Below are 144,179 nucleotides of genomic sequence, written 5' to 3' on the forward strand. Positions count from 1 at the left end.
TATTTTGTCTGTTTCTTTAGACTGTGCAATTGCTTCCTGAAGTTCTAATTATATACTGTTTATTTTGGGGGATTGTTTCTGGTTTTGTTTTCATTTGTTCTGGAAAATATTTGCAGAATAATTTGGGTGAGCTTCAACCTTTTTGTTATGCTTTCTAAGGGCATTTTTATTGCATTTAAAAAATTCAAAATTGCCGTCAGTTGAAAGTTAAAAAATCAACCCACATTCAAAATGAACTAGCACAGAACAAGTAGAAGTGGAAGAAAAATAATGTTTAGCTCAGGATCTGTCCTCTGTATGCTTCAGATACTGTGTTGGACGTAAAACTACAGCATATTATTTAAAAACATTATCTGGGTTAAATTAAACAAGCTCTGCTTATGAGCTTATTACTTATTTATGTAAGTAAGAGCTTATATAAGCTCTTACTTATATAAATATATATAAAAGAGTTTATTTAATTTAGGTTGGCAATCTCAAATATCACAAAGCCATACTTTTCATCAATTCAACGAATAACATTCATCCAACTGTCTCTTTTCATGTTGATACTGCCATTAAAGGGTGATTTCAGTTAGTCAGTCCTACAATTAATTGTCTTTGGTTTTTGGAAACACCCATTCCAGTTTGCTCTTAGCTCCTGCTGTTAAAAAAAGTCTATGAATACATGTAAACAAACGATCTTGTACATGTTTTATCAAGCTACTCTTCCATGTTTTGGACAATTTATGTAACTAAAATGTGGTGTTGTCTGTGTTATATATATTTCTTTCTTTTTGGCCAGGAGACCCAAGATTGATTTTGCTTGATAGCTTGATAGCTTAAAATTCCATAGTGGAGAGGATTTCTTATTGTTTAAACAGTCTTTTATACGTATTTCTGTGGTGCCCATCACTTCAGTGTCTGTGCACCAAGTCTTTAGCTCTGCCAGTGAGATCCATTATTCAGCAAAATCTAAGCCAGTATGTAAATGCAGTCAAGTGATGGAAATTTGTGTATTTTACAAATGATTTTAACACTGAGTAACCAATTGTACAATTCACTGTATATGTCTGAAGACATAAAATCACAATATTCTGAGAAAGGGCTGTGCCAATGTAAGAGGAATTTACCTTAAGGCTCTCTGTCACTAGTGATTTACTAGCTTTAGTTGTTTAACACATTATCTGTATTTAGTAGTGATTATTTATTTACCACTCTGAGGTAATTCAGAATTCATGACTCACAGCTTAATAGAAGAGTTTAGGAAATCTTGCTTTTATTTAATTTGGCCGACAACTGCCTTGTTGTAGATCTTTGGCATACTGCTTTCAGTAAACACTTCCCAGGTTAAAAAGTCTGTTTCATAATTTAGGATTGATACATAATGTATCAACAAATGAGCAGAGCATATACAATGTGAGTTTTGCTGTTTGAGTCAAAATTAACATGATTATGTGTGAAGGAAGTGTCATCCGAAGTACCACAACAAAAAAAAAAAAAAAGGATTAGAACATTTTTTCTCTCTTTGGTATCTTTGCAGTCAACACTGGAGAAAGAGACATCAATGGAAGATGAAGTTGAGTTATTTCTCTCATTCCTTATGTACATGTCTTATAAAACTGAAATAAAATATCTGTCACATGACTAGAGAGAATGACTGAGCTAAGGGAAAGCAAGTTAAAAAACTAATAAAATTGTACTGTACACTGTGAATAGAGCATAAGACATTCTGTTTTATGTTATTATTTTTATTTTTTAGATTACTTAAATTGAGCAACTGAGAGTTCCTTGAAAGACTGGCCAATCAAATCAGGACTCAGATCTTTTCTTTCCTCCTCTTCTTTCCTGGCATACTTATCAGGAAAGAGTCTTCTTAACTATGATTTTCCACTTGAGTTATTAGACTTTGAAGTCCAAGCTACGTTTAGAAGTCAAAAAATTGCTCACATTGGAGCAAGGTACATCATACAAACAAACTTTCAACTGTTTGTTGCTTAATGGAAGGGAAATTGCTAAGGTCAAAAAGGAGTTGGAAACCAAGCATAATATGCACCCATTCATTATTATTTAATGACTTTATTTTGAGATAGGTGGTGATTATTACTGTATTAATTCAAGTGGGAGTTTTGGCTATCAAGATTTATTGAAGTGTAGCTGAATGAAGCTTGATTAAGATTTTGACTTCTCTGGCCTAGTAGTGCTACAGGTTGGCATTTGCATCTAACAGTCCCTGTCTCCCCATATGGCTCAAAGTTGCACCAATGACTAGTGAATGACACATACACACTAAATATAAAACAAACAGAAAAAAAGAAACCAAACAGATAAAAGCAAACAAGCAAACAAATCCACAAACAAAAGCAGCATACATTGTATGAATTATTTCAACCGCTATTGTTCAATGGCTGTGTTTAATGTGACCTATCTGGAAAATGAGGACTACGAATAAAAAGCAATTACTAATAGTGGTGTTTCCTGCTTTTGCATTTATTAACACAGAAGAAATGTGTTAAACACTGCATACCACAGGGAGCCTGATGGTAATTACTTTGGAAAAGCAACTTGTGGCATTGCGGCTGTTACAGCTAGTTATCAGTTTGCCAAAAAAATGACAGTTCCTGCTTCATTTATTAGAAATGTATAACCGTTTTCTCTCAACAGGAAGGTGGTGAAGAGTTTTCATCAAGCTGGGTAGGTTTATCTTTTAAGCAGCTGATGTGCTGAACCCCTACAGGCTGTTATTTGCTCACAGATATATGGAGCTGAATAAAGGATAGTTTGGTTCAGTACACTGGTGTGAGTTCACCAAACACATTATAAAACAAGGGTAAAAGTTTTCAAAGGCTGTCAGCCAAAGAAGAAAGATCAAAATACTTCTGAGTATACAAGTGGATAGAATAATTAAAGAATATAAGCTTGTTTCATTTTTCTTTTTTTCTTTTTTTTTTTTTTTTGGCAACGTTTCTTTCTTATGGACCCATAATAGAGAAAAGTAAATTATTTTCATGTTGCTATAAACAACGTGGCAAATGCTGGGAAAATATGACTAAGTTCTATATCCAGCTGACTGAGGTTGTTATAATTTAACACCTTGGTTAACCATTATTATTTTAATTAAAAAAAAAAAAAAAGAGAGAGAAACGCTGTGTTTGTGCATCATGACTTCCTCAGATTATGTGGCTCTTATTTTATGTTCCTGTGTAATGTAACAGTGATATATCAAATAATGTAAAGCAGCTACACTTATTTTTATTTTGTTACTAATAGCTAAGTAAATAGGCATTGATTTTGATAGCTAAACTGCATTTTTAATTGTGAATACTACAGTTTTATGAAGATATGTGCTAGTCCTGCAGCAGAATTACCTTCTAGCTGTTCCATGTTTTCTGCAGGACCCTTTCCCACAAACAAAACCAGTCCGCATCTAATTAACTGTCTATCCCAGGGACACAAACCCCCTGTTGTTTCTTTGCTTTTTTTCCTGCTACATATATTTGTCTTTCTACAGGCTGAATTCCAAAATCTAGGAAGCCACTGTCTGTGCAGAGTCCTGCCAGAATGTACCTTATGCTGCTGAAGGCGTTATTGGACATGGGATGTTGCAGTCTTGCTGTCTTCAACTGTGTGTAATTCAGAGCTTGTCTGGATCCATAGTATATGCAGAACAAGTCATAAACCATCCTGGATTTTCTTTACCCAGAATACAGAGTCATTGATTTCTCATTTGGAAAGTGGCCAGCCTGTCAAACAGATTCTTAGATCTCCCTTAAGCCAGCTACATATAACTGCTTCAGGGTGTTCACTCATGGGATAAATGCCCTGTCTTTATCCCTTACTGAGTCTAAGTCATAAAAGCAGCTGAAAGCTTATTTCTTCACTTAGTAATTTTTCTCTAAAACTTTATTTCTCCAGTGGAAACAAGGGATGGCTCTCTGCTGCATCTATAGCTTGATTTGTGAGAGGTCACCTAAGTACCAGTAGTGCATGCAGAAATGAATCAGAGAATTAATGAGCCATCTTAAACATTTCTGAGATGTATATTCCATAATACATATGTTATGATTCAGGAAAGGGAACACCCGATCTTTGTTTCTTTACTGCTGATGGATCTCAATAATGCCTGGCTCACAAAAACCTTAGTTCAAGTTTTGAAAAAGTACTTTCCTCCCAGTCTCTGAGAGACTGATTCTTTAATAATGAACGAATAAATAAAGAAATAGACAAATAAATGATGATAATAATAATATTTTTTCTTAAATTAGGGAACTTTCCTTTAGGTCCTTTGGATTAGATTTCATTTGGATAGTAATTCAGCATGTCCATTTGCAAGAATTGAAGAATGCAAACATGGCTTGAAGCACAGACTTTGAACAACAGATTTAGATTTTGACTTTCTGGGAAATTAAATAATTAAAATTCCATCTCTGAAAATATATTGCATTTAATGCATTGAAGTCCATGAAATTCTTATTAATGCAACCTACTGAACTGCTGTCAGAGAACTAGAGGATCAGCGAGTCAGTTATCCTCAACTTTTTCCAAGCACAAACCAACATTTGAGCTTCCTCTAAAAATCAGTTGATTGCTCATGCAGGTCAGAAAATATATTTGTAATATATTCCTAAATAAGAAAAACTGCTTAACAAATCTGCAATTACATTTTGTAATAGCTGCAAATTTTCTGTCATTCCAGGGGCAATCACAAGCTGAATTCTTTTCAGTGGATTGATTTGAAAGTGATAAAAAATGGATTATTGGGCTGGCATCAAAATTGAAGTGGAAACACCATATATGTCTGACCACCAGAAAAATACATTTATGTATTTATGTTATTACTGTCTCTAGTAAGATGTTCTATGCACTTTATTTTTAACCCTTTTACAACAGACATACTCTGAGATGCTACCTGCTACATGTTATAAGGATATAGCTTGTCCTTTTGTATACTCTACATGGTAAATTTATCTCAGTAGAGAATTCATACTTCATGCCATATAATTAAAAATAATAATAATTCTTGCAGATAAAATCTCAAAGTATTTCTTAAAATTCAGATTGTTTTGAAATTTTATCACATTAAAGTTGCTAAAATATTAAAGTAATATTTTTGTTTTCTGGTTAAAGCACTTATCTTTCTATCGAAGAATTCTTTCACACTTCTGAGTTCAATAGGAGATCCTTTTAAAAGGAATATCACACAATAAAATTGTCAGCTCTAAATCAGGCTATTTCCATAACAACTGAGCATGCAGCTATTACATTTTTTAGAAAAAAAATATTTTATCAATTTTAAAATTAAAATATGAAGAAATTAAGCAGCAGGCATATATTCTGAATAACTAATGTATTCAGTATATTCTAACTATAACATGGATCATAAATACATATTTAATTACCTGCAAATTTTAAATATCTTTCTCAAATCATATGAAAAACTGTATTTACTCTTAGTACCTTTGCCTTTCTACACCTAAATCCATATTGGCTATAGGTATGATTTTCTGTGTCCTTGTGTCTCATTCTAGATGAAGAACGAAAGAAATGCAAGCCATTGTTATATTATTTAATAAGAATTTGTATAACATTGAGTGAATATAGTAAATATAGCAGAAAATAATACATGTGAAGCTATTTTGATAACATTAATATAGCATTATAAGAGATTTAGAAAATAAATCAATAACTGTTAAGCCTTAATCTTTGACTATAAGATAAACTTCTTAAAAACATTGAGGTTTTGCCTCAATTCAAATTCTGTGGTAGCAGAAGACTTTGGAATAAATGCCCTGTCCAGACAAACTCTGGGCTTCTTTAGTGCTATCTGCTTCTAGAAACCCAACTATAAACAGCAGCATGATGTTAAGTACATTTCAGTAGAATAATTATAAACTAATCCACTTTTTATAAGTGATTACTTCTCCAACACTTACTAATAAACTCTGGACTGTTAAACTTAAAACCACTTCAAATTCAAGAGTTGTGGTTGAAGGCATATATCAAGATAGAGAAGGAAAAGCAATAGGATATTTTGAACAGAGTCACATTTTGTATTTGCTCTTACCTTAACCCAGGGAAAATGCCATATTATTCCAGCAGTGTGAGCCATATTACAATCGCAGGACATTTGAATCAAGCACTCTTCTTCAAAAAGCTTTCTTGGTGGTTTGCCAAATTTTATGTGAGATCAAGAATGTAAAACTGAGACAGCTCTACTGATAACCAGTAATTCCTCTAGTTTAAGGAGTTGTTTCTATCACCTCCTGCCTGGAAGAAATTCAAGTGTCTGTGGGCAATGACAACATTCAACTGTGAGGAGCTACCAGGTGCTGCAGCCAAATCCTGAATAACATAGCTTCTTGAAAGTGGATGCCAGCTTTCCTCATTCACTTTCTTTATTTCCTTCATCCTGGGTATTTGTAAGGCATACTAGAAAATGCTAGTCCACATTTCCAAGCCTTGAAGGGTGGTCTGGAGGAATACCAATCCTTGCTCAATGCATGTATTGGCTAGCACATAATGCATTTTTACAGCCAGTTAGAATTGTATTTGAAGAACTGTGTTTGCTCAGTTTGAGAATTTCTTTAATTGTTGTTTTTGTTCCATTTTATACATAATCCAGAAAGTCCTCAACATTGGTGAAGCTAAAAGCATGCTCATTTTTAACTGCAACATAAATATTAATCACAGTCACTAGTCCAGACCGTGGATTTTATTTGCTTAACATGCACAAATATGCAACAATTATGTAAAAATTGAAGTTATTATGAGCTGTAATTAATATACTGTGTTACCAGCTGACTCAAAGCACTTTGCTCAGCATCCTTAGCTTTAAAGACTGTATCAAAGTGATGATAAAACGCATACCAAATTCAGTAAAGCACATCATCATCCCTAGGATTTCTCTTCTAGTAGTGACATTACCATCCACAACATGTGTTGTAGTCTCGTTGGATTTTATTTGAGCTGGAATCGTGCTATAAAACAACAACGACAACAACAACAAAAACACAACACCCACAACAATATAATTGCTGATTTACCACCACTGCTCAATTTAATTCAGTTCTTAATGATCCATTTGCATAACAAAATTTGCATTTTATTTCACAGAAAATTGTATGATTCCACCTGCCTTACTTCAGATAGTGTATCAGAAAGGAAAAGCAATGATACAGGAAAAAAAGTGAAAATCATTTCTTTTTCTTAAAACAAATATTGAGGTCTTCGTAGGCAAATCAAGGGTGCACAAAAACCTTGACCTACCTCAGTTCCAACTCCTGGCTTCAGATTTATTGGGCTTTCACAGATCAGAGGTAACTTTAAAATGTGCTTCTATCACATACCACCATCCTCATAAAATTTTATTCATCATGAAGACTGTGACAGAGAATGTGAAAAGATATATGTAGACATGTAGTGCCTTATCAAACTGTAATATCACTTAACGTAACTGTCTTCCTATTGACTTGGACCTAATTCAGACACTAGAGATCACAGACAAATTACAAGCTCTTACACCCTGCCCCCAGTGAGGTGATCAAAATAGTAATAAATTAAGGATATTTTTTGATCAACATTTCATATGTATTTTTGTATTTCCTTCAAGGCTCGAATCCTATGGGTGACAGCTGTCATTTTATGGGTGACTCATTACTTTCGTTTACAGAGTCCCTCAACAGATGGAAAGTTTTTTCTGGTTGTTGTATGCTTTTTTTTTTTTTTTTTTTTCCCCAATGAACACTGACAGGTTATGGTTTCCAGAGCTTTTAATCATTTTAACAAAACTTACACACATCTGTCAATTACTTAGTGATGTTATTAATACAGCAACTTGAGGATGACAAAGAATAGTTTTCTTCTCATGAAACCGTAACATTTCCATCAAAACTAAAGAAGGGGGAAAAAATATTTTTGAAGTGCTGCTTTCTTTCAAATAAGTGAATGTAGGTACCAATATTTATAATAACAGTGACATTTTATTTTTGTGGTACCTGCCCATAGAGCTTTCACCTCCTCACAAGCTATAGTGAAGCTATAAATCATTAAAACTTACAGCAGATAAAACATGACAAGCTGGAATCACATGAATAATTAAAACCAAAGTCACTGTGCAGAACTGATCATTTTGGTCAGGTACAGACACGGGCTCTTGCTGTGGTGCTTTTTCTGGTCCTGATGGCAAGTACTTCAAGCTCCCAGGGCTTCAGAACAGAAGTAGCAGATGTGTGCATACGAGCAGACGTGTTGGTTCTCCTCATGACTAAAACACTGCAAACTCATACATTATAGACCTGAGGCCAGAACTCCCCATATGAACCAGATATTTAATCTCAGTGGCACTGCTAAATACCTACACAACAGTAACATAAACTTTACAGAGCAATAATACTGGGTTTCTTTTTGATATTCATGAATAGAAATACAATAACAGCAAAAACTAAACACTTAAATTACAAACTTTTACCAAATCAAAAATATTTTATCAGCATCTCATAGTTATGTTCCTGTTAGTATGATAGTGCTTTTTGTTCATTTATCTTTAAATTATCATTACTACTTTAATATCTACTGCAAAAGATACAATAAAATAGTCATGTTCATTTACAGTACATCCACAAATTAGTTGCATTTATGTAAAGGAATCCTTCTAGTTTTCAGTGAAATTATGCTTCTAAGATTTTTTTCCTAGTGTAAAGTCTTCTCACCATCAGGTTGTTCTTAATACTCTTTAATATCATTACAATTGTACCTGAAGAAGGAGTCACAGACTCTTTTAAATCACTATTTATAAGCAGTGAAATTATTGTTTGTTCAAAGGGTCGATAAAACAAACAAACAAACAAACAAACAAAATCTTAATAACCCAATGTTTTGGATCCTATTATCTCCAGACTAGTCACAGCAGGACTAATAAGACTGTAAATTTACAGGTAGCAGTATACATAGGTAATATGCACTAGCGCTGGGAACTTGATTTCCATAGAAGCACACTCCAGACCACAAACTACTACAACCATCTTTTTATCTTCTGGAAGCCCAGGTAGGCTATGGATCAGGAATTTAGTTGCTAGAATTTAAAGTTCTTCCACAGCAGTTTAACACTTTCACCAGCCTTTAATGATTTGTCTGTATATTCTGTGTAATTCCTTCTCCATTCTTCTAGTGGCAAAATAGGAAGGGTGTTTCCAAGCATTGTCTGACTGGGCTTAGACATCAGCGATCCTTGACATCTCTGTGTATATTCTTTTGGATAGGGTACTGACTACATTCAAATGCTATTCTGTAAAGTAAAATAAGTGGCAGCTGGCACCATACAGTTTTGTTATAATGAAAACATGAGGTGGTTGCCATTACACAGTCCTGCACTAATGAGAACAGTAGGAGCCTAGCATTACAATGGTCTAATGAAAACAGGAAATGGCTGGCATTAGATTGGTATAATGAAAACAGGAGGTGGCTGGAATTACATTTTTACAATAAATAAATTAAGATTTCTTGCCCTACCAATCTCATCTACATTATATATGATTCCACCGTGCAAGAGAGAGGCTTATGTAAAGTCAATTCTTTGTTAGTAAAGTGCTTTATTTGTTACAACACTTCAGATGTAGGAGAGTACCTTCATGCAACTTTTAATTTCTGTCTGATGAGTATGCATCAGAAAAAAAAAAAAAAAGTGATATGATTTTAAAATTCTATTCTTCTTTTTATTTAGAAAATAATCTAAAGCACTGTAATTTCTGATGCCTACCTGTCTAGAATGTGAAGTTTAAAAGTGCTCACTGAAAGTAAAATTCAATACTATTGAGACTTTTAAATTAGCCTCACAATTACCCCTCCCCAGCTTGGACTAAGTGGCTAAAAATAAACTGGGGTGCTCCGTGTAACTTAGAGAATTAGGAAAGGAAAAAAGAGAAAAAGAAAAAAGTAAAGCACAAAATCAATCATTCCTCTAATGGGCTTTACCTCTAAGAAAAGAAAGGTCAGTTGTTTTTGTTCTTTCTTTTTCAAGCTAACCTCTCCAGCTGAGCCTTTTTAATTATTATTGCACAAGAGGGCTTTCTGCGTAGCTCTTAGACAATAAATACACAACCATCTTCTCTTTTATTGTGACTTTTAGAGCCATCAGAAACTGATTGATTCTTATTCTCCTTAATCTAGCTGAATTCACCATCAAGTTCGACTAGTTCAAGGCCAGTACATTAAGACACCACATCAATCCACTTGTATGTTACCTTTCTGCTCCTCGATCTCCCATTTCTCATCTTCAAGTTCAACCACATTTTTTTCTGGACATTTTCCATCTAAATCAAGAGGCGAAATGAAGCAGGAAGGTGTTTGGAGTATAATTTTCAAAGCAACAATTCTCATGCTAGAATGTTCCAACATAAAACGCTGTGCTTCCCACAGCCTGCTATTCTGCTGATAGCTTCAGTTTCCATGCTCAGATTGCAGTGAAAATATTCCAGTCAGGTACCTCCGAATGAAACAGCAGTGTGATGCAAATAAGGAACAGATAATCAAATCAAACTTTCTAATCGAGTTTTGCTATGCTGACTCTCTTATTTCTCTCTACCCTGCAGTTTGCATGTTGTTTTACAACACTGCAAAATTAGCTTGAAGAGTAAATACTTGTGAGTTTTCAGGATCCTGTCATGTCCTACAAAGGAAAATAATTTTCCTGTGCTACTTCTACTGTTACCTTGATTTCATTGTGGGGATGTACGGATCAAATCCTTTAGAAGGAATAGGAGATGAGGAAGCGGCCACAGGAGTAAAACAGGGTGAGTGCCATTAATGTTTTTCATTTGCTTTTGTATTTATTTCTTCATCAAATAACCAAAGAAAAGAAAAAGAAAAGAAATGGTCATACCCTACAGACCAGATTTTTAACTAAGACGTATGGCACTGGGATCAGCATATGCCTTAGAAAATCTGCTGTTAAGCACTGTATGTGCAAGTCAGAGACGTGGCTTAATCGAGATAGGAGGCGACACGTGCCATGCATCCAGAATTAGTGTCTGGCCCTCAGCCATTAATGCTGGCATCCCAGGGACTGACTCAGTCCTCTGCCAAACTTCTGCTGGGATTTGGATTCACTGAATCTGACTCACAGCCTTTAATCCTCCCAAGCAGTATCTCTTTGAATTGTGGAGCTTGCAAAACATCCAGGTGGTGGTCCAGCCATGACTGTGCCTGCATAAGCTCAAGAAGCAGCACACTCTGCTTAAGAGTTTTACTACACAGAAAGCCCTTTACTGTGCAGGTCTGGATGTCAGAGCTTACCCTTCTTCTTTTTAATGTGTTAATTGTACTGCAGAGAAAATATTCATACTGCCTATTGCAAAAGCCTTCGAATCTTTTTGAAATGTTTGAGAACTGACAGATGTATGCTATAAATCTACTTGATGGGTCTCATCATTCCAGAAGCAATATTTTTCATTAGTCAGCTTTCCAGTAAAATAATACTTTGCCCTATTTTCTAACTAACAGATTTTGTCACGATTGGCATCTTTACTACGTTATCAAATGTATCAGTCAATATTACCTGTTATAATTCAGTCTTCTTATCTGATTTAGATAGCTGCTTTCACTATGGATTTTTCAAAGTAAAATTATCTGGTAGAAAGAATACGGTTTTAATAGAGATTTAGATTAAAAGGTAGTGTACCACTGAATCTCCTCGTTTCTCTGCATATATAATATCCAAAATCATTTATAATAAAATCGTTAAAAAAGTAAAAGAGCTGTACAAAAGTCATTTTAATATGATTAAGTTCTATTTTGTTCTTTATACAAAAAGTAGCACCTGACATTCATAATAGAACATGAATGGGTGTGACAGTGACATCCTGATGGAGGCCAAGGGTTTTAACTCTTTTAAATAATAATAGGGAATATTCCCATCTGAATTTCTGAGCAAGTAAGGAAAACAGCATAGTGAAAAAAGTGGCTATCTTTTAATGGAATGCAGAAATTAAAATTTAAAGTCTGGCATCACACACTCACACATGCACAAAGAGAAGAATTGCAGGAAAGTGAAAAATTTAAAACAGCCACACGGGCTGAGCTAAGCTATATTCTGTTCCAAATATTTTCCTAGACATATTCACTTACAACAGAAGTGTAATTGAAAGTTTTCCATTTTCATGTTTCAATCTGATTTTGAATAGTCCATTAAATTTAAAATTTTGAAATCTAGGCATTTTCCCTTCTATTATTGTTTCCTGTTTTTAATTGTGATTTGAAGAAATATTTGCAAAATATATAAACCATCCTTATTTTAACCAAAATAAGCACTGGATTATTATCAGCACTTCCTCAAAGCAGGCCATTTTTTATTTTTCCACGTTACTAATTTATTTTTACTTCTATATTATTCTTACAGATACAAATGTTACCACTTCTCTGCTATTCCCACTATAGCTAAAGTACAAGATTACTTAGTTTTAACGCATTGTTTTTTATTCAGTGATAGGCATCAAAATTTGTAAAGTGCAAATAAATGTCAGACCTCTGTAGATTAGAACAAGCTTTTATTTTCAGTGTACACAACAGCTGTTTTACTATAGTATCTGGTTGTATCATATCCAATCAACTACGTGGAACTCATCATTCTCATCAATTTTGGGGATGTCTCCAAGAAAAATATAGTGAGATCTACTAAGTAAACTGGACTGTTTACCAGGTGATAATGTCCTTTATTTCTAAGCCAAAATTAAACTAATCAATATTAATTTAAATTATTTCACCTGATTTATTCTGTCTTTTTCAGAGTTCATGGCATGGGTTCTGTTCTTTTCCCCCTTGTTATGTTATGATAAACTGAAACTTCTGTACAAAATATATTGGAAATGTTACCAAATATTCTGTTATCTGTTGCATTCTGAGATCCTTAACATCATTATATGGCTGCCAAAGGCAGCAGAAATTAAGATTGCTGTCCCCGGTGGGGTAATCCAACTGCTATGATTTTTGAGGAAGAAGGGAGAGCTTATGTTCCTCTGAGCTTCTTGGTTTTGCATTGGAGGTAAATAACAGGACATTGATCATTAATGTCTCAGTGGCAGTTCTTGTAGATAGTTAATATTTCCTGATGGGGATTTTTGCATCAGATTTCAGTTTGGAACACTAAATTATCCAAGGAAAGAAAGGGAATATTTGACATCTTCTGGGAGAAATAGAAGCTCTGTCTACAAATTGTACAACTGTAATACTATCACTGTTAAAAAAAAAAAAAAAAGATAAAATATCCTTTCATTTGGGCATTAAATATATGTCTTGGTTCTCTGATAAGGGACACAGAAAAGTAGTAGTTTATACCTTTGTAAAATTTTAGTCTCCCACTGATCATAGATTCATATTATGTGCAAAAGTAGCCAAACACTACAATCTGAGATGAGATTATTTTAATCTCAAACTTCACGTTTTAAGGCATTCTCATAAATCTTATGAGCTGAAGTCACTAAAACAGTACTAGGGGTAATATTAAGGAAAAAGCACTTTTGGTCTTGAAAACTTTGGCTCATACATATGTAAAATACATACATAAATCATTTATATCAAAGAAGAAAAGTTGTCAGTATCCTTATTTTTTTAATATTTTTCTAATAAAAGAGTAAAATAACAAGTTTTACAGAGAAAGAAATAAGAAAAATCACAATTTCAGACATCAAATTTTTCCCAATCAGTCTAAAGAGAGGTTTCATCAAACATTTTCCTAAATTACGTGGACAAAACTAGTGTGGACCACTCCCTCCTTCTTATAATTAAAAAATCAAATAAATATACAAAGAAAAAAAAAGCAAAACACAAACAATTAAAAAAACCCCATGATATCATAACTTAGAAACACTTGAAATCCAGGATCCTGGATTTGATACCTGTGGATTCAAGACAATTGCAGCAGCTGTTAGGGAAGAACAGGAAGGAAAAGGAAGATGGACCAAAGGTAGTACTCTACTCCTGCTTCTCGTAAATGCAGAAGACATGCTGGTAGTCATAGGGGGGCAGCATGTGCTGCAGTGTCTCTGAGATTATTAAAGATCTGGAGGAGCAATGGAGCGCCAAGCAGCAATGTTTGGGGTTTGGAAGTTCATATTTTATGTTATAGTTTTGCTCAGTAGGCGGTCCTAAAGAAGCTGTCAGGAAAGAGAAGAGAGTCTAGGAGAAACAGTGGATTTTTTAAGAGATTCTTAGGAATTAATCATTCTCCTGCACAAGAACACTAATCATTTGGCAAAAGACTTCTTTGTGTAAGCATGCAACTCTCCAATAAACTTAAAAAAAAAAAAAAAAAAGGGAATCCAGAAGAACTGGTAAAAAAATAAATAAATAAAAGGCAACATGGCAACAAAAGAGAAATATGGAAAAATCACTCAGATCATTATGGTCAAGAACAGTAAAGCAAAATTTCATCTGTAAGTAAAACAGGTAAAAAATAAAAATAAAAGTAAACAGGTAAAGATTCTATAGTTGCAAAGTGAGTGAGTGAGAAAAGGAAAGCAAGGTGATGAGAGAAGAAGACAATCTAACCATGGACAATACTGCAAAAGCTGCAAGACTTAAATGACTTCGGTAGGTACCAGTATAATTAGGAAGGAAGGATTTTCATTGTCAGAACTTTCAAGAAGGTGAAAGTCAGGAATGTAGTCAGGAATACTCAAAATGGATTTTCCAAAAGTAAATTTTGCATACAGACTCTATTATCTTTTGCATTTTAGTGACTGGGTATATGACAAGAGAATGTAGTATGTGGAATTCGTTTCAACTTTAGGAAGGCTTTTGTCATTCTTGCACAGCTGAGGAAGCTGAGAATGTATTTGCTGAAAAAGTGGTTGGGAGTTGTTTCAGATGGATAGAATTAATTTTCTTCATAGTGGATTTAGGACAAAAATAATGTTGATAGCACACTGAAGTTCTAGTTGTTGAGCAGGGTTTACAATAAGCTGAGGACTTTTCAGCTTTTCAGGCTGTCCTGCCACCAAGCAGCCTGGGAGTGTACAAGAAGATGGGGGAGGATCAGAACCAGGACAGCTGACCCAAGCTGGCCGAAGCCATATCCTCTACCACAGGACATTGTGTAAAACAGTACAACTGGGGACAGTTGGCAGTGGGTGCTGCTGTTGCTGCTCAGAGATTGGATGGGCATCGGTCAGTGGGTGGTAAGCGTTTTGCCTCACTCAGTTTTTATATATTTAATTATTATTGTTATTATTATTAATTATCCTTTCACCTTCCTTTTTTTGTCCTGTTAAACCTGAATAATAGGCTTGAGGAAGAGTGGCTGCTAAGCTGCACAGAGGAAAAGGATCTGAGAGTGCTAATTGTCAGCTGACTGAACAGAAGCCGACAGTGTGCCCAGGTGGCCGAGATGGCCAATGGCATCCGGGCTTGTATCAGAAACAGTGTAGTCAGCAGGACTAGGAAGGTGGTTATCACTCTGTATCTGGCACTGGTGAAGCTGCACCTCAAGTAGTGTGTTCAGTTTTGGTCTGAGGAAACTCGAGTCATTTAGACTGGAGAAGGCTCAGGGGAAACCTTATCACTCTACAACTGCCTGAAAGATCGTAGTAAGGTGAGATTTGGCCTGTTCTCCCAGGTAACTAGCTATAGGATGACAGGTAATGGCTTAAAGTTGTGCCAGGGAAGCTTCTGCTTGGATATTAGGAAGAATTCTTTCTCAAAAAATGTGGGGAGGTATTGAAACAGGCTGTCCTGGGAAGTGGTGAAGTCACTGTGGCTGGAAGTTTTCAAGAAAAGTGCAGATGTCGAATTGAGTGACATGGTTTAGTAGCAAAGTATTGATAGGTTGATGGCTGGGCTAGATGATCTTAGTTGTCTTTTCAACCTCAAGGATTCTATGATTCAATAGTAGCACAGACTAGATACCAACCTGACATCCATTCCAACTAACTTTTATATGGTTCTATGAAATTCCCTATGCATTAAAAAGAGACGCTGTCTGAAATGGGAGTGCTAGTAAAGTGTCTAGCAAATCTTCTGATCTAAAGCTGAGACTTGAGGCCAGAGAGGTATTACTTTTATAAGTACTAAGTGACAGCCTGGTGATCAGCCTAAGATTTACATTTGATGTTAGCAGTATGATGGGTTCTGGCTGGTGTTGTGTAGTCCCTCCATGGTCAGAAGAGAGCTCCTGTGCATCCTGATGTCCCAATTGGGTCACCATATGCTTGGAATCCTTTTGAGATTACCAAAAGCATCAGATGTGTAATATATTTTCCGCTAACTTGTCACCAGATTCACTATCTGAATGCATTGTGGACAGTTGGCACCCTTTGTATCTGTCTTACTTCTCCTATACCTCTGTAGAAAGTGTTGGCACATATTTCTAGCAGTTTGTTTCTCATTATAACAAACAGATTTCTGCTGTTCTATATCTTTATAGTAAAGCTTTTTCTTCATCATAAGTTCCTAAGTTCATAAGGTTGGAAAGGACCTATAAGATCATCTAGTCCAACTATCCTCCTATCACTATCTCTACCCAACTACTAAATTAAATCCTTTAGCACCTCATCTAAACGCTTCTTGAACAGCGCTAGGGATGGTGCCTCAACCACCTCCCTAGGCAGGCCATTCCAGTGCCTGACCACTCTTTCAGAAAAGAAATGCTTCCTCAGTTCCTCTTTTATCAGAGATAACATGATTAAAAAAAAGTACCACTAAACTGGGCACCACAATGACAGAATTGCCAGTAGCAGAAACTGATCCTTCCTATTCCTCCCGAAGACAAAATTCAGATAAAAATCAGTCACAAAAATGTATTCCAAATCTATGCATTTTACTATCTAAGCATGAGTATCTAGTACTATCTCATCTGTCCTACAGCATGGTGTCACTGTCACTTTTTTTCTGTCAGTATTTTATCCCAAATGATGTCCATCAATTTCTTTAGGACAATAAGGAGAAAGAAGAGAGAACTAGGAAAGAGAATACTATATTTTCCCTCCAAAAATATGCATTTTTGTAACATTCCTGCCTGATATTCCTAGCTTCAATAGTTTTAACAATCAGCCAACTTAGTAATTTACAAAAGCATGACAACTGCAAAGAGAAGAAACAAGATATGTGGGAGGCCTTGTGTTTTTTATCTGTATAGGACAAAACCTTTCAAATTTTTTTTCTAAAGCCGTTTGTCTCCTTTGCTGAGAAAATGAAAGGGGAAGCAATTTCCACTCAGAGTATCTCAAAGTGAATCTCTGTGTCTATTATGTTTTCTGAAGATTTATCTAAGTCACCTGATAATAGATGACCACATTCAACAAGGTCCTGTACAGCTCAGAAGTACAATCTGCATTCAATGAAACACAGATTTCTATACACATTCTTACAAATCATTGTCTTATGTATACGCTTTCCCCGAACGTTTCCTATATAAAGAAAATCTTTCAGTAATTATTACCATCTACTTCTTAGCTTGTATTGCTTTAAAGCCACCTGTCATAGAGAGACACGAAATCAGAAGACAAAAAAAAAATAAAAATAAAAAGATACTTCCTTCTATAAGAACAGGAGCTTCTAGGAAAAAAGATAACTCCCTTAAATTTGTTACATTCCACATATACTAAAGAATGAAATGGAGAATAGGCATGAGTAATGAAATCCTTTCTATCTTGATTATAGACAGATAAGATGGACCTTTGACCCTCTGTGACTTTGCAGGTCAAAATTATTGGGTTTCAGACATAGTGGAGGGTTTGCAAAACTTGAAGTAGATTATACAAAAGAGCATCACTCAATTTCATTTACCGTGTATGTAAGTTGGAATCTTGATTATGGCACAAGGAGATCAAGTATGTTTTATAACTAGAAGGGTAACTCAATTTTGCAAGACCAAGTAATGGTGTTCCAGCCAAGATATAATTAATAAATTGTTAATCTGCCTAGTTAGTGACAGAAACAACCTTTTTTATCCAATTGAATTGCACTGTATAAGGGCAGAATGAAACAAAGCGAACCTTCTAATGCAGCCAGTTGCTCTATGATGGTGTTTCTACTAGCTATATAACATATGCATATGTTGACAAAGCAACAGCTGCTTTATTGGCAATATTTGATGTTAAGGCACTGATGCTGTGCCTTAGAGAGAACTATTCTTCTAGCAAACCATGGCTAAACACGACATCTCACCCTGCCTGAACTCTAAATGAAACATAGCAGGTATCCACACTGCATTTTAAATGATACTATTGGAGTACAAGTGCAGTACATGTTAGAAGTGTTAGTACAATTCTCCATCCAAGGCAATTATGGCTTTCTCTTTTATTTCAGACTAGGTTAGGTATCTCTAAGAAATCACTGGATTTGGACCACACAAACATACTCAAGAGGAGGTTAGAGCCTGCAACTTCTATGTGCATTCTTCTAGCTTGGCAAAATTCCTAACAAGGATGAACGAAGAGTCATGAAGCGCCTTGTTCTCACCTTGATGAGCACTTAAAATGCAATTTACTGTTGCTCTCAATTATTGTAGATTCCACAAGTGTTTACTATTTTTGGCATCCTGGAACCTCACAGCCAAATGATGATGAATGAATGTAATGATTTGTTCTGTTTTCACTGAAATCTGGTGCTAGGGCAAAATAAGATATTTAGGTTAATCTGCATGACTACTTCTTGCAAATTTAATGAACTTTCAAAAATAAGTGCTAACATTACAGTGAAAAAGATGCTCCAGAATGACAGATTCACCCTGGAATAAGTTGTTTCTTAAAAAATAAAAATAAAAAGAAATAAGGGAGAGACAGGGTGAGTAAGAGATAGAGAGAGGAAGGAAGGAAGGAATTCAGAAGGAAGGAAGGAATAAGGAAGGAAGGGAGGAAGGGAGGAAGGGAGGAAGGGAGGGAGGGAGGAAGGGAGGAAGGGAGGAAGGGAGGAAAGGAGGGAGGAAAGGAGGGAGGAAAGGAGGGAGGAAGAAGGGAGGAAGGAAAAAAAGTGCTTTGCTCTCTGGACAGAAAGAGTAGCAATGAAGTAGTGTTCATTTTTTCCTTCTTGCCATCCTTCTCTTGTATATTAAAACACTTCCAGACTAGAACTAGGTACAGAATTTGGCTAAATATGTAACTTGTAGGTTTCTAGGGTAAGATTAGGTCCAGATATGAAATTCCAGAAAAAAAAAAATATCATATGGCATTATACACGGCCTAATATTCCACATGAAATTAAATAAAGCCTTTTTCCTTTCATATGGCAAAGGCTTTCCTAAATGAATGCTTTCTATGCTTGCAGAATCATCAGTTACTTTTCAAAATATGCATCCATAATGTGCATTCAGTGGTAACATTCAGTGAACATTAAGCAGAAAATATTATAATTTAAAATAACAATGATGTCAGGATTATTCAATATTATTGATCACTCCTCTTTAAAAATAAGAACCTATAGTCTACTCCAATAGGATAGTTTAATATATTTATGTGCAGATAGAAAAATATTCCTTTCTATTAAATAAAATTTTAAGTACAAAATGTGCTATTTTTGTTATATTATTTATTGGTCTGACAGAGAAATAAGGGACAGAAGTTCTCTGCATTATGCAGAAGGTCAAAAGCAGATGATTTATAGCAATGCTCTCCAATCATAGCAAATATGAATCTATGAAATCCTTATACCTCAGAACATGCTACATTTTCTGAATGATGACAGTCAGGAGAAAACCTCTTTAATGAGAGACTTATTCCATGACACTTCACACCAGGAAACTATTGCAACTTCCACTGAAATATTTCGCACTAGACACGTCAGAACACAGCACCACATTAAATAATCTCCTGGTCTGATCCAGAATGTCAGTATATAATCAGAAAGCTACATGAAAGTCTTCCTGGTGCTACTTTCCTTCTAATACAGACACTAGAAGAACTCTTGCTAATTCTGTTCATTAATATTTGAAAACTATATTTGCTTATGCAACATGAATGCATCACTATTTAAAATCATTCTTAGAGATTTTTTTTTTGCAGTTGCTATATTCTTTATACTACTATGCTCTTTGTATATGTTTTTGATTTTATTTTCTATTGCTAGTCATGAATAATTTTAGGCTTTACAAAGAGTATATAAAAATTCAGATGTCAGGGGGAATGTTTGGGCATTGCTTGTGTGTGTTTTTAATTACTATTTTCACTTTGGTTCTTGAAAAATTCACCTTTAAATGTACTATTTTCTCTTGATGTGCTATGTCACAGCACCATGTAATTGCTAAAGAATGCAGTTTGAGGGTATTGTTATCTATTACTTTAGGAAGATTTGTTTCTCTTTAAATGCACTTACAAGGATGTTCCTTAACCCAGACAACGAAGACAATGTCTATTCCAGTAAACAAAATAAGATTGAAGCCAAACCTGTGTCCTGAGGCACAGACTGGCTCTTGTTCATGTTGTTCATAGCTATCTCTTTCCAGAGTAGCTGATCCCATGGGACACAAGCCACTCATCCCCAGCTCTCCTCTAGAATGTCTCTGATGCCCTTTCAGTCCAGCAACATAATTAATTTGCATGAGTCTAATAGCAGTTGATATCAACTCAAAATATTCAAAATAATATTTGGGAGAGGGGGGTAGCTTTCACTGAAAGGGGTCCAAGAACATAGTATATTTCAGTCCAGGCTGATAAGAAGTGTGATCTTGATCAGGAGAACAAGATGCTTCACAGAAACAAGAAAGCACACAATCTGCAGAACAAACAGCTTTAGAGCTTGAAAGACATATTTATTAAGGGTTATATTATATTCTTTTAAACTACTATGCTCCATTTCACCTTGTGAATAATTAGTCTTATGTCTACTGCCACCTGCAGTAGTCATGCTGTCAGTCAGGTAATGCTTCTTAAGCAATATTGACAGTGTGTGCTTCTCCTTTCCTGACCAGCTATGACCAAACATATCAAAGGAGTTCTATTGTGTAGATTTGAGGGAATGCATTCTCCATCCCTACTCTTGGAAGTCTTTGATCTGTCTGCTAAAAATGCTCATTAGTGATGATGGACAGAGATTCAGAGGAAACCTGAGCATCATTTCTTTCCTTTGAAGATTGTAGGGAGTATAGATAACTAGTTTTGTTTTAAATAGTTCCTTTCTGTGAAACATCTATCTTTTTCTCTAAGAACCACAAATCCAGGATACCCACAAGACTGTGAGTTCCAGGACTAGATATTCCAGGGTATCCACAAGACTAGGAAAAATTTTGCAATTGAAAATTCTCTGAGATCTGTAATTCTGAATCTCAGTACAAAGTGTTGAAGAGTTTGCAACCCTGAAAGTACCTGTTGGAACTTGGAAAAAGATCCAATGCCAGAACTCTACTCAGGGTTAAAGAAGGAATGCTTGTTATAGACTGTTACATTATGCTGTCTCAAGTAAATATCTATCTTAAAAGAAACAGTTTAGATCAGAGAAAAGACCACTCTGGTGTTATCTGTTTTTGTGTATCCCACCCAGATTTTCAGTAGGTTTTATAAATGTAACTCTAAATGAACACATTAAAAATGTCATTCAAAAAGACTGTAAACCAGAGAGTGTCCAGAAAAGCTGAATTAGGAAACGAATACAACCTGACAAAAAAAAAAAAAAAAAAAAGGAGGAAGAGTTGTATAAAAACAAAGGTAAGTAGATTTTTCCATAACTCACAATCTAAAGAGCACCTCAGAAGATGAACAGGCAGTAGCTTTGTAATAATCAAAAAGTACTTTTTTCACACACAGTGTAATTAAAATGTAAATTTTCTTTTCATGGGAAGTTGAAAAAGCTCAAAATTATTAAAATGCTCAAGAAGGAAAGGTTATTCTGTAGCTGTTTTGTAAAGCTGTTCTGTAGCTGTACTATAAAGACAGTAGCCTGAATGAAACTTCAGGAAGCCCTATGAAGTTGTTCCTAGAAAAAGAAAACAAACCAGAAAAGGTGTCACCTCATTCTTGCCCTACTTGTATTCTTCCCAGACATTTGATGTAGCCTCCAGGATGCTGGCCTAAATGAGCCTTCTGTTGCTTTCTGTTATAGACACACTAATATTCTTAAGAGAGCTGTAGGATTTCTACAAATGTCACTTTACAGACAGAATTTTGTACTGAACTTAATCATCTTCCACTTGAGCTAGATCTTTTTTGAATTTCTTTAAGGAATTATAATCTAACAAGCCATGTATTCTAATAACGTAAGATGTTTAAACAAAAGCTACCTTGGCTTCTGTAGCTTTATGTGTGATAATAGTGTTATTAAAATAAATTTTAAACATTATTTATATATTTAAAATAAATAATACATATATCTAAAATGTTTATATATGCCTATACAAAAGTCCAAAAGTCAGGCATCTTTTGCCCTAAGTAGAACATGATGCACTAATAATTGTCTTTTCTCTTTTTTTTTTCCTTTTGCTTGGAACAATGCAATAAATTGGATTTCAGGCATTTTTTATTTTAGCCTACAGCTGGTTTCAAAAGACAGCAGTAGCAACATACTGCAAGGGAGTGATTGCTGATCTTTACAGTCTAGCACAGTGATTCATGTCCAGACTGTTTGGAGTTAGTGCCTCCTAGACACGATTTAACGTCTACCTTGGGCTCCATGTTTTAGCCATGATTTGGGCTGGAATGGAGTTAATGCTCAGATGGTGCCATGTTTCAGATTTGTGACCAAAGCAGTGTTGATAACACACAAGTGTTCTAGCTGCTGCTGAACAGTACTTGCGCAGTGTCAAGCTTCTCTCTTTCCTACTCTGCCATCCCAGCTAAGGGGCTGGTTGTAAACAGAAAGCTGGAAGGGGACACAGCCAGGACTGTTGACCGAGAGGATATTACACATCATATGATGTCATGCTCAGCAATAAAAGCTGAGAGAAAAAAGGAAGGGTAGATGTTCAGGGATATGTTTGTCTTCTCAAGTAAGCGTTACATGTGAAAAGCCCTGCTTTGCCAGTGGGAAGTACTGAATGAATTTCTGACTTTGCTTTGCTTCTGTGTGCAGCTTCTTCTTTACCTACTAAATTGTCAACCCACAAGTTCTCACAGTTTTACCTTTCCAAATCTCTCCCATCAGTTGGAGTGTCTGTGTTATGCTCTCCTGTCTGCTAAGGTTAAACCACAACACAGCCATAAGATACACTGCTGCTTCATTATGCATGCTTCTTTTCATTTGGATGCATCAGATACAATGGGAGGGCTGCATTTCAGCCTACTAGACTGTTGTTCTCATTGTACAAATCTGAGGATAGGCCTCTGATGGACAGTGTATTTAGAGATGTTCTGATTTGGGAGATTCTGGAGAACTGGAAAAACAAACAAACAAAACAGATCAGTATTACTGAAAAATACTGCATTTTGTCAACAGTCCTTTCCACAAACCACATTTGAGTTTTGGCAAAGGTAAACTGCTCACACAGAAAGAGTTAAAACTAAATGAAAAATAAACTACTCCTTCTCTATAAATTAAAGCAGAAATTTGTTCTATCAATTTTTGTGAGGAAGGTACTCCCCCTTCTCATAGATATAACCTTTATAAAGTCCTGTTGATATTTTCCCAATTAATTTCAGTCAAAAAGTGAATGTATAGCAATCAGCATTGCAAAGCCGGGGTAAACAGTTGAATACTGCCAGGCTGGTGATGACTAAAGTGAAAACCAGAAATTCGTTACCCACTCCGCACAGTAATGAGCACTCACAGATGCAGCTTTTAACAGAAGCAACTTAACCTTAAAATCTGCAATTAAGAGCGTGGTTTCCACGGAGACAGCTGTGAAAGATGCAACGGAGTTGCAAAATAAACAAGTGGTAGAGAGTCAGACACACAAACTAGACTGAAAGTAAATGAAGAATACAGGAGCAAACAAGGTATGAATTGTTTTCTGCACTATAGCTCCTCACATGACCTTAATGTTTTGTTAGAAATATAAGTCGTTCAGAAAAAGGAATGATGGAAGATCATGCTTATAAGAAGTGTTACATTTCAAGAGATAAGAATATGAAGCCAGAATAGTGTGTGTGTGTGTGTGTGTGTGTGTGTATACATACACACAAAGCGTTATGCGACAGATACTTGCAATGGCTGGTATTCAACCTTACTGTACAATAATAGCAAGATGAAATCCCTTTCACATTTTGGAAAACACTTCAGAATGTTACTAGATAGTAGTTCAAATGCAAACAGAATATGCTGTAGGAAAATAACAGGTCTCTGGAAGGTCATAATTAAGAATGAAAAAATCAAAACTACAAGTTACAGAATGCTAGTAATTCAGTTTCCAACACTGATTCAGATTTATATTTAGATGCCTAAATGTAAATGGAAACAATCTTTCCTTGAATACTCTTAAGGATACTCACTCTTCTCCATTTATAAAGTGCTCATTTTAGGAGCACTCAGACACCTCATGCTAGAGAACAAGCTATATCTGTCTCTTACTGCAACTGGAATTTATCCTGTGATAATTGTCTTCGTTGACATAATCAGCTGTGTCACTCAGTACCTAGTCAGGGACTTCATTTAGCATTCATATTGTTCAAAATGTGTACACCCCTCTGATCCTGCTCTGGACATAGAGATATTCATAATGATGATCAGATGGCTGGAGTTTCTACTATGAAAAAAGGTTGAGGGAATTGGGCTTATTTAGCTTGGAGAAGACTACAGGGAGACCTCACTGCAGCTTTCCAGTACTTGAAGGAAGATTAGAAACAGGAGAGAGACTGACTTATTACACAGCATTGACTTAAAACTAAGAGAGGAGAGTTTTAGATTAGATGTTAGGGAGACATTTTTTACTCAAAGGGTGGTGAGACACTGGAACAGTTTGCCCAGAGAAGCTGTGGATGCCCCATTCCTGGAGGCACTCAAGGGCAGGTTGAATGGGATCCTGTACAGCCTGGTCTGGTAGCTGGCAACTCTGCACATGGCAGGGGGGTTGAAACTAGACGGTCTTTAAGGTCCCCTCCTTTCCATTCTATGATTCTGTGATTTTATCACAGACTTTGCTTCTCTAAAGTCTCAAACACTCAAGCCAAGATGTCATCATTTCTTCCAGGCTGTGTTAATGGGATGCTATTTTAAAGCTGGAGGCTAGCACAACAAGAATATTATAGCCAAATGCACAATTTGGACAGTTTGTATCTGATTGTTCAAAGTGCTTGGCATTAAAATTCTGCTTTATGTGTAGCTTCCAGCTTCCAACCCTTCTGTAAATCAGACTCACAGATCATGAATGAGATATGTAGAAGAGATGCAAGATATGCTACTATCTAAGGTGTTTGCATTTTCCCAGAAAAATTTCAGAGCTTTGCTCAGTGGTAGTAATGTAAAATGCAGAAGTTGGCTTCTATCTCAATCTATGTCTCTTATTCAAATTATTGTTTTAATGACAATAAGTTAAAATCTTTACATTCGTTGAGTGCCACAGAGTCCACATCCAACAGAAATAACTTTCCTAAACTGTCAGAACTGCAACACAATGAGCAGAGCTGAGGAATGGTCCATCAATAGCTCCCAACAAGGCAAACAATGCCTCACATCAAAAGGGTATCCAGGGGATCCCATCAGGGGGAACAAGAGATAAGGCCAGTGTACAAGGTAATGTCTGAAGGATCCAGCCAGCAAACAAGCTACCCATGGCACAGGGACTCATGCAGGAGGCTGAGCTGGAGAAGGTTCCCCTATAACTCAGACGGGATCTGAAGAGACAAGGCTGAACTGAAAACGACCAGCATTTTTTATGTGCAGAAAGTGCCAGTGGGGCACCTAGATGATTGTCATGGTTTTGTGGTTTTTGTTGTGTTGCTGATATTCCACATCATGACATCATGTGGTGTGCTGGGAGTTGAAGAGTTAATGCTCCAGCTCTGTGGATTATTGATAGTTATGGTTATGCCTGCCTCAGAGAGAGGAAGAACTACTTTCCCCAGAGGACATTGCGATGCTTTGTATTTTTATGTGTTTCCGCCTAGAGGGAAAGATAAAAACTGTCTGAGGTCATGGAACTGTCGTTCTTCCCTTCTTTCCAAGTTCTTACTAAGATTGGTTTTCTTCTGTGCTTCTTCATTCTGGAATAACTTTTCTGAGGGGTAGTAATCTGCACCACACTCTCTAGGTAAAACCACGCTAGGGTACTGTAAGGCTCACAGTTTTTATCATGTTAATGGCTATTAATTCTTCCAAACACCTTGGTAGCCCTATTGATTCAAGAATTTAACTGTCATATTTACAGAGATGCCCAGGAGTCAGGAGTTTAGGCTGGGACCCTGTTAATGGCTTAGGGGCTGGTTTGTCCCAGTTCCATGACAGATGGGTGAGGGGACTCATGGACCCATGCCCCGGGAAAGGAGAAGTGGGAAAGGGAAAAGGTAGATGGGCCTAAAAATAAAACAGTGGCAATGATCTGAGGAGGAAAGCTAATGTACTAAATAAGATTTCAGAATGTAAAATAACACAATATAATACAATATAATTAGAATTGAAGCAAATAAGTCAAATAAAATGAGAGAGAGTGTCCAAAAACCAAAGGCCTTATCCAAACACTGAAGATGAGATGACTAGGGAGCATCCACTGCTGAGATGATCTGAAAGGGAAAAGAGAGTGATCTCATGACTTGTCAACAGTGTTACCTTTCCCTCTGAGTGGAAAACAGAAAAATGCAAAGTAACACAAAGTCCAGTGGGGCACATAGTTCTTGTCTTCTGAAACAGGTATACCTGGAACTATCAATGATCCACCGAACTGGAGTATTAACTCTTTAACTCCCAGTGCACTACATGATGTTATTATATTGAATACCAATAACAAAAAATCATGAAACCACAACAGACCCAAACATTTTCCAAGCCATAGAGAATGTGATGCAGAATATTCTTTCCATTTCCACCTGTACATACTCCATTTTCTCATCCTACAGTGTTGTCTGAGTTCTCTAGGAATGTATATCCATTCTGAAAAAAATCATCAATTAGTTTATCAATTAGTTTATTAATATTTAGTTTTTCCCTTCCCTTCCCTTCCCTTCCCTTCCCTTCCCTTCCCTTCCCTTCCCTTCCCTTCCCTTCCCTTCCCTTCCCTTCCCTTCCCTTCCCTTCCCTTCCCTTCCCTTCCCTTCCCTTCCCTTCCCTTCCCTTCCCTTCCCTTCCCTTCCCTTCCCTTCCCTTCCCTTCCCTTCCCTTCCCTTCCCTTCCCTTCCCTTCCCTTCCCTTCCCTTCCCTTCCCTTCCCTTCCCTTCCCTTCCCTTCCCTTCCCTTCCCTTCCCTTCCCTTCCCTTCCCTTCCCTTCCCTTCCCTTCCCTTCCCTTCCCTTCCCTTCCCTTCCCTTCCCTTCCCTTCCCTTCCCTTCCCTTCCCTTCCCTTCCCTTCCCTTCCCTTCCCTTCCCTTCCCTTCCCTTCCCTTCCCTTCCCTTCCCTTCCCTTCCCTTCCCCTCCCTTCCCTTCCCTTCCCCTCTTTTTTTCATTTCATTTCATTTCTTTCTTTTCTTCTTTAATTTATTTTATTTTTTGTAGGTTTGCTTCATTTTTATTACATTCTGTCAATTTTTTTTTCTTATTCAAACATTAGCATTAAAAATACGTCAGACTAAACCTACCATCTGTAATTTTCCAAGTGTTTATTCTTTTCACTTTAAAGTTTCTTTCATCTAGTTCAATAGAGATGGCTACAATAGTCTAGATGTTGATATTGATCTAATCAATGAAAAGATGCTAAGCAGCCTCATACTGCTGATGCCTGGCACTGGAGAAATTGTATGAAAAGACGTAGCATAAGTGTAAGTGACATATAATAAATACTGTCTGTGCCAATGAATCCTGAATTTCTTTCTGATCAGTATGAATGTCTGTACCAATATTTCAGATGGACTATAACCCATTAGCTAAGAATTCTGGATGAGGTTATGACAGAATTCTGTAGAAAGCTACCAGACTTGAAAGAATTTGAACCCGCATGCCTTGCTCGCTTGTGAAAGAAGTTGTGCAAGCATTTAGACCACAAATTGGGGTTAGTCAAATAGTCAAATTGGGGCACTACCATTGCCTTTTAGGAAGCAAGCAGGAATGATGAGATGTGCTACATGTCCTTTGTAGAAAGCTTCTAAACTGGATCCTTTTTTGGAATATAACAACAGGTAAGACATCTAACATCCAATTCCCAACCCTGAGGTATGATTTTTTTTTTTCAACCACAATAATATTCATCTGTTCTGTCCATGCAGATAATCTAAATTTTATGTGTCTGACCATGGGTGCTTATACATTCCCACCCAAAATTCAGAAACAATCAATACACTGATGTCCTATTAACACTCAGGTGAAACCAAGAAACCAGATTATATGGAAGATATCTACGGTGAGTAGTGCCTAATTTTGGTGTCTGGAGGTAAGAAGAAGTTACTTCTGAAATAAGATGTGAGCTTAACTGTGATTACAATTTTATTGTCTAAAATTTCAGCACTTTTGGCTCATAGGTTTCAGTACAGATTTGGCCAGTTGAGAATGCAGAACGGAACCTCAGCTGCAGTGAACTGATTCAACTGTTCAGAAGATATTGGAGACGATAATGACAGTACTCCTAGTAACTCCTTGAACCAGTAGCAGCATGGCGAATGTAGCAGCATGGCAAATGAAATAACATACTTACTAAGTTTCTAATGAGTCTTGAAATTGACCCCAGGAATCAGTTACGAGGAACAGCCAAGAGCTGCCAGCATTCAAGAGAGCAGCTGAGAAGGTTTCAGCAGGGCCAGGAGCAGCAGCAAAACAGCTCCACATATGCAAAGGCAACCCCAGGGATTGAATGTCCAGGAGTGCATTGATCAAGAGAGGATATGGTAAGGATATGGTGTGGCAGGTTGTGCTGCTGTTAGGATTGCAGTTAACAGAGCATGAGAGTGTGAAGATGGCTTATTTCTCTCCTCTGGGAGCAGCAGGGTATAACACTCTGTTGATGTAAATATGGTGACCATCCACTGAAAAAGGGGCCACAATCTTCCTGAGTAACCAAACAGACCTCCCAAAGACTGACAGATGCCCAGACCTTCACCTGTGGGGAACTCCAGCATCTGGAAGTCTGAGGGTTGAGGGTGGAATCATGGGTGCAAGTGTTCCCAGCTCAACCAATTTCTTGAGCAAGTGATCAAGTTGTGAGAAGAAATCACCAGGCAGTGTAGTATTCAGAAACTTGAGATATAAGTTAATGTGTTGTGTTGTGCAGTGACACAGACAGTCTGACAGCCAAGTCCTAATTCTTCGTAAGGGGAATAAGTGAGATGAGGGAGACATCTCTATTGGAAGCAGAAGGGATAGTGTCTCTCTTGATCCCAAAGTGCTTCTGAGCAACAGATACAAGGAAGGTTAGAAGGAGGAGAGAGCATGGGCGGTGTTTGAGCCAACATTAAGCTGGTTCAACCAAACACTCATATAAGAACCAGTGTCATAAAAAAAAGGTGAAGGGTATCCACAATTGGGGAATCATTTGTCCCTTGCATAATCTCATTAGAGAGCTTTGATGTCTGCTGACTTCATGAGGAAGCTACCAGGCTCAATAAAGCCAGAGGACTACTACTGGCTCCTACTCCTTCAAGTTGGATCACATGAGGCTGCATCAAGGAGTCTATGAAATACCTGAGGAGACTTGGTGTCCCTTGGAAAGACATTCTTACTTTTAAACTGGAGAGAGAGATTTGAAGAGCTGACTATTCAATGGATAAACATCCACAAAGATGATCAGAGGGAAAAAGCATCTCTCTTATGATGAAATGTTGAGGGAGATTAACTTATTTAGTCTGAAGAAAAGGCCTCAGGGAAGCTTCACTGTAGCCTTTCAGTTCCTGAAGGGAGCTTAGAAACAGGAGACCGACTTTTTACACAATCTGATAGTGAAAGAACAGGGTGGAACAGTTTCAAACTAAATGAAGAATAATTTAGATTACAAGTTGGGAGGAAACTTTTTTGCTCAGAAGATGGTGAGGCACTGGAACAAGCTGAGCAGAGAATGCTCCATCTCTGTGTCATGGTATTCCATAGATACTCCAGTCATAACACCATGCAATCAAATGATGGAACTGGGGCAGCTGCTAAAGAACTACAGTTCTGAGTGCTCTGCTTCTTCCCATGTGGTTTGTGAGAAGGAAGGTATGTGGAGAGGGGAGGATGTTCCTCCTCTTTCTGCTCTGCCCAAGCTCAACATGTAGTTAGAACATATTCTCTCTTTCCCATTTGTGTGACATTAGTCCTGATTCATTTTATACTGTATTATATCATATTCCTTTACTGTTTTAGGAAAATAGTTTTCTCATTATCTCAATAGGGTAGCTTCTTCTCACTTCTCTGCCAGCTTCCCTTGGGGGAGGGGTGGCTGGAAGATCCTAGCTCCCTGTCATGGACAAACGGCCCTCAACTTGCAACACTCTGGAATTATTTGAGGCCAGGTTTGATGGGGCCCTGGATAACCTGGTAAATGTAAGTGACATGGGGATTGGAACTAGATGGTCTTAGAAGTCCCTACAAACCCAAGCCATTCTATGATATTTTTTAGGGAGGATTCTAAAGACTTGGAATACTTCTTCATTATCTGTAGCATGCCCTTTTTGATATGAAGAAGAGTTAGACTGCTTCAGGCCTCAAAGTTTTGTTTTCTTTTATTATATCATTATCAATTAGAAAAGGCTCAGAAATTCATTCAAATTTGAATTATTTATCAAAAGTTTCTTAAATCTTATTAAAAACCTCAATTGTATGTAATCTGATGGTAGTAATATTATGAAAAGATACAGAATTCATTACATGATGTTACTATTATGTCTAAATTCAATCCTTAAGTTTCTATTTATGCGCAGTTTGAAACGAGTGCGCTATGCATCACTGTCTTTCTCAGCCCTGACTTATGCACAGTCTTAAACATTTGGGTCTATTTTGGTCTGAGAGCAACATAATGTTAAGTGAGCTACCCTCAGGCTCTGAAGATTTGTTGGGCTGCCTCCTCCAGCTCATTCTAGCTGCAGACCTGGCCAACTGTATGAAAGAAAGGAGAAAAAAAAAGAGCAGCATAGCATGGTATAATCTTATTTATTTATCTAGTGAATTAATGTCAGTAGAAGAAGCTAACTGAAACCAAAGATGAAATTAATTTTATTATCTTCTCTCAGAACATTTGCTTTTTTAGCCCTGATTATACAGGTTATAGTGTATGTTGGTTCTCAGAATCAGTTTTGTAGAAGACTAAAGTATTTGCAGGTTTTTTTTAGTTGAGTTATATCTTCCTAACATTTATTTTCGTTCCAACTAATATAGTAATAAATATTATTTCTTAGTAACCCTAGGTTTTTACACACTCCTTTTTTACAGCATAACAACTACTCACTCACCATAGGCTCATGACCACTATGTTTAGGGATTTTCTGCATTTAAATTTTCATAGAATCATACAATGTTCTGAGTTGGAAGGGAATGTGAAAAGTGATCTAGTCCAACTCCCCTGCAATGAATAAGGACATCTACAGCTGGATCGCACTGCTCAGAGACCCATCCAACCTGTCCTTGAACGTTATGATAGGTCATCCACCACCTCTCTTGGCAAGCTGTTCTGTGCCTCATCAAGTTTATTGTAAAAGTCTTCCTTATATCTAATCTAAATCTCCTGTCTTTTAGTTTGAAACCATTTCCCCTTTCCCTATCACAACAGATCTTGCTAAATAGCCAGTCTTCTTCCTTCTTATAAACCTCCTTTAGAAACTGAAAGGCTAATGCCATGTCTCCTGTGAGTCTTCTTATCTCCAGGCTAAGCAGTCCCAGCTTTCTCATCCTGTCCTCATAGGCGAGATGTTTGAACCCTTGGATCAATTCTGTGGTTTTCCTTCAGATACACTCCAACAGAATCACATCTGTCATCTACTGAGGACTCCACATCAGGATGCAGTACTCCAGATGAGTAGAAGGGCAGAATCACCTCCCTCAACCTGCTTCTCTCACTTCTGAGGAAACTGGAAAAGGCTGGCTTTCTAGGCTGTGAAGGCAGTTTGCTGGCTCATGTTCAGCTTCTCATCCACCAGTACAGTCAAGTCCTTTTCAGCAGGGCTGTACTCCATCCTTTCACAGAATCACAGAATTGTAGGGATTGGAAGGGACCTCTAGAGGTCATCTAGTCTAACCCCTGTCAAAGCTTTCATCCCTTAGCTTGTACTTATCATGGAGGTTGCTGCAATCCATGTTCAAAAACTCGCACTTGGATTTGTTCGTCCTCATGATGTTCACCTGGGCCTATTGCTCAAGCCTGTCTAGGTCTCTCTAGATGGCATCCTGTCCCTTAGGCATATCAACCACACCACACAGCTTGGTGACCCCATTGATCCCATTGTCAATGTTATTGATGAAGATGTTCAAGAGCACTGGATCCAGTACTGAATTCTGAGAGACACCACTTGCAATTGATCTCTAACCAGGTATGATCTCACAATCAGTTCCTTGTGTATTGGACAATACACTTGTCAAATCTGTATCCTACAAATTTGAAGAGAAGGATTTTATGGGGGGTGATGTCAAAGGCCTTACTGATGTTTAGATAGATAACATCAGTGGCTTTTTCCTTCTCTACTGGTTTCATGTAGAAGGCAACACTTTCTCCTTTCCTTCCTCACCTGTCCCTTCTGAACACCTTGTAGCAATCAATAGCCACATTCCAATCGTGGGAATTGCTGCACCAGGTTTCAGTGATGGCAACTGCACTGTGGTTTTCCAGTAGTATGGAAGCTTACAACTACTTCTGTTTCCAAAGCCATGTGTATTGGTGTAGAGGCACTTCAGCTGGGCAGTTGGTCTTGTTGCCTTCCTTACTGTTGCCCTCATCATCATAACATGCAGCAGGTTGAGGGAAACCGCTAGCACCTCGTCCCTCTAACTTTGCTATGCTAACCCACATCTTGTTGTAGGCAGGCTCACTGTTACCTCTTTCCCCCTTCAAACCTAGTTTAAAAGCCTGTCAGTGAGCCCAGACAGCTCCTGGGCCAGAATTCTTTTCCCTTTCTGGTCTAGGTGGGTCCCATCTGCATTCATCAGGCCAGGTGCTGAGTAAACAGCCCAATGGTAGAAAATCCAGAATTTCTGTGGTGGCACCAGACTCTTAGCTACGTATTCATCAGTTGGGTTTTCCTGATCCTCTCAGTAGCCCTCTCTGCCACTGAAAAGGTAGAGGAAAACATTACCTGTACTCTCACTTTGTACACTAACCACCCCACTCCCATGAAATCCCTTTTGATAAACCTCAGGCTTTTCTCAGCAACTTCATCACTGTTAACCTGAACTATCAGAAAGGTACAATAATCATAGGGGAAAACCAAACTAGGGAGTCTCCTAGTAATGTCCCTGACACCAGCCAAGAGTACTTCCCTATGGGTAGGGACTGACCAACATGTGGGTTTTCTGTTCTCCTCAGAAGGAAGTTGCCTACAACAATTATCCTTCTTTCCTTCTTGATGGAGGCAATCTTGAACTGTGGAGTTGACTCTTACACTCCAGGCAACTTCCTGGATGCAATTTCCACTGCATCCTCACTTACCTCTCTCCTGAGATCCAGGAGCCTCAAACATATGTAGGGGAACCTAGGGAATCGAGGTAGGTAGGGAAGGGGTTTGCCTGCAACCCTGAGCAGGGACCTGTTTCCATTCCTCCCCATCTCTTAGGTCCCTTTCCTTCTGCCTGATGATGGCAGGGAAGTGGGTCCACCACTACTTGGGGTGTATTGCCCATCACCTTTCTTGCTGGTATGGAAGGGAGTTGCTCCACCAGTCTATCTCATTGGTCACACTCCCTGATGCTCCTTAATCTCTTCACCTTGTCCTTGAGCTCTGCCACCATACAGAGCAGATCTTCCACCCGCTCACACCTCACAGAGGTGATATCCCTGTCATTCCCTGATGGCAGTAAGGGGCTTAGACACTCACTGCAAAGCCACATTTCTGGGCAGGCATATTTCATCTGGTTTGCCACATTCTTTTTGGCAAGGGTTTTCTGCCTAGTGGAGAATGTGGCTAGATTTGCAGCCTGAGAGGCAGCCAATAGTTGAGCTGGTCCCCCAGTTGAAGAGGGATAATCCACTCTCCCTACTCACTCTGCCTACAAGAACTGCTGCACAAAAGACTGCACCATACTATGCCCTTCTGACACACTGATCCCTGTTTGCCTGTCCTGTTCACTGCTCTCCCTGGAAATAGCATTTGTACATGTGGGGAGTTGGCCACTGTTACTCCTGGCTCTGCCTCCAGAGTCACCACGGTGAGAGCATTGCTATTCCCTCTCTGGGGAGAGAAGGGGGTTTGTTTTTTGCCTCTTCAAAGGGCCCCTTGGTGTGAGCTTCTGTTCTGAATTTGATCCATGATGTACTCTAAACTTACAAGCAGTTTGTCAGTGTATGTAGCTTAAGGTGAAAAATGTTCTAGGTAAAAAGCATATGTATATGAACACAGCATAAAGATATGGCACTAACTGATTTCCATATATATTACAGAATACAGAATGTTCAATTGCTGTCTCTTCTTTACATAACAAGAATATAATAGAATAATTCAGTTGGAAGGAAGTTTTGAAGATCACCTAGTCCAACCGTACAACCTCTCCAGGGCTAACCGAAAGTTAAAGCATGTTAGTGAAAGCACTACCCATTTCAGAATGACACAGAATTGCAGGGATTGAAAGGGGCCTCAAGAGATCATCAAGTCCACTCCCCTCCCCCCCTACTAAAGCAGGTTCCCTACAATAGGTCTGACAGGTAGCCATCCAGACAAATCTTGAATATCTCCATATAAGGAGAGTCCACAGACTTTCTGGGCAACCTTATTCAGTATCCTTCATCCTCACTATAAAGTTTTTCTGCTTGTCTGTATGGTACTTCCTGTGTTCAAGTTTTAGGCCACTGCTCCTTGTTCTATCATTATGCACCACTGAGAAGAGCCTGGCCTCATCCATCTGCCTTCCACCTCCCTTTAGATATTTATAATCATCAATCAGCTCCCCCTCCCCCCCTCCCCTTCAACTTCTTCTCCCCAGGCTGAACAGACCCATGTTTCTCAGCCTTTCTTCATAAGAGAGGTGCTCCAGGCACTTTATCATCACTGAGATTAGTTTGCCTTTGTAGAACCAATTGCACATTTGATGGATCTGTAGTAGAGCACTCCTTCCCCATCTTCTCACCTCACAAATTTTAACGTGTATTATGAACAGTGAGAAACATAATATTGCTTACTAGAGTCATAGTTTACCTCTCTTTCTTCATCGTAGGTCTTTTAAACCAGGAGACTGAGGAAAAGTTACATAGATCTGTGTCCAGTGTAGAAGTAATCACTTCAAAATGTCTCTTATTTTTTTTCTCATATGTAATGTAAAAGTGGAGACATTTACAACATACACTGTTGAGTCAGTCACCCAGGAAATGTCATAATTACTCATAAAATGAAAGATGGGAATCAGGCACATGCCATGTTGAAGTAATTTTGTATTATACAAACAAAGAATTTTGTAAATTTTATATTTGAAAATCCACATTCCTTTAACAGTCTTAGTTCAGTGTTAATATGTACTCTGACATCTGCTTTAATAATAGGATAATTTTGCAAAATTATCATCATTTATTTGGTTTTATTTTAGTCATGCAATTGGGTGAAAATCTACATGACTGTCCTTTGGCCAATATCTAAAGAGTATAAAATCTGTTTTGAACTGGGGACTAATTTCAGCAAATAATCTGGTTGTGCATTTTTTTTTTTTAGATTAATTTAGATTTCAAAGTAGAGAAAAAGGCCAACCCATCTCATAATACATTTAAGAACATTCCTTTGTTATGTGGGAGTTTGAGTTTGCAGCTTTGAATTATGATGCATGGAAAAAAAAAAAAAGATGTTGAATGCTTAAAAGCCATAAACTGTAATGAAAGAATCCTGTATTTAATTTAGGAAGTTTGGGAAGTGTTGTATACTTTGACTTTGCAGTTATTTTCTGTCCCATTTTGTAAAGTTAAAACATCACGTGGACTGCTGTAAAGGATAACAAAAAATCTTTGCATTCTTTTGTGTGGATATTCCACTTTTTGGGCATCCTTTTTCTGTCAATACTTACATCTGTTGCTTAAAATGCTATTCCTGGTACAATTGTTTTTTAAATGCAAACCCATATGTGTGATCTCAAGAGAAGCTGGTAAATTTCACCAAATGGGCATCCCTAAATTACATGCCATCTGCAGCTAGTGATGAGAGGACTAAACCCAGTCAGCTGTGATCTTTCACCACTGCATCCATCATTTTGATTGGCTCTAGGGAAATCAACAGCTTTTGGCTTGAACTTTTCCCACCCCAACAGGTTATTATGGACTGGTTGAGATGTTCTGGCTAATGAATGATCTCTTTTATCTGTAGTTAGGTCTCAAAGTGTTTTCATGTAGAAATCAGTGGCAAAACTGAAAAATTCAGTAGAGCAGAAGCAGGTTCTTATTCTAGCACTGATTCAGATTTCATGAGGTATAAGTGTGTATAGCCTTATTAACTCAGAGACACTGTTGAAATATATAAAATATGGAAGAAAATTTAAGAAACATTATTATTGCCTATGTAATTTTAAATGATAGTACTAAAAAAAATGAACTTTTCAGAACAGCATGTTCACATTCCGAAGGGATAATTGCCGAAGTGGGAATTACTGTCTTATAGCTTGTGAGATTTCAGGATCATATTAAAGACAGAAAAAAAAAGAAGTAGTAGGAAAATAATACACAGAGGCTACCTTCCTGAGGAAAAAGTGCTCTAAAATTTATGTCATTAATCCTCCCTTTCACTCCTACTTTATGTCATATTCCTTCAATGTTATAGTACAAGTTATTGTATTGTATTACTTTAAAACAACTGACATTATCTACCTGGACTTGTGTAAAGCATTTGGCAGTGTCCCACATGACATCTATGTCTCTAAATTAGAGAGACGTGGATTTGATGGATGAACCAAGCAGTGAATGAGGAAGGACTTTTGAAGAACAGCTCTGGATATCTATGGAGAAAAGAGTAACCTGGGCTGTGCCTTCACAGTTCAGAGACAGTTCCTCATAGACAGGCGTGTGATAAGGTCCTTGTAACAAATGAAGTGGCAACTATTCTTATTTATCCATTGGGTGTTTTCATGGGGCATCGTGTTAGACAAACAAGACACTAGAGTGATTGGACTTCATGACTTCACCAGGTGCCAGTTGCTTTGATAGGGTTTGGATGATATTTTCTGCATCAGGCATCAAAAATGTAAGGTGGTGTTTAATTGTAATCTGGTGTACAATTGTAATTCCAGTGTTTAAATTTATCTTTCGGTCATTCTTCATTTTCAAGCTTTTTCTGCAGTTCTAGGGTTATACTATGCACAGATGAAATGTTCTGAGATAGTATTTCTAGGATTTAATTTAATTTAGATTTTTCTAAGTTTTAAGCTAATAAATGGCTGGTATCTGTAATGACTGTATTTAAGGGCTAGGTATTGAGTTGCTCAAACTCCTTAGAGTTCATGTGCCTAAAGTATGTCTAACAATTAATTTGCAGTTGCTTATGGAGTTCTTTAATTGGCACTAAAGAATTTGAAATTTGGGAATTTTTAAGATAATTAAGAGTCTTAAGGATAACAATATGGGGATATTGATTTCTAAATTGCATACGTATTCAAATTTTGATGCTTGAACTATATTTTGTCCTGTTCATTAGCTTTCCAATGCTTTATTTTCCTATGTGTATAATATATCTTTCTTCCAAAACTGTGGATGCTGTCAGAGAAAGTACTTTAAAGTCTGTGCATCCTCATCTCTTTTAAAAGCCTATTTCATAGAATCTCCAGTAAATACTAAAAGTTTGAGATAAGATGTTTAGGATTTTAAAACATATTATAAAAGGGAAGAAAAACAGAAGATGGTACTAAAAAGATAAATTAACTGGGAGATAAGGCATCATGAAAATAATCTTCCCTAGCTTTTTATGGTCCTCCTTTTCTCTGACTCTCTTGCACACAATGACTCAAAAGTAGTTCAGTATTAATCTTTCAATTCCACTTAATGCGTCAGGAAGTTAGATGCTTAAATAACTTTTAAAGTAATATTTCTTTTCTCCTATAAGTGACTAAAAATTCAGAATTGAGAAGTTGTGAACTTGCACTCTCAGTTTGCTTTGTGTAATCACTTCCTGCTGAAGTTGATACATTATGTGATATATATCTCACTGCACCTGATTGCTCACTGCATCAGTACTGTGCTAAGTATTACTGTTTTAACAAAAGTGTCATTTCCAAGAGGAAAAATCAATGCAAACAAAATGATAAAAGAGAGAAATAAGAAGGTAAAATTGGTTATAATTGGTTATTATACTAGGCTAACTTTCTAGTTAAACTCGTGAATTATTGTAACAATTAAAGCCAGAACAAAACCCTCAAAAACAAATAATGGGAGAAGAGAGAATGCACTGCAAGAGTCACTTGCAGAGAGCTGCAAAGGCATCTGTAATATTGTATGCACAGTTTGCTATCATCCATGCACTATACCAAAAATATATCAACCGATGGCAGATTCTAGCTACAGAATCTGTCAAGCATTTACTCCAAGTGCTTAAACATGCAAGCAGGAGAAGACAGGAAAAATCCTTTAGATTTAAAAAAAAATTCTGGTGCAAAGTAAGGCATATTATTTTATTCCCCCACTTGAAAGAGCTACATGACTGTGACAGTGAATTTTCCAAATTATGTACTTTCTCTCCAAAGTATTGCTCACTTAGATGTCTGAAAAAAGCACAGACCTTTGTATTGATTTTTTTCAAGTGCTTTTTTTTTTTTTTTTTTTGCTAGTGTGTATTCCTCAAGACTAATGTTAGGACCCTCTCACAGCTTTGCACCATTACCTTTATTTATTACATTTGCCAGAAACATTTTCTCTTTGGTATCCAGGGCTCAGATTCTGAATAGTTGCAATAGCTGGAAAAAAAACACCTTGGTGCTACCAACTAAAGCTTGCTATAGGTGACAAAAGCATTCTCTAAGGTAATGCTACGAAATGCTTAATAGTATCTATTTTATATAAAAAAGAATAAATAGTAGAAACGTCAAATATTTTTCAGATATTCTTATACTCTCAAAGAATGATCTCTAGAGATCCCTTCAAACCCCAACAATTCTGTGATTCTGCATGAATATTATTGACTTAGGCAAACACAAGATTACATGTAGAATAATTTTGCTTCTTAATGACAGAGTAAAGAATGATGAGGACGTTTACAATTGTATTTTGTTTCTAGAATCCAGAAGGCTTACCCAAATAGGCAGAGGATGAAGACCAGTTCCTACTAAACAGAACAGATCAAAAATGCCATTTCAGACAAGAAATGAAATCCAGACTATCAGAGAAGATGGGTAAGATGGTGAGTTTTAGCTAAATGAAGGAGTTCTGTTTATGAAAAATTGCTAAACATTCTCAACATTTGGTCAGAGTAGCTAGGAGATTTAAAGATTTCATGTCATAGTCTTGGAGCTCTGTGCTACATGAAGCTCCACTATACTTGAGAGGGACAATAGGATGAACTCAGTTTGCAAGTGCTTGAACAGAGATCTTGAAGGAATTTAAGTGTTCTAAACTAACATGCTTATTAATTTCATTATTCTTTTCTGCCAAAAAACTTGATTACCCTTAGTACAAGTATTTACCTTTCAGTTTCTCTTTAAAGGCAATTTAACAAATCTAATTTTTTTTTTTGTTGGTTAACAGTAGCAAATACAGGTAAATGGTGCTTTCAAGACTGAATGTAGATATACTTCTTGGCCCTAGTGCCCTTCATATCACTATGTATTTCTTGTTTTTGAGTTTTTATAGTATTTTGATGTTAGACATAGACTGGAGTCTGCATTTATATATTTGTGAAAAAAGGTATTGAGGTTGAACAGCAGCTTTTTTTCTTTGACTTTCCCCTTTCTCTTATTGTTTTTCTGCCAGATAAAAAATAAAATACAGAAAACAAAGGGAACAACTTTCACAAAAGTAAAAAACCTCAATTTTGTTTTATTAAAAGTTTGAAAGAATAGAGAATAAGAGTATATAGTTTTGTAAAAAGTATGATGGTCATTTTTTTGGGGGTTGTTTTGTTTGTGTTTTTTCTTTTCTCTGAAGTTTTTCTCTTTCTTTTGGTGGAACATCAGGTAAAATAAAATTTGCATAATCTAGTGTGTTTGTACATAAAAAATACATACACAACCTGTAGTTATTTCTATACTTGTGATGCAGTGCATCCAGACTGCTCTTCTGAGAAAAGGAAAATTTACTTTGCTTGTCTCCCTAACCTACCATCAAAGAGGACATCATTTTGCATACTGGTATACTAGTCTTTGGGGTACACTCAGGAGGGTTGCAGTGTGAGCTATGGAGCATGGAAATCCTTTTCCACTCACATTCATACAGAAGATAGACAATGAAGAGTGTTTTAAATAGTGACTGTAGTAAAGATCCACCAGGGTGAATACACAATACAGAGAATCTAAGAAAGAAAACTGAGGGAGGCTGGGGAAGAGAGATACTGTCTGCCAACCTCTACTTCTTTGTCTTCATTCTCTCAACTTTGTCCACTACAATCTGGATTTTACTTCATTCTTGTCATTGAATATACCCTTTGCAGTGACCCAGTCACAGTGAGCCTTTCAGAGTATGCAAACACAACAGAGACACCAGCTTGTGTTGCATATTAGAAGGGTAAGTTCTCATTGTTGCATTCCAAAGGGACTGCTCTTCCTAGTGCAGTTATGACACGAGCCAATTTTTTTGTGTTTCTATCAAAAAAAAAAAAAGATACTGTCATTGATAGTTTAATTTTCCATAATGTACATCCATTTCTAGTACATTCGCACAAATTGTCAATAAATAAATGTGAATTGTTCAGGAAAAGCGTTAGGTGGAGGCAACCAAACTCAGATCCTAAAATTTCAGTATTGTAGATGACAATTGACCAGCACCCATTATTAACAGATACGCATAAAATAGCTGTGATAGACACAGTCACTGGTTCCCCTTCTAACAATTCTGATCTGACATGAGAAATAACTTGCTTAGATTTTTTTTTCTTACATGTTAGTATCACTTCTAAGTATGAGGTTTGTGACCTTTTATTCTAGTCTATATAGAAGAGGGTCAGGAACCATATCGAGACCTGAGAATAAAAGTGTAGTTTTTGGACTTGAACTACATTTTGGATTCAAAATGTTTGGAGTAGGAATTGCTTTACACACCTTAAGATCTCTGTAATGTGTATATGTATCTGTGCTATTGTCTGTATATTTCACAGAATCACAGAACTGTAGAGGTTGGAAAGGACCTCTTGAAATCATGTAGTCCAACCCCCATGCCAAAGCAACTCCCTAGATGAAGTTGCACAAGTTGGTGTTCAGGCGGGTTTTGAACATCTCCAGAGAAGGAGACTCCACAGCTTCTCTGTGCAGCCTGTTCCATTTCTCTGTCACCCTAACTGTGAAGAAGTTCCCATGCACATTTGTGCAAAACTTTCTATGCTTCAGTTTGTGGCCATTTGCCCTCATTCTGTTGCCACATGCTGCAGAGAAGAGTCCAGCCTTGTTCCTTTGCCTCCTGAAAATTTCTGTAGTGACAACTAAGAAAAACAAATATACATTGGACAGGTTTGTTTTCATTGGCCAATATCAGCTACCCCCTCTAGGCTGACTGGACTAAAGCCATAGAAGTCTCTTATTTTTACTTGGCTTGTTGAACCTTGACTCCTGAAATGTATATTTTCTCCTAAAAGTAAACAAGGAAACAAAAAAACAACCAAACAAGCAGAAAACCTGCGAAACAGATTTCAAAAAATGTTTGTTCTTTGAGTAGATAAATCTCATTTTGTAGCAGTTTCAGAGAGTTCACGCTGTGAGATGGCAGTGGGCTGCCATGCAAATTCAGCTCTCAGTTGCACTCACTGGAAAAGGATGAAACATGTCCTGTCCTTATTTAGTCCAAATAATATTTGTTCGTAATCATGTTGTCTGTACTTCCAAAGAGGTTTCAGCCCCATCCAGAAATGTTTCTCCCATGCTTTTTTGCAACATTTTTTGTTTTTGTTTTTACATCACACAGGGGTTATTTTCAGGTCTTGGAGCATGTTAAGTTTCATACGTTCTAATTCCTTGATCACCTGTTCTGGCTGAATCTTACCTCCTTCAATATTTTTTCTTGTTCTCTTGGGAAATTTATGTCTGTTTCTGACATCTGTCCCCAAGCCTTCTGTGTGAACACAGAGGCAAAGAATTCATTTGATTGCACTTTAGTTATGTCTGTCTCTTCAGTCAGTAAATTACCCAGGCCAGTTCTTAGAATTTCTACTGTCTCTTCCAATGACCTCTTGTTCAATATGATCTCGAATAAAAGAAAACTTTGTTATTTATCTTAACCTCTTCTGCAATTTTCCTTTCATTTCACATCTTCACCATTCCTGGCAGATTGCTGTGTTTTCTACCATTATGTCACCTCTTCAGTTATCCTCATTCTTTTAATATCTTGCCTCAGCCTCTTTGTTGTCTTTGAATAACTTCTATGCTCTGAGTTCTTCATTTCTTTTTTTTTTTTTCTTTCAGAGGCTGTTTTCATTTGTTGGATAATTCTGAGAGTGATAGAGCACACATTAATTTATTCAGCAGTGCTTTTCAGCTCCACATTGTTATTTTTTTCTGTAGTTTTATTTCATTTGATTACACAAAACACACTAGCAATTTTAAACATGCACAGTGTAAATAAGCAAGAGGTAAAGTTTAAGCACACGGGAGGCCATTTCCAGCTTCAACACTGAGCTGATGTAATGTCGGGGAAAACAAGACAATGTAAGAAATCCTAAGGCTAGACAAAGGCTTGACATCTGTGGCTGACAAAATGTTAGAAGCAATAGAGTAAACTGGCAGAACTTGGTCACATAATATGGTAGTTTTTTAGACACTGTACCTTGTTTTCTCAGGATCATGGGATGCAGTACTGAAAAATTTTAACAGAGATACATAGGTAGAATGTTTTGTAAAATTTGGTTTTCTGGAGGATATTTTAAGGTGGGACACTATAATCCTGCTGACCACCATCCATAGTCTCTAAATATATAACTACAAGGAATGTTTCTAGGAACTTAAAAGCCTATCTCAATGTCATGCTTATTAGAAAGTGAAAAATAAAATGGCTTTCATTATAAAACAGTGACTCCATGCCTTGTCATCATTTCCATTCTTATGTTGCACAGAGATGTTTGTAGAACTTAATTTTGAGGAAGGGGGAACCTGGACCATGATGCACAATATATTATGAGAACAAAGTACAGTTCACAGAACGGGCTAAAGAAGAATTACTCATATGACTCCCACCAAAATCTACAGCAGAACTTTGAATAGAGTTTCAAGTCAAAAGCCTTCAGACAAGAGTTTTTCAGTTTTTAATTTCTCAAAGAAGCAAACCTTTTCCACAGGGAAAGAAACAAAACAGCATAATCTTTCAACTTGTTTTATGTGTAACAAATATATGTTTTTGTAAAGTGCTTTTAGACCATCTGATGAAGTTCACTGGGGAAGTGGAAAATATCATTAAGAAATACACTGTCTTGATTTTCCACAGGTTTAGACCTCATTTGGTAGCTAAATACTACACTTCTTTGTCTACAGTGAAGTCTGAGACAAGATTCAAAGTGAAATTAGATGGCATATTCTAGTTCTCAGTTGGTATTAAGGTCACACCAAACTGCATCTATAAATTACCCAGGCACAGCCAGTTCTTAGTGCAACCCCTAAGGACGCTCCAGTGCAGTGGTGTGAAGAGAGGATTTCTTAGGCTTAGCATTAGGCATAATCATTTCAGGACATGCTTTCCCCCAAGCAGTCTTACAATAGTCCTCAATTTGAGGACAATCCACCTGATGCAATTCTCATAGCACACCGACTTGCAACAGCTCTTGTAACTCTGGTCAATCCCAATCTTTCTCCCTGATAGCTGTCAGGACATTTCTCCCCCTCAATTCTCTGAAGCAACTCTGAAATAGGCCTGTTACAATAGTTCTTTCTTGTGTTGCAGAAAACTCCAGGAAGTATGAGAAGGATAACTCAGTAGTATCCACCAAGGAGTTAAGGAGTCTAAAGTATTTATTATTACACCATTCCTGAAGGGAAGTATTGTCCCCCCCTATTAAATAATGGAGGGATTCAGTTATAGGGGGCTTACTCTTAGGGGCAACAGCTCAGTGAGACCTTACATAGGGAATTAACTAAAACCAGCCCAGAGGGGTTTAGTTCTGGCACTGACAGTAAAAACATGAGGTTATTTTGGTCTTGAAGCTGCCCCAAGAAGCCCTGAATAGTATAGTAAATGGATCTAGGAAAGTTGGATTTAGGAGTCAGACACGTAAATACTTCTTAAGAGCTTTTCTGAGAAACTCACTGCCAATAATATATGAAGTAGAGTGGGAACCTGAAACTAGTGCTGTAAATGCTGAGGTATTCCAAAACAACTGATGCATTCTTTATGAATAGTCCCTAATGCTGCAAGTCACATGTTCTTGCATAATGTTCTGAAGAAAAATACACCAGGAGTTTCTCGATAAAAAAGGCTTTCACTAGAAAATGTCAGCAGGTTGAATGTTATGGTGAAATAAAGATTCAGCTTAAAGTGCCAAATAATCTCTGGCCATTTATCTGCAATGTGGAAAACTCAAAGACATTTTTTTTCTTCATTTTTTTCCACATCAAAATGAATACCTTAGACACATTTTTATTAGCTATTTGGTGGTCAATATCCCCTGTTCATTAATACTGGCTTGTTCCTTTCTGCATGGATAATTAAATAATCATTGAAATGGAACTATGGTTTTGACAGTGCAGAGCTTCCTGAAAAATCACTGCCAAATTCCACCCAAGTCAAATACGTAGTTCTACTGCATTAAAGCTTCAGAGTTCAAGTACAAATATGGACCAAAGTGGTGTCTCTAGATTGATCCCAATGAATTCTGGAGTAGACCTGAACCAATTTTTTATATATTATCATCTTTATTTCACACCTTAGATTTTTTCCAATTACTTGATTTGTTTTACAGTGTAAGAATTCTCCTGAATTTTATGCTATTTTTTTTTTTTTAATTTGATGTCTCAAATAACTTCACTGGGATAGTCAATAGCAAATTTCTAACACTAGTAATCTCCCTTCATTATCTTTGAAATGCTTCACTGTAGGCAGACCAGATTTAATCCAGCTTCATCGTGGCTAAGGTCCTTTGTGTCTTTTCTCTTTGAGATACATTTGGGGAAAATGCCAAGCACAAGTGAATTACTGTGTTCACCAGGAAATTACTTTACTGGCACTTGTCTAGAAACACAGAAAAGACACAACCTAAGTCATCCAAAAAGGTGAAAATAAAAACTGTACAATGACAATATACTTTTATGGTAAAAGTTATTGGAAATGCAAAACATTAGAAGTCTAGAGAAAGAGGAATATGTTTTTACAAAGCTGAGGATGCTATTTCCAGTCCAGAAAATTAGGAAAATCTAAATCATATCTCACAGTGATTTTCCTGCCGTATCAGATAAAGTCTTCAATTTACCCTGGGTGATTTGAAGAGGTGCAATGACTGGAGCTTAGTAACAGAAAGAGGTTAAATGTATACTAATGTAAATAATTGATGCACTACTTCTCTTACAAAGTCCAGAAGAAATGATGTCACAATTATTATTTCTCTTGCCCTTGTGATTGCACTAAAATAATTGCTACTAATTGCCATCAGTGAGCAAAATGTACTTGCCAAAGCCAATTTTTTGACTGTACTGATGACTATTGCTAATAGTTAGGTCACAGATTATGTAGTTTCCCAACCCACCAATTAATAGAAGCCAGTTTTAGGTAAGATGGAGACTACAACAATTGTATAGCCAGTTTATTAGCAGTTGCAGTGGGGAAAATAATCCTTTTTGTAAAGAATTAGTGATGTATTACCTGTTCATAAGAAAAAAAATGTCTGGCATTGCTAACAAGATAGTCTAAGAAACATACATGAAACAAGTCCAGACCTCTGGACTAATCACGTGCTTACCCTCTGCCCACATTTTTAAGCATTTTTGAACAGTATGTTTCTAAACATCATCATGCTATAACTTAGAAACCCCCCCAAAACCAAATATATTGATAACCTGTTTGTTCTTTTTACATTTTTTCCCCTCAGTTCTACTAACTTATGGATCTCTGTATTCCATATGAATGGCAAGGTTTTGGTAAGAGGACTGCAGGGCTCCTTTGTGAGGCAAGTATCTAACAACCCCACCACAAGATATAGCTGGGCCTGGCTACAGCTTGTGGACTAGATCCTAGTGAATCAGGCTGTCCCCTTACAGACCATGCAGAGGACTATGCTAGAGCAGAATACACATGCAGTGCATGGAATACTCCACACTGGAGCAGTGTGGAGTGGATACATCTTGCAGGATGCTGCAGCCCATAGAAAGCCCATTCAGGGACAGGAAAATATGTCAGGGGGAAGGAGCTGCAAGGGTAGCTGACCACAACCACCATTCATCTGCTTCCCTGTGCCACTTGGAAGGGAGGGAACCAGTGAAATTTTGAGTTAAGGAGGTTTAAGTCTGGGAGAAGTGGAGGAAGAATAGATGTACAAGCTTTTTAACAATCCTATTCTTTTAATTGTCAATAAATTAAACTAAATTTATCCAAGTTAAATCTGTTTTGCCTGTGATGGTAGTTGGTAAGAAATCTCCCTGTTTTTATCTTGTCCCTCGAGATTTTCTCATCTTTTCTTACTCAACAGTCTTTTTGAACAACAGAAGTGAGAAAATATCTGGTTGGGTATCTGGTAGCCAACCACAGTAATTCATCACAATAGCATATAATGGAATGTATGATTGTGTACTTTGCTCTTTTTTGTAAGTAGAAGGAAAGTTTGTAGAGTTCAGGTGTCATTGTTACTCTAGAATCTTCAGCGCCAATGCAACAGGAATTTGTACCTTGGGGTATCACCCAACAACATATTTCTTTGTAAATTTAACTAATTTAAGAGTTTTTTCTCCTTCCAATTAGTTGTTACATCTTATTTTTTTAACCTAGGTTATGAAATTATTTCAAATCGTATTGCAGTAACACAAAAAGTGAAATTAACATGACTGAAAGAACAGTAAACAGCAGCAAGGAATCAGGAACAAACTGTTTTATGTGAGGAAACCTTAAGACCAAATATACCACAGCATATGCATGTGAAAAAGAACATGACCTCCATGGTGGCCTCAAGCTCCTTTGTCTAGTTACTGTAGACTGACTCTTCATAACTGCACTCTGTGATTTACATTGCAAATGTCCGTGAAATCTGCCCTCAAACCTTTGTTCTGAATGATCATGTACTTTCATCCTGTATGTGAAATATGTGTGTTACCATCTGAAGAGTAGCAATGTTATTCTTTAAAAATACCAATGCCGCTATACAATGCAGTGTCAAGAGATTCTTTAGACTAGTAGAGAAGTTCATAACAAGAAAAAGACTTTGCAAATAACACTAACAGATTAAGAGGAAAAAATAAATTTAATACAACCATTCTGTAAGATAAGCAATACTAAAAAAAAGAACACTCTTCCAGGAATTTATTGTAGAAAAAACTTCAGTAATAACAGCCCCAGTCTGCACTGAGTAACGTAAGAAGATAAAGTATCTTTTTTGTGTGTTTGAGTTTTTTAGGAAGTAAACTATTTTTTTTTATCTGCAAGAAATGGCTGTTATGCATTCAAAAACAAATTTTTCTAAGAAGCAAGGGGATATAAAAGCAAATCTGGAAAAAAAGGGAATAGAAATAGACAGTAGAAAAGGCTATATCTTGTGATCTATCTGGCAACAGCATGGATGTTGAGAACAGCAAGACTTTTGAACTAGATCAGATGATCTTTCCTGCTGGTGAAATATTATTCTATGTAGAGTATACAGGTCACAAGGACATTGTTTATCTCTTGGGTGCATTTGTTAATTCATTCTGTGAGTACAGTTCCCAAAGGCTTGGAGAAAGCAAGTGTCTATGGGTATACGACGAGAGTTGATATTTTATATGGATGCTATTGGTGTGGGCCTAGTCTAGGTTGTTGTTTGCTCTCAAGAATTCATTGTCGTAACTGCCTCTGTGTAGTCATCACTACAGCTCAGGTAGCCCATATTTTTCAGTACTATTTCTTATAACTGCTTCACCATCAGATACCTTGATTCAGTTTCTGTATTTATCTGAAAGTTTCTGAATTGCTCCTCAGAGAGAAATAGTGGTGTATGGGAACAGAATGAAATCCTTACCACTTAGACCTTACCACTTCATTCCAAAATGGAGACATTCATTCTTTGACTTACTTCATCTTACTGCCATGGGTAGTATATATTGTACCATTGTGGAAAGGAGCAGTACTTTACTCATCACCAGCTCCAAAATTTATTGAAGTTTTTAACAAAAAATGACAAACTACAAACAGTAAGTATGTTCTAGCATAGTGTAACTTTACATACTTGACTAAAGTTTCTAACCTAGCACCCCTTTCCCAAGATGTACTTCTGCCCACTAAGAGTTCTCAGAGAATTCTGAGCTACTCTCCTTGTAGATAATTCTCTCAGGCTTAATTAGTGCAGATTTTGATTATGCTCACATCAAAATAAACTCAAAAGATATGATCTCCAACATTTAGTCCTAGATAAAACCAAACAACCAACAAGCCAGCCAAACAAATATACAAACAAAACCCAATAACTACAAGAACTGTTACTTTCTGGAAAAAAATGGCTCCTCCCCTCCCCTCCCCTCCCCTCCCCTCCCCTCCCCTCCCCTCCCCTCCCCTCCCCTCCCCTCCCCTCCCCTCCCCTCCCCTCCCCTCCCCTCCCCTCCCCTCCCTTCCCCTCCCCTCCCCTCCCCTTGCCCCCCTCCCCCCTATACAGTTACTATGGAAAAGCACTTGTCTGTATAGGTTATTCACCTACAATTAAATTAGACAACAGTCACATGAATACTGGAGATCTTTCAGTATTTTCAATCAGAAATATAATCTTTAAATAGAAATTTGTTGTTATGACAATATCTGTAGTCATAAATGCAGCCTTTTTAACTGTTCAGTAAAAGGATTCTGCAAAACTGGTATGTATACAATTGCAGCTTTAACATATATTTGGTTTCTTTAATTGTCCAAAGATATATTTTATACTTTATTTTTTATTTTTATCTTTGTCTTCACAGGATTAATGTTGCTCAGAGCTTGAACTCATGGGGACTGGCTCTGGTGACAGAGTTTGTCCAGCCAGCATGAAAAAAGTCCAGTGATGAAAATGCAGCAGGCCTACTCTATGTACATGCACAACATAGCTGGGCTGAGTATCAAAAAATTCTTCATCATTCTCACTGCAGACATATCAGCGCTCTGTCTGCTGCTCAGTAATCCTCTGCAATGGGCTTGAATTACATCTCTTCTGCTGATTTGAAGTTTCTTTTACTCTGATCAACCTCTGACAAATCCATAGAGAAATTACTGGGAAGCTTTCCTAAAACATAGCTTAGTACCGCTTTATGAAATAATGTGTGCTCACCTCATTTTAGTGAACAGTGAGTTTAAATACTAACCTTTTCCTTAGGATGGAAGGACATGCTAGTGTGTCCCTGTGCTTTCACACCTCTTTTCTCATACAATGCATAACCTGGGCTTGGTCCCATGAGATCATTCTGTGCCTTGGGCAGAACCAGTTTCATGAACCTCCTGTCTAGTTTAGGAAGCTAATCTGACAAGGCTCCCTACAGTACCAGTGAAGAGAGATTAGTTCCTGCAGAGCAACTGAGCCAGACTACTGCTCTGATTTTTCCTCAGGAGAAGCTCATTTTCAACTGAAAGAGAATTACTGTGTATACCTTGAGTTAGTTATATAGATAAAATTGCCATGGTACTTACCTATAGTGTAAGTATACTGAATCCCTGCAGATATGAAATCACTGAGAGTAATGAAAATGCAGGCTTGATGGCTTTGTTTCCCTAATAGCATGCTAAAATATCTTTAAATAAACACTCGGATAAAATGTGTTCTAAAGCATGTTTATGCAGAGAGCTGCATGGCCTTTGCCTTTTAGCCTTTTCATTTTTCCCCTTGATGTATTCAGACAGTTTGTTTCTTAGAATCCCTAGAATAACGTAGAAATATTAAAAAGAAGGAAAGAAAAAAAAAAGAAAAAAAAAAGCATTTTTTCTTCCACTGCTGGAAATAAAGAGGAAAAAAAATGAAAAAAGTAAAAAAATGTTCAAAAAAATGTTGAAAAAGGGGGGAAACAGAGATATAATGGTGAAGATTCAGGGTATGGGGAACGAGGAAAGGGAAGGAAATAGAGCAGATGGGAGTGAAAGATTAAACAATGAACAGAATCAGACAGTATGACTAACTTGTACCATAAGGGCAAAACACTTATTACAGCTAAATTGCATATTAGCCTAGTTAGTATGCTTTATCCCTCTAAGCAATTTTTACAATTGTACTGAGGTTGTTGTTGATCACAGCTAAGGAAAGTGTCCATGAGGCAATCACCTTGTGAAAATATAGTCCACACGACTGAAAAATTCGAGGACCTTTGCTACTGATAAAATAAAGAGCTCAGAAACTACACTACAGTAAGCAAAACAAAAATAGCTGTAAACAAATAGAAGCACAGATGGCTGTGCTGGAGAGGGGGAACTCTGCAATATTCCCCTCAAAGGGTTTTCTCTGAATCAATCTGTCATAACAATGGGCAAATTGTGCTTATTTATTATGCTTTTCTCAACACCCTCATCCTTTCAGAGCAATAAATGACCAAGCTCTTTTTAATCAAATCTAGAGGTTTAGCATGTCTGTATGCTGTTGTATATGTTTTGTGTATCAGCTGGCCCTTACTCAGTGATAAAGAATTTGTTGAAACTAGATGCTTAGAACTTGCTTTTGCTAGAAACATTCCTTGGAGTAAGAAGAAATATTCCTTTTACTAGTGTCAGTGGGTTACAGGCTGGTTCAGCTTGGTTCTGTGACTAATATGGTGAGAGGACCCATGGACCCACACACACCTCAGGAAAGGGAAAAGGGAAAAGGGAAAAGGGAAAAGGGGAAGGGAGATGGGCCTAAAAACAAAACAGCAGAAACAATCTGAGGAGGAAAGCTAATTTACTAAGCAAAATATCAGAATGCAAAATAATACAATATAATACAATACAATTAGAATTGAAGCTAATAAGTCAAATAAAAAGAGTCCAAAAATCGAAGGCTTTACTCTAATGCCAAAGATGAGACAGCTAGGAGCACACGCTGCTGGGTCAAGCAGTCCACAGTTTCATCTTTCCCTCTGAACTGAAAACAGAAAAACACAAAGTAACACAAAGTCCTCTGTGATATGTAGTTCTTCTCTTCTGAGGCAGATGTACCTGGAACTATTGGTGATCCACGGAACTGGAGCATTAACCCTTTAACTCTCAGTGCACTACATTACAAATTATACAGGTATATAGAAACATACAAATTATAAAGATAAGCATATATCAAGATCAAAACTGATTTCTACTCACCTTATAGCTTGTAAATATGTGACAGAAAGGGCACTTAAGAAGCACAAATTCCTCGAGAGAAGCCCTGCTGAGAAGGACGTAGGGGTCTTGGTTGATGAAGAACTTAACATGAGCCAGCAGTGTGCGCTTGTAGCCTGGAAGGCCACTGATATCCCAGACTGCATCAGAAGAGGGGTGTCCAGCAGGGCAAAGGAGGTGACTGTCCACCTCTATTCTGCCCCTATGAGGCCCCATCTGGTGTGCTGCATCCACTGCAGGAAATATGTGGAGCTTTTGGAGAGGGTCCAGAGGAGGGCCATGAAGATGATCCAAGGACTGGAGCACCTCTCATATGAAGGATGAAATAGGATGAATGAACTGGGCTTGTTCAGAATGGAAAAGAGAAAGCTGTGGGGAAACCTAACTACAGCCTTACAGGATTTAAAGGAAGATTATAAACAGGAGAGAAATCAACTTTTTACATAGGTAGATAGTGATAGTGATAGTGACAAGGGGGAATGGTTTTAAGCTAAAGGAGGGGAGATTTAAATTAGATTTCAGGGGGAAATTTTTTACTGGGAGTGGTGTGGTGCTGGAACAGGTTGTTCAGAGTGGTTGCAGATGCCCTGGAGGTGTTTAAAGCCAGGATGGATGGGGCCCTGGGCTATCTGATCTAGTATTTGATCTAGCTGCTGACAGCCCTGCCTGTGGCAGAGGAGTTGGAACCTGATGATCCTTGGGGTCCCTTCCAACCCAAGACATTCTGTGATTCTATGATATGACTCTGTGAAGGAGCAGAAATTAAAAAACAAAACAAAACAAAACAAACAAACAACAACAACAACAACAAACAGGAAGAAGAAATAGCAGGAAAATAGAATATTTTTGTCCCTAGCAATGTGTAGAGCACTGATGTGCATATATAGAACAGAGAAAATTTGGGGTAACTTGAGGGACAGAATTGAGAGTAATAGCTTCAGACATTTCTAAAATCTAGAATCGTTTGTTTTTTTGTAAATGCTTGAACACTGAACTCAAAAAATTTTTCAAGCTTCTCTGCACATGTAAAAAAAAATTGTCTCCTGCTCTGGTACATTTGACTCAACATGCATTGTCAATTTTGCTACAGTTGTTACATAAACAAATTCTATTTTGTTTTAATCTCTCTCTAGATTTACATAATACACTTATTTTATTTTATTAGGGTTTTTTTTTTTTTAGTGCTAAACTACTTTAAATAAATAAATAGAAAGTAAAAGCATTACACTTAAATCTAAAGCAAAATATCATTTCTATGATGATGTGACATTCAACTTTCTGACTAGATACTGCAATTGAAAAACAGGTATCACAGGGTATCTTTTGTTTCTATCTTTATTGCATATCTAGTTTTGCTTCATCTCTTCTTTGCCTTTCACTAGTGTAGCTCTGTACTATAATGGCCATGAGAAAGTAATGGAAAGTAACAGGGCAGTGGAAACAAGCCACAGTGGAATAATGCAGATTTCTGATTTGTGGATTATTATTTCAATGGCATAAGACTGTCTCACTTTAAGACATCTTTGAATTGGAGGCTTCAGTTTGCCAAATATTTTCATGTTTCAAGATGATAGAAGTAAGTGTTTTCAGCTCCAAATTGGATCTGACACCTCCAAGTTGTTGCATCTAAGTCATATGAGACCAAGCTAGCTACTGCAATTGCAGCACTCTGCTCTCTGCTCCATCTTAGCAGGATGTGGACTTTTCTGCATTCTGGAAGTTGGTTTGCAAATATCTACACCACACTGTTATATGCTGTGTTGCCTTATGTCGTATTTTGAAATTCCACAAAAAAAAAGTATTACAAAACTTTAATTCTGATGCAGATGTGATTCTTAGCAATATGCTGTCTTTCCTACTGTGTTATACTGTCAACAACTGAACAGCATTGTCTGGTTAAAATCTTTGTGAACTTTTAGTATTTTCAATGTCTTTTGAAGGGCTTCTTATGTGCATTATTTGTTTTCTTTCTTGGTGTTTTTTTTTTTTCCTTTATTTCTTTCCTCTAAGTTTTTTGAGGTTTTCCATGTCAAGCTAGTAAAAACCTATCACTTTCTTTCATCCCTCTAAGTGTTCAGGAAAGGGCACTGCTCTGTGCAGAGCTCCTCTATAAAGATGCCTAAAATAGAGTTGATAAAAAGTACAAGAGGCAGAATACCTACTATTAGGTATTTTCTTTTTGAATGATAGTTGCAATGGCCAGTTCAAGCAAGAAGTTTTACTTTGTTCTCTCTACTCACCTTCCATATTTTCAATTTCTTTTAAACACTGATTTATACATATCCACATTAGAAAATGTATAGCAATTGTCAATTGATTTCTAAAAGGGTTGTCATCACAAAATCTACATGAATCTATGAAAATCAGATATATAGAAAAAATATATAAAAATATAATCACAGCCCAGTTTCAAACATAATCTCTACTTCTAATGATACAATGATTTATTTGCACATTCATTTCATCATATGTATAAGTATGTGCACTTAGACTTCTGTACTGTATTCCAAAATAGAAAGAAAAAAGAACAGTTTATTACAAGGACTTGTAGGTGGGAAAAGTAGCTATGCTCAGAAATTAATCTTATTCACGGTAACTAATTCTAAAAAATATATGACTGATCTTATATTTTTTAAATGGAAAAACTATTTTAATGCAACAAAAATAAATTTATATTTATTCAATAGTATAAGAATAGACTTCTGCTTCTGGTTTAGTATTTGTACCTGTGCAACTTGATTAATCCATATAATTTATCACTAGCTATTGAGCAGAAAGGATGAACCCTTCTTTCATGACAGTTTAAGAAAATATGAAGACTTACATCTTTGTCTAGTTAGGAGTATGTTCTCAGTTTAGCTAATCTGAACTATAAAATGGTTAGGTTTTTAGTTAAACCTATCTAAACAACTTTGCCACAGCCGATGAAGAGAGATAGGTGTGTTTCTAATCTCTTAGACACCTCTCATATTGGGAACTATGCAGAATCTGTGAGAAAACTGACGATGCATGCACAGATATATATGTATATATTTAGACAGAGGAAAAGGGATGGGTGGGGAGAGATTTCTACATGCATGCATTCACGTGCACTCACAGAGACAACTGTAAATTGACGAATACATCCTAACATCCTTCCAAACCTGACAGTACCACCATGAAAGCCAGAAATACTGGGAGACTTGCTGCAATAGACTATAAAGTGAAGTCTACTTTGATATTTCACATCAGTATGATATCTTGAATCGTGCGGACCAGACTCTCCCTCTGGGTGTCCTTGTTCCTCTGTCTCTTTCCCCTCAGCTGTCTTTCTTCCTCTGGTATATCTACCTGTCCCCTTCCTCCAGCTGCCTTTTTTCTTTTATCTTGAACTTTCTAAAGCACAACAAGACAAACTATGCTGTTACTCAGTTTGATATTGCTTGCTATATCATGTACTCCCTCTCCAGTGTTAAATCAACAGCGCAATCTAAAATTTTTTTGGGGGGGGAGAGAACTGCAGCATTGAGGCTATGAGAAGCTGAAGATATATTACCCATTTGCAGTACTAATGAACATGTCTGTAAAGGGGTTTCTTCCTCAATGAAAATCCGTCCTTCAGCCAGCTCAAAGTAGGCAGCACTGAGCTCATTCTCACGTGTGTAGCAGTGAGGACCATGCATCATTAATGAAGTAGTCTGGAACTATATCAAGCTGGTGATAACAGCCCCCACCGTTCATGAATCAATTTCATAATATCATGCAGTTTTCCAGAAGTAAAACACTAAGTATTTCCAAAAAATCCAGAAGAGTTGGCAGTGCTGAAGAAAAAAGGGCAATGTATATGTCCGAGTGCTTGCATATCCCTGGAAGCTACAGAAGTGAAAGTGTTTTTTGTTAGTATGTAACGACCTGAGAATGTCTTTGTGGTTAACACCTTAGTCTGTGGAAAGCAGATACACAAATATGCTTAAAGTGTTATTCATATGGTAAATTCAGTCTTAGAAGCTTGACTAAAATAATACATGCTCTTTGAAATCACTGTTAAACACAGGTTTCTTAATTGAGAATGGATAGCACTTCGCATTGTCCCACTGAAAACATTATATTGGACATACTTTTCATTCAATGCAAATATAGTAGATCAGAATTTTCTCTCCTGTTGGGAAATGTATTCAGAAGCTTCCGTATTGAGACCTACATTCAATTTGTTAGTAAAATGATACGATTGTTATTTCACACTGCCTTCTGCAACCCCTCCTCCAGTTCCCAATTTTTTTCCATCTTGCTATGTTTCTTAGACGTCTGTATACCATTGCACTTTTATCACATTTAGTGCTTCTAACCTTGAACACTTACCTTCTCATGTAGCTTTATAGACAGCTAAAGAGTCCACCACTATGTAAAACTGGTTTTATGTCCAAATTGAAGGTGAGATTTTACTAGCTGATGAATCACTCTTGTCAGTTAGCTATGTATAACTGCAAATACTAGTGTCTCTGACCATAGCATTTGCTAATTTTCAAATAAATTTATCCCAGTGATTTTGTAAATACTTTTAGAGGTTTCTCAAATTTATAGAACTTTTGTCAAACACCAGTAATCCTTCTGGCTTTTTTTGTTTGTTTGTTTGTCTTAAATGAAGCTCATATAATACTCAAAGCAGGAACAAAATGCCTGTTGAATTCAGGATAAAAATAAAAGAAGACAAACTAAAACTGTTAACACCTGGAGAGAAGTGGTTGAATGGTTGAAGACTACTTGGCACAGCATTTGGATACGTGGAAAATTAAAACACGACATGGTATTAATTAAAGGGCCAATATCAACCAGTTGAAAAGACAACAGTGGTCTTGAATTATTGATTTGTTATCCAGCAACTGTTATTTTTAATTAATATTACAGAATATTCAGGATTTTGTCTTGCTTTTATTATCTTAATTAGGTTAAAAAACAAAACAAAACACAAAACCATGATTAAAAGCATTTGCATTTATACTGTAGCTCTGACATTTATATCACTAGGAATACATTTGTGCTGGATTTAGTCACTATTTGCTGACATTGATTGTAAACTACTACATTATTGTTGCAGGATATCTGATGGGTAATGCATTTTTCTTGGAGGCAGTGAGCCAGAAATTATGCAGTATTAATATTTTTCACATGCAGGAAAACTCTGTTAACTGGTTGTTAAATACCCAGCACAGAAGTACATTAGCCAGAAATTTTTAAATATATCTATATACAAAAATTACTCCTATATACAGAAGACATTATGAGTTCAATTCTAATAGATAAGTGTAGTAAGTTATCATATAATAGTGATTATAATTGCAATAATCAATAGTGATACCACTAGTTCTCATAAATAATGAACTTATTCTGGTACATTCCCATACAGAAATTATAAATGAGCTTTTCAAAAGGAACTATAATAAATTAAAACTATATATATATATATATACCCCTGTCCTGCTACCCCCCCCCCAAAAAAAAAACCCCACCAAAAACAAAAACAAAAAACCAACAAAAAACCACAAACAAAAATTCAAGCAAAAACAAAGCAGAACCCTCCCACCATACATGCATCATTATGTAATACAAATTAAATCCAGTGAATGGGATAGACACATTTTTAAAACAAAAATATCAGAAGGAATGTAATAAGCATTAGTTAAATCATGACCATGACCATTCTAAAAATAATTATTAGGAAAAGAATGGGGAAAAAAATTGAATAAATAAACATGTATGAATGTTAGAGAAGAATGGGTCAATCACCAAAAGTATCTATTGCTTTCTCAACCAAGTACAGCAATGTAGTCGTAAAAAAAAGGGCTATTATCTACACATAGGTAAAAAGAATGCTGAGGTTGCATCTTCATTTTATAAAACTCAACTGAATTCTGATTAATGCATTAGAAAGAAGGTCACACTGACTTCCGTGTATAATTATAGAAATCTTTATATTTTTATAACGTGCATTTGCTTATACTTGGATAACCCATGACATTTGGATGGAACTTTTCGGCAAGTCATGCCAAAAAATGTCAGTAACCTCACCGGATTTTTTACCAGGAAAATATTAAAGCCAAAGCATTCTCTTCTTATAATTAAAAAGTTTTCATGCAGACTTAGTCTTCTTGTAATCGTAATACATTGTATAATCAAATATGTATTTTATCTTATTTTGAAGAACACTATCTTCGCTACACATGGTTGTACTCTGAGATATCTGAAATTCTTGCAGAGAAAAGTTGCACTATTATCTGTCTTACAAATATAACTCAACTTCAAACACTTATTATAAGCAATCAATATTTGTGTGATTATACATAATGAGTTGAAGAACATCACAGCTAAGACTTTGAGGGAGCATCTAAAAGTTACTGGAAATAAGCCACATACAGATTTTATACTGAAAATTTTATTTTCCTTTGGTGAAATCAAGAATGTCCAGCAATCTGTGCTGAAGTGAACAGCTGGAATACGTCTCTTAGACATAAGGAATAAGTCACATTGGCAGGCTTGCACTGGAAGCTAGAAAGTGCTTGCTTGAACTATGTCTGCCTGCGCTGCTCTTCCTGCAGAATCTTAAAAGAGGACTTCATTTCACATTTCAGCTGAAATCCAATGACTGTCCACAGAAAAGAGTGAGCTAACTCATCCTAGAAAACAGCAGAGCACACAATTACTGCAACTACTGAATCACTGTTGATCTAAAGGATCAGTTTCTAATCTTTCCTACTCATTGTGAACCAAAGTTCACAGAACATTGTGTCGCAGATCATCTCTTCTCTAAGCACTACTTCTGTCCGTCAGCCTCTTTCCTTGAAGGTGAGAAATCAGAAACCACAAAAGGTTTTCTTGTTTCATTCTCTTTTTTTTTGTCTCCTTGCTCAAATGTACTGACCTATGAGAATTGTTAACTTAGCTTTCAGCCATTTGCTGGATGACCTACAAAAATACTTTGAAAAATGGAAATTAGGTTATAAACTCTGGGTCTTATCACAGTGTGTCATGCTGGTAATTTATTACAGGATAGAATAATCAGTTTGTTGGAATTCCTCTTTGGAAATAGCTTCAGGGTTTTCAGTCCTGTTTCCAAACTTCTCTTTTATTGTTATTGGTTCTCAGGAGAATTTTTTATTGAGAAAGCTTTCTAATTGAGAAAGCTTTCCTTTTCCTTTAATAACAAAAACAAAAACAACAATACAATACTAGTAATATGAAATCCAATTTAACAAAAGGAATCATGTAGGATTTATTGCTGAAAGTATTGTAACAGGATTCAAACTCGTGAATTCAAACTATAAGTCTGTATTGATTTATTGCACTAATTTGTTTGTGGCATTAAGCAAATTAATTGTTATTTTTGTGCCTCAGTTTGCTTATTTGTAAAACAGGAATAATAAAACTATTTACTTCATAGGAACTTTTTGGAAGGTTTAATTATGGTTTTTAATGGCCCTTTGGTGCATTGGATAGTAGATGCTGTGTAAGTTGCAACATGCTATTGTTCCCATTTGTCTTCTCTGTCATGGGATTTTCTCTGCTTTCAAAGTCTTACAAATGTGAATTATACTTAACAGTAACCAGGCCCTTATGTTTGATGCAATCTGTGGAAATACTCTATAAGTTTTTTTTTCTAAAAGCTGTATTTTTTGTCACTGAGTAGATTTAGATCTAGAAACCTGGAATAAAACCAAAAGTTTTCTTCATAACAGAATAAGAATGGTGAACACTGTATTTTATTTCTGCAGGTGTGAGAAACTGGCTGTAATAATTCAGCATTCTGTGGCATAACCATATACTTGCAGAAATAGAAGAACGTAATTTGTGGCATTCAGCTCAAGATAAAGTATCATCTAGATAAGTTATTGAGGTAATTTTTACCAAATGGTTTCATGTTAAACATTCTGAAGGCAAAACCATTAAATTTGCAATCTTAATTATCTTGTCCAGAGCTGGTGTGGATATCTTCTGAGATCATTAACTAATGTTTGTAATGTACTATTAATATTATAAACAGTTTTCTTTTACAAGGGATGACTCATTTTCTCTTTTTTTTTTTTTTTTTTTGTGTGTGAATGCACCATCTTGCTCACACTATGTATTTGTTCATTAAGTGGGCATATGGGTGCAGTCTTTATGATATTAGAAAAATCTAGCAATCCTAACAAATCATTTTCATGGGTTGCAGGTGCTGTCTATTATAAGGAAAAATGTACTTTGTTGTTCTTTAATTAAAGTTTCAATTACTTTAGTTATTATTCTAAAAAGAACAAAATTAGAAATTCTACTGTGGAGTGTCCAGTGAGGTCAGGAAGTATCAATGGCCAGTAGGTTAGTGCTACTAATATTTGTACATCTACACTGTGATCCATGAGCAGTGTGTGCCATGCTGCAACTCAAACCTCACAGTTTGCTAAGGTCAAAGCCTCCTTCTCACCATAGCACATCCTCTTTAAGTAATCCTTTTCTTTTTTTCATGCCTTATCTTCTTTCTTTCTCTTGTTGAATCTGTCTTGCTTTACGTACTACCAGCTATTTCAATAGACTAAAATGACCTTTGTGAAAACAAGCTTAAATTGAATAAACACTTTCACATACTCAATTTTGTGTCCTTCTACAGAATGCTGGGGCTGTCAGGGAAGTGTCTGGCAGCCAGGGCCTGTTTCACCACCCCAGTCAGGAGCAAGGCAGCCTGGGGATCTGAGGCAGCCCCAGCCCTAAGCATCAGGCACCAAACTGGTGATGGGCCAAGGCTAGGCTGTGTCGTGAGCTCATGGCTTGGGAAATGAAATGGACAGGCAGGTCTGTGAGGAGCTGCAGACTATCCCTGCTGTGGCCTTGCTGGGGCAGGGACTTAAATCAGGTCCTAGTCTGTGATTAGGGGACATGAGGCCTGTCAACACCTTCAAAACCCTAACATTCTACTATCAGTTTGACAGAAATTCTCCAGAATGACTTTGACCAGTTTACACTGTCCCCTATACTTTCATCACGATGCAGTATTAAAGTGGACCAAGGATTATAGGCTGTTTGCATGTGGATAGCCTGCTTAGAAAAAAAATACTGTAGTAGTAATAGTAATAAAAATAGTTAATAGTTAAAAAAAAAAACAAAAAAAAAAACGTTGCTCCATGCTATTTGCCTCTGTGCCAGAGAACAGTCAGACATTTAACTTATCAGTGTAAATAAAACACAGCTGCCTTAGGACACATCTGAACCAGTGATGGCAGTGCTCTGTAGAGGCAGTGGTGCTTATTCAAGTGTTGAAATCAATCCAGACGAAAAACTGTGAAGCAGGATAACTAACGTGGATTTATCAGTCTAAAGGCCTTCGTCTTTTTCCTTCACTTCTCTCTAAAGCCATCTTGTACAGAAAGAAACACTCCAGATTCTATAGTGTTTTACACATCACAGCATTTCACAACCGTTCTTATTTCCCTAGTCCTGCATTGGGTTGATCTTACAGTGGTGCTTACCATTTTAAAACCTGGTAGGATGACAAAGTGGATGAGAGGGATCTAGCCCAATGAATGTCTGCATCCAGAGCTGTCACCTTCAACTTCATTCACAGCCACTAGAAGACAATAGAAACTCCTGGATGCAATTAATCTCACAGTAATTGTCTAAAACAGGCTAGGAGAGTATTGCTCTGTAAATTCATTTTTTATCCTGTTGATATATACAAAAAACCCAAGTGTGCCTGGCTCAGAAGTTGACGTACAATCTATCTGTATAAACATCAATTAGAAAGTTTTCACACTTTATTTTTTTGTTTTATATTTTGGCTTATTCCCAAATCTTTATTTTTAAACATAATTCATATTGCCTGATAAGTTCCAAAGCAGATCTGCATTGCTGTAATAAATATAATTATTATGCTAATTATTTGTAATCTCCACTAAGGTTAGAACTGTGTATAATAATGGAGGGAGAGAGGAGGTCACCAGCTGTCTATGCTTCTGGATATAGGAAGAATTTGCACACTTTGATGCTAAAGGATCTTCTGGAATGTTATGAAAATATAGTGGTAGTTGAAATATATTCTGGGCTGTTTCTGTGCACCAGAAGATAATTATCATGATAATTTAACACCTGTATCACTGTTTTTTGGTAGTGCAACCTGTAATCAAAATCTGAAGCAATCTCTGAAGCAATTATAATTTAGATGGTAGTTTAATATAAAACAATATTGGTTCTGAGCATTTGGATCACAGAATGTGGAACACCTTGCTAAGCCATGATTGCAGTATGTGAGATTTACCATAAAGGAGGGCAATAACATAATTCTATAGTCTTGAAATGTATCCAGGCTTCACTGAGTTTGTCTCTAGAGAAAGATGGCCCATTTTTGGCAGTGATACCATGCAGAATGTTTTCATGAGGCATCTTTCTGGTAGTTATGTTTAGAATAGGCCCAGTACACACTTCTAATTTTCCTTTAGGCCATGATTTTGAAAGGCAGTCAGGATAACTCAGGAAATAGAGGAGTCTCGTGAAAAGAAAGTTTTATCAATGTGACATCTCAGGTATTACACATGAAGAAAAATAACATAGCCAAGCAGAGCTGTCAACACTCTGTTGCATACCTTCCACCTCCACTGTCTCACCAATACTGACAAAGTCAGTGGGACAGTAGGCACAGTGTAGATGCCCGTAAAGCTTTCTGTCATGAGAGATAAGGAGAGACAAGATACCCAAGCTATTCCCCCTGCTTATTCCTTTGAAATTGGTTAGGAAAGGAAAATTAAATCATATTTCCCAAAATGATTATTTGTTTCCGTGATGACAGTGTCAGCAGCAACATAGGTTTCAATGTTGCTATAATGTCATTTGTACTCTTATTGTAGAGAAATCAGTGTTTATTTTTATTTATTTATTTAGCTTTCCTCCTTAGTGAAACTGCCACCCATGCAAATTTTGCAGCTACACAGAGCCCTAGAACTGGCTAGAGGCACTGGCATCAGAACTGTGAGTTAGGTTGAGGTGAAAAGAAATCTTGGCCATTGCACTTATTCATTGTGATAGGTTCCAGGCCAACCATCATGTAGAATCTCTACCACAAGATAATTCAATGGGAAAGTTAAGGAGATCTTATCTTTTTTATTTTATCTCCCCCTTCTTTTTTATTTCTTCTTTTTCCCCTGGAAAAGACTAAGTACTAGAAATGGAAAAGCTGTGTAAAATTTGATTTCTTATTAGCTTCCCCTTTGACTTTTAAATAGCATAGTTCAAAGTAAGGTGTATGGCCACATTTACATAGCCCTGGTATTCAGATCCTACAGAGGAATCCCCCCACGTGAAGGTTTCAGGCATCACTATCACTGTTAAAAAGTGGTTCTGCCACACTGCACCCTGAATTTTTCAATGACATTCAGAGACCTAAATAATTGGAATATTCTAAACCATAATCACTTGTTCAAACCCTCTTCCATAGAACAGGAAGTGAAAATTTAAAAATTGTTTGGATACACCCTTAAATAGAAAGTTCTAAGCTTGCCTGACTGAAGAAAACTTGAGACTTTGTATGGATAGGGGCTCTATAAGTTACCCTATGACTGCAGGGAAGCCAATTCACTTTATTTTTAAGCTTTCTAATGATAACAATCACTTCCAGGCCCAATTTTGAGTGAAGACTGTGACTGATCACCTAGCCAAGTCCTGAAATTATTGAGTTATTCTGACTTGAAGTTCATACTACAGTTTTAAGGAAGTTTTCATGGTGATTAGTTTGCATTTAACAGCAAAATAACGTGTTACATGTACACTAAAATTAAAAACAACTGCCCTTTTAGGCTTCACACAAAAGCTTTCAAGAGGGAGGGATGTTGAGTATTTATTTGTTACAGGGCTCCCGTGGTTAAATCTCTCATTTGCCTAAAAATATGTAAAATTTACTTAAGAGATTTATATCTCGATTGACTGAGGGATTTTTAAGGTGCTTGTCTTAAAATGATAGTCTTACACAATGTAGTGGAGGAATATTCTGAAGCAGCTCTAAATGCTAGGTCACTGAGTGAGAAGCTAGTGTTGTTTCTGTTCTAACATAAATTTTCAGACCATACTCACTCAATTCATCTGTATCAAGACTCCGTCAGTCCCACTGTGGCCTAAGCACTCAGTAACATAGCGGGTGATAGGAGCTTGGCAATAGAAATTGAAACTGATAAAAAAAAAAAAAAAAAAAAAAAAAACAAGTGGATAGCTTAGGCACCTCCAAAATTAGAAGACAGATGATGTTTGTAAATTCTGAATAGTCTGAACTAAGATCCCTGAAGTCTTCCAGTTGTTGGGTCAGGTAGCTAATGCGCCTCTCTCATAGATTTTTGTGCTTACTTCATGTTGAATCACTGTAAAGGAGAACAAATACAAACAAAAATATTTTCATAAAGATCTTGTTATTTGTACTTAATGAGATATTACTGTCATGTCGAACAGGATAAATGCTTCTTTTCTAAGTTCTACTGACAAGCATCTTGAAACCATCTCTGAAGAATGTAGGAAGGAGCTGTTTTATGTATCATGTTATCAGAAAAATAACAGCAAATAAACTTATTTTATTTTATTTTATTTTATTTTATTTTATTTTATTTTATTTATTTTTTGGACTTTTCCAAATTAATACACATCTAAATATCTTGGAGTTTGAAATGATTTCAGTAAAGCTTGACATGGTAATAATGGCTCACACTTGTGCTACTTATTCTCTAACCGGGCCCTTAGCCATATTATTTGCATTTTGTCTTTGCTCCCAACTATCCTTCTTATGTTCTTGTCAAAGCTATTACACTTGCTTTTACAAAGAAAGGAGGCTATCTGTATTCCCAACATTCTGGGACAGAATAAAGGAGCAAACACTTCTGCACAAAGCTCCTTTGAGCTATTTAATTTACTTTGTGACAAAAGGAAAGATGACATTGAGCACACTACAAAGAACAAAATTATTTCTTAAAACATGAAATACAAATGATAATTCAATCATTAAGAAAAATTCTATTAAGTTCAGAAAAATTCCATTATGCTTACTTCATTACTGATTGTGAACTATCCACTGCTGTAGTGGACTGTAAGTTTCGTCAGATTTTTTTTTTTTTAGGCAGACCTACTAACAAAAAATCTACTTTAAAATGTAGATGCAAACTCACTGTGTGCTTTCTATTTTATCAAGAATAATTAAAAGAATAAACAACAACAAGAATGAAAAACAAGAGTAGAAAAGGAATGTCACCACCTTGGCTCAAGAACAAATGGGAAGTTTTCAGTTGGAACAAAACAGAAAAAAGCTGTTATTCTCACTACAAGAAAAACTTGTATCCTCAATTTTAAAAAAATGTATTTTAATAATCCATGACTTCCTGTACATAAAGAGCATATCCTACTCAAAATATAAGTTAAAACACTTAACGACATAAAGAGCATATCCTACTAAAAATATAAGTTAAAACAATTAATGACAACTAACTAAAACCTACAGTTTCTGCCTGTTCAGAGATAGTCTACAAATGTTAATTTTTCAAAGTGAAGTTGCAGTTGGTGCCAATTGCTGGGAAAACAAACAAACAAACAAACAAACAAAAACAAAAGGTTTCAAGTCAGTTTTGAAAGCTGACAGTCTGAGGATGGGGTGTTTCAATTTTTTGTGTGTCTCCATGTGACTAGTATCATCTTACATGTATTATATCTCACTTGGTTGGCAGCTGCTGATTCATAAGAACAAAAACCTCTTCTAGATCCTATATTTTATCCTATCTTTGTCAGTCCTGGGCAAATGTTCCAGATTACAAGAGGCATCTCAGACACGACTGTTTTAAGGTAAATGAAACTCTAAATTTTTAAATAAGGCAGTCCTTAATTAATTAAAAATCCCAAAAACTAATTCCTGAAGCATTTTTTCTGTTTCTGAAAGAGAAGTAAATTCTGCTGAGATCTAGAGTTGTGGACAACTTATTTCCCAGTCCCCAGCACGCATGTTAGACAAGCCTTGACACCATAACATTAGCCAGAAAAGAGCCATGGTACTATGAGCAACAGAGACCAGGGAGCTCTCTCTCTCTTCCTCTCTGTCTCTCTGTCTCTCTCTCACACACACACACCCACAAACCCAGCATATCCCAACAGGTATGCTTAGATGCAGCATTAACATTTGTAGTTCAGTGACATTTGAACAATACAGCTGTAAGATGTAAACTTGAAATATTCTACCAGCATTTTTGTGTTGATCACATAAAGGTTACAATCAAGCCTTTGGAAAGTCTTAGTCACTGATTTATTACCACAAAACATCAACTAATCAAATTAGAAGGAGATAATATCAACACCAAAGGAAAAAAAAAAAAAAAGGAAAAGGAATCAGCTCTCGACATCAGTGTAAGCCTAATGCTTACAAACTGCACAAATTACCTGCACTCACAGAGAATGAAGTAGCTGAAAGGTTTATTTCCTGACAGAAACAACTGCATGAAATAGATGACTCCTGACCTCCACATGTGTTAATTTATATTTGTTCTTCAGTAGAAATGGGAGGAAAGAAAAACTGGAGAGAGTAAAGTGTATAGTGTGATGGACTTCAGTATCTTACAGAGTGAAATTCTAATTTGAAATATAGAGTTTCTCAATGACATAGTTTCAAAATACTTTCATCAACATAAATTTTTGTTTGGCGTGGCATTAGAAACAGAGCAGGCCTCACCTTTTGCAGAGTGAAAGTAAAGAGGATTCCTTTTGCTTACTTTTTTATTAGCAAGAAACAGAAACACTTCCATGTAATAGGCAATTCCCTGTAACTTCTAGACATGTATTAGTATTCATCTATATAAAATCATCAGAAGTGTTCAGTCCTCATCTACATGACAAGTGCACCTTACAGAGTGTTATACTACCCTGTTGTCAAATGTCTACAAAAAGCTCTTGATCTTCCAGACCTCAGCAGTTTTATTGAGTTAATTTTGCAGATACAGCATTTTGTGTCTGACTATTATACACCACAGTTTTGATGAGTATACTTGGCTTTATAGTAGCTGCACAACCTACTCACTAGCAGAGCATTTAACTAATGCATACTGTGAGTCAGCAGTAAATGCAGTTAGTGCTTAAAGTGAGTGAGTGGGTTAGTGAAATTTTATTTATCAAGAGGTTTTAGTCACAGAAGTGCAGGTGAGGTGGAGCAGAGAGTATGAGGCAGAAGGAAAAGTGTAGATCTGTGAAGGTTACTGAAAGACTAGATAGAAAAACAGATGAAATGCTGAATGGGAAGAGCCCTATAAGTTTGATCACCTCCTCATGCTCTGGGATTTCAGAGCCTGTCTATCTTGATAAATAGGTCCCTTGTCTTCTCTTCCATACAGACTGGCATCCAATGAGTTTATCTGTTGCATCCTTATTTTACCATGTCTTTAGAGACCATGCATGTTTACTGAGGCATACTATTTTCCTACATAAATTAGTCTTTTGGACCTGAATATTTGCCTCTGAGAAAGCAAGACTTGTAAGATGAGAAGGGTTTTCATTTGCCTAAAAGTGCTAATGATCAGATTGTTTTCATACACTGGGATGTTATCAAATGGAGAAATAGGAAAGATGGTAGCTGTGTCTTTAAGCATCTGAGTCATTCTTCTTGCTTTCCAGGTTGTACATCATCAAAGTAAAACTCTTGACTGTTTGAAGAGACTGAGGTAGGAATACAGATTCAGTTCACATGACAGATTCTCCAGGCCTGGCTCATGGGTGACAGCCATGAATAAATAAAATCAGTTGTACACATGTACACACCTGAGTCCCCAGAACTCAAAAACAGGAGAGTCTCTCATTGTCAAGGGATATTAAGACTACTGCTCCTATATGTAGAGGTAACTGTCTAAACAAAACAAAATATCTAAGTCATAATTATCGATGGTGAAAATGTGGAGTAAGTATTGTCCAAACATAAACATCTAATGCTACTTGATACCAAGTACACTACAAGGTGCACTAGGTACCTCAGAAGTTCTGAATACCCATTAGTGGAAATGATGTGTGATCTAGGGAAGACACATTTTTCTATGTAGACAACTGAATCTCAAATGTTTAGATGACTCATTCTCGGGTCTCAAAATGAATGACACCATCAGACTCCTGATTCAGTAGCACAGAGTAGGTAACAAGTACCATCAGAGAAACACCTAGATGCTAGACAGAATACTTTATATCTTCTAAAGTGTCTTTTTTTTTTTTTTTGGAAGGGGTGGACTAGGAAAATGGGGAAAAAATTTACACAGCAGTAGCTGTGCTGTCTTCAAACTATGATCCAGCATGCCCAGAATAAGACTATGTACATTCAACTTTTGTACCAGACTTAACAAGAGTTATTAAGCCTTGTAAAGAATACCCACTTGACTCACAAAAATACTAATTAAAATACATTGTGTCTGGTGATATTTGCAAGTTCTGACCTGCTTTTACATTTACTCCATTCAGATTCACTTGAAATTTGCTTTCACTCATCTCTAGGCCGATAGCCACATTCATCTACCCCGAAATTTTTACTCTTCTCCATAACAAGATCTACAATTTTCTTCTCCACTCTTTCCTTACCAATCTGAGTACTGCTCAAAAAATAAAAACTTCAAACAGAAACATGAAATAAAGATGAAAGATCTTTTATCTTCCATTGGACTTCGTAAAAGCTCTTAGAAAGCACGCAAATGAATCCTTAATTTAACTCCTGAATACAGTTAGATTATTTACAGTTAATTTACTATTCTGGGGCAGAGAGGTAAGGTTGTCTGAGTATATATTGTAAATCAATACTTGCCAGGGTTCAGATGACCGGAAGAGCTTAGGCCACCTTTTTCTATTTTTAGAGGTATTATTTTTTTCTGAATCTGCATGCATAGTACAAACTCAAAACTGTGAAGCTATATCTAATTGATTTAACTGATACTGTAATCATTAACTATATTGTAAGGACCTAATCAAATCTAGAAATACATTTTTTTCCTTTCTCATTCCTTTTTCAATCTTCATAGCTAAGAATTTTATATTTTATTTTATTGAATGAAATGGTGGCATTTTTGAAGGTAGTACAGTTTTAATTCTTGCAACAGTGAGTCCCACAGCTGAAGCACAATAATTGAGACATTCATCTCACTTATGGCTAACATGGGAGGTTAACCTTTCATCTGCCATAGCAATGCATCTATCATTACAGATCAGAACAAGAAAATTAAAACAATATTTGAAATTGATTCAAGATTGTCTTCAGTCAGACAGCTGTCTTCCCATATTTACTTAATGACATAAAAACAGTCATTTTAAGTTGCATTAATGTAAAATGTTAATTAATTATATATATATATGTATTTTAATTCCTTTATGAGTGTGGACCAGGGTGTTGATATTAAATGGTAGTACCATAGTATCTGAACTTATCAGTAACTTGAGTAACATAGCAAGTTAGTTTTTCAAATGTGTATTCTCCTAGCTTATGGTTAATACTGAGCCTGAAAGCATAAAGAAAGTGTTCAAATAATCTCCCCACTGAAAATCAATAATTTGTTCTCTTATTATAATCACAGTATGTGACATAAAAATAGAATAAAATTTGCATTACATTTCCTTCAAGGACTCTTTGAAGAGTTGCAAACAATGCAGAATCATTTTCTCCCTGAGATCTTTTGTGAATGACTTGAAAGCTCTAGGTCTCTCAAATCCATGTCCATATGCCAACTGCATACATTCTGTATTTATTTTTGCAGCAGTGTATTTACTTTTACAGGGAACAGTGGTGTATTGTGCAGTAAGTGCAGTATGTGGTAGAAGCCTTGTAGCTGGGGAGATTAAACTGTAATTGCTACTTTTATATTTTCATTCTTTAATATAATATTTTGATCCTATTTAATGTTCTACAAAAGGTGTTATATAGGATTATGATCAGCCTTTCAAAAGCCTGTTTAGGGCCCATAATTAAGAACATGGAGGGGAGGCCACCAGTGAAAGAATGACTCTTTATTTTAGTTGTTGGATTATGTTTAAGCTCTTCAAATGCTAGATACTATTTTGACTAGCAATGTCAATTATATACAACTTCATTCTTCTCGAATTCAATTTAAAAGTTCAGATTCATTTTCAAGTTTTGTTATTAAAACAGATGTTAATAGAAAAAAATAATTTAGTTTATCAAATGAGAAAGTTATATTCCATTAATTTTCTACTGCTTCTGGAAAAATGCATTTTAAAAGGACCGTATAAGAGGAAAAATACAATAAAAAACAACAAACCAGCTTCCGTATAAAAGAGGATGAACCTTCACTGCTATCCTGGTCATAGGACACTGCCAACTTCTAATACAAAATCTACACACAAGTATTCACAAGGTACTGCTTTTTAGTTAACAAACTCAGACTTTCAGCAAAGGTTTCCTTATAGAGACTTTTTGTTGCATCAACAGGAAATGTCAACTGTTATATCAGTTTGGGACTCAGTTTATTCCCATATAAACTTTACTAACATGAATGGAGCAGTGAATTTCTCAAAGTATTTTGTGCCTACTTCTCATAACATTTTATGGCTTCCTGTTACATATTTTATTACATTAAGAAGTTACTTTCTGTTTATTTTTTAAAATGTATTTTAACTCTGATTTTCCACTGTCTTAGATTTTGTTTAATCATGCACAGACTGCTTACAAATTATTGCCAAGCAAACTACAAAAGTATTTTTCAATCACTTTTTAGATACGTAAACGATCTTAGGTAGCAAATTATGGAGGAAAATTAGATCTCACTATAAATATTTTTTCCTTTTTGAGGGAGAGAAAAAAAAAGCCAAAAAAAAAATCAACAACTTCAAGCTAAGAATAAGTCTATCTCACTGTTTCACACAAAACCTTATGGGAATAAAGGGAAAATGTTCTTAGCTATTTACTTATGTCTTGTTTTTGTCTTCTTTTGTTTCCCTCCATTCTCTGCAAGAATCTTTCCCTTTGACAAAATCTCTGCTGTTCACTCCAGTGTGACAAGATTTTGTCAGGCTTGAAGAAACTTCAGTCTTTTAGGTAAGTGATTCATTTTCCTGACCTCTATCTCACTGAGTTTAATCTCATATTATCAGATTACTCTGGATTTTGTCACGTATGGAAGACTCTTTGGTTGTTATAAAGAATTATCTCTGCAATGGTTCTTGCTCTGGCTATAAAATCATCTTAAGTTTGTTGATTTTTACCTACAGCACTGTCAATTTTAGAAGATCTAGAGGTGTATTAAGATTTTGGTACCCTGTGATTTTCAAGAATTCCATGTAAAGCATCTCTTGAGAGACTGAACTCTTGAGAAATCAACTGTTCTTAAAGACCTGATTGTATTGAAGGATTTTGTGTTGGTAACATATGCTGAATTCAGTCTTTACCAATTTGCTTGGTGATAACCGCCTGCACAGTCCTCATCACCTCACAGATGAGAGGGATGAGAGGAAGAAGAGGCATAACAAGTCTTGTTCTGAATTAGCTGTGTTTACTAGTCAACATGCCTAGAACCAAAGAACGTCAAATGCAATCCCCAGACACATGGATTGTATTAGGAATGGAATAAGAAGTCTTAAGCCTAGTTCCTGGCTTTTGTTGGATTATTTTTACACAGCTTTTGTATTTAAGGAGGATTATGGCACATATGGTCTTTAAGATCACACAGTCTTTTCAGACTCCTATAATACTTAAACGTGCAACAAAATAAGTTAAAGATAGAGAAGAAATGCAGCCTCAGTCTCATGGCTTCTGAAGGTTTAAACAGTACCTTGTTGCATGCTTTAACAAGGCTATTTCCATATTTTTTAACGAGGAAGAAATGTAGAAAAGTTTTGTAGAATTTCTTACTAAAAGGACCTGATATGGTTGTAGTGATAATTGTTCTCCATTTCTTCTAAGGTAATCTTAGAAGAACTTTTCAAGACCTCATGTTTTCAGTCAAAGAGCATGGGACACATTAAATAAAAATATTTAATTTCTATGCAATTTTAATGTTATTGTTATGATTCCTTCATCGAATGCATATTCATACATTCTACAGTTGTCATGGTGTATTTTGCCAATACTACTAAGGAAATTCCTCATGCACAGCCCATTGGCATAATAATCTATAAAGTTTTTTTTAGCAGCTCTACTGTGATCTATTGTATCAATGCCCACTGAGGGAGACTTTAAAGCACTCATCCAAGCACACAGGATATCTGGAAATAAGGATTTTTCTGCATTGAACTTTTCATTTTATTTATAAGTGTAAAAATCATTATTATACACAAGGGAAAAATACAGTATTCAAATTTTCCCTTAAAGATTGGATTAAATTTTTCTTTGATAGGCTTCAAGAACCTTTAGGAAAGTATATATATATATATTTTGCATTGTCTTTCATTTCTCCTAATGTCATAGTGCAAAAGAAACAAAAGAAAAACTGGAGCCTTTCTCTCTTTATGATCTCATGCTTCGTATTTTGTGTAGAGTTCCTATGTTGTGTAAAGAGTTCCAATTCCTTCATCTTCTTTCTGAACACCATGCTTCTAATCTGAGACTCTTCTCTAAATTTTCTGTCTATGAAATGGTGAGAGAGAAGTACCTCGAGAATAATTTGGAGGTATATTCAGAAGTTAGGTAGTTAAAAAGTGTGGGATGAATTTAGCTTTGCTGCCTAGAAAATGCATCACATGAAATATATTTCAGTCGTTATGTACAAAATAAAGTCACTGGAATTTGAGAATTTTGAGTAAACTAGCCTAGGTATGATTACTTTAGGATAATTGAAAGGATCTTTCTTGTTAAATAGAGAGCAAGACTGCATGCCTACCACTTTCTGACATGTGTAGTAAAGTGACACAAAGCACTACAAATCATGCAACTGCCACCAGCACATTAACTTTGCCATAGTGCTATGAAGGAAAGTTACCTTCTCTGTCCCCAAAAGTACACTATTTATCAGTGTATATTGCTACAACACTCTTATCCTCTTTCAATACTTTTAAAGTAATATAGAACGCTTCAAACAAATTAATTCCTTTTCCTTTCTCTTTTCCTTTTCTTTACCTTTCTTTTTTTAGCTTGTCTTTCCTTTTCTTCTTGTCCCAGTCTTCTCCTTTATTCTCTATCCCATTTCTAACTCTAGACAAACATACAGTCATTGCTGATATGACATCGCTTAATTATGTTTTCTTCCTATCACTGGTTGTGCAATTTGCAATCTGTGGCGATTTACTCAAGCTGTTCCTAGATTTTTGTAGGGCTATACCCTCCAGGATACAAACTAAAGGTTTGGTAATTGAGAACTAATGGTCACAAACACTGGAATGATTAATCTTTGAAACTGTTCTCATTAGTAGCATTTGAGACTGTGAGCACTCATCAAAAGTAAACAATATAAATTTTGCCAAAGTAATAGTGCAAGTTGGAATAAGTATCTATAGGAGATGCTCACTTGATTTGTAAAAGATTGGCAAAATTATCTCCTAGGCTGAAAGTAGATGTCAATATGGACTTTAATACTAAACTTCTCCAACCCAAGTAAGGAAAATTATGGACAGTTTATTAACTCTTTTGAGATAGAGGCCGTGATGGGTACAAACTAATGTGAACACACATTTCTATTGTACAATCTGGGAAAAAGATCAAGCATTAAATCATAATCATGCTTTCCTTCAGAATGATTTTAGATTTACTCAGGGTCTTTAGTCACTCTAAAGTAATTTGAAAGTGTCTAATATAGGTGAATCACATAAAATAAAGTATGGTGTTTTAGTACTGGTAGCTGTCTCAGCACCACTGTGTCACTATCATACTCTCCGTCCTCAACAGAACAAGAGGAGAAAATGCAATGAAAAAACTGTCATGTGTTGAGATAAGGACGGGGAGATCATTCACCAATTACCATCACAGGTAAAACAGACTCGGCATAGTGAGATTAATGTAATCTATTAGCTATCAAAACCAGACTAAGACAGTGAGAACTAAAATCAAGTTAAATACACCTTTACCCCTATTCACCCTCTTCTACATCCTGCCACGGAGCTATGGGAAGAATGGGGTTGTGGTTATGGTCAGCCCATTAATGCCTTGTCTCTTCCATTCCTTCATGGTCACTCTCTGCCCTGCTCCTCCATGGGGTCCCTTCCATAGGAAGCTTCCCTTCTGAAATGATCCTGCATGAGCTTCTCACAGGCTGCAGCTCTCCAAACACTGCTCCAACAATGCTCTGTGCCACAGCACCCATCCTTCATGAGCAGACCACTCTAGTAGAGGTCCTTATGGGCCTCTCCAAGCTTTCCTGCCCCACTGAGGGCTCCTCCCCATGAGCTGCAGCTCCGGGCTGGGGCTGTTCCTGTGGGACATCCATAGCTGTGCCTCCTTCAGCCCTCATCCTCTACTGCACCACAGGCTCGTCCATGACTGCATGTGGTGATCTGCTCCTTTCAGTGCCCATAGGCTGCAATGAAACATCTGGCTCATTCATAGGCCTCTCCTGGTCTGCAAAGGGTTTCTATTGCACGACTGGAGCATCTCCTGCTCTTCTTGTACACTGATTTTGGTGTATACAGAGGTTTCTCTCTAGATTTGCTCATCCTCCCTAGTATTGAGAAGCAAATTTTAGTCTTTTTTTTAATCTGCACTCCCAGAGGCAAAAGCAACACTGCTTATTGGCACAGCTTAGTCCAGCAACAGGTCCCCTTTGGAGCAGCAGCAATTGACTCCCATCTGACATGGAGTAGCTGCTAGACCCTGCTCACAAAGGCCACATCTAAAGTCCCATTTGCCACTAAAACCTTTCCATATAAACACAGTACAGAAAGTGATATATAACAGTAGAAAATGCGGAGATTGTATCATAATTAATGATTTACCTTTATTTTATCTTTATTTTAAAGGTAACAGAGAGATATGCCTTTTATTTTTATGGGGTTGTTTGCAGAGTGCTTTGGTACAGTTTGCAATTATGATGACTCTGGTTGTAGCTATTAATATTATTTATTTATTTATGCCATGGCACGTAACTGCATTGTTCCAGGCCCTATTTTTTCTTCAAATAACTCCAGTGATGATACTGACATCTTCTCTGTACTCATATAGGTTTTTGATAATGATTTGAGAGTGAGATTTGATTCCAGTTACTGTTAGAGAGAATACACAAGAATTTTTAGGACAAAGTTCAGTTGATCTCATTTAAAATTGATATTTGAAAATCATTTATTTACTTACATTGATTAGAAGGAAATCTACTACAGTTACATAGAATTGGAATGTCTCTGTTATTGAGCTTGTAACATAAGTCTCTACTGCAACAATTTACCTGAGTCTGGTTAATAGTAGAGCAGGTTCTGTGTATACTACCTTCCTGCTGCATGTGGACACCTAAGCCTTACTCTTTTAAGTACTTGCTGAATGGAGCTGTGTGTACAGCAGTTTTTGATGAGACATGGACCTCCATTGGGCATAAATCACTTGTTTCTTGATTTCTGTGAAAAGAAGCTGTCATGGGCCTCAACATATCAATGCAGAGCAATGACAATACACTGCTCACTATAGGCACAGCTAAGAAGGATGATGCATGAAAAATTCAGACCCCAATGCATTTTTCAACTTCCTTAAATGTTTTGTTATTTATATTAAGTGTTAGCTTTTTACCATAGAATATTTTATTTTATTTATATTATATAGAAGGAAGAGTACTTAAGTCCATCTTTCACAGTACAAAGGCTATTTCTTTTGACTTTATATTATCAGTGTAGATTCAGTCTCCCAGTGAAGTCTTCTTGAGTGAAATGGGATTACCACTGTTGCTGTGTTCAGTCCAGTTACCAGGGTAAGATATACAGGTACTGTAAGAGACTATTATTTTATACCATTGCCTCAAATTTTGCTTCTTAATCTCACACCGGGTATACACATAATCTAAGAACCTCGTCTCCTTCCTTTATATTGGAGCATGACATTTTTATTGGTGTAGTCAGCAGGATAACCTCCATGACTTGCCTCCCTCCTTTATATTGGAGCATGACAGGTACAGATTGTGTTTTAAACCAATTAAATATATTCTTACCTGTGTAAGTGTGTCTGTAGAAAAAATCTATAATGTAGGCAAGTATTTCTTGACATTTTGCCCTCTAAAGATAGAGCTGTAAGCAAGCCCTTTGGCTCAATAATCATCCTAGCGGGCAGTAGTGATAATTATATACTTGAGTCAATACTTCAGCTTCTGGACAAGGTTAAATATATGGATTGTCTTCGCACACAATAACTTTAGATCCAGAAAAATGTACAGTAATCATCATATGAATGCACAGCAAATAAAAAGACCCCAGACTGACTTACAGACTGAGAAGCATGACTGAAACAAAGGTCTAGCTAGTCAAATGAAAGTATAAAATATAAAAGAAGTCTGGAAATATCTTTTCCTGTAAAACAAATCCATAAGAAAATAACAACTATGTTTAGTATGTGTAATATGAGCAATATATATATAATTATACATCATAAATTATGTGTAATTGTTACATACAATTATATATATTATACAGTAATTTATGTCATATATTATGCATAGTATATGGTATCATGACACTTTATTAGTGTACTGCAGTATACTGTGTATTATATAAATAGTATTTCTATTTTCTTCATAAAGTGCACTAGATAAAATTTATTTGGAAATGTAAATGTTGATATAAGTGCATTTTGTGTGCGTGAGTATGCTGGGGATGTATCAAACAGTAGTCAGTATTTGAAATGATGAAAATGATATAATGAAAATTAACAATTACTACTCAAGTGTCAAGACCTCTTAATTATCATCTATGTTAATTTTTCCCCATAGAATCAGTAAATTATCAGTAAATTCAAACAAAACACTGAACAAAAAGTTTGACTGAAAACCTAACCAAATAAATACCATGTAAAGCATAATATAGTAAACTGGAAGTTTATCAGGAATTACCAACCTAACTCTGGAAAGAAAAATACACTGATTCTGTACTCTTGTGTTTGCTTATTACACCTTCCAAATTAGTTAAAAGCTAGTTTGAGTATATTAAGAACCTAGAATATTAACAGTAGTCTAAATGTTTAGATGAACTTCCTACTTTTTCTTGTTCTACTTGAAAAAGTTTTTAGTCCATTTACAGTCTTTTTTGTTGTTGTTGTTCTTCCATAGATCTGTTATGATTCTAGCTTCCCTGAGCCCTTAAAGACAATCAGAAGTAAGCTGAGCAGTGCATGGAAGGTGTCATGGAAGCAGTGCAGAGGATTATGCACTGGTAATATTTGAATGTCCGTCCTTGGCACAATCCATAATATTCATGTTGCAATCTCCAGTCTTCAGTTGTAGCATGAGAAGGAGCACCTACAAACATCTTGGTGTCTTAAAGTAAGAAGCATTATAATTTTTCTGTACTGTTTGGAAATTTATGACTGTCAAGAGTACCAGTAAGACCTCTGTAGCCAGTGAGCTAAAGGTAAACATGTATTTCTCACAGATATATGTAATCCAACAGCTTCAGGCAAGGGGTTTCTTCACTCAGCAAGTACTACTGTTTTGTGTTTCAGTGAATCGCATCTAGTTTGCTTTTACTCAAATAGTGCTCTGTTTCCTATACTATGAATGTACTGAAGTTCTGGAATCTGAATATGGTGAAAAGGTAAAGATACACCCTGAATGACCTCAAGCAGGCTGGTGGCATACATAATGTTCCATCTTCTATGATTTGCCTCAAAGTTGCACAGCAATTGATTGGGATAGGCAGTCTGACAGGACTTGCTGTTCTTTTTCCTCTGCAATATATATCAATCTCAGTATGATTCCATCAGAAGGGCTTTTCACATGAAAACATGGTAAAACATATATCTAAACTTAGAGCTAGTGACAAGTCTGTCTTGGACAAACGACTTTTTGCCTGTGAAGATAATTCTCTGGTACATTGTTTAGAAGTCTTAATTTTGTTCCACCATTGACCGAAAATGAGCTTATCCAAAAATATTTTTGTTTTCTGTCCATATCATTAAGCCCTAAACATTAAGAAATTGAAATATTCTGCATCCTTTGTGTAAGCTGCCATTAGTAAAATCACTGATTATGCAAGAATTCTCTGGGAACCTTCAGTAGGTTAATCAATGAAGTTGTAGGAAATGCAGCCTTCACTTATACAACTTCCCATTTCTCTGTCAGGACTTTCTACACAAACAAACACAGTACAGAGAAGGAACAGTTTTTTTTTCCTAGTAGGAAACTTACTATTTGCTTATACTGCTCGAAGTGTATTGTGAAACAACTGGCAATATATTTTGAAAGAGTGATGAACAATATTCACTGTGAGTTCCATTACTACGGTGTTTTATTAAAGCCTTCAAACCTCTGGAAAAATGATCTAGGAATCTTAACTTCTGAGGAGAAACTGCCTGTCAGTCCATTTTATTTACTTTTACATGAAATTACCTTCTTACACAAATCTAAATGACATCATTTCAGAGCAATACATTCCAAAGCACCAAGAATGTGTCCTATTCAGTTACATGCATGCATGAACATGCAAAAACACACAATTTTTTTCTACTGCATAAGCACTTTCATAGTGAAATGAAAATTTTTAGATGCTTGAAAATAAATTATGTCATGATAGGGACATTACAGTTGTACAGAAATATGGATTCCCCTTCCTTGCTTCCTCTTGCTCTTTCATAACTTCATGTGATATCAAAAATAAACAGATTGACATTGATAATTTTAATAACTATCTCTGAAAGCAAAGATAGGATTCATAAAAATTTGAATCTTTTAAATCCTAGGTCTTACAAAGAGGTCACCGACTGTCAATTCTGTTAGTTTTGATACCAGTTCTATGCAACTATTCCTAGGAAATCATCAACAGAAACAGTAAGGACAAGAAAAGATCCACATATAGATTGCAGACATTGGTTTAAGTGAAATCTGTGGCATTCAAATGTAACAAAGTCCGACTTCTGCACTAGTAAATTTATAAGACTTAAGAGCTAAGCTCTTCTAGGAGGATTGATTGATAAGATTATAATTGTCTGTGGCTTTGGACCTATCTGGGTAATAAGTATGAAGAGTGATGACACAAAGCTCTCCACAGAAGTTTATAAGAGAAGAGAGGGTCAAGAACACAGAGATCATATTTATTTGTAACAAGGGCATACTAAATAACTCTTGATATTTCCTAAAAGAAATATTAATACTGTAGCCTCTAATTCCATCTGAGATGCTTCATTCATCAGCTGCACATAGCTATGACTGCCACCAATTTTTATGCATTTGTTCTTAATATTTTAGTAATTTTTGTTTTTCTAAATATCCGGTCAATCATACAGACAGCACTTAAATCTGTCACTATAATGAAAGAATATCTTAACGACACTGATAATTTCAATAAAAAAGCCAAAGATAAATGAAATGATAAAATGACATGTTATGTGAAAGGATGACTCAATTACATAACAATGTTCACTCGATATCTTGAGAACAGAACAGAAATGTACAGGCATTATAGGTGTTATGAAAAATGATGATGATTCAAGTGCCACAAAACCACCTTTGAGGTAAAAGAGAATCATAGCTTATATTTTACAGAAGGAGAAAATTATGCCCGCTAACTTTATATGCCTTCATCTTTACAAGCCAAAACCGAAATGCTTTTGTTTGATTTTGGAGATGATGAAAACCCACAGAGATCATAATCACAAAACAACAGAGTAGTATCTGGAAGCACTAAGAACATATTTTCTTTTTCTCAATCAAGATTGAAAGGATGTTTTTTATTTTTATTTTCAAAAGCTTAAACTATTATTCTTCCACTTTTATGTTTCCAAGATTAGATCTTAACTTTTATACTGAAATATTCTTTTTGTCATATTATGTTCACAGTTACATAGTTTCCACTGTACTGCCTGGACGAAACATTCATCCTGAAAGTATTTAGTCTTTTGTTAGTTCTCCCTAACAACTTGCTTTTTATGTCTTCTTTTTATTATGATTAACAGTTTACATTTATATTTGGAATGCTTCAACACACATTCATGGCAATCCTTTACAATTTCCTTCTGTGCCTTCCTGCCACTACATGAATATTTGTGTTTGATCTATTTTTCCAGAGATTACGTATTAATGTATTTATTTATGTAGGTGTAGTTTCTCAGTGTGTATTATAGTAAATCTTCTTTCAGGGGCATGGAAATATTTGCCTACATAGTATACTGTGCAGGACATACAACAGGAAATGCTTTCAGACTGCAGACCTGGAAAATGCCTTGAAAAACATGTACTAAAAAGTAGGATTTTCCTTTCCAGTAACTTTTTTTTAGTACTAGATCTGCCACATAGTAATTATGACTGATTAAATTGGTGCAAACAGCACAAACAGATGGAAATTTGAAGACACCAAATCAGGACTATACAGTGAGTGTGGTAGAGCAGTCCAAACAAGACTGACAATGTGCTCAACTGCCTTATATGGGGACTAGTGCTATGGTGTCGCAAGAGAAAGGTTTTCTTCTTCTCTAGCTTGACTCTGGAGGTTCAGTCCTTCAGCTGAGTGAGTATCATGATGTAGCAGTCAGAGTTCATGATTTGCTAGGATCCAGGAAATCCAGAGAGATCAGAGGTCATGCTTTACCTATCCCAGAAGGCATTGCACATCACTTTACCCACTGAAGACTATCCCTTGAGTTTTTTCTTCAATGGGGAATTCACATCATCACTCAGTGGACTATTGTTTTGAATCCAGCTTGTACTGGTAATGTTACATCTCATTACCCATAATAATGAAATCCAGGAAACTGCTTTAGCCTGATCTCCAAAAATTTGGAGATGGTGCTCTTTCTGTTTCCGTGTGAACATTTTTTGGACACACCTAACACAAGCTTTGCAGTGTTCCAGTGTTGCTACAATAATTTCCAACATACTGAAGCTGATATTTAGCTTTGTGCACACTTCCCAGGTTGTAATCCACCAATTCACACAGATGAGCTGACTGAGGTGCTATTCATTTTGTGGTGTGACAGCTGTGCATAACCATCTGGAATATGGCCTGTCTTTCATGATACTGTTGCCCCTGCTGAAACATACCACCCATTGCCTCACATCCACTGTCAGGTCTCCAGAAATGTTTAGCAAGCATTCATGAATGACAATGAGTACAGTCTTTTCCACATGAAGGAATTCAACACCTTTGCTTCATACACACTCCCATATCAGATGCCATTTTTTCAGAACACCCCTCTGCCTCCATCTCTTGCACAGCAACAAAATTTTGTGGAATATCATCAGGAAGGTTCATCTTCTATTACTGTTTTCCAACATCTGTCTCTGGCTTGTGAGCCAATATAATAAAACAGGAGGCATTACTTTCAGAGAAGCTCTCATATATATCAGTATCTGGTAAGTTGCATGCAGCTTTTTCATCACTGCTTTCATCTGTTGTGACTGATTGTGCTGGCCTAGCAGAATATCCCACCCAGCCACTCACTTTCTCACCCTCCTCTAGAATTCGTAGAGATAATATAAACAGCAAAGCTCAGGATAAAGTCAGAGAAATCACTGGTAACTATCACAGCTAAAACAGACTTAAGGAAAGTCAATTTAATTTATTTTGGTTAGTGAGAAATAAAAGCAAAATACAAGAATTTATCCTCGTCCCATCCTCAACAGGGTCTGTGATCTGTTCATAGCACCTTCTCCCTACTTCTTCATCTCAATTTTCCCCTGCTCTAATGTCAATTCTTCCCTTGTGTTGCAGTCCTTCAGGAACTATTCCAGTCTGGACCCCCCCCTCCCCCCCAGTAACCACAGATCCTTCAGAAGACATCCACGTACTCAGTCATGGTTTCTTCCATGGGCTGCAGGGGAATCTTTTTCCAGCACCTCTTCATCTTCCTTCTTCTCTGGCTTTGGTGCATACAGGTTTGTTTCTTGTATTTTTTCCTCATTTGTATTAGTATTTTTCTCTTTCTTAAACATGGTTTTCCCAAGGCACTGCCCATTGCTTTGCAGCATTGGAGACAGATAGAACTGGCTGTCTACAGCACGGGATAACCTCAGACTTGCCTCACAGAGGAGCCCTGCAGCTCTTCTGCTGTCAACACCTCATGATTCATGCCCAAGGGTTGTCCAGAGAAAATCGTCAGACACTTTGTTATCAAGTCATTTTGTTTGCTTGTTTTTCCCTTCATGAATTAGAAACAAGTAATAGGTTGAGGTTTTCATTAATCTATGCTTAATCTTTGCCTGATGTCTGATTTGAGAAATGATATTAATGTCACAGCATTTTTTCCTTGAGCTACGTATGTGCTGTTATATACAAAGAATTAATGTCTTAAAGTCATAAGATACTATTTCTCCTGATTGTAGATGTAAGGTTTCACAGCATTAATACTGCTTTCTTTCTCTGAAGCTAGGCTAGTAAAGAAAGAGTAATGAATGTATATTGTGCATATGTTAAAAATAATTAAATAACAGTGATAGTAGAGATGTGTAGTTACATTTTCAATATATTTTCCATTATAAAACACATTCAGTTTTTTTTATAGATTTTCTAATATAGTTGGAGAAACAGAACTCATGCAGAGTGCTTACATGACAAAAGCCTGCCCATTTTCTACCAGTTTTATCAATTGGTCTAGCAAAAATATTATTCTCCTTTTATAAATGCACTTCTTTTCTATGTTTAGACTACTACAAACTAATTCATTCTGCTTTATTTATACCGTCTTTATGTACAGGTTGCAGGATACAGAAATCCCCTTTGTGGACAATACTCTAAGCACAGCATGAGCTGTGCCTCGTGGAATGATTAACTGTTACATCACTATGACTGCACAGTGCAAGAGCAACTCACAGATCAGAATCTGGTTCTGGCACAGATAAGCTGTCTGAAATTGTTCAAGCATTCTCATTACCTGCTACATGGTAATTTTCACATAACAGTAGAGAATACGTTTTGAATAGATAATTGAATTACAATTGTGAAGCAAATAAGTGCAACATTTTTCAGCTTCATTGAAATGGAGTAATATGAATGGATTTATCTCACCTAATGTGTATATCTAAAAGTTAGAGATTTTTTTTTATTTACTAACAATATGCCTTAAAATATTTGTAGCTCTGCAAACACACGTTGTTTCTGCTTCAAGATATTGTACTCATTACCCCTCAGGTTTAGAGAAATTTCCAAGCAACTGGATTGTGAAACTATTTAAGTCAACCAATTGCCAACTAAACACCTCTGAAATATCAGATAAAGTGTCGGAGTGTTAGCTCATCGTTTTAGCTCTAGTTTATACTCAAGAGATAGAAACAGGCATCCCTGAAAGGTTTCATTTCATCCTGAGTGACTATTTAAAAAAAAAATCAATATAAAGAGATCCAAATAACAGGACAAAACTTAGATAACTGAATGTACATGAAACAAATCTCATTCTGCGTGAACATAGCACTAAATACTGAAAATTAATCTTTACTTTGCTGAAGAATGCTACTACCTACTTGTACTTAGTTATTTCGAAACTGACTCATAGGACCTATTAAAAAATCTCACTATATATATATATATTTATATATATATATATATAGGTATATTGGAAAACCATATTTGCATGAATTCCTAAGACTTTTTATTATTTGTTAGCTCTCTCTTTCTGAAATTGAAGGTGTTATTTTTTTATTCTGTCACTTCATATTAGTATATGAACAATGCTTGAACCAGAGCCTATCTGCTGTCTACCTTTCCTTAAAAATTCAATTTTAGGAAGGGCTCTGTATTGGAGCATTTCCCTTCAGTGTTTTTGCAAATGATCTGGATTCATGGACTAAGTAATTTTGCAAATAGTACTAAGCTGTGAGGACCTGCTGACTCCCTTGGGAGCAGAGAGCCCTTGGAGAGAAATCCTGACAGACTAGAGAACTGGGTGGGCAATTACCAACCACATGAACTTTAACAAGAGTAAGTGTTGGATTCTGCACCTGGGAAAGAGCAACCCTAGATATTTGTGCAGTCTGGAAGACAAGAGGCTGAGTAGCAACATGGAAAGGAATCTGGGTATTCTTGTTTTTTGCACATTGAATCTGAGTCAGAAGTGTGCTCTGGAAGCACAAAGGGCCAAGTGTACCCTGGAACGTACCAGGCCAGGAACTGCCACTGGGTGAGGGAAGGGGTTGATTTGCTCAGCCCAGAGAATAGGAGATTAAGGGAAGGCCTCATGGCTGCGTACAGCTTCCTTTCAAAGGGATAAGAAGGGTAAATGACCTCTATTCTCTAGTGACAGCAATAGAACCTAAAGGAATGACATGGATCTGTCAGGGGATAGTCAGATTAGACAGTAGGAAAAGGTTCTTCACTGAGGGGTGATTGTGCATTGGAACAGGCTCCATAGAGCAGTGGTCTCAGAACAAAATCTGCCAGAATTCAACACTCTCAAATGTGGCTTGAATTTTGGATAGGCTTTTATAAACCCAGGAGCTGGACTTGATAATACTTGTGGGTTCCTTCCAACTCAGGATATTCTGTGATTCTGTGATATTCATTCTGTAAATGCTGAGATCTCCAAGTCAGCTTATTCTTATAGTGTTCTATTATGTATATGGACAGTATCCTGTAAAGAAATGAGGAGGTAGAATTGTTCTCTCTTCTTGGAAATTTGCACGCACTTTTACCATGAGCATAGTTCATGGACTGATGAAGCCACAAAGACTCTCTGAGGGAATGATTGTTTCCCAACAAGGAGCTCATGAATTTCAAATTGCCCAGCACCTGGGCTTGAAATGAGTCCATGCTCCTGTTGCTTAATACTGTTGCACAGTGGTTTTGGCAACAAGACTGGCAGCTTGAAGGGTTATTCACAAAATTATACAGCATGTTAAATTTTGGTAACGTTATTTTTTCCCTTCCCTGGAATGACTACAAAAAAAAATTGGCCAGATCTTTGTAGATGTGCATCCAGCTGAATGGCAAGGCCTGGCTATCAAATTTATCAGTATTAATTTATTATTATTATTATTATTTTCACTTAAGTTAACCAACTCAAAACATTGCATCTGTTTTCTCCATATAGGAGATGAATGAATGATTTTCAAGTATTGCCTTAATTAATGTTTGACTGCTTTGATGACACTGAGGATTCCAAATTTGAGAAGTTTATTTCTACCTACAAAACCAGATTCTCTTTGTGTAAATGTCTATATGAGGTCAGACTGAATGTCTGTTTAGTCCAGTACCTCTTCTTAGTTTATGAGTTGTGGTGGATGCAAAGGGAAAGATTAGGAAACTAAGCAAATGCAGTATAACTCTGCTCTCATATTCTGTCCTGTCTTTAATTAGAATCCTTCCTGAATCTTTTGATATTGCAGAATAATGGGGAAATGATTTAGAGTAGTAGAAGGTGTCACAACTTACTATAATCTTACACTTCCATGTAGGCAGACACTGCTAATACTTGTCAGAAACAGGATACTGGATGAACTGAACAGTTGGTCTGACTGTTGATGAAGATTTATATATATAAGTTAAAAACAATCATAGAATCATAGTATAATTCTAGCTGGAAGATACTTCAGGCAATCTCTAGTCCAATGTCAAACTAGTTTCAGCTATGAGACCAGACCAGACTGCTCATCTTTACCCTATTAAATCTAGAGACAGCACAGTCTCTTCTACGGGAAGCACATTCCACTGTTAACTGTTCTCATATTTACAAGGTTTCTCCTTATATCCAGTATACAATATTCAATTTATGCAATTTATGGGGATATATATATATATATAGCACTAGGCATATTATGCTATGTTACATAGATTATTTCATTTATTTTAGTTTTTCTTAGGAAACATAGGAATTGTGGTATTGAAAACCGCAGAGAATATGAAAGACAGTTTAACATAATTTATATTGTTCTTCATTTGAAAACCATTATTTCTAAGTACCTGGAATGTGCAATATATTATTTTTGTGCTTTATTGGGCTAAATTTAGAACTAGTAGTAGCAACCTAGTAATAATTTTAAATGTGCCATATGTTTCTTCATTTGGAGTATTACCTTAATGAAATAAAGCACGAGTATTTGTAAAAGATGTTGAGACGCATACTTTAAAATCAGAAAAAAAAAATTAGAAGATACTATTCATTATGTAATTATTATTTATTTATTATAAACTGCAAGTCAGAAAACTATATCGGAATCATTCAATATTAGGTTTTAAGTTCTTCACATATTTTCTTTTTAAGAAGCTAAAGATTTCAAAAATACTGTACATAATGGAATTACAGGATTATTTTTTAAAACAAACAAACAAACAAGAAGAAGCCAACAAAAAAAAACAACCAGAAAATAGCTTAGAGATTGCAGAATTTTAACCTCAAATTGTTATTAGAATGGAAAAAAAAATACTGATGCATGTGTCTTTGATAACACTCATTGTTGCTATTTAGAGAGGGGAGAGTCCTGTTTTTCACAGTGCCTATGCTAGATGAACAGCTAGATTCTTGATAGCTATCTGGGCTTTGTTTTTTAGTTTTGAGGTCAGAGCATTAACACATTTGCATTATAAAAAGAAAGAATACTTGTTGAGAATCTCAATATATATTTCATCTGGTTTAAAGCCTTAATCCTGGATTCTGAGTGCTGTGCGGTTTTAAGGGTATTAGTACAGATTTATACAAAATGGCTTGATATGCATGTGTAAGCACTTTCCACCAACATCAGAAAGTTAAATAAAAAAGCCACATAGATCAGGGTTAACAAAGTCTAACTGCTGGAGCCCTGGAAAGACCAGATGGCTGTCTTGCTTTTTTGCTATTGTTCCAGAGATAGCTTTCAATCAAGGATCTCTTAAAATCATTTGCAATAAAAAGAATATAGAATCTGTCTCAAAGTCTATTTTGAAAGTCTTTTTTAATTTTTTTCTTTTCATTTTTAATTTTTTGTATTAATTGATTCACCTGAATACCAGCCACAATCTTTTGTCCTTAGAATCTACTTCTGCTGCATGCCTGCTTCAAGGCAGATGGGAATAGTTGGCGCAGCAACTGGCAAAAATTCAGATGCTCTATTTTGTGTAATAAACCCTACATAATGATATTTCTATATTTGGTTTGGAATCAAATCATGCAGAAACCAAATTTACTAAATTTTCCATGAACAGAATTTCTGAAGAAGAAATGGAAGCATTTTCCTCATTAACCATCTACTCTTATTAAGTAAAGTAAATACACTAGGGTGTGCAACAGCAAAACAAAAATCACATTCTTGAGGGGATCCAGGGACTCGGGAAAAAGTTGGATTAAAAGTTGGAACATTTTTGTATTTTTGGTCAAAGTAAAATCTGCCCAGTGGAGCTGCCCATGATTAGATGCCATCAATCTCCAGGAAATGCTAGAGTGATATTAACATTCTTATCAGATCATCTGCTGCTTCTAGCCATGTGAAATTGTCACAAATGTCCTTTTCAACATTTTCATGCCGAGACCTTGAAAGCCTAAGAGCCCAGACTTGATAAGGGGCTCTCCAGGGTGCTAGACCTAGAGAGTAAAAAGTCAAAATCTAAATTATTATTCTCCTTAGAGCACTGGATTCTCAATCATTAACAACAGTTCAAGAATTCCATTGGATTTTCCTCATGAAATCCTATCTTTGACTTGGTAGAAATTCTTTGAAATCAAGATCACAGGCTCACAGAATTGTAGTTGGAAGAGACCTCTAGAGATCATCTAGTCCAACCCCCCTGACAAAACAGGTTCCTTAGACCAGGTTGCAAATGTAGGCATCCAGGTGGGTCTTGAGTGTCTCCAGAAAAGGATTCTCCACAACCACTCTGGGCAGCCTGTTTCAGTGCTCCATCACCCTCACTGTGAAGAAGTTCCTATGCACATTTGTGCAGAACTTCCTTCAGTTTGTGGCCATTTCTCCTTGTCCTATTGTGACAAACTGCTGAAAAGAATCTGGCCTTGTCTCTTTGCCTCCCGCACCTTACATATTCATAGATGTGGCTCAGATCCTCTCTGAGTGTTATTTTCTCAAGGCTGAACAGATCCATGTTGCTTAGCCATTTCTCATACGAGAAGAGTTCCATGCCCTTTATCATCTTTTTGGCCCTCCACTGGACTCTTTTCAGGAGATCCTGTTTTTTATTTTGTACCAGAGAGCTCAGAACTGGACACAGTGCTCCAGGTGAGGCCTGATCAGGGCAGAGTAGAGGGGGAGGATCACATCCCTTGACCTTCTGCTCTCACTATTTTTCATGCACTCCAGAATGCCACTGTCCTTCTTGGCCACCAGTGCACAATGCTGGCTCATGGCCAACCCATTTTTCACCAGGACCCACAGGTCCCTCTCTGCAGATCTCCTCTTTAGCAGGTCATCCCTTAGCCTGTACTGGTGCTTGTGGTTATTCCTCCTTAGGTGCAAGACTCTACACTTGCTCTTGTTAAGCCTCATCTGGTTCCTGTCTACCCAACTCTTCAGTCTGTCCAAGTCTCACTGAATGTCAGCACAGCCTTCCTGCATGTCATCCATTCCTCTCAGATTTGTATCATCAGCAAACTTGCTGAGGGTTGACTATCCTCTCATCAAGGTCATTGATGAAGATGGTGAACAAGACTGGACTCAACACTGACCCCTGAGGAACACCACTTGTAGAGGAATGGCTGCAGGATCGCAGGACTGCTTCCTCGCTCGAGGGCAATCGATCTGGACCCAGGATTTGCGGCAACCACTAAACACAAGCTTCCAAATGGACTCTGCGCTGCTGATCACAACCCTCTGAGCTCTGCCAGTCAGCCAGTTCACAACCCACCTCACTATCCATCTATATTTAAGGAGAACTATTTTAGGTAAAATAAAGAGGTGACTTCTGACAGAGCTCCATTTTAATGTTAAAAAAAAAATCTGAATATATTAAATTTGCACTTTAAACTAAAAATCATAGCAAAAATTTATTTTCTGCTTCTATATACCAGATGATATCAAGTGTTCTTCAGTTTTCATATTCCATCTCATTTTTTCATGTTTCACAAAGCATTCCCCTCTTCTCTGCTCTTGAGGAACATATAGGTTCCCCATATGGCCTCCCCATAGTCTCCTCTTCTCATAGCTGAACAAACCATCTGACCTCATCTGTTCCTCATATCTTTTGGCCTTCAAGCCTCTCACCATCATTCTAGAACTCACTTAGATGCTAATAGTTTTATGTCCTTATATTGTGGCACAGAAACCTGAACAAAGTGCATCAACATGGAGTAGAGCATGATAATCCCTTCCCTTGCCAGTGGCAGTGCTGGACTTGATGCACACCAGGGTATGGTTGGTCCTTTGGACTGCCAGGGCACACTGCTGACTCAGATTCAATTTGCCAGCAGCCAGAAACTCCAAATCCCTTTCTGCAAAACTGCTCTCCAGCCTCTTGTCTCACAGTCTGTACATATAACCAGGACTATCCTATCTAAGGTCCAGGATTTGACACTTGGTCTTGTTAAGCTTCATACAGCGGGTGATTGATTACAGACTGTCAATATTTCTCTGCAAGGGCTATCCCTTGATGGAGTCAACAACACCTCTAGAGAAAGAGAAGAGAAAGACAGCCCTGCATACACCAAGGTCAGTGCAGAAGGAGAGCAGGAGGTACTCCAGGCATGCAGCAGTTCCCTGCAGCCCAGGAGAGGACTATGGTGGAGCAACCTGTCCCCCTGCAGCCCTGGGGCACCACACAGAGCAGATCTCCATATGCAGCCATGGAAAAGCCCACAGTGCAGCAGTGGCCAGTGAAGGAGGCCACTGCCCATGTAAAGCCCCCACAGGACCAACCTCAGGCTAGAGCTGCAGCCTGTGGAGAGGAACCCAGAGCTAAATAGTCTATTTCTGAAAGACTGTACCTCATGTTATGGCTTGGACTTCCATGCAGCCCACAGCTAACTGGGCTCTGGAGCGTGCACAGAATGCAAGTACAAAGTAATGGGAGAGACGAAGGCCCCTTCAAGGTCCATTCAACACACACCCAACTATATGACACACACTGCACAGGGAGGCTGCTCTTGGCTTCTCCTCAGATGAACTTCTTCCTCATCTCTTTGCTGGATGGTGTCATTCATGGCTTCGATCCTTCTAACATCTTTGAGAGAGCTGATTAGGCTGGCAAAACTCAGCACCACTGAAAGTCTAAAATACTGTCTGGTCAGTCTGGCACTGACACACCCAGGCTAATAAAAACAGTGGAGTCTGCTAACTGCCACTCATGAAACAAGATTTGTCTTAAGTGTATCATCTAATATGCTGATCCTTACATTTGTAATGCAAGAATATGCCATATTTTTTTTGTCTACTCTCTGCTTAGCTTAAAAAATTAGGTTAGTATTTAACAGAGGGATGATCTTGCAATAAAGACACATGCAGGACATTTCACCAGTTCTCTCGCATAGCACAGCATCTTGTTAATGGAAAGGCAATTCAATTTTCTTATCTAAAATCTGATAACATTACACAGACTCGCATAGTTCCCTAAAGAACAAACTGTTAAGACCACTGTGCAGTTATATATCCTACAGTTTCTGAAGCAAGAACTATATAATTTTCTATTGTTGACTTCATCATCTATAAAGACTCATGGCAACCTATTTTCCTATATCTTGACTTCTACTAAACATGTTTCATTAATATTTCAATTAAAAGGTCACAGATATTTTGCATCAGGAGTCCAGCTTTATTTTATGCATTGTGAACAAGATCAACATATACATCATAAACAAGGGTGTTTTTCAGTCTGAAGAAAAATGAGATTTTAATTGCATTGTAGAGAAGAAACTTAATATTTCCTGTCATCTGTTCCAAACATTTCATTCTATTGTTCTTCTGAAAGGTCAAGTCTGGGATGCCACATCTGCAAGGACACCCATGCCCTCTCTTGGCAAGGTCTTGCAAGATGGAAGCAGGAAGGCTGAAGAATGTTTCCGTGAGTATCCAAAATAGATTATTAAGAATTATTCCAACAGCTGAGTTCCCTAAGGTATCAGTGTTATGTACACATATGTACAGAACATTTAACATTTAAATAATATCATGAAGCACTTCCAAATCAGTCCCCTGTGATTCTTACAGCTTCTTTCCTCCATTTGTTGTTAGTTTGTTGGATTTTACAATGTGGAGTTGGTAGCAGAAAGAATTTTTTTTGTTGTTTCCTTTCGTTTTGTTTTGTTTTCCTTTTATTTTTCATATTTTAACTTTTTAGAATTTCTGAGAAATAAACGAAAGATGATCTATTTGAACATTGGGAACTTTTCATGGTGAAAATAACTGTATTTTATGCATATCTCCTTGTTATATCTCCCTTGCTTGTGAATGTTTACACTAATGATATTCCTTAAATATAGAATTTTTCAGACAAAAAAAAAAAAAAAGAAATTCTGATATTTACTTACTTCATTTTTTTCTTAAACAAGTTTCAAAACAAATACCCAACAGAAAAGGAAAACTCTTCACCAGATGAAAAAAGTTGTTGTTAAAATGGAAACTTGCAAATAACAACTTAATTTTTTAAGTTTATTAATCTTTGAGAGTTGTACTTGGATCCCTCAACTCCACCTATTTTTTGTAAGTCTTGCTCCTGGTCAGACTGCATCTCTTCTCATGTATCATAGCCATTCAATTCTCTGCAATGCAATTAAAACCCCATCTCCCTTCAGACTGATTAAATCTTGCAACATCTGTGAGGAAAGAAAGGAAGGTATAAATATACTCATTTCCTTAACACAGATGGAAGGCACAGACCCAGAGAATGCAAAATACTCAACTGGTTGCTAAATATTTTGCCTGATTCAAGTAAAAGGAAAAAGAAAAAAGAATGTTTCTGTGTTTTGCTGCTTTGAGTTTCATGGGATTTTATTGAGATTAGTGATCAAGCTCCTGTGAAGAACCAGAAAAAAAGGAAAACAAAAACAAGTCTTTGGATTTCCAAGGCCAAAGTGTGATTGCTTTACATACATTTAAAAATATACAAGACAACAGTGAGATAAACTGTACTTAAAGACAGATATTTTCTAGAAAAGAAAAAAAGAGTTTTTCACCACCTCAGAAAAAAATGTGCTCACAATCATTTATACTGTAAATTACAAATGCCAGACTGGTATTTCAGGCAAAATTAAAGCTTAGTAATGAAAGTCTGAATGGAAATAGAATGTTACAATGTTTTGTTTTGTTTTGTTTTGTTTTGTTTTGTTTTCTCCTTCATGCTACTGAGGATTGTAGATCTAAAACTGTGTTAAGTCCAGCAGTCACAAAATTCTTATGTCAGAGAAATAATGACACATTCCAGGATGCGCCTTTATTTTAAAAGACAAAAAAATCAGAAAAGTCATCAATAATTTCCCAGTGAGCTATGTTAATTTCATATTGTGTTCTCTCCATATTCCTTGAATGCTGTGCCTTGCTATCCTTGGTGACGTGTTCTGTTAGGGAGAAAGTCTTTTGCTATTTACTTCTTACACTTCAAATTTGCCTGTGAGAACATGGTTTTAAAGTCTTTTTGTTTTTGTTTTTGATTTGATTATGTAAGCTCTGTACTTTTACCTATTCTATGAAAGTAATACTGGAAAGTAACATAAAAAGACCCAGAGACTTTCTTCCAAGTTTAGATATATTTTGAACTTCATAAGCAATTGCTAGGACAAAACTTTGAGTTTTTCAGTCCATAAGTTTCTTTAAGCTTTTTTTTTTTTTTTTTACAAACAAAAATCAAAGCACTCAACACTATGAAACTTAAATAATGTTGTATAAACATTTGTTATTTTTCTTCTTACCCTGAATTGCCTATTCTTATTCACTGGAATACAATTCAGATTATTATTTAGAATGAAAGACATTGGGCTCTTGTAATATGCCTTTATATCCTGGTAATGAAAAACTTGGTGCCTTTGTGAGATCCATGCTCCTGATGTCATTGGAATATGTAAGAGACAGTTGTTACTGTCTACAGAAATTGCAAGTGCACATATTTCAGTAACATTCTATCTTGTTAAAGAAGAGAGAATTATTGTAGTGACACACCTCCATGCATGTAACACAGTTGAGATTATCTGATTTGATGTAAGACTTTATGTATAATGTTTTTTCCTTTATCCTTTGTTTTTTTTCCTTCAGCCAGAAGCAGTTCAAGAAATAACATTGTCACATTAAATCCTAACAGAAGCAAAGTTTGCTCTTGTTTAGCTGTCTTATATTTCAGGTTTGAAATAAAACTTTTGTTCTCAAGTACATTTTTTCTTTTGCTCTCAGCATGATATAATTCAAACAGTATCTAGAAGACTATTCTTGAATTCACTTGCTTTTAAATTTTCTTCACATTAATCTCTGTGTCCAGAATGAGGCTAAAAAGCTGTGATTTTTATGTATAGATTTGTTCATTGAATAAATAAAATGAAATATGAAAACTGATTTAAATAACATTATTATACATAGGTAGCTACAAAAGTGATGCTTTCTATTTATTTGGATGTAAACTACAACGGATACAAAGAGCATAATAATGCTTTTTGGTAGAGCAAATTCTTAGCTACAAAACACAATTTTTTTAATATAACCACTACTGTTAGGTATGCCTTTCCACCAGCAATGAACAAGAGTCTGCATGCTTCACTCGTAAAAATACTTCTTCTTCACTACTGCACCAGTAGACGTGACCCACTGCCACTGTTGCTACCATTGAAATGTGCCATCCACAGCCTTGCTGTGCTCACATCCACTCTTTGATGTCTATAAATGTTCAGCAAACATTGATGAATGTCAATAGGAGAAAATTTTCCTTGTGAAGGAATTTAATGACACACCTTTGCTTCATATATAATTCCATGTCACCCTAATGGTGTGTCAGCTGCTACCAGCCACATGGCAGTAAAATGTAATGGAATACTGGTGGGAAGGTTCAGCCTCTCCTGCTATGCCACAAACATCACCTTGGACCTTATGGGCCAACGTAATAAAATGGAGGCATTACTTTTGGAGCAGCAATCATAGTTTATATTTAACTCTGGACATAATGAGATTCACTGAAAAACTCGCTCCCGCATAGTATGTGTCATGTTTGAATGTTTGCTATACTTCTATTTCAATATATTTTTCCATGGAAGTGATTGTTGTGATTGCTAATGGGATATAGGACAAATGGGAAGGGAGTTGTCATGTGTGTAAATCAAAGTTCCCTACACTCACAGGAAAACCAAGACCTTATTTTAAAGCAATGAGGGTCGGTTTTCTCTTAATAAGGGTTGCTATTAAATGGAGAAACTGCTACATGGCCAGTTCTTTTCCTTACAGGACTATAAAGCATGTTGTTCTTCCTGTTTAATTTGATTAAACAGACTCCAGATAAATATTTCTCTGCTGAATAAATATTGCAAGAGACTGTCTTTATTTTCAGTATGTTCTGCTAATTTTAAACCATTGAGATCAGACAGTTGTCAGGCTCATTCACTAGCCAGCTCTTCAAGTACTCATGCTGAGTGGATCACTTATTATCTTAGTAAACATAAATTCAAATTGACTTTCCATAGTGCCACACAATATTTTGATTGAAGATTTACCGCTATTTGAAATTAAAAGGACTGTAGCATGCAATCTGAGAACTGTCTTTCCAAATAACCTTAAATGTATTTTTTAATGAATACATTTGAACTGTCAAATAATTCAGTTCATCACTGACAGATCTGATCTCATTGTACTGCACATGTATTTGTTTAAACTTTTGATGAGAAACAAGTGTTTCCCACCTAAATGCAGTCTGAAAGGGGTTTGGTAATAGTTTATTTTACAGATAGCTATCTTCCAAAAGACTGAAGGAATAAGAGGGTAGTTTGTTATTTTGTGCTCAGAACTGTTCTTCACACTTTTTGAGTTTACTTTTGACCCTCGGGTACCAGAGCATACCCTAATGCTAGGGCATGCAGCTCATTTTAATCTGGAAGAATATAGCTCTGATAGGCCACAATAAAACCCATGCATCATTAAAAACAATTCTGACAACAGCACCAATCAAAATCAAACAAAACAAAGCACAGATAAACAGTAATAGTATCTTTAATTCACAGGACCACCATGCGGAACTAAAAGCATAGACTAGATGCTAGGTCTCATGCTAACCATGAAGAACGCATAGACGAACTGCTCTACAAAATTCAACCTGCAGAACAGAAGTGAATGTATAGGACAAATGTATCTAGCAGCAGAAATTTGCAATGGAATATTAGAGTTCTCTTAGTATGAAGTCTCAGTCCATTGCTGTGTCAATAATAACTATGTAACCTATTTATTAGCAAGTTTTGCAGATGACAGGCTTTAGTGCAATAATAAATGAGGAAAAGGAGTGGTTATTTCTGTTAAATTGGAATAGTCTAGGTGAATGGCCAGAGAGGGAACTATTCACCAAGACTAACTATAGTCTAGTATGGCAAGTTTTCCCCTCTGAGACTAATTAGTCTCCTACTCTGAACTGTTCTCCGGAGGATACTATCCTACTATCTTCTTTTACTGACTACAAGACACTCTAGGGAAATTAGCTTTTATAGACTAAAATTAGCCTTTGGAAATATATTCCCCTTCCCTGGTCTGACAAATATCTACACATCTCTGATATAAATAATGCATATGCTTGTGGAACTTCTTGCAAAATATTGGTTGGAATAAAAGTACTCTTGACTTCCATTGCACAGAAAATATGCCTTATTTGGAATATATGAGAAGCACAGCTACCCTCCAGTAAAATGTGTAATAGTGAAACATCTAAAAAGGAAAATCCACAGGATCAGAGCAAAGTGTCAATGGTTTATGGGCTGGTTTGGCCCAGTTCTGTGACGAATGGGATGAGGGGACCCACAGACCCAAACCCCAGGAAAGGGAAAAGGGAAAGGGCAGGGAGATGGACATAAAGTGAAACATCAGCAACAATCTGAGGAGGAAAGCTAATTTATAAAAATTAGATACTGGAATGCAAAATTACACAATATAATGCAATAAAATTGGAATTGAAGATAATGAATCAAATAAAATGAGAGTGTCCAAAAACCAAAGGCCTTACACTTACACTGAAGGCAAGATGGCTAGGGAGCTCACATGCTGCTGGGATGATCCAAAAGGAAAAAGAGTACAAACTTCATTAATATAAAACTTCTTTCTCTGAGAAATTCTTCCTTTAATTTAATAGTCAATCTTTTTTTTTTTTTTCTTTTTCCTTCCCATAATAAGCTGGAACCATTCAATTTTAATGAAATCTTTTGGATCTGTGGCTAATAGATGCAGTATTTCCAGGCTATTCCATGGAACAAGGAACAAGTGTTTTTCCTTTTACGTAGATCATTCTATGTCATAATTTCAGAATTTACTTATTTCCTAGCACAAGTAAGACCATTAAACTGTAAATCTTTTTGAAACACAGCAATGCAGATTGCAAATAAAAGTGCTTCCCACCTAAGTGTGATTTTTTGCATGTGCAGCACAGAAGAATGTTTATCATGAATTATAAAGCCTTTAACTATAGGGAAATAAACAAATAGTGATTTTACATTACGTAGGGTGATGTCAATATAAAAACATTAGGAAGAGCTTTTTTCTCCACGGTATATTTAGATAAGTTGTAGTTTTCCTAAACTAGATGTATAGGTCTTGAACTGAAACAAAAGAAAAAAAATTAAGAATTTCAGAATTCACATGTTCATTTAGGATATACAGTGACATAATATGTCACTGTCCCACATGACATCTTGGTTGCCAAATTGGAGAAAAATGGATTAGAAATTGGCTGGATGGTTGGACTGAAAGAGTTGTGGTTGAATCTATTCTGAAACTAAATGGCTCGGTTTCCAAGTGGAGACTGGTGATGAGTGACATTCCTCAGGGATTGGTGTTGGGACCAATGTTATTTAACATCGTTGTAGGTAACAGGAACAGTGGGATTGAGTGCACCCTCAGGAAGTTTGCAGATGACACCAATCTGAGTGGCACAGTTGACACACTAGAGGGAATGGATGCCATCCCGAGGGATCTGAACAGGCTTAAGAGGTGGGCCCATGCCAATCTCAGGAAGTTCAACAAGGTCAAGTGCAAGGTCTTGCATCTGGGTTGGGGCAATCTCAAGCACAGATACAAGCTGGGCAGAGAATGGCTTGAGAGCAGCTCTGAGGAGGTTTTGGGAGTGCTGACTGATGAAAGATTCTACATGAGCTTGCAAGGTATGCTTGCAGCCTCAAAGACTAACTGTATCCTAGGTGGTATTAGGAGAAGTGTGTCCAGAGGGTAGAGGGAGGTGATTCTGCCCCTCTACTCTGCTCTCATGAGACCCCCAACTAGAGTACTGTGTCCTGTTCTGGAGCCCCCAATAAAAGAAGAATATCGAGTTATTGGAGCAGGTGCAGAGGAGGGCCACAAAGCTGATAGGAGGGCTGGAGCACCTTCCCCGTGAGGACAGGTTGAGAGAGTTGAGGTTCTTCAGCCTGAAAAATACCCCAGGGAGACCATATAGCAGCATTCCAGTATCTGAAGGTGGGCTACAGAAAAGCTGGGATTAATAAGAGCAGGTAGGGAAGGGGAAACGGTTTTAAACTGGAACAGGGTAGATTTAGACTAGATATTAGGAAAAAAATTCTTCACTGCAAGGGTGGTGAGACACTAGAACAGGTTGCCCAGCAGGACTGTGGATGCCCCTCTCTGGAAGCAATCAAGGCCAGGCTGGATGGGGCTTTGAATAACCTGGTCTAGAGGGAGGTGTTCCTGCCTATAGAAGGGGATTGAAACTAAATGATCTTAAAGGTCCCTTCCAAATCCAACTATTTTATAATTCTATGATTCTGTGAATAATAATACTTTCCTTTACTTTCCTTTTTTCCTTTCACTTTCCTTTAAGCTCTTTTCTCCAAGGCATATATATAATGCCAGTCTGGATATGTTTAGATAAAGACTAATTTATCTCTTTCACAAATAAATTTTGTGGAAACACACAAAAAATCATTATTACTTTATTATTAAAGAAACTAATAATTTTGCAAGTATTCTGTATTATACTGTTTTGTATTCTATAAAATTTCTAACTATATAGTAAGTAGCTAGTAAAACTGAAACATATTCTCATTTTTATATTATATTATTATAATATAATAATAATATATTATTATAATAATATATTATTAATATATAATATTAATAATATAATATATTATATATAATATTTCATATATATAATATAATTAATAATATTATATATTATTAATATATAATATAATATTAATATATTATGATAATATATTATTATTATTATTAATAATAATATATTATTATATTCTCATCTAAAACAGAAATGACATACAGAAGAATTTATTAAGGAGGAGGAGTATGTTTGTTCTCAGTTTGTATTCCAGTGAACATTAAAGCAATATATAAATTTAGATACCCAAGCCAAGGCTTTTGACTTTTTTATTGCCTTTTTTTTGCCTTTTTTTTTTTTTTACTTTTACAAACCTTGTACATAGATGCATGAGTAAAACATTCTCATGCTATGTCAAAAAATAAATGCTGACTGACATTTTCAAATATTACTATTTCAAATATTAATGCTTGTCAAACATGATAATAATTGTCTTTTCCATCTGTAGATCATCTCCCATTGTATCAAAGTACATAATTTAGAAACTTGGCGTGGAATTTGCAGATTTGATACCTAAATTGCACTAATAGGTGTTAACTTGGTCTAATTATGCAGCCCTTGCTTTCACCAGCACATAAAAATGCTGAGCAAGCAGATAGCATGTTATCTGTCTGCTAATCTCAACTCTAGATCCGGAGGTTTCTTAGAATCAGCAAGGAGTTCAGAAGGGTTTATGCGAATTATATGGAATTATGTAAGGAAATATATAAGGAAACTTTGTAGTTTATTCTATATATTTTTCCCCTTAGAATTCCGACACAGGTAAATTCTTGCTATTCTTGAAAATCAGATATATTTACAGGCATCTAATTAAATATTTCTGTTTTTAGTATTTAACTTGTACAATTTTAGTATTTTTTTCTCCCTTGTACCTAATATAAACCAGTTCAAGCAGTGTGCATGCTGTGTACTACTGTTATTTTAATGCAAGAAAGAAGATAGTGAGCTCAGGAGCTGGACAGTTGCTTTATTATATGAAAAGGAAATTATATGCAAATGTAGGCTCACTTTTGCAGTATTTTTGTGTTATATATTCCCACGGAGACCCATTCCTGTCTATCTTAAAGTCCACTAAAGTAAACAGTTAAGTTTTTGTCTTTAATAGGAACTGATTGAGAGCACTTATGAGCCCACAGGTTTCTTTAAGGCATTTATGTCTATTATTTTTCTCTGCTAGCTTCTATGTCAGTCAAACAAAGCTGAAATGAATTTTGAAGAGGAAAAATGGAAAGCAAAATGACCATCCAACACAATCTTTGTTGGATAAAAGAGGTTTGTGTAACTTGAGATCAGCAAAGTGCCATGGCTTAATGTACCATTAAAAAAAACCACATCCAGCACAAATCACCTCTGTACAACTGTGCTCTCGATTTCATAAAACAAGCCAGAGACACAGCATGAGGTTAAACATATCTAAATATTAGTAAATTACACACATAATTAAACACAGATTTGATTTCACTTACTCTCATATATATAATACCCAAGAGAAAGTAATTTTCCAATGAAAAACGGAAAAGATCAGATTTTTTTATTTCAAGATCTTAACCTTGAAAAACAAACATATTGGAAATTTTGATTTAAGATGTTTTATTCAGATTTCTTGTAACTTTGTAATGCTGTCTATTTAAGAAGATTAACTCTCATTAAAAAAGTCTAAGTACAACACTTCAAAAATAGTCTTCAATAAATCATGTTTACTCTCTATAGCCTTCCTGTGCTTAAGATGATTTTTCTCACTTTACTAATACTTGTTAAGAGGATTATGGGTGTGTTAATGAAAAATAAATATTTATTTGACATTTGTGAGCTGATTGACTTGCCTTAAGAAAGTTTTTTTTTTTTTTTTTTCTTAAAGAAAGCTTTAAGTGAATGCAAAAAAAAAAATAGAAGCAGAGTGCATTAAGAAAATATTTTGGAGAATACTAAGAGTATGAACCAAATTCCACTTTCTCTTTAGTCACAGAATCATTGTGTATTTCCACTTTGTGATGTGTTTTATAGTCAATGTTTTTGTGCTGAAACACATAGCTGCTTTAAAACGCAAACTCCTATATTGCTTCATACAAAGAGAATTAGATTAACTTTATTTCATTTCTTCAGGTTTGGAAAGCAGAAATACTTCTGCTATTCATATCTGTACACTGTTATCTGAATGTTTTTACTTATTTACTTTTCCATATATATTTTCTGAATACAGTCATATTCATTCGTGTTTTCTCTATCTATTCAAAATTATAAAACCAAAATATCCCCTCCGAAAGAACATTAAGACCTCATTATAACAGCATAATTAAAAATGAAAACTTCATCATGGGTTTGATTTTAATAGGACTACTTAAAGAACAATATCAATTTCTAGACTGAGTGGTGTGTTACAACATATATTGTTGGGCTGAAATTGCTGAAGGTATGCAGAAAGTAATGGACTAATTATAAGTCAAGATAATCACATTCTGACTGCTATTAAGTGAACCTAGTATCTGTCTAAGTCAATATTCTAAGTTGAAGTCACTTTAAATGATGGTTCAAAAATTCGAGTGCAATATTGTGCTATAATCTCCACACATATTAGCTTATTTTGCATTCAGTTTATGAAGAAGTATCATTTATCTGCACCATTTGATAAGATGAAGATGATGCTTGCTGTCTAACTTCAGCAACTGTAGCAAACAATTTAACAACATGCATAATAACTACACACACAAAAAAAAAATACTGGTACAAGCTTCCTACATTGTAATTACTTCGCACTTTCTGCAAAAAGTCTTAACCTTCCAGAGCATGCAGACTCTTCCAGAAACACTGCTGACACAGCAGAAAACAGCTGGGATTTTCTGTAAATATAAAACTCAGACAATTAACTTACGTACAACACACACGTCATCATATTCATTTGCCATTTTCATGGTGGCTTGTCCTTTCTACGTTTTATTATTCATTTATGATAGCTATTATATGCCTTTCAGCGCCTATCTGGCTCTCCTGAGGAATATTTACGACTATTATAGGACTCTTATGAGAAGACCCAACGATAGTTATTGCAGAAACTCTGTGAAATGCTACATTAGTGCAGAGATATGCTGGTAGTAAAATACCTGAATTTGTTTCAAAGTATCCCTTGATGGAAATTAAAAGACAGGCTTCTTCTAGTGAGGTTCTGCATTTCCTTTAACCCTGTCACCTCAGAATAGTTCTGATTGGGAGATTAGCAGTCAGTGCTTGCAGCTGCTGCCTGAAACCAAGAGTCTTTGGGAAAGATTCCAATTGAAAGTAACGGGAAAAAGATTATTTTTAAAGATATTTCCCGCAGTAGTAACAGAGCAGAAATAAAGACAGGTGAAGATAGATGAGCTAAAAGTGCATCTCCTGACATTCAGGTACACTTCTGTTATCCATAACCACTCTACCTCCTTCTATTTTAGAGGTTAGATGGTTGTATCTTGACATGAATCTCAATACTGCAGTGCCACACCACCTTCTGTGAAGGAGAGATTCCGGAAAGAGAAAGAAATTTAGTGGGTGGTGATAGTGGGAGGGGCACTCATAGTTTTTACTGTCTTTTATAGTCACTGACAGATATTATCCTTACATCCATAACCAGAAGGAATACTGCTAAATTGTATTCTGCTGACCCGTGGCTATTAAAATTCTGTCTGTGCTTATAACTTTATTTTACTTATATCTCTGTGTAAGGAACAAATAGATATTCCAAATTAGAACCTGATTTTTGGGCATAGAAGGGGTTCTTGTATGAAAATATTGTGTGTTGCCAGGAAAATTATCTTGGTAAACATGGTGGATGGGAGATGAAAGGAGAGAATTTATCATTCAAAAAAAAAAAAAAAAAAAAAGCAAATAAATAAATAAATAAGAAATCAGCAAACTGAGAAAACTGAAAGAAATGTGAAAACAAATACATTGATATGTATATGGCATAAATATATAAAAAAAATCAGTTTGGATGTAACAATTTATTTCACTTTAAATGGAAAATAAATGCCTTCACTGGGTTCATGTCCCGTGAATCCAAGAAATGGATATCAGTATGCAGGTGTATTATCAGAGCTACTTAATACAATTGTACCAATTTTGTAACTGTTGTAATAGTTCCGCAGTATCAATATTAACTTTACAAAACACAATCAGAAATTAGTTTTTCTCAAAAACTTACCAAGTTGTTGAAAATTTTTGTTCATTTCTACTGGATAGATTTTAATTAGCTGTGCATTGTCTTGGAAAGAAGGGTAATCCTATTCTGGACCACTGTGCATTTGTCTAGAGGAAATCTTGTGGCTAGTTGAAGGAATCTAAAAAGTGATATGCAGAGACTAGTCTTAGAACAGAGATGCAAGTCTCCACTGGTAATGTCCTTGATTAAAGGAGAGAAACTGGTTCCACAATGAGTATGTTTCAGCACAAGCAACTCTTCATCATGACTGAAGATGTTTCAATCATTCTTTCCTAAGAAGATTCTCTTTCACAGACAGAAGTCAAACTTTTTGAGTAATGTGTCAAAGGCTTGTCACAGTTAATGAGAAGATCATTCTAAAATATTTTTTGACATCAAGTGTACGTTACTGTTTATTTCCACTTCTTTTTTCTCTGTGGCATATTTTCCTCCACTGTCTCCCAGTTACAGGCCAACACTTCGATATAATTTTTTAGAAATAATGTTCTTTTCAGACCACGATGAGTGATTAACTAGAATATCAAAATATTAGCCCCACTTTTGTATACCTTTGATCATAAGATGCCTGAAACAGGAATTATTTTTTGACTTCTGATTCTTACAAGTTAGAATCTTCATGTTACCCATATTTAGCCAATGTCAAAGTAAAAAGCTTACAAGTGACTTAGCACATAAATTAATTGAAGACAATAATGTCAGCTTACTCTTGCTGGGGATCTGGCCCTGAGTATTTATTGTGAAATTAAGTATAAATAAAATATATTGCACTGGTGGAGTGCATAGAGTGCTATTATTTTGTTTTCTGAATTCCCTGTCTTTTGCTCTTCTGGTTTACTTTTAATTAACAAACAGCATGAAGCTTTTCAAAACTATCCTTGATGTTCATTCAGGAAGATGGAGAGTAAATGCCAAACTGTAACCTACTATTCATCAGTAGTGAGATACCTTATAGGAGGTAGCAGAAAATATACTCATTCACAATTAAATTAAGTGTTTCAAATAATGATTTAATTGAGAATTAATAAGCCAGTTATTGCAGGTTAATTAAATGCCATTTGATGATTAAAAACATATTATTTATTCAGATTAACCACTATTAGGCGGTGGTGTAGCCCAACACCCTGCTGTGACTTATTACTTTAAAAGACTCTGTCAACATAATTCTAATTTTCAGGGTGTTTCACTTTTCTTTTTTTACTCTGTTGCTTTTTTAAAACACCTTGAGAATACCATGAGAAAATAATCCCAAATTCCTGGCATAAGAAGAATGTTTTCCCCTAACATATACTTTCTGTATTTTTGGTAGGAATATTTCTGAAAGTTTGGTTTTAGCAGCTGTAGGGAAAACACCACTGAAAGCAAGTTCTGTACATATCCATACATATATAAAACAATGAGAATGTTTGCAAAGAGAATATAAATGAAATGAAAGAAGTCAAGTATTGAGGCTGTAAGCTTCTATAGAAATTCTTTGAAATACCTTATGGTCCATATTCAGTAGAGCTGTACACCTGTTTAGGATACCTACATTTGGATGTAATTCATGAATACTGTCTTGTGGTAGTCAGGATCAGATGTTGGAAAAATAAGCAGCACCAACTTTTGTTTGTCCTCTACACCACAACATTCCTTTTTTCACTTTTTTTTTTTATTTTTAGGAAAGCCTTTTTTTAACTGCACATTAATGTTTATGTTGAGGTGATAGGTTATTTAGAATTCCTTGTAGATGAAGGATTACTGTAATAGAGCAAACTTTTCATCCATATTAATGCACAGTATGAGCACCATCTTTTCCTGTCTTAAATCCAAAACAACATTAAATCAAAGCAACTGTACAAATTAGTTTTGCATGCACAGCAGAATAGTGGGGCTTGCACACCTTCAGTCAGTTTGGACAGGAAACTGCAGCCTGGCAAGTAGCCTATTACATTTATTTCAGTTTGGAAATATTGCACAATTTCCATGAGGAGAGGGAAGTGGCTGTCACGTATGCATATACCAGTTCTTTTACTCTTCCTCAATGAACCATCACTACACAGAAAGACTTTGTCCTACATTGCACAGGCTCTGGCTTTCCTCCCTCTTCTTCACACCTCTGAGTGTTGTTATGACGCCTCTTTTTCCTTGTATTAAAAATTTTGCTTGCCTCTTTTTCAAGAAAACACTTGTACTAGATTCCAGCATCTTCCTTTATTTCAGTGCTTTCTGGAGCTCAGTTTGATGGTAGGAATTTAGAAACAGAAAAAAATAACTCTCTGAATTACCTTTACAAAGTTACAGGCTGTTATAAACTTTAGTGTTTTAAGGATAACTTAGCCTAGATCCAGAATTTCCATAAATAAGTCCATACATGAGCTTGAGAATTACTGAGCTGCCTCTCCATGGCTATGAAGTCAGTTGTAGTAACACAAATTTTCTATATCCTCTTCTGAGATGGAACCCACCTGCTGAGACTAGCTTTCATTAATAGATAATGAAAAAAGGAAACAATCAAAAGAGAAATTTATTTACTGTTTTTTTACATCAAAGATAGTGTTTCAAATTAAAGGAGAGAAAAGCATTCTATGATCTAGATTACAACTATTGTATTTAGTCTGATATCCAAAGTATGACTTTTTTTTTTTTTTCACTACTGTGAATTACATTCTTATTCTGTAAAATAAGCAAATAAACATGGAAAAAGAAAGACAGTAGACGTTAACTGGAAAACATTTTATTCCAGCTTACACAACTGTTAGTAAAGTGCAAGGAAACAGGGAACAAAGTCCCCTTCCAATCTTCTTCTCTAAAGTTAATGACGACTTAATGACTACCATTCTGCTCAATCTAGTAGATTTATAAACATTTCACTGACAGTATAGTAGTTGAGTTAAAAGTAATTTCAAAGAGACAAAATCTACCTCAGGCTTTAAGAGAAAGACAAACTTACAAAGGAAAGTGTCTTGAGAGAAGAGTCGGTTATATTAGCTTATATTCCTTCAAATTCTCTTCCTCTTAGACTTGAAAAAACAGACATTTAATACCTTCGTTTTCACAACAGTTGGTTGTATAGGTGCTATCTCTAGGGGTCAAGAAGGTCAGGCTTTCCTGAAGATAAAAGATAACAGAAAAAGGTGAGCTACCATACTGAACAAGGAGGATGATTCTTGTTGAAAAAGGAAGGAAGAAAAGTGAAAAAAGATTGCGTGGGGATGAAAATTGTAATTTTCCAAAATAGGTGTGAAGTTCTTCATATTGTTTGGGTTAAGCGACTGAAGATATTTTAAGCTAAGGTTATTTAAACGTGTAAGGATTTCCAATGAATATCTGGATAGTTTGTTGTCATTTGGTGTAGTTCTGTGTACAAATACATGTATGAAAATCTAACTCAGAATTTTCTTCAACTTTCTAAGATGTGCTGCAAATTATAAATTGCAATCAGTTTTCCAGCTGCTTGGTATACCTCAGAGCATCTTTTGCAAACCTCAGCTTGTCCTAAAACTACCACAGAAGACATTAAAATGATAGAGAAATTAATATACAGATTACTTGCATCAATTTTACTAAAATGTCAGTAGATAAGGATGGGGTGGTGGAGGCAGTGGAACTGTAGAATAAAATTGTCCAAATAATTGAGAATAGATAACTATACAATTCTTTTGCATCAGTTTGGATCCATCTAAAGATTTAAATAAATACTATTTATAAATGGTGTTTGAAAGATGTGAAATGGTATAAAGATAAAAATAGCTTTCAACCTTAAAAAAGCACACATTAAAATACACTAAAACATCCATGCTTTTTGATACTATTTAATTCAAATAAAATAATTGAATTTTACTGATAGCATTCATTTTATTTACTATTTTGCATTACTCTCTGTAGAAAAGATAATTACTAATCAGTATCATTTCTGTTGTAGTCATTTCTATTTGCTCCTTTTCATGTACTTAAAAGAGATTCCAGTATATTCAGTGTTTCCAACACTTAAGTAAAATACTGAAATCTAAAGTGAAAAAAACAACCGTATGGTTTTAGAATTACTGTTGTGTTTGTTTGTTTGTTTGTTTCTTTAATAGCATGGATTTGTTACTGAGAACTGATAAACAAAGAAGCAATTTTACAGACTTCTGCAATTTCAGAAGTACCCCATTACACTATGTTCATAGTGTTTTTTTGCCTTCCTTTTGCTCTTTTTTTGAAACCCTTCCTACAGATTTCTCTCAAATCTTCTTAAATCATGTTACTGCATAGCAATACCAACCTGATTTATTTATTTTTAGGAGTTATGTAAATCTTTATTAAGTTGATACTCTTAAAAATACTAGAGTGAAGGAGAGGGAAACTGAAAGAGAACTCCTTGAGATACAGAACTAAAGGATTCTGTTCCTTGATAGGAAAGTAAATTTGAGCTATATTTTATTTAATGAACTGCCTCAAGGTGTTTCATGACAACACATCCTAGTAGTGAAGTGCCCATTTTTCTTATCAGACAGCTCACTGCTTCACCCTTTCTTCCTTTGATGCTCATGAAGTAGATTTGGCCCATACTACATAAAAGAAAGAGGTCTGCATCAGCATTTCTGAATGGGAAAACAGGTCTCACAGTTTGGAAGAAATGGTGGCATCATAAAATGTTGCAAATCTTGCTTAATTGGGTTCCTTCTGAACATGGAGCCAAAAAACATCCTTCCTTTATCAGGCATCCCATCTTCTCAAGTCATACGTTTATCACAGATGATCTACTACCATGGTGTGTTGGGCATGTAAAGGAATCAGGAAGTCAACTGGGACTGTGGGGTTGGAGCTGTGCGAGTCGTGTACTTTCTCTGTTTTGCTAAGAAAGCTAGGAGACTGCACTATACTCCAGCTGCTCCTGTAATACTGATTAGTGAACCAGAGAGATCAGAGGCAGAAGGTTAGGCGTTGAGCATCTCATCTCACTGCAGAAATAATGAGAGGGATGAAATATAAAAAAATACAAGAAGATTAGTATGCAGGAGATAGATAGGTATTAGAATCTGCAGGAGTCAGGAATGGCAGAGAATCTCAACTACAGACTTTGAAGGTATCATGTTATGACAGAGTTAACTTTTTCACAGCGATCTGTACGATACTGTGTTTTAGATTTTTAAATGCTGCTTAAATGCTGACCAGCTCTCACAGGCCTCCTTACCTTCTAACACCCTAGCCCTCGGGATAGCTCCAAGAAGGTCCCAGAAAAGATTGTAGATGGCTCTCAGGAAGTCTAGGGTAGCTATCCTACTTTTTGGTTTGCTTCTTCCACTCAAGATCTTGAACTCCACCATCTCGTGTTCACTACCTCCCAAGTTGCCCCCAGCCTGCACTTCCCTAACAAGACCATCCTTATTAGTAAGAACAAGGTCCAGTAACACCTCATCGGCTCCTCCACCACCTGCATCAGAAAGTTATCTTCAACACACTGCAGGAGCCGTATGGAACACGTATACCTGGACATGTTGCTTACCCAACAAATATCTGGATAATAGAAGTTCCCCATATGAAACAGCACCAAAAAATGAAACATATTAATGATGGCATTATCTAAATGTCTCTTGTATGCTGACAGGCATGGGGCACCAATCATCTCTCTAGGCAGACTCTTCCAGTGTTTGCCCACACTCATAATAAATAATTTCTTCTTAAAAAAATAATTATTTTTAACCTCCCCTGATGCAGCTTTGTTCCACTCTTATGCACAGTGTTATCAATTACTAAAGATCTGCTTTTAGACTTCCCCTGATCAAGAAATTGGAGAGAACACTGAGGTCTCAGTGTTTGAGCTTCTCCCCATAGGATATGTCTTCTAGCAATTTTGCCAGCTTTGTTGCCCTCCACTGGATGCACTGAAGTACCTTAGTGACATTTTTATATGTATATTGTGGATCCTAGGAAGATGTCTTTAGCCAACACAATATGTTAGAATTTTCATGAGATACTACTTAAAAATGAGTAGTAGGGGTATATACCTTGTAGAATTTCTCACTTGCTCCAATTTGTTAATTCTCCTTGAAGCTATTGTTTTGCTAGCGTTCTGTTTTATTTTGCATCATACAACAAACTGGGAGAGCTTATAATTAATTTTTTTCTCCTATGTATTGTGCGAACTGAATAGATAGTTGCCCTGGAAGCTTGAAAAAAAAGGCTGAAACAAAGGGACACTAAAATGAAACAGATAAAAAGGAAACACAGGCACACCATTATGGTGTTAGTCATTGTACAGAGCACTGCTCAGAGTTGTCTAACTATTGTCAAATTTGCCAAGGGGATCATGAACAAGGAGAACTAGAAGGAGCAGCTGCAAGGGGGAAGATTAAGTTTTACGGATATTAAGAAGAAAAGCTCCCAAGTATAGGAGTAAAACGAGAGAAGTTTCAAGATACCAATTTGAGAGCTGGAATGAAAATAAAAAAACTTGAAGTATAATGTTAAAAAAAAAATAATATATATATATATATTTGATATGACAGATAAGGGAGAGCCCATGAAAGAACATGATTTCATGGTCAAAGGAACAGGCTACAAAAATGATCATTGAAATAGCATTCTGGGTACAAGTAAGGAAAGACTGCAATTGTCAGACCAAAACAAGGGATTTTATGAGGTCCAACAGATACTGTGAATCTGAATGAACAAAAATGTCCATGTAGGTATATATAAAAGCCAGAACATTTTAAATCACAAAATCTGAAAAATATAGCCTTAGATTTTACAGGAAGATCTCAATGTTTGTACAACAAAGTCAAACTATTTTCTTACAGTGATTGACATATGCTAAGGTCGTTGCCCATTTCTGCTCCTACCCTTATTCCCACATAAACAAAGGAACCTCTACTAACCTTTCAGCAGAGAGGGTTTTTTTAAATAATTTCCCAGACTGCCATAGCACTAGAACACTTGATGTTCAAGCTCAGCAACACAGATCCTATCAAATTCAGCCTAGCAGCTGAGATTAGCAAAAGCATAGCAGGAGTTTCATTGTCAAATTATGCTTTTCTGGGACACAGAAAAGGAATGGAAAACAAACTGCTGGAGGAGCTAATGACCCTTCTGCTCCCTTCTTCTACTCATAAATCAACCATAGGAATATTCAGGTTACCAAAAAGTAATAAATCGAGCACTGCTGTTAGCTTAAAACAAAAGATTTCATTTAGAGTTTTAATTTATTTTGAGTTTGTAAGTCTGAAATGATATCAAAGAGAATTTTTGAAGAATACTTGAAAAGAAGAAAATGTTTAATCTGGGAAGTACTGAAGCATAACATTTTTGTTTCATTTATTTTTTTCTCCATGAAAGGAAAGTTCATTGAAATATATGATCATAATTTGGTGTTACTCTAAGTGCTCTCCTGCAGATGGAAATGTTACTGTAAAGAAGATGAATATGGTCAAGTGCTGCTAAAGTGAGAAGAGGTCCACAATGTTCTAGTTATACTGAACAAGAAGATTGCCACTGAGAAACTTCTTTACTAAAAAAAAAAGCAGGAGATTTAGAAAGATAAAGGTGAGCCATGAGGGAGAAAGTGCAAAGAGTTCTAAGAAATCCTATGCAAATCATATGCAGAGAGAAAATTAAAAGGTCTGAAGGAGCAGAACAAACAAGGCTGTAGACATGATATTCTGTTAAGCTCAAGAACAAAACTATCAGTAAGAAAATGGTAAAGTGACTCAAGAGGGGACAGATTTGTAATGGAAGACATCAGTCAGCTTCTTTGCTGTGGATAGAAAATGCATTCTTGCCTACATATGCAAAATATCACTTGCTAGATTACTAGAACAAAGTATTTTGCTGGTAACATAATGTATTTAGTGATTTGCTTGATCATTTGTTAGCAATATTGCATATATATATATAATATATATAATATTTCAAATATATAATAAAATATATAAAAATATAAATGCCACTTCCTTTGGATATTTTTATTTGATTATGAAGTATCCCTCTGAACTGTATTCCAGATGAATGGGTCTACTAGAGACTGCGTCAGTCTAGCTCAATGATTATAGTAGGATATTAATGATTTTAAAGCCTTTGGTTAAAAAACAATGACAATGCAATTTAACACTGATTTACAGTTCTAGTGTTCTTAGTAAGTGGAGAATCTAAGCCTACTTAATTAATGAGCTCCAAATAACACTAATCAATTAATAGTATTCAAATAGCCTGGCAAAATAAAGCTAAAAAAATCAGAAAAAATGATAATATGAAACTATTTAAATTAATAGAAATACTTTAAGTGAAGCTGACAGAAATATCTTGAATGTTGAAACTCCCCCCAAAGTTTATTATCTTCTAATATTTTTGCAATAACTCATTTTTACAGAAGTATTTGAAGGAGAAAAATTGAAACTTTTTTTTTTCAGATTTAAAGATAGTTTTACTTTACTGTGGTTCCCTTCTCACAGAGTTTCATAGTGCTGTACAAACAAAAACAAAACAAAAAATATTTATTTTGTTGTGTTAGAGTTTATTCTTTCCCTTTTATCTTTTTTTCTTAACACACAAGTCATATGAGGTAGTTGCCTGTAGCTCTGGGTATATCTGTATTCCAGGCCCAGCCACACCAGCACTTCAGCTTCCTGGTGAATTTCAATTGCATTTCACAAACATCTTGAATGGCTCTACCATTTTACAAAAATAGGACATTGAAAAAAAGGGAAGACTGTGACTGAAACATTCACTATTTTGCCTCTCAGGATTTTCTTAGCTTCTCAAGTAGTTTCAGCAGTCTGCAAAAGTCTCGGTAGGATGTCAGTTACAAAGAAAGGAAAGGGAACTATGAATTCTATGGGAAGTCCTGTCCTATACACAGTCTTCTCACATGGATAAAGCCATTATCCATCCACTACATTTTCCCTTAAGTGAAGCTAAAAGTTTCATATGTTTCTTCTTGCATCCCTGTAGGGATACCTGCACCTGCTGCTTCCCTAAAATGTCTAATACTAATACATGCAGCATGGGCAATAAACAGGAAGAGTTAGAGGTCTGTGTGCAGTTGCACGGCCACGATCTCATAGCGATCACAGAGATGTGGTGGGACAGCTCACATAACTGGAATGCTGCCATAGGTGGCTATGTGCATTTTAGGAAAGACAGGATAGTGAGGTGGGGTGATGGAGTTGCTTTTTACATGAGACAGAAGAGAGAATGTATCACACTTCACCTGTGCGTGGGTGATGTACCAGTGGGTAGCTTGTGGGTGAGAATTAAGGTGCAGGATACTGTGGGTGACACTGCTGAGGGGGTGAATTACAGGCCCTCTGATCAGGAGGAGAAAGTTGACAAGGCCTTCTACAGTCACCTGGAAGTAGCCTCGTGATCTCAGTTGCTTTCAGAATTTATTAGGCCTAGAATAAGTTTTGTGATGTCACAGGCTCTTTTAGACCATCTTGTAGCTCAGGATGCTACTAGACAATTGGTTTCTTTTAGTTTGATCCCATGCAGATTTAGTCTATTTCACCTGGTTAAGGTGACAGGGTTTCTACAACTGCTGAAATTCAGCTTACATGAGTTCTGTATTAGAAGCTTCTTATTCCCACTCCCTGCAAAAATAGGTGTAAGTCAGGATGTTAGGTTATAACCACTGCAGCTATTCAACAGTTTTAGGTAGTTTACTATTTAGCATTCATTTAAAATTAAAATGATCTATTCTGTATCTCTATGATGAAAAAAATTCTTCTGATTAAATAGTCACTAGCAAATAGATGAGTCATTAGTTTAGATCTTCTGTTACTTCTGTTAGAACAGTATTCGTTAGGTAAAGAGGCCATGTTCTTTATGTTGCTTTAGATTGTTTTCAAGTACCTAAAATTACTGAATGTTGCCCAATATACTCATTTTATCTTTTCAGTGTGTTAACTGCTGCTTTATCTATCCTAACAGATGGAAGCTGATTTTGCACTACTTGAATTTTGTAAATTGATGCTGCCAGGAACTACTTTGCAAGTGCTATTGAACTTTCACTGGATGAGATAACTTAGATCTTTGTTAATTCCATAGAATAATTAAGATTCCCTACAAGTGGAAACCTTGGACAGGTAGATATTGCTTAGAAGTACAAAAGCTGTTCAAGAATCATTACCATATCAATGCAGTATATTGATGTAATTGTAAAACAGAAATATGCCAGCTAATGGAGCAGTTGTAAAACAATATGAGCTGTTTCAGCAAGACTCATTTTAACCTCAGATTATGGCAAATAATCTCCTGTTACTTATATCACATTTTCTCTCAGTGTAAGTGTTTTACTCTGTGACCCACTTTTGCTACTTAATTCAACAAACACGCTATAGTATGTGAAAATGAGCAGTCCTCTCATGAATGTCTGAGGCCCATTGCTTAGGTTTCCAGGGAAATTTTCCTTTTGGTGAGTACGTTCTGAAATGGTTTTATATTTTCAATTAATGACTGCATACAATTTTTTATACTCCACATAAATCCATCTTTAATTTGTTTACCTTTAATATGTCTTACCCAACTGAAGCTCACTTGTGCCAGACAATCATTAAACTTTCTTGATTGCTTCGAGTACCTATTAAGCAGATACATAGGCTTATTAGGTGTCCTCTTCCTCAGATAGTCCTTTGAGCAATGATCATATATCCAAAGTGATCCTCTTGAGAATCAAGTTATATATTCATGATATCTTATTTTTTCACTCTGTCCCTAGAGTTGCCTGCAATCCATTGTTTTTGGTCATATTTACTTTACTTTGAGATGGTAGTCTCAATAGTGATGCTATTTGTTTTTTGGTACTTCAGTTGTTTATGTTGTGATGAGACAGAACTAGAGCTCCAGTCATTCTTTCTGATGCCTCGGAATGATAAAATTATGTATAAATTTACACATCAGAATAGATTAATCCTCCTCATTTTACTTTTGCCTTCTTTGAATTTCCATATATGTAAAGAGATTCTCTTTGTAGTTTACAAACTGTTGTGTGCAGGACCTTCTGTTACAACACTGTAGTCATAGGACATTGATTTTTAACTAGTGACATCATGTAAATATAGCAATAATGCCATGTTGCTATTCAGTTTTTAGTTGTAAATTCAAAGAAAACTCGTATACTACTTATGGAACTGATAGTAGCTGAAAGCAAAATATAGGTTAATGTAAAAATACACATGCACATATACATATATATATAAATTAAAATGCATTTCTAATATTCCATAGCAAGGAATTATTTTAGAAAGACACCAGCTTAAAAGCTTCCTAAAGCAAGTATCATAAAAGCTGACTTTGATGACTTAAGCTACAGTTCTGGAATGCAAAGGGTCAAAGAATCTGAGAGTTTTCATAGTTTCTCATACATCAGTCAGAAAAGCCTGGGGCTGATTCAAGCTGATGAGCCAAGATTTAATGTAATATTGTCAATCCATTTTGTACTGATTACAGTCTAAGCAGCTGTATCTTGCCCTATCAGTTATACTTCTCAGAAGGCCACACTGTTTGCAGTGGAAAGAGACACAGTAGCAAATGGATTAATATATGCATCATTACAGATAAAATAATATAAAATAAAATAAAATAAAATAAAATAAAATAAAAGACAAAATGTAAATATTAAAAAGTAATTAAAAATGAAATGAAATAAAACCCTTGTTTATCTGTTGAGATAAATAACAGATGAAAGGTTTTCAAAGACTCCTAGAAACTAGATACATTAAAAATATCATTTTAGCTTTAGGAGCATTTTTCAAAATTTAGTATGCTTTTATGTTTGATATGAGACCTATATTATCAATAATGAATAAAAGAGCATACTTTTAAAAGCATATAATGTGATCCAATTCTGCTCCCAGTAGTCTGCTGTTGAATTAATACATTAAAAAAAAAACCCTTTCTCTTCAGTGTTTATGCATGAAAATTCTGTTGTTATTTCAGTGTGTGCTACTTTACTGCTTAAGGAATGAGTTTTGCAGAAGCTAGCCATTTTGTCAAAATTTATCCAATCCATTATCGACCCAAAGCAATAAGACAGTGATTAATTCTTAGCAAGAAAAACGTTAAGAAGTGAAGTGGAACTGTGAGGAACAGATAGGTTAGAATGCCTTTATACAATTTAAGCTGTGTCTTATGTGAGTCTCCATGCAAATCTCCCCAAATGAGAACTATTTGACATAGATTGATAATAATACACATAACCGTTGAGTTATAGGTTCCCTGCAGTGCAGCTAAAGCATTACCTTCTATTGAAAGAAAAAGAAGTTTTTGTTACAACTGTAAATGTTAGGGAAGCTTTGGATATAAGAATCGCTTTCGAAATACAGAATATTAAACATGGTCTTGGATTAATAAATGGAGGACCAATTTTACTGTCCCAACTGAAAAAGAATCTTACATTGTATTCACTCAGATTATTCCCTCAAATATGAGACTGAGATATCTTCTAATTTGTTCTTACTTTCTATAGGATTGCAGTAAAGGGGAACAGAAAAACAAACAAACAAACAAAAAGCCAGTATATAATCCCTTGAGAAACTTCTGCAAGTTTATTTTACATAGTACTCTGGAAAGGCCTCAGTAAACCCTAGCTAACATTAAAATCTGTGGCTGTTCTGAAAATGGTCCTTGAATACTGCCAAGTGTTTGTTTGTTTTTTTAATTTGAATAATAAAACTTTTTTCTCTGTCGCTTGACTGGGCCCTAGATTTTCTAAGCTAGCAAAATTCATCAATGAGGAAAGCACATTATAAATCATTTTTTATTTTATGTGATATCCCCTGTTGGTTTATGGTTAAATCCAATCAGCAAGAATGAATGTCACTTTCAAAGACGTTCATTAGATTTGACAACTTTTATATTAGTGTATGTCAACTGCTCACTGGTCAAGTCAACTTTTTTCCACATAGGAACATTTGCAAAGGTTTTAAATCTTATTGCAAAGTGTCCTTTCCTTCTAATGTGAATCACCAACTTCTGCTAATATAGTTAGAGAATTAAGATCAAATAATTTATTTAAATTTATGACAGCTAAAGTTGGGCTGCATAAGATTCATTTCCTTTTCCAATTGCTGCAATCTAACATAGCTGTTACTTTGCACAGCTGAGATACTAATACAGTATTAAATTCATCAGGTAGAGAACCATGAAGAGGAGTTTATCTTTTTATATATTTTTTTTATTTTTATTTTTACCATTTTAACACATACAGTTTTCAGTTAAAAGTGGTCTTAAAAATGTTTTTTAAAAGCTTATAGTTAGCTTACCTCCTAAAAGTTGCCTGATGCACATAAAACTTTGATTAAAAAAATACCAACTTCTGAAGTCGCGACATTTTTATTGTCTTCACTGCCTGTGAATACAGATACACATTTGTTTTTCCATTAAATAATATTACAATATGTTTTATATATTTCCACGACACTAGTGTGGGAGCAAGAGCTTTCTCAGCCCTCTAAGAATTGCATATACATTTTTTTCCCATTCTTTTTACAGTTTTGGTCAACCTTTCTGCGCAAAATAATATCCTGGGATCCTCTCTTCCTTCATATTGTTAACTACCACTACATAAATTTTTTGGTTACATTCTAAGGAAAGATTGTCACACAAAATAAACTTCATCAAGACTTAAAAATGAAAAAAATAAGGTTTTTCATTTGAGACAAGTTTGTAATATTGTTGTGATTTAAATATATCTTAAACTAATATATTTTTAACATATACTATTGGAAAATAGCCCTTGTTTAGCATTATCACTGAGTGGTGTAAAACTTAATTCAAAATACTGAAATATATGCTTAAATTTAATCATAATAAGATCAGGAAAACCAACCTATAGTATCTAGTCATCAATTACCACAGGATCAAATCTAACCTCAGAATGGTCAGCACAACAGTGTAGCTGTAAGGATACTGTCACATCAGATCTTTGCATAGTGCCCAATGTCATGTTGATAAGTTGGCTACAGCCCCAGAATCATACCTTTAAATCAGCAAAATTGTCCTGTAATGTCACTGAGAGATGTACATCAGTATGTCCTGCTTTCCCTAATGACCAATCTTCTGGCCAGATCTTTACAGTAATTTTATTAAGAAATCACACTGTGTTTTGTAAGCAGAACTGAACATTCGCTGGCTGAAATTGTTTTTTTTCCCTCTGTTAATTCCATAGAAATTCTTTATATTACTGCAATACTTGAGCAGGTGCTGTAGATGAAGTTAGCAAATAAAGTTCTTGAGCCATTAGTCAGCTAAATGCAGCATAACAATACAAGTAAATGTAGAAATATACCGTGTAACTAACCAAGCATAAAATAATTTGATTTGCATCTAGGAAACTATCCACCTGATACAGTATTTTGGCTATATCTGCAGTGGACTATTGATGACTTATTCACACAGTGAGCAAGCTTCCCTGTGCCCACTAGGAAAAGCTGAATTGTTCATTGCTATTCAGCTGAAAATGGCTGAAAACCAGTCAATGGTTATTAAAATGGTACATTTCAAGCTACTACCATGAAAAATGTCTGAAAACAAGCAAACATAGCTATGCATTCAAAAGATTAATTTAAATAGTTCAGTATTATATTTCTGCATTCCATTCGTCTCTCTCATCTTTAATTCTGACATGTTGCAGACATTAAAAGACTGTATGTAAAAAAGGAGTGATGGCTGAAGAGAAGTTGGCTGAGATACAAAATACCCATGCAGACTTAAGAAAAAAAAAAAGTTTAATCTAGCAACCTGATCATGGTTTGATAATGGTTTCAGAAATAAAAATATACCTAATGAGTATCTTTGTACATAAAATCTATTTTTTTTCCATTCTGCAGTGTGCCATGGAAGGGGAAAAAAATAAAAAAAAGTGAATTACTTGGTCATGAAAATAGCCTGTCTAGTAGAGCCAGCAGTTAAAACCAGAAATATATCTGCACATTTCATATAAGCTTACGCTTAAGGTACATATCTGACTTCACTGCTAACACATCTTTGAGCCAGAGGCCAGTCTTGATTCCGTCATTCATCAGCATCTGAACTGAGATTGTCAACAATGGATTTCAAACTGCACAAATTGTGGAAACCATTTTACAATACTGGCATTCAAAAGATTCCCCCAAACCACAAACTGCTATTGAAAGTAACTTAATGGAAAAGCAAACAAGTTTGGTCTTCATTCCACTGCAGGATACTTCATGCATATGACTATCAAAGTATAAAATTCTATCACATAAAAGATAAAAATATCTATTTTAAGCAGAGCCAAAGATGTTACAGCAAGGACTTGAAAACAGTTAGCAACAAATTCAGCTGAAAATACAAAATAAATCTTCAGTAGAAAATGTTGATTCATCAAAACTGAAATCTTAACCATGTTATATCCTGTAAAAACTTTCCTGGTTTTCTTGCAGCTTTTCTACTCAGTTTGCAGGTGAAAAAGGATTCTCTATAGCTGCAAGGCAATGTCACAGCATGGACTGCAGACAGATGCTTAAATCTTTTGATATTCTAAAAAACACAGAATGAGTCATTTCCATGTAGCAGAGGATAAAAATCTCTAGAAAATTCCCAATACACTTCAATATAGTGTCTAGGATAAAAATAAGAGACAAAAGTTACACGGCTTTCAGTTTGACATTTCCAAAATGGAATTCTTCAAATCAATAGTATTAAAAATACTAAAAATATGTATGCATATATTTATGCACACAAAAATGTATGTACACAGTCATATCTGAAAAGAAAAGTGATTAGAAGTTTATGTTGATGCATTTAATGAACTATGAGCAAGAGAGATAGAAAGACAGCAATGGACAGCATTATCTTTTGCCTTTCTTTCACACTCTTGATTAGAAAATAAGACCAGAAATTTTCATAGTTCTTTGATACACTGATAAATACTATATGCCCTCTAATATGAAAAGCCAAGGTCTATTTTTATAAACAACTAACATCTCTTCTTTGTGGGCCAGGTAGAGTGTTTGCACACAGTATCAAATTATAAATTATGCAGGGATAACGATACAAGAACTCAGGAAGGACTTTAAAAACTTACTGTCTGCAAGGCACACCTGTGCTTCTTTACTTATTAATATGCATTTCTTTGTTTTTGCACTTATATATAGAACACTGAAAAGGGCAGATTGGGAGAGGATATTTTTTGAAGACACTACCAGCAAAAGTTACAAAAAAGAAAAAAAAAACAGATAAAGTTTTCAAAAACAACTGCAAAATCAAATCTTCAAACAAAGCAGTGCATACCCAGAATTGAAAGTGGAAGAAGTCCTTACAGTTATACTCTGGCATCTGCTGAACAGTTCTGAGTACACTTTGCATTTGCAAAATGGAATGATGAGATTCCTGCATCTGAAATAATTTATACCTTACCTGCATTTTTATCCATGTAACAAAGGAAGAGTGACTGTTGTAAGAAGGGACTCCTGCTTCTATACTTGGGTGGTTAGCAGCAACGACTTGGCATAGTTTATAGATGTTGTTGATATGGGGAAGTAAAAGTCATCTTCCTTAGAGCTTAGGATCTTTTGTTAGTTTTTGATAAAAGCTGTCTGTTCACAGTGAAGGGTTATGGAAATAAGGGCAAAAATGTTTAAAAAAGGGAACACATTTTCTTTTGTACATATAAGCCTTCATCCTGCCCAAAGAACTGCAAAGTGTTACAAGTGAAAGGTAAAATGTGTTGAACACAAGAGCCTGACTCTGCACTAATGAAACTGCCATGCTGCTGAATTACTCTTGCCTAGGAATACTCTTTTGGGCACAGTAAAAATTATAAATGAGAACAGCAGCAGAAGCAATACATACACAGGGAACTCAGCTCTGACATGCTGAGGATGGCATATAATCATGGCTTACTGAACACCCTGAGTCTCTGCCTACAGTTCTACATACTTTCTGGCCATATGAAGAAGAAAGGAGCCAGTGAACTAAGGACTCTTGAGAGCACAGGGTGCACAGAGCAATACTCAGGGCTTCGCTTTGTCAAAATTCATCACATTGAAATGGTGCAGACCAATATTACACTGCTTGTGAAATGAAAGAAATTCCAGGAAAGAGTGTAGTAATGTTATGTATTAGGATCTCAATACATTTCATTGCTGGACAGCCAAGAATGTTTTCTTCTGGTAATGACTCATGGATTTCATTTACTAGAAACTATAGTTTCCTAATTTTTCCCCACCTCATTTAATTGTAAGTTTTCTATTAAGAAAGACCATAAAGAACACAGAGAAATGCTCTAACAAATCATCACATGAGAAGTAAGAATAAAAATTCTAAAAATCTTAAATGCTACAGACTTTAGATTCAAGACCTGTTTTCTAACCTAGAATTACATATGTTTACATTTTAATTAGGTTGGGAGCCTCAAATGTCACGAAAAGAACTGCCTAGATCTACAGAGCCCTGAACAGATAAAGCTTTGGTATGTATCTCAGTTATGCCTGGGTGTGAAAACTATGTATTTTCCTCTCTTACACCATTTGAGACTAATGCCTCTGACTTCTTAAACCATGCTTGCTGGGTTGAACCTCAGAGAAACTACTGGTGGAAGATGTTGTCCTCCCTTCTGCCCTTTCCAATTTTTACATAGTAGGTTATTTGTTGGAACATTCACCTATGCCCTTGGAAGATCCAGTTCGTTTTCAGTCTGCTGTAGGGAGCCACTGAAACATCTGTTAAACAATGGACAATTTGATATTCAAAACCAGTCTTCTAAAGTTCATTTGTTGTAAAAATGTTCTGCTTATATATATTATTTTTATTTTTTATTTTTTTGCAATATTTATGGAATGAGGATTGGAATCAAATTCACTCTCAGTCTAATTTATTAATTACCACCAACCTATAACTACATTCATCATTTAATATTGAGGAGATAGTTCTGCTTGCTCAGCAAGTCTGCAGCACATCAAGATAATGGTCTTTATTAGGCATTTATATAACAAGAAATCTGAACATTAAACACCTAAGGTAGAATTTGTTTGACCAAAAAGAGGCAGTTATCTTTATTATCAGAGAGAATAGACACTTTTAAAGGAAGACTCTTTAAGTGATTATCTGTATTTGGTAATGCCTGTGAACTGATAAGAGGATCTGCTCAGCTGTGTTGCATATAGAAGGTAAATAACATTGCTTTTAGTAGTGGTATTTGTTTATTTATTTTTCACTCTAATTTTAATACCTGTATGGAAAGTTTTTCTTTGTTTCAGAATTATTTGAACTGATTAAAATAAATAAATAAAGCTAAATTTTCTTACAGAAGAGAGAACAAATGATGTCACTCCATCCCTTCCTTATCAAGATTCACATATTATTAGTGCCTAAAATGCAAGTTTTTCCTCTGTATTAGGCTTACAAATCAAGGTTTTAGCTGCAGAAGGGGGCTGCAGTGGTGACCATTATGAGGAGAGCCCAGGGCTGCCCCATGATGGGCACAGTCAGATCCAGCTGTGGCCCCACCACAGAGCATGGCTGAGCCCAGCATTCAAGATAGGTGCACCTTGGGGAAAAAAAACTCCAAAGAAGAGTAAAATGCTGCAGCTCATTCCTCATGAGGAATGAGGGAAAAAAAAAATTATTCAGCAGACCCCAGAATCAGAGAAGGATGGGAAGGATTTACTCCAAGCACAAGAGTGGAGATTCCCCTACAGCCCATGTAAGACCACACTGGAGATCATATCCACATCACAGCCTGTGGGGAGACCCACAATCAAGAAAATGAATATGGCCCAAAGGAAACTGCAGCCCATGGAGAGGAGCCCATACTAGATATGAAGTAAAGTTTGAGGGGGAGGTAGTAACAGAGAGGAGCTGACCACATACTGACCACAGTCTGGAATGTAATTTTTAAGGTGATCAGCTGGGAACAAAACAATGAAGCAGAGCCTGGAAGAAGGGTGTGGATTGATTGAAGGTATTTACTTTGTTTCTCACCATCCTACTCAGTTTTTCCTTGGTAATAACTTGTTCTCCAGATTTAGTCTTTTGTTGTTGTTGTTGTCTGTAATGGTAACTGATAAGTGATCTATCTTCTTCTCAGCTTTTAATGTTATTTTGTCCCTGTCCCATTTAAGAGGAGGCATCTGGTAACCAGACAAAGTAAACCAGCCACACCCTGAGAAAATGCCAGAGGGAGTATCTCTGATGGCCCAAATAGGTTAATTAATTTTGTTTGAAGGATGGAGTACCAAGAAATCCATGGATTTATCTGCATTATATCTTGTGTACCATTTTTATACTATTTGGTACTGGTACAGAATTGTCTTTGCTGCAGTAGATTGCTGTTAATCAGTTTTCGTTCACGGACCTAGTCTGAGATGCAGTGCAACAAACTCAGCATGACTGAATGCTTCTGGCAGCTTAACAGTTTCTAACCCTCTCATTACATTGCCAGACATTCAGAGTGAAGGCCAGTCAACCATGAGCAGATGTAGACCCAAATCATAACAGTACTTAAGGCAGAAATTTGCCTCACTTCTTTTTTTTTCAGAGGAACATTAATAGTTTTCCACTAACTGCAATAGCATGAGAGTACCTTATAAGCATGATTGGATACTGTGGTTGTAAGCAATCCTCCAAATGTGCATTGACAGCACAGATGAATATTTATGAGGGATGATAATAAAAAATAAGAGTAAGGTAGACACTAGAATTTGATATAACACTGTTCCTCTGAATGTTGTTCAGCGCTGTTTTTCCCCTCACTTTGACTTTTGAATTAAAAAGAAAAAAAAGCAATTGTAACTGAATGTGGTTTCCCTTCTTTGTTTTTTTCTCTGCTTGCTTGAGAGCTGAACTAAGGGGAAAATCCTATCTAAACGTGTTTATGTCTTCATAGAACTGAATTCCCAAATAACTGATAAAGTAGCTATTTAAATGCAATTGATAGGTCTGTACACTCAAGTATAAAACTTAATGACTATACACAATTGTGAAAGAGGCCTGGCCCAGTGTCAAAATACTTACAGCCAGATCTTTAGCTGGTGGAAATCAACAGCGCTATGTTGGATTCAGTGGAGCAGTGCCAATTTTCACCAGCTGAAGCTCTAGTTCTTTATATTTACCTAAAGATTTACTATAATGTGGTTCCTTTGTCACGCTCGCTGGCATATGCAGCCATGCTTAATCTGGGCACTGCTGCATAAAGGATGTGCCGTGCCATTCAACAGAATCTTTAAATGAACCACCTGCAGCCCATCACTAGTTACCAATGCAGGTGAAAGTGTGGAATCCTGCAAGGACAGCTGCCCAACATTTCCTTCCCTCTGCAAAATGGATTCTAATGCATAGGAGTCTGTGTTGCATTGTTGAGCTTATAGACTCACTGTATAGACAGTGCTTCCCATAATTTAACTTCTTTGGGGTACCCAGAGCAGATGAAGGGTGTGATATAAAACCAAATTCTCTTCTATTCTGTTTGTGGAGGTATGAGTTATACTTGACAGTAAAATATGTTTGTATGTCTTCAGAGTAACTACTATGAGCAGTTTTTGTGCTGTTTCAAAATAATTTAGCTCTGGGGAGGGAACAGAAACAACGATCATCCATTCAGGATCAGAATTAATAGGGCTAGTATTGATCAGCCACAGGTCTTTACACAGAGCTCTGTCCAGAGTCAAATGCAACATTTCTTCACATCTGCCTTTGATTTTTCTCTGGAGAGTTTCATCTGAAGATGTGCCAGTTGCAGCATGATAGTCATCTCATTCTATCCATCAGTAATAGTGGGGAAAAAAAAAGGAATCCTAGGTCAGATAGATAACTAAATTTACTGTAGGCAAAAATAAAACGTCTGTAGCATTTTTTATATGTAAAACTTAAAAAGGAAAGCTCTGATTCTCTTCAGTCATAAGGAAACATAAGGAAATGCATGAACTTTATTTTGCACCCTTTATAAATAAGATAAAATTGATCTGTAAAGTACAAATTCCAAATTTATCAATTTATCATTATTTTCACTGGAAGTATTTTGTATTTGCAGCAATGACACTGAACAAGGAATTTACTTATTTATTTTTATTTTATGAATAAACAGGAAGTAATTGGTACTCCAAATATTGTGGAAATAATCTTCAGTGCAGTAACAGAATTAACAGACACCTAAAAAATGTATTCTGATTCTATAGAAGTCAAACTGAATTTTGACAGTGGTTTCACTGGAGATAGAATTGGCTCCTGAATAAACCATACAGCATATATGTGGTTACAGTGGCACTTTGTGTAGCCCAGTATCTTATTTTAAATGTAGAAAATAAAATATGGTGATGAAAGATCCTAATAAAATGTCATTTTTCATAGCAAAGCCATTCAAAAATTCTTTCCCAGTATCCAAAAACTGGAACATTGGAAACTCCTTGTATGAGCCAGAATTCATCTTATAGATATGTCTAAAAGTGTAAGTAAAGATGGAATAGACTGTAAAGAAATCTAGAGATGTTATTCTTCTATGATTTCAATTGAAAACTCAACTGCAATAAAATGTGTCCATATTTCAAATTCACTTGAAGTGTCATAGAAGAATCTGAGTTCTTCAGGATAGTTTCATCCCCAGTTAAAAACAGACCAAGAAGGGAATAGCAGAGCTGTTGTCTTGTCTTGATGAGGTATTAGTAAAATCTGTTTAGAGAAAAACTTCATAGCAGAATTCTGTTTCTTTAGCACTATATTCAACGGCATGTAAAGATAATGGAAAATGGATTCCATTTTCAGCTGAAGCTGAAGTGCTTGGGTATAAAACACAGGTGGAATAAATCAAAGATAAATTGCACACCTTTCTACTCTACTATGACTCGAGGAGGCAAGGCTGACTCAAGAAAAAAAATTGTCTGCTCAGACCAGTTTCAAGTTACTAACACAGCAGTGCACTTTTGGACAGTAGTCTAACAGCACTTTTCCCCTTGTCCAGAAGTACACTGCCTATGAAAATTCTGCCCACTGCTGTTTGGAGCGTCATACTGCTGTTGATTTTGTAAGCACTGTTACTAGAATCCACCAGCAGTTGAAAAGGAACAACAAATGAACTCTTGAAAGTCTGACTTTGAATGTTCAATGTGAGCAATACTGTCAGCTAGCAGCGAGATATCAGTAAACAATAAGTTAGTGAGTGACCTCATGTTGACAAGTAAGTTGTGGCAGTTACTCCACTAAAAAAAAATCCAAGAAAAACTAATCAAGATCAGTGAGGAGATTACCAAGTAACTAAGAAAAAAAACCCTAAAAAACTCTGTTTAGTCATGGAAAAAAAGAAAACAAAACTATTGGCACTGTACAAAAAGCCTTTGTACAGAATCATGACTTATTTTAATATGAAATACTGATTAATACTGTTTGTTCATACTCTAAAAATCAAGCAAGTACATTTTATTTAGCTACTTCTACCCAGGACTGCACTACTTGAGAGACTTGAAAGTTTGCATTAGATACCAAGGCAATACAATCCACATCTTCATATGTTAGCACTTAATTCACTTCAATTTCAGGTGTTCAGCTGAGATCAGAATTCAGTTTCTCTAGAGTTCCTCTGTAATTAAATGAAAGTCAGGTATAGAAAACATTTCCTCTTAATTAAGAATTGGAATATAAGTAACATTGAAATAAAGGAGACTTCCTGCTTCCTTACAGATGTGAATTTGTGTTGATCAGAGTTGGTAAAAGCTAACTGCTGGTCTTAAAGGTGTAAGCAGTGTCTCAATACTCAAGGTATTGGAAGAGGTAGGTGGATGAATTTATAGGATATGTGCTCTTAGGTAAGTTGCAGTTCTCATGCAGCAGCAGGTGCCCAGTCGTACAGTAAAATTGCATACTTCTGGTGTGTGTGTACATAATACTATGCTCTTTTGGCAAATTTTTAGTTATCAAAATAGTCTGAGAAAGAAAAAGTCACCCGCTCTCCTGCTTTCTTCTGAGAAAGTAATTGTAATCTTTGTCTCCATTATGGCTTGGTTCAGACTGAGAATCTTAGCTGAATTCCAAATGTCTACTGATATATGCCAAGGTCTACAAATCCCATTCTACAATGATACAGACATTTAATGCAGTGGTTGGAGAGTTGGGAGTAATGGCTGTCAGACTGAGGTAGTGAAGTCATGGTACTTCATTGGCTCATTTGGAAGAACCATGGTTTTAGAGCAGACGGTATTTAATTTGGATTTTGGCATCTAAACTGTAAAACTCTCTCAAAGCCTTCCATCTCCTCAATTTTTAGTTTTGTTTGTTAGTTAGTTTGTTTGTTCCCCCCCAACCCCAAGTATAATGATATTAAAGAAACAAAAAAATATCATTTACAATCAAATTAATATTTGTTATGTGTAAAAATAAAACAAACATCTCTGTCTTTGAAAGAATGTAACTGTATAAATGGAGAATCTGATTGGTTTTGTTTTCTATCAATACTCAGCACTTTTTGTGACATTAAGGAAGTGTAGCTGAATTCCTTGCTATTCATGAGAATACTACAAAGAAGGAACAAAGGAAAGGTAAAGCCATTTTGCAATGTGTTGTGGCTTCCTTTTGGTGAGATTTACACATTTTAATTCTCTTTCCCTGCAAAATTCATTTATGGGGGAGGTTTGTTAGTTTCTATTGTGTTAGTCATTTAGCAAGGGCTGTGTTGCTACAAGCAGTAATTTTTTGGAGTACACGCATTTAGTACTGTGTAACTCCAAAGGCTTTTTATAACCCTATAGGCATTTACAAACAGGGCATTTACAGGTACTAAGCAAAAAAAGCCTGTAGTAGCTTGATTTACATAGCTTTTCATTTTTATTTGTAGTATTTTGCTTTTTAAAGGAAACAGAAAGGGACAGAGGTGAATTAAAATAACAGTCTTGAAAGTCTTATGAGAATGGAACTGCCTTTTTTTTTTTCCTCCTGTGCTAAGAGCACAAATGTGATTTTGTTTTCTGTCTTATGCAGTACCTCATCAGTATCGTGCACTCATGACAGAAACAAATTTAGGTTACCCACACTGCCTATGAGCTCTATAGGCAAAAGATCTATTAACAGAAGAAGCTGCTGGGGATTCAGAACAGCAGACTGGAGAATAAGCACACATTAAGAAAAATAGAAGGGAGCTTCAGTATAGGTTTTTCTAAGTAGTGAAGATTTATGGGAATCAGCTTGGTTGCTCCCATGTAGGTCTCCATTTAAGTGCTCCCAGACAGATGTGAAAATAGAAGAATGAACCATCTACTTTCTACAGTGGAGGAGAAAAGATAGAAATAATAAACTAGTAACATACTTAAAATTCATATTATAAAATTTCACTTACTTTCAACAAGTGTTGTGCAGTGCTCAGGTTTGGTTAAATGCTTACATTAAGGTCATCCACATCTTCCCTAAGCCCTAACCAGTCCATTAATATTCCCTTATCTGTTCTCAAGGCCTAAACACCTTTTCTCTACTTTTAGTGCTTGATTGAAAATAAAAAGACACTAAGACTAAGGAGTATATCACTTCTGCATTTACTTTTGCAATGATTCAGATTCTAAAGCACAGAATTTGTGGGACTGAGCTCAGAGAAAGAACTTCCACTTGTGTGACTTCATGATAACCAGATGTGGGCTTATGCAGAAACATTTTTGCTGCACTCTTGTTCTTGTCATTGGCTGCTAGTATCACTGTGCATTATGTCCAGATTCCTCATCTGTACAGTAAAACTGGGAATCACACAGATTAGAAACGATTGCCTTCATGTCTTGATATTCCACTCATTTCCTGCCAACCTGCTGATAATAACTGATCCAGAAGGAGCATTTCATTAAGGGCTACAGTAAGAAAATCTCTTAACGCTGGATTTGAGTTTTCATCATGAGCACTGGATTGGGTAACCTCCATTACTTGTCAACCAGAAGGGAAAATACACTGTGGATGTATTTGTCCTAGCAGATGTCTGATGACAAATATCACTCATCTCTGTGGCAATCTTCTTGTGTTAGCCTTCTTGAGACCACAGAAGAGATTAGGATTTAAAACAAAACACTTTTTCAATCTGCTTTGTAGCCATACATCCACAAAGATCTTGCCAGACACTCCTTTATTCAACTGTCAGCGGCTTTTAAGTCATTTTTAAGAGTAAGGATGAGGATTTATCTCTCCCATCTCTTTCTTATGGTGACTTTCAGCAAAGCTTGAAAAGCCTTGGTATGGGTATACAAATCAGGTGTTAAAATGGATAGCTATAACAGACATTAGAATTTTTATTAAAAAAATAAAGTTATTTGTATGAAGAATATAATCAGAAAAGTCTCTATCAATAGCTTCTTGAGGACTTTTCAATCCATGCCCCTATTTCTGTTGAAGTTAATTGAAAAGTGATTCCTTACTCTTATCTTTTCATTAGATGCTACTAAATTTGGCATCCCTAGCTTGAGGGCCTTTCTTCATTATTCAGAGGTCTGGTAGCCTTGCAGAGATTGGATGGATGGACTTTGATAAGCATAACTCTTTCATTCCCAGCATCCCTTTTTAAAATTACATTATAAAGTTTTGTATTTCAGTAAGGACCCCTAAATGTGAAGTTCATTTGAAGAGGAAAATTGAAGTAATTTTTTGTTGTGTTCCTGGGTTTTATTATCAGTGCCATGATTTTTTTTTTTTTTAACTCTGTGTTTAGTAACAAAAACTGTAGCATTATGAAACCTACATGTCCATGTTTTATAGTTTCATATTCACCAATATGCAAATGTGCAACTCGTCTCATGATAGGAAATGAAAAAATGAAATCCTTCCTATTTTCAAAGTGTTGTGGCTGAATTTTTAAGCAGCATAAATTGCGATAGTTCTTTTCGGTTTTATACATTTTTCCAGGTTCTTATCTTCTGAGCTTATTAGCTTCCATTTCTGTGACACTGAGTAGACAGAAAGAACTAGATTTCAGAAATATTTTTATAAGCAAAACTTCTGATTGTGTGCAGTCTCAAAGCTTACAGTTTTCTAAAATTCATTACAAATGTGTAAAATACTACTGCTGAGCTTTAGTTACGTATTCTACTTTTATGAAAGCAAAATCTTAAAGATAACTAATATTGATGGTGCTTTTAAAACACTGCAGATTTTTTCTATTATTTATTTATTTATTTATTTTTTATTTTATTTTATTGCAGTAGTTTTCTTTACGGAATTAAGAAAAAATATGATATTAAGGTCTTTGGTTTGGCTGTAGGACATTGATTGTCAAACCAAACCATTCTTCCAAATATCAGTAACCTAGGAGCACCAGGCTACTTTGAGCTATTTTTCAGCCAAAAGGATTAGATTTGTCTCTTAGACGGGTCTGACATCTAATATAGATTTGCAATAGGTTGAGTTTCACCAGTCATAGTTACGACTGTGACAAGACCTCCATCTTTCTGAGGGTGGAGTATGTCCCCTGCTGGGGAACTAAAACATGCACCTTAAGCTTGGGAACATAAAATTTTCCTTATTAGTTTTTAAGAAAGCTTCTGTTGGACTGTGAAGAGATACCCATACAAGCACATCTTCTGGGACAGTTTCCAATTCTGCTACGTAGCACAGTGACTTCTGGATTATAGTAATGGGGCAGTCATGGTTCTTCAGGTTCTTGAAAATAATTATAGTATATTAAAACAAAAACAAACAAAAAAGGTGAAACATAAAATCCTAAGCAATCTAAGTGATTTTAGTTTTCCTTCCCTGGACAAAGAAGGAAAATAAATTGTCTCAGAGACTATCACTGTGGTTTATAAACAGAAACACACAAGGACAGTAAACTAATTACAGGAAAGCAACAAGCAGCACTTTATAATGAAATTCTATTTTGATTTATTTTCACAAAAGTATCAACATTATTTGTGTAAACAAGAGAAACTGCATCTAATATTTAGTTTTGTGTGAGATTTTCCATATCACTGAGGGGTAGAGAATATCACTGTGGGACAAAAACAATTTTAAGGTTATCATGTGAGTGACAAAGACATTAATCTGACAAGATATGCTCAAGAGACCCAAGAAACAATTGTACAATTCTTTTTGGCTCTCTCACCCATAATTTCATGGAGCTTGGTGTAATTAACACACTTCATGGGATTTAAGTAACATTTGTTGCTTCACCATCAGAATGTAAATTTGAGAATGATATGGATCTGTACAGGAGACAGCAACAACTCTTCCCTGGATAATAACTTGTGCACTGTTTCTCAGTGCAAAATAAAAAGGGAGGAGGAAGGAGGTGACATACAAAACATTACTCAGTTTTTTTAATAGGAATATTTTACAGCTGCTGAAAAAGCAGAAAGCATACATGTGATAAAATTAATGAAAATTGAACTGTTTATTGTCAGCTTGAAAATGTTAGGCCACATGTTATTGAAAGTTATACAAAATAATATTTTTAGACTGCATATGTTTGTGTGTTTATATGTGTATAATGGGTGTTTAACTAGCTAACAAAAAAAAACCCACTCAAATATTAAGTCAGCATCATCTGTTAATTTTTAACCGAAAGAAGCACAATAAAAAAAGAGAGGCATTAATTATACTGTGCAGAAATTTTCACGTTTGTATATGTTTACAGTACAAAAATATATTCAAGCATTCAAATCAAAAATCCTTTTTCTTCAGTAATCAGTCACTGGATATTAAAAGATTACAATATCGTTTACTTCCGTCTCACACTTCACCTCAGAAGACAAAAGAATAAGCCAAGACTGTGATATAAGGAGATACCGAATGGTCTTGATTACCTAAGTTTTCCATCAGGAAATTGACAAAATAAAAATGAATCTCATGGCAACCAAAACCTATCAGAAAAGAAAGAACAAATTATACAAGCAATTAATTAGCCACGTCTGTGGCCAATTAGAAATAACCCTCTGAGAGAGGAAAACAAATCAAGACCTTAGATTTGTTTTACTTGATCATATTTGAGTATAGTGAATAAATGCAGAAATGCATATTGCATGCAGATCATATAAGTTGAATAAATGAAATGGAGCATACAACATACATTAGTTTATTAATGCTTCAGGTTTTCCTTGATGTCCTTCAGGCGCATTATTAGTTGCCTTAATGTTGATCAGCTTTATCCTCATCTGCTTTTAAATTTTCCTCTACAGATGAAACAAACAAACAAACAAATTTATCTGTGCAACAAAGTTTTCCACAATGCATATAGCAGGACACTAATCTGAGAAGATTTTTAAGCCGTCTTCAGTACAGAATGGGAGATGCAACTAATTTATCTCAGATCTGTCTTTTTTTATTCAGCCAGAACTGAAATCTAATGTATTACTACTCCTTTATATTTACAGTTCAAAACAAATGATAAGAAAGACTGAATTGCTAAGCTGCCTAAAACTGCATGCAAATCAAGTCAAAGTCCTATTATCGTGCAACTGAAAAAAAAAAAAAAAAACCACTGTAATTTGTGCTTCTGATTTCTAAGCTTTACCATATATTCTTGCTTACAGAAAGCAATATATCACCTGGAAAGAATAAGAAATGAACTTTAAATGGTTTTCTTCTTTGTAAGCAGATGGAGGCACTCAGATGAGCAGTGAAGCATCACCTCTGACGTGAGCACAGATATTAACAGGAGAGGCAGGCTAAAAGAAACTCAAGGTATGGGTTTATCCCAATGGGAGAGATATGACACATGTGCAGTAAAAAAAACACTGTTTTCAATGTAGCCTAGTTTTCACGCAATCAGAATAAAAGCTACACTTTTTAGTGTCTTTTTCTCTGTTTATATATTTATTAAATGAGGGCTGCTTCAAAAGGAATGCCTCCTATTTTATTATGTTGGCCCATGACATCAGAGATAGATGTTGGTAGTATGGCAGTAGAGGATGAGCTGTTCCATCAATATTCTATTACATTTTTTTTTGCCATGAGACAGATGGCAGCAGAGAGGCAAGTTGACATCTCATTTAGAAGTATGTATGAAGCAGAGGTCATTGTATTCTTCCATGTAGAAAAAATTGACCCATTAACATACGCTGAGGCTTGCTGAATGTTTACGGAGTCCAAGCAGTGGATATGAGCACAATGAGGTGGTGGGTGGTACATTTCAACAGTGGTGACAGTAACAGTGGCTCACCTCTGCTGGTGCAAAGTTTTACCACCATGGCATTCACACTCTTATTCATTGCTGGTACAAATGTATATTTACTAGTGGTGATTAAGTTGAAAAATACTGCTTTGTATCCAAGAATTTTATCTATCAAGTAGTAGTGTTGTACTCTTTGTATCTGTTGTAATTTCCATGGAAATTAATAGGAGGCATTAGTTCTGGAGCAACCTACATATACTTATGTATCTATTCTGTATTTAGGACTGGGCAAGTTTTTCCTCATAACCTATTCTTGAGTTCTGTGGTTGCTTTCTTCACACCTCCCCCCATCCTACCCTGAATCCTATCTAAGATTATAATTACAGTAATTCATGCATCACACGTTCTGTTAGATTGTTGGCTACAGCTAGATTCATGCAGCACGTTCCTATTGCAATATTAAATGCCTTGCCTTCATAGATTTTCAAGCTCAAGGTTGTATTGTGCATGTATTTTGTGTGTTAGTAGTCTGCTATATCATATGAAATCACCTATTACTAGGCACTCAGTACAGATACTTCTGAGAAATGTAATTTAATTGAAAGACACTTACATGATGATATCTAGGATTTAAAGCCTTGCCATATCTTTATAACCTTCTGAAACCCACTCTTGAATCTCTGAGCAGCTCAATTTTGATTTGTAGATTTATATGACTTTCTGGAACCTGCTGTCCAATAACTGGCGACATAAGCAATTCATTCTTAATCTATGTAACTAAAACAGTGATTTCTACATCCTTAGTTTAATGTGCTGTTTTGTCAAAGGAACACAGTGCTATCTTTTGAAGAGGATAAGAAATGGCAGTAATCATATTTGTATGAAACAAATGTTGTACAGCTAGATATTTTGATAGTAGAATGAAATATCCATGAAACCTTCAATTTAATTGATTTTAAATGTGATGTAGCTTAAAATACATGAAATTTAAAATTATTTTCTTTATGAAAGATCTGTTATGAGCAGCTTAGTTTGTCACTGCTTTTCTCAAATAAGATGTATTTTTAAATCTCTTACTCTACAGAAGTCAAATAGATAAATTATTTTATTATTTCTAAAATGTATTTGCAATAAGTTTCTATATCTGGTTGCGCTAGAATTTAACTGGTATAACAGTTATTTAAAAATTCACAGAAAAGGAGTTTTTGTAGAAACACAGATTCTCCACACAAATTAATATATTTTGCTTGTCTATATTAGAAAATGTTAGAAAATCAAAGTTCTTGTACAAGTGACTCTTGACTAAAGTCCACATCAGCAGCCTTGTGCCCTGGGCCAATATTCATTCTCTTAGACCTAACACTATTTCCTAGAAGTGCACATATACTGGCAGGTATAAACTTGCTTATTTCAACACTGTTTGCTGCGTTCACGGACAGAAATGATGTCTGAACTACCTGAGATTTAAATTACACAGAACTTTAAAGACCATATCACCATCTCCAACTATAGTCAGAAATGAATAGAATTTAATGGGCTGAAAAATTTCTACTGTCAGGTCTTGCCAAGGGTGTTGTGTCTATCAAGCCCTTTGTGACAGCCATATAGGCTGTGGTAGGTTAATCATTTCCCCTGGATTAAAAGGGCTTAACTCCACTCCCTATCTCTTCCTTTCAGTTCAGTCTCTTCAATTCCATGGAACTAAGTTGACAACACCAGTGTAAATGAAAATATTATACTCCAATAAATATAAATCAATTAGAGATGTCTGACGCATAAGTGATGAAGGCAGATTCCTTGTATGGAAAGATAAGGATTTTCCCACTGAGAAAAAAAAAAAAAGTTGTAATCCCTAATCATACACCCTGAAGTTATTTAAAAAGAAATCTGAGCAACTGACAACCTGTTCTCCATGTTTGGGAATTGGCTACACTTGGTTTATAGCAAGGTTTATGTACGGTTCTGTTCCCTGAAGTGCTTTTAAGTTTCATATGCCCCTTGAAAGGTCAAATGAGCTGAACCCCCAGGAGTTCTGGTTTTACTTTACAAAGTAAACTGAAGAACACTATATCTAATACAAATGCATGATCAACTCCATCTAATTAACTCTTCTTATTTCTACCTCCTTGACATTATTCATAGTACTAAGTTTGTATTTATCTTCTACTTGTGTTCACATTGCCTATAACAACTGTAACTTTTAAAGGAGTTTCATTAGACAGGCAAATTAAAGCAAGTTACTGTTTCTGCAATCTGTTTTATTTCATTCTAGTTAAAACCTTTTTCCACTAGATCAATGGCATAAGAAGTACAATATTTGGCTTATTATTGTGTAGTATTTGTGAGCACCAACAGTAAGCTTGTTTATGCAGATATTCTGTACCTACAGGGCAGAATTATGCCTTCTCTGAGTTGTGTGTGACTTCACAATTACTATTAGATCATTCCTTAGGTTCCTCATATACTTGCCCAAGTCACACAGTTGTCATGGTTTTATGATTTTTGTTACTGATATTCCACATCATAACATCATGTAGCGCATTAAGAATTAAGGAGTTAATGCTTCAGCTTTGTGGATCATAGATAGTTACGGGTACACCTGTCTCAGAAGAGAAGAAGAACTATGTATCCAAGAGGACTTTGCATTGCTTTGCATTTTCCTGTTTTCCACTCAGAGGGAAAGATAAAAACTGTTTGCATGTCATGAGACACTGTCTTTCCTTTTGGATTGACCCAGCAGTGGGTGCTCGCTGTCGTCTCACCTTCAGTATTAGCGTAAGGCCTTTGGTTTATCAGACACTCTTGCTCATTTTATTTGATTTATTAGCTTCAATTCCAATTATATTGTATTATATTGTGTTACTTTGCATTCCGGTATCTTATTTAGTAAATTAGCTTTTCTCCTCAGATTGTTGCCGCTGTTTTGTTTCTAGGCCCATCTCCCTTTTCCTTTTTCACTTTTCCTCTTGCCCAGGGCATGGGTCTCTGGGTCCTCCACCCCAGTCATCATGGACAAACCAGCCCGTAAACTGTTGACATACAACGAGACATGATTACAAACCTATTTACATGTATATTTATGTTTGTGTTAACATGTTTTTGTATTTACATAATTTACATTTACATTAATAGTAACATATCAGTCTTTACATTTGTATCTACACACTCTCTGAAGAATACATCAAGAAGGTTGATGTAGGAAGGTATATGCCTCAAATAAGGAATTTCGGTCTGATCTGTACATAGGTTAAACCAAGATAACAAATTGAGTTATTCAGTATAATAAAGCTTGAACAGCTGACTCCAAATATTGGAATCATGACAATTTTTTCATGTTCTGGTGTCAGAAGAACAGAAGATCTGAGAAGAGTGGCTCTTCTTGATGGGAACAAAGGTCTAAACCCAGACCTATCTCACTTCCTCTAAGGCAATGGTAACTTAAGGAAAAAATTATTATTATTTTTTCAAAGAAGAACAAGCAAAGAGCAACATGCTTCTCCTGATACTTTTTGAGCTTCATGCAGCTTAAGGGTATTCTTGTTCTAGAGCTTTTATCTAAGTGTTTAACAGCTCTCGATGAGCTTTCCATTTATTGGCCTGAGTTTTGAACTCAAATTTTTTATATGCACATTATTCTGTGAGAGAGAATTCCAACGTTCAGTCAGGTGTTGTATGTAAAAAAAAAAAAAAAAAAAAAATCCATTGATTATTCTAAGCCTGTTAGCTGAAAATTACTTCAAATATCACTTAAAATTAAATTGAGTGTCATTTCTTCTAAAAAAATTATTAGTTGTCTGTTTATTTAATTTGTATCAGTGAACAACTAACTGTTGTATTCATACATGTATCCAGAGTAGCTCCAAGTATTTTATCTGAGTTAACAGCATCTAGTGTATCTTTTATTAACAGTTAGAATTTTTTTTTCCAATGCCCGCTTCTGCAAGAACTTAAGGGCAGGTTGATGGGGTCCTGAACACCCTGATCTAGGGGCTGGCAACCCCACGGCAGTGGGCTAGAACTAGATACTCTTCTTTACAGTTCTTTGCAACCCAAGCCTTTCTATGAATCTGTGTTTCTAAGTATTGCATCTGCCCCCCCCCCCCCTCCCCTTCCCTTTTTTTTTTCTTTTTCATCCAATTAGTACTGGAGAAGCTTTTGCAGTCTTTCACAAAGAATAGGACTTTCATTGTTAAAATTCTTCATATACTCCTGTTATTGCTTCCCACTCCTTAGATATTTATTAATGTCCTGTCCTTTAGATGTTTATAAATCCACAAAAGGAAATTTCTTTTTATAGTACATGAGTTCAGTTTTTCTGAGGGGATTGTAAGTTTTTTCTTTTAATCCAGGCATAAAGTATTAAGAAGATAAAAATCACCTTTGCAAGGATGTTCACTGTGTGTGCTTCTAAGAACATTAAAAAGCCTGTAAAGAAAGAATTTTCTCTACAAAAATAGTTGCGGTTTCTCTCAATTTTATTATATTTATGTGTCTCTGAGTCCTATTCTGTCAAGCTACCACTAAAAAATAAGATATACGACTTCTGAGTTTTCCACAGCTCCCCATCTCGCAAGAGAAATTTCTCTATAGACTCTTAAAAAAAAAAAAAAAAAAGACCATATGGACCATATAGTCTATTCTTTTCATATGGAGCCTGGCTCAACTTAACCATTTATCTTGACAATATATTGCTATTCACTTACTTCTTTGGTCTAAAATCACTTCTGTGGGCACTTCAATTTGAGATCGTTCCTCTAATTCACCCTTCGCAAAAAAAAAAACAAGTACTGTGGCAACCTCCTCAGTTTTAATGTGAAGAACTCATTTGTCTACTGTGGTCTTATCTCCTTTGAGCTTTTCTGTTTACATCTCCATGATGTATCAATTCTGCAGGCTCTTTGGAAGACATTCTTCCCCTAGTGAGTTGGAAAAAAGGTTTATTATAAGTTTTCATGTCTTTCAAATTTTTTTTAGCATTTTAATGTTTTCAAACATAGTTTGATTCTACATTAAAATTATGATATTCTAATGATCCTTAAATTGTCATAACTTATTCTTTTTTAGATTAATTCTAATATTCATCTACTCTTGTTTATCAGTATGAGATGTGTTGATACTATGAACTTCATAACATCTCTCATTCAAAAATTTTCTCTTTCAAACTCCTTTCAATTTCTTTTCCTGTCTTTAAAGTAACGCATATATTATAAAGTTTCCTTGTTTTATATGTTTACTTATTTGAATGTATTTGCTTTTTAACTAATATAGGGAAGAGCCTCTTGAGTGTACCATAGTCAAGATTTCAGAATGGCTCCTAAGTAGTAAAAATTTCAATAAGTTCTTATTCTCTCCTTAGAATTATGTAAAAAATGGCTACTCCACAAGGCAATCATTATAGTATCTAAAATTAGATTTTAGCAAATGGCTCCAAATTTCTTTTTACCAATCTTAATATGAATAATTGATTTATTCATTATTACTGATTTTTTTTTGCCATTGTAACCTCTCCCATCTCCCTTAGCATGCCCCAGTCAATATACCTATACTGTTCAATTGACTAATGCTACCGTCCTACAATATTCATTTGATTTAGAAACAAAAAATTCAAATTATAGTGAATGTTTCTTGTTCATACTGTTCACTTGATTACCTTGGAAAACAGGAGAAACTTGGGCCTTCAATCAGGATATGCAGAGAATACTGTGACTACACTTCTTAAATGTAGTTCTCCCTAGAACAAAATACGTATCTTCACTAGGTTATGTACTTGGCCCTGGTTTCTCTCAGTGCCTGTGTTCTTGTTTAAAGATGCAATTTTTACTTATGTGCAAATTTTCTTAGTTCTGAGAACCTAAGATAGTATTATAGTTATGTTGTAATACATCTTAATGAGTGCTGAAAAGCAACATAGTTGACATCAACGTATCATGGGGGAAGTGTATTCTCATACACTCACATTCTGCTTCACTATTTCTTACATTTATTTCCTCTGTAAATAGACCAAAAAAATAAAATTTAAAAAATAAAAATTCCCCTCCCTGTGCCCCTGAATCACCATATTTAACTGCAAGGAGCTGTTAGTTTCATTCACTAATTTCAAATTTATGAACTGTTTCCACATAGATCTACCTGCGGCTGTCATACAGTTTGTCACAAATGACCGCAGTTTGAACCCTGTGTTTCCAGCGGTTCTTGCAGCGCATCTACAAGTGCTCTTTGGTGTTTGTGAAATGGAAGTCTCTTCTTTTCAACATAGTTCACTCACTGTGGAATTGAAACATACTTTTTTTGATGCAAAGTCTTTACTATGTGACTATGAATAGCATTTTTCCAATGGGAAACTTCAGCTGCTCATTAACAATGGGAGTTTCTCCCAAAGATATGAATAGCTACTTCAGTGATATACAGAGACAGCTAAAAGTCTTTCAGTTAACAGATAGGTGTTGATTCTGACCTAGAAATCTTTAAATGATTTTATGCTTTGTTACCAGAGAAACCAGCTTTCTGCTGTTGTTTTTCACCATTTGAAACAGCTTAAGATCTGTTCATATATTCTAAGTTTGCAGAGTGAAAAGGCATTAGTGCCCAGTTTTCAGACTTAATAATTTCTCAGTACCGCAATAATCTAGATTTTCAGTCTTGTTAAAAAAATACCCAGAAAATGAATGCAATTTTCAGCCTTTCTTTGAGGGTTAATGTGATTCACTGGGAGAGATCTAGGAAGGCTGTATGTAAAGATAATGGTTTAATTTAGTTTACAATGATCCTCTTCTTTTCTGAAATCTGGTTTCCTTCTCCTTTTTCCTCTTCCTCTTCCTCTTCCTCTTCCTCTTCCTCTTCCTCTTCCTCTTCCTCTTCCTCTTCCTCCCCTCCTCTCCCCTCCTTGCTTCACTCACACCTGACTTCTGTACATCTCCTCATTTTCTGACTCTGTAACAAAGACACTTCACTTCTAAGACTGTGAAAATGTTTCTAAGTGAGTTATCATTAGAAGATTACACTGTCATTTTCCTCTTACTAAAACTGTATGATTGAGGACAGAGTGGAATCTTCCTGTACTCTTTTATATAGATGGTAAAAAAAATGGTGCTGAAGACATATTGCTGTAGAGCTGAATGACATAAAATAAAATTAATGACTAAGACGAATTAAGCTGAAAAAAGTAAACTATAAATGCAGACTCACGGAAATGCACACATAAAAATATGAAAATATATAAAAATATGTCATGAAATTACATTAGGAAGTGCCCTACTATCAGTCTTATAGCTAAGACAATTTTATAAGACGATCTTAAAGCAGAAAAAATATTACTATCAAAAAATAGAAGCTATTTTCTTTTTGCTATGAACTAATTCTCAACTAATTCCTCACTGTTATGCAGCTCTGGTTGATCTCTGTATAGAATTTTTGAATTTGTATAAGGCAGAGTTTTCTAATCTATCTGCCTACTGAAATGTGCTGTACTTTAATGAACTTTGGTAAAGAGAATCATCAGGAAGGTCTAGCACAGCTCATATGTGTACTTCAAAATAGTATTTGAAACATGGTGATGTAAATATTTATCTTCTGCTAGCTTATTGGACGTTCTGTAATAAATAACTCTTTTCCTCATCCACCTGACTGAAGGACTTCGTAGTTCACAGAAAGATTATCCCAGCAATGCTTGACAATGTTAATCAGAAGGAAATACTGCAGTAGAAACAGCTCTGATTCAACAGTCATTTCTATGTTAACATTCATCACTATTTTCCAAAACTACAGGTAAAAATGTAGTTATTACCAACATTAATACATTTGTTTCACTGTAGCTTTTCAAATTTCACTACTATTTCAATTTTTCCAGTAACATTTAACATCTCTAATATATATATATTGACACTAGCTCTGAAAAACATGCTTAAAAGAATTTCATTAACTTTAAAATATCTGTGCCCTTTTATAACCTCTCTACAAAAAAAGAGGAAAAATAAAAGACTTGTTGCTTTGTTTTCCTCACAGAAAGTTTGCACAAAGACCTACACTAACTATAAGGAGAGCCTACATGGATGAAACTACCAAACACATCTTCATGTCTTCTGCACCTGAAGATAAGTGAGATTTTTCTTCCATATGCATTCTAACATTTGCACTGTGTGGCAAAAATGCAAATCAATTGTTAATTCAGAAATTATAGACTCCTAACATCAGTGAGGCTCTAATTTTCCATCTTGTAAGGCAAGGATGATGACATTGTTTCCTTAACCAAGCATGTCTGTGGAAACACCTGTTTCTTTGGGTCTGTACACACAGCAACTCAGCGGACACCAGATCCAGTCCTGCCCTTTTTGTCAGGGTTTACGTGGTGGCTGAAGGGAGCTTGGGATTGTCTACTGGACTCCTTCTGCTGTCCCAGCATAGCAGCTCAGTGGACATCAGACCTAGTCCTGTCCTCTTCCTCTGGGCTCACCTGGAGTCCTCAGGGAGCTTGGGACTGTCTGCTGGATTCCTCCTGTTCTCCCAGCACAGCAGTTCAGTGGACTCCAGTTCCAGTACAAGTAGTTCCCTTTCACTCAGAGCTTGGGAAAGAAGAGGTGAGAGGTCTTGTGAAGGGTGAGGATAAGGTAAGAGAAGGAAGGGAGGTAGGAGCAGCATTCAGAGCAAGGGCTCTCTGGCAGATGGTGACATTTCAACACCGAGATGGAAATTGAGAGCCCTTGGTGTGCTGCCAATGGATATGAGGGCATCTCTAGGCAACCATGATACTATAGCACTTGCTCTGCCCCGATGGAGATGGATCCTCCTCCTTTGGTTCTTCCTCCAGAGTTGTATCCACCTCCATGGGCTCAATGTAGTCCTCATGCGGATCAAATTACATTGGTTCAAGTTCGCTGCTGCTCCCCTAAAGCTTAAGCTTCTTTAGTGTAGGAGGACCCATGCTTCTCCATAAAGGTGGAAGGGAAGGAGAGCTCTATCTGATCACTTCTTGTGTCAGAAACCCACAAGATGCAAGCTGGTCAGGGACTGGTGTTCTGTTGCCCAGGCCCCCATATTTATAGTGGTTGTTAGGGAGGTGGATCATGACATCATTAAGCCATGGTGCTGTTACCCTAAGAATGTCCCATGACAACCTTATGATTTTCCTTACTTACCTAAAAAAAAAACAACAACAATTTTTCATAACTAAAAATTAAAACCTATTGTTTCAAATTTTTATAGACCCTAGCAAGACTGGTTATATACTGTAAACTCATTAGATTAGAAAAAAAACCAAATTCATCTTTACCATACATTCTCTACCCTAGAAGCCTCTCATATAGTTTTATGTTTATGGATGTGATTCCATGCCAGGATCTACTTTCACAAAAAGCCAATTGAATTGCTGATCCGAACCAAGCTTTGTATGTGAAATATTCTTGAGTAGTACAGAAGATTCTTCTAAGAGGAAGTAAGCTACCCTGGCTTACTTGTCCAGCTTTTCCTCTTACAGCATCACTCACAACTTTGTAGGGATTTACACTTTTTGTAGGGCTTTATGCAGTTTTCTGTTTTCTTTTAAAGCCTTTGTTGCATTTGTAGGTAATCAAAGCAAATGTAACTTCTCTTATACTATCTATTCATTTATTTTTATTAGCATGTTTTCCACTTTGTTTTCCAAACATACAGAGAAAATAGTAAGTAGAATTGGACTCATGACTGACAATATACTTACGTAGGCTTAATACTTTTTAGCCTGACTCTGAACCATTAATAATTGCTCTGTGGGTTACATTTTATTTTACAATGGTTTTTTTTTTTTTACTTTTTACCCCCCCATCATTGTATTTATTTAGCAGAGATTGTTTCAATCAACATTTCTCTAGTTTCCTTATGAAAATACCATGTAGAACTGTATCAAATTTGTTATTACAATCAAGACATAGTACATCCATGGCATTTCCTTTATCTACTGAGCTTGTTATCCTGTCAATGAATGAAATGAGGTTAGTTCAGCATGATTTGCTTCTGATGAGCCCATGTTGCCTATTTACAAGTTATTTTTCTTCAGGTGCTTATGAATTATCTGCTTTATTAATTGTTCTTCCAGTTTATCAAGTATTGAATTTATACTTACCAGTCTGTGAGGTTTTATCAGATAACATAAAGATAACTGCTCATCTTGAACATACTGTAGACAGGGATTGATAAAACTGCTCTACTGTTTAATAATTTATCTAGATTAAGAGGATTTTCTTCTTTAATAGGGATGATTTTAGTCAAAGAGTATTTTTTTACTTATACGTAATAATGTAATAAAGTAACATCTGTCATAGAGAGGAACACTAAGTTTTATATTTCTGTAATACCTTGACTCCACTATTCCTTGTCCACATGGGGATCTGTCTGCATTTCAGTTAATACTTCCTTGCCCTACACTTTCTCTGAAGTTTTCTGCAGCATCTAAGCTATGACCCATGGAAATTGATATCAGAGTATTCATCAAGGAAATCACTAATGTTAAATGCTGATAGTCAATAGCAACTTTAGCCTGAGATGAATTGTGCCTTAAAATACTCTACATTGACTATGAAGGGACCCAGAGTGACCTAGTTAGGTCTGAACATTTACCTTTGTTCTCTTTCAGAATTTCTAGCCACTCCACTGAAACCTGAATGAACTTTTGCATGGGGAGATTTCTCTAGTGCAACTCCACAATGCTAAGCAAGCAGATATGAGACAGAGATTTAGCTTTGCAGCTCTCCTTTTTTCCTTCATTGATTCCAGAATACTGAGAATATGTGTGTATAATAGATGCACTCCATATTGGCCATCCAATCATCGAAGATCATAAAACCATGACAAGAAGTCATGTTGCAGTTTCTACCAGTAATCTATAAAAAATTATTAAAGGGAACTTGGATTATTTCCTTAATTCCACAGTTATTAACTACTTGATGAGAACTCTACATCCTGATTTAAGCAGCATGTAATAGGCACAGGTGCAAAAAGGTAAAATATTTCTGAAACAAATTAAATTGCATCTGTTCCAGCTACTAGTGATTTTGTCTTTACCTAGATTTTCTTATTATAATTACTTAAAACTTTTCCTAACAGAATTATAAGAAATTATTTTGTACTACTGGTAAGATAGAGGAAACTGAGTGAAATTTTCAGTTCTCCTACTAGATATTTAGCAAGATTAACAAGGCACTGATTCAGTGTGATTAAAGCTGTGTCAATTTCTAAGATGAGAAGATTCATCTGTCAAGGTATATAGAGTGATCACCTTATGAGGACTCTACAATCAATGGAGACATACTGAATCTTTTTAAATGTTATTTGGTTCATATTAAAGCAGAAGACTAAAATAGGTCAAATGAACCATACCCTGTAAGTACCTCTTGCTCTTCATTGCAGTAATGAATGCCAGCACAACTAGTACTTACACCCTCTGAAAATTACAAAAATAAATAAACATACTGTTTATTTGTATTTGCCTCTCCCAACTTTACTGAAAAGGCAATTTAATTTTTTTTTTAAATGTTAAGGAATATGTTGTTTAAAGGAACAGTGGGTAGCTGAACTGCAAAGTCCTCAAAACAGGAAGTTCCCATGGCAATTTTGGAAACATTAAAAGTTCATTTTCCTTGTGAAAAGCCTATTTGAGTATTTTTTAAAAATTCTATAATAAGTTTTCCCAACTGAAAATGAAGCTTTTAAGCTTTACTAAAATATTAATGGGAGCTTTCTACTCAGAGATCTGGAGTACAAACTTCAGCTGAAGAGTTTGATTCTCCATGGCTTTGTATGTTAAGCCTTACTTAGAGTTATAAACTTTAGCTGGAAGAGTTTGATTCTCTGTGGCCTTGCATGTTAAACCTCACATACAATTACACTGAAGTACCTTCACATTTTTCAGGTAGTGCAATTACTTTTCATCTATTCTTCAAAGCCACTTTTCACAGATGAAAAGAAGTAAAGTGGTTTTAATGTATCTTAGTCTCAGCTGGTTGATGTAATCACTTATTTTTGTGTAAGTTGATGTAAAATATTACCAAAGACAGACATACCGCTGTCTTTGAATTTCTTTGAAAACTTCTTAAGACACTCATTAGGAAACAATGAGAAACTTAATCAGTAAATTTAAATATTCCTTCACATATACCTCTGATTTCAACAGAAATACACTTTCCCTACAGATCTGAGGTGTTGATTACTACATATGGACAATCAGCCTTCTGTCAATTTAGATGAATTGAAAAATGGGGCCAGAAACATGGGAAAAAAAAAACCACATCAGAAACATGATATCATTTGTCAACCCATTCTCAACGCTGCCCTGTACTAGAATCCATAGGAGAAAATCATGTTGTCAGCTATTGTTCGTGTTTTCGTGGTTTTGATGCCAGTATTCCACATCAAAACATCAAGCTGGAAGTTAAAAGAGTTAATGCTCTGGTGGGGAGCAGAAGAGGGGTGGAGCTCCAGATGAGACACCATCCTCTAGCTTGCTGGCAGGTTTTCTCTCTTGGCACACCACAGAAAAAAGCACGTGTGCTTCCCCTATGGTTTTTGCTAACATAAGTCTTCATACCTTGGTTCCCTCTCTCTCTCAGTTTATTCAATTTTGTTAGATTTAGTAAAATCACTGTTCCTCCTCAAATTGTTCAGTGACTTTTTGTTTGTTGATTGTTTGTTTGTTTTGTAGACCCATCTGTTATCCCTTCCTTGTGTCCCTGTCACGGATAACACTGTGACAACTATGTTTATTAAAGTTTTCACATTGTGGTCTATTATCATACAGTGACTGTGTCCAGTTCTGGACTCCCTGGTACAAAAAAAGACAGGGATCTCCTTGAATGAATCCAGTTAAGAGCTACAAAAATAATAAAAGGTGTGGAACACCTCCCTTATGAGGAAAGGCTGAGGGACCTGGGGCTGTTCAGCCTTGAAAAAAGAAGACCCAGAGGGGATCTGATACACATCAATAAATATCTAAGAGGTGGGAGGCAAAGGAATGAGGCTGGACTCTTCTCAGCAGAATGTGGCATTTGGACAAGAGGAAATGGACACAAACTGAAGCGTAGGAAGTTCCACACAAATGTGTGTGGGAACTTCTTCATGGTGAGAGTGACAGAGTCCTGGCACAGCTGCACAGAGAGGTGGTGGAGTCTGCTTCTCTGGAGACATTCAAGACCTGCCTGGATGCCTACCTATGCAGCCTGGGCTAGGGAGCTGCTTTGGCAGGGGTAGTGGACTAGATGATCTCTGGAGGATGCTCCCAACCCTACAATTCTTTGATTCTA

Source organism: Cyrtonyx montezumae, unplaced genomic scaffold, assembly GCF_038088225.1.
Source record: "Cyrtonyx montezumae isolate F1298 unplaced genomic scaffold, pur_monq_1.0 scaffold_3, whole genome shotgun sequence".
Classification (NCBI taxonomy): Eukaryota; Metazoa; Chordata; class Aves; order Galliformes; family Odontophoridae; genus Cyrtonyx; species Cyrtonyx montezumae.